The sequence below is a fragment of the Bos grunniens genome, chromosome 13 (genome assembly GCF_055505025.1).
Source record: "Bos grunniens cultivar Pamir isolate PY7600 chromosome 13, Bosgru_T2T1.0, whole genome shotgun sequence".
Classification (NCBI taxonomy): Eukaryota; Metazoa; Chordata; class Mammalia; order Artiodactyla; family Bovidae; genus Bos; species Bos grunniens.
In genome coordinates this window covers 46,347,898-46,492,076 of record NC_141177.1, presented here as the reverse complement: position 1 = coordinate 46,492,076, position 144,179 = coordinate 46,347,898, and the positions used below count along the sequence as shown (strand labels likewise).

The 144,179-nt window shown below is 40.0% G+C and overlaps 2 protein-coding genes and 1 long non-coding RNA gene across 16 annotated transcripts; 1 reads left to right on the top strand and 2 right to left on the bottom strand.

The window, feature by feature from the left end:
- Positions 1–33,980: 33,980 nt before the first annotated feature.
- Positions 33,981–37,876, bottom strand: LOC147360922 (uncharacterized). Its single transcript, XR_015139498.1, has 3 exons — positions 37,753–37,876; positions 37,029–37,140; positions 33,981–34,999 (listed from the first exon to the last, which is right to left on the bottom strand). It is a non-coding gene; the product is annotated as an uncharacterized LOC147360922 (long non-coding RNA).
- An 11,131-nt stretch (positions 37,877–49,007) lies between these two features.
- Positions 49,008–110,473, bottom strand: LOC147360921 (ankyrin repeat domain-containing protein 26-like). Of its 14 annotated transcripts, none has more exons than XM_086333840.1 (21): positions 110,085–110,473; positions 104,421–104,490; positions 99,442–99,571; positions 99,078–99,139; positions 97,804–97,900; positions 92,076–92,104; positions 91,908–91,980; positions 84,557–84,639; positions 80,929–81,080; positions 80,589–80,648; positions 79,324–79,491; positions 77,468–77,501; positions 77,045–77,180; positions 75,135–75,348; positions 74,240–74,423; positions 69,513–70,469; positions 67,490–67,645; positions 64,380–64,549; positions 62,747–62,972; positions 60,025–60,070; positions 49,008–50,934 (listed from the first exon to the last, which is right to left on the bottom strand). In XM_086333840.1, the coding sequence occupies exons 1-21, from the start codon at positions 110,090–110,092 to the stop codon at positions 50,753–50,755; spliced, it is 3,237 nt and encodes a 1,078-aa protein (XP_086189966.1). In that variant the 5' UTR covers positions 110,093–110,473; the 3' UTR covers positions 49,008–50,752. The 14 variants fall into 14 exon arrangements, with proteins under 14 accessions (XP_086189966.1, XP_086189972.1, XP_086189969.1 ...); XM_086333846.1 differs by having other exon boundaries at positions 49,008–50,902; XM_086333843.1 differs by having other exon boundaries at positions 49,008–50,870.
- An 8,265-nt stretch (positions 110,474–118,738) lies between these two features.
- LOC147360920 (POTE ankyrin domain family member A-like) lies at positions 118,739–122,198 on the top strand. The gene is made up of 3 exons (XM_086333855.1): positions 118,739–119,034; positions 121,733–121,847; positions 122,010–122,198. The coding sequence occupies exons 1-3, from the start codon at positions 118,739–118,741 to the stop codon at positions 122,196–122,198; spliced, it is 600 nt and encodes a 199-aa protein (XP_086189981.1).
- The last annotated feature ends 21,981 nt before the right edge of the window (positions 122,199–144,179 follow it).

Sequence of the window (144,179 nt, the reverse complement as noted above, 5' to 3'; positions counted from 1 at the left end):
CATGTATCCATAGATAATGTGTTTAGTTTTGCTTGTTTTCAAATTTCTTAAGTGGGATGATAAATTTTCTCTTGCTCTTAATTTTTTAAATAAGATGTATCTATTTTGTGTGCAGCTGTAATTTATCCAATTTCATTGCTATAAAAATTGTACTTTATAAAAAAATCCCACAATATCTTTATCCTGTCTGCCAGTGATGACAGTTTGAATTGTCTCCAGTTTGGGTTAATTTTATAAAAAATGCTGCTGTGAACCTTCTTGTGTATGTATCAGGGTATAGCTAGGAGTGAAATTTCTGTGTCATTCCTGGTAAGCATATCCTGAACATAACCATGTAGTGTGAAAGCACCTCCCGAAGTTGTTTTGTCATGAAGTCACATCTGACTCTTAAGCGACCCCATGGACTGAGTCCTCCAGGCTCCTCTGTTCATGGAATTCTCCAGGTAAGAATACTGGAGTAGGTAGCTATTTCCTCCTCCAGCGGATCTTCCCAACCCAGGAATTGAACCCAAGTCTCCTGCATGTCCTGTACTGGCAGGCAGATTCTTTACCACTGTGCCACCAAGGAAGCCCATTTAAATCGATAAATGTCTCTGAAATTTTTTATTTTTTTTTCCTCTAAAGGTTTTGTGTATCCCTAGTCTGACGTATTCATAGATAATTGACTTTGTTTGATGCTGTTGTAAATCATAATTTTAAGAATTTGCTGCTTTACAGAAATAAAATTGGAATTTGTATACTGATTTTATATGGAGCTACCTTGCTAAACTCTCTTACTGACTCTAATATTTTATTTGTGAATTACATTGTTTGATCTACAAACACAACCATGTCATACCTGAATTATGCCAGTTTAATGTCTTCCTTTCCAATCATCAAACTTCTGTGCCTTCCTCTTGCTTTATTGCTCTGCGTAGGAGCACTACTAAAATGCTGAATTGAAAAGTAGTAATGAACATTCATGTCTTTTCTTGAACTCAAAGGGGAGCTTCCAATGACTCATCATTATATCTGAAATTTATGGACGGTTTCTGGGTTGTTTACAAATAATTTATTTTCTATTCACAATTCCTGGGAATTTTAAATCATAAGCGGAAATGAATTTTATCAAATACATTTTTCTGGATCTGTTGAGGTAATTATAGGATTTATTTCATTTGTTAATTAATTACATTTATTCTTTTTCTAATGTTAATCTGCATCTTTGGGCTTCCCTGGTGGCTCATGGGATGGGAAGATGGCAGATGGATGTGAAAGAATCCATCTGCCAATGCAGAAGACATGGGTTTGATTCCTAGTCTGGGAAGATTCCACATGCTGCAGAGCAACTAAGCCCATGTGTCGCAACTATTGAGCCTGTGCTCGAGAGTCCGGGAACCACAGCTACTAAGCCCAGGAGCCACAGCTGCTGAAACCCATGCATTCTAGAGTCCATGCTCTGCAACAAGAGAAGCCACTGCAATGAGAAGTCCGTGCACTGCAAGAAGAGTAGCCCCTGCTCGCCGCAACTAGAGAAAGCCTTCATGCAGCAAGGAAGACCCAGCACAGCCAAAAATAAATACAAAAATAATGTTTTAAAATATCTTCATCTTGTATATAAACCCTCTTTGGTGATGATGGATGATCCTTTTTACATGTTACTCACTTTGATTTGCATGTGAGTTTTCTTTCCTGTTTTCCCATGTCAGACTTTAGTATCAAAGTTTAGCTACTCTCAGAAAGTAAGTCTTCCCTCTTGTTACTCCTATTATCTCCTATTATCTGGAAGAGTCTGTGCAGTATTTCCTTGAAGGCAACTTTAGTTGTATCCCATTATATTAATGCATCACATGGGTTGTCACGACAGCTTGGAATCCCAAGGAGCCTTATCCATAGATCAAATCTTCATAGTCCTGTCGACTCTCCCATGGGCTTTCACTGAATACACACTGGTGCTGAGCCAAGGCCTGGGAGCAGGCAAGGAGAGCTGAGAGAAACTTCTGAAGGTTTCATTCAGTGCAAGGCACTGGCTGCCAGCTTCCTATGGCTAAGGGATGTCAGAGTACTGACACCAGTCCCTCACTGAGAGCACTGCATAGGCTTCCAAAGCCTGAGGGTAGGCTGCAGAGAGACCTCCTGAGGCCCTGATTGGGAATCATAGAGAGAACTTCCCATGGACCCCAAAAGCTAGCAGCTAGCCCGTAGAGCAGAGAGAGATCACCCATGATTTAGCAAGCTGGGTAACTTGGCTACAGAACAAGAGAACTGTAGGGTCCCATGCCCTGCTGAAGGAAAAGTGCTAGCTCTTCTTTCTAAACATTTGAAGCTAGTAACCTGAATCTAGCAAACCTGAAACAAAGGCCATACTCAACTCAGGTACAGATTAGATGGTAGCGTAGATGGTAAAGCATCTGCCTGCAATGCAGGAGACCCAGGTTCAATCCCTGAGTCAGGAAGATCCCCTGGAAAAGGAAATGGCAACCCACTCCAGTATTCTTGCCTGGAGAATTCCATGGACAGAAAAGCCTGGTAGCTTATAGTCCATGGGGTCACAAAGAGTCAGACACAACTGAACAACTAACTCACCCACAGATTATATGAGCTCAGGCCCCTAACCAGAATGCCTTATTGAATAATTGAAATGCACTTCTCTGGAAATAAATATTATTAACTTCCCTGTCCATGTCTTGTCTAATATCAAAAATTAAGATACATTCAAAGAAGCAAGAACATATGAGCTAGGATTGAAAAAAGAAATGGTCAATAAAAGCAAACCCAGAGATGGCCCGGATGTTGGGCTTATCAGACAGTGACTTCCCATAACTATAATAAATAATAAATGTTAAGGGCTCTAGTGGGGAGAAAATGGACACTGCACAAGTAGATGGGCAAAATCCACAGAGAACTGGAAGTTATAGAAATGTTAGAAAATATATAACAGATATAAGAATCATTCAGTGAACTTAGCTGACTGGACACAGCAGAGAAAAAAAAAATTAGTGAAGCTTGTAGACAAGTCAATTGAAATGATCCAAAATTAAACTAAATAGAGGGAGGGAAGGAAGTTAAAAAGCGACAGAATCTGAGTTCTGCAAGATAATAACAATAGCCAAACCCTGTACATGTAATAAAAGTCCAAGGAGAAGAGAGTGGAGCACCGGAAAAATTTGAAGAAATAATGGTTGAGAAATTTCTTCTGTTGATTAGTGATACCAACCTACAGATTCAAGAATCTCAGTGGACTCCAAGCAGGATAAATCCAAAGAAAAGAGCTGGGGTGGGACTGTTGGACAGTTATGTCCAACTCTTTGTGGCCTCATGGACTGCAGCCCACCAGGCTCCACTGTCCATGAAATTTTCCAGGCAAGAATACTGGAGCAGGTTGTCATTTCCTACTCCAGGGGATCTTCCCGACCCAGGGATTGACCCACATCTCTTGCATCTCCTCCAGGCAGATTCTTTACTGCTTATGACACCTGGGAAGCCCTGACCAGAGTCAAAGTGTACTAAAAGGCAAAGACAAAGAACAGATCTTAAAAGCACCCAGATGGTGAAAAATCTTCACTTTCAGGGAAACAATAGTGAGGATGATGGCTAAATTCTCTCAGAAATCATGAAGACCAGAGAACACTAGAACCATATCTTTAAAGTCCTGAAAGGACAATTAGGGGGTAAATAGCTGGCAAGCTAAATATCCATTGAAAACCTCCTTTAAAAATTAAGGTAAAGACATTACAGAGTACCACTGGGAGAACTCTTTCCCAACAGACAGTTACTGCAAAAAAAGCTAACAGGTTTTAGGTTGAAGGGAAATGATACCAAGTGGAAGCAAGACTCAAGACAAAATGAAGAGATCAAAAGGATAATAAATATGTAGCTTTAGACTTGCTTGGCATAAAAGCTTGGCTTTAAAACCCAAGTCATGGTCACCAATCCTTTGCCCTAAGGGAACCAGAGCCTTTTCCTCTCAGAGTACAGGCTCTCCAGCTGCAACAAAGAGTTGGCCCCTGTCTCCTCCTCTCTGGTGACCTTGGGAAGGTGGCACAGTGGTAAAGAATCTGCTTGCAAAGCAGGAAGCACGGCTTCAATCCCAGGGTTAGGAAGATCCTCTGGCATCGAAAATGGCAACCTACTCCAGTATCCTTGCCTGGAAAATTCCATGGACAGAGGAGCCTGGCCGGCTACAGTCCATGGGGGTCACAAAGAATCAAGGCTGTGTCAACTGAGCACACCCCCTACAGATGTTATCCTTGGGACTCTTTCTTTCTTCTTGACTATATTCTTTAAAAAATCATTTTACATTGAAACAGATTACCACCTGCCTGCACTGTGGCAGAAGTTTTACCTTCTAGGTAGATATGGAAAGAAAGGAGCAGTTGGTGGGGCTGGGAGTGGGTCAGTGGGAAAGCTCTGTCCAGCTCCCAACAGAGCTCACATGCAGAAGTCAATGGCTGAATGCTTCTTTGGTGTTTTAGTCCAAGAGAGTTCCTTGTTCTGGGCAGGCAGATGAGGTGAATCGATGCCTTTTGCTTTATTGCTGTTACCGCTTCTGCTTTAGTTTAAAATTCACAGCACGCAGAGCTCCAGAGTGTGTCCCTCAGCCCACCCCCAGGGACACAACAGTGCACTTGTCTTTCAATGCTGCAAACAGCCTTTTCTTTCCCCCTGAGTTTCCAGCACTGTTTCCAGTCGTTGGCCTTTATCTTCTCAGGTATTTTAATGAAATAGTTAGAGAGGTTACATCAGGTAAGTCTAGTGTTTGTTTTTTTTTTTTTTTTTTTTGACAACTTTTTATTACTTAAATTCATATATATAGGAAAGCTGAAAGAATTTTACAGGAAGTTTCCATACACCTTCCACCTAGATTCAATACCTAAGGTATTTTGCTTATTAATGATAAATTTTAAGACCCACAAAAAATAGTTTAAGCAGATTGTTATTATGCATATCCTCAGGACCTATGAACATTAAATATGCTTTATCCTGTTAATAATAAAAATATTTAACCAGAGAAAAACTGGAGTATAAATAATTTTTCTATAAATGATATGTCAGCATTACATTAATAAATGGAGAACTGAAGCAATCATTTTAACAACTCATGTTTTACAAAATTTTAATGAGACTTACTTGAATAATTTTTTACAATGATTCACCTCATTCTATAGATTAAAATTGGTTGAATGATAGGAAAGGAGAAATAAATGACCCAGATGTCAATTTGAGCCTATGTTGTCCCAAGTAAAAATTTACCTAAACTATAAATAAATTTGGGCTTTCCTGGTGGCTCAGAGAGTAAAGAATCCACCTGCAATGTGGGAGACCTGGGTTCAGTCTCTGGGTTGGGATGATCCTCTGGAGGAGACCATGGCCACCTACTCTAGTATTCTTGCCTGGAGAATCTCCATGGACAGAGGAGCCTGGCGGGCTACAGTCCATGGTGTCACAAAGCATTGGACATGACTGAGCGACTAAGCACAACACATAAATCAATTTAGAATTCAAGACATCTCCTTTTATAGCTAATCATATGGGCTTCCCTGATAGCTCAGACGGTAAATAGTCTGTCGGCCTGCAGTAGTTTCTCGCAAGAGAAGAATGAGAAGATTCTTGACTTTGTAATTCATCACCTTCCAACACGATCACAACTTGGGAGAAACTGACATCAGCCACTGGGCTGACTTCTTGAGAAGCTGAAGGATGATGGCCTCAAAGCGCTTTACAAGGAGCACTTCAACTCCAACTTCCTTTAAAGGGCTATGTTTTTATATCAAAACTTAGTTGTAATATTCCTCCACTTTACATTTTTCTCCTCTCAATACAGCATTTTAAACAGCCCAGCCAAGGGACCCTAAAGCAGCGTCTTAAGTCTTACATAACCATCCCCTGCATATTATTATTATTTTTTAAATTGCTTTTCCCTGGCACACATTACAAAGAACTTTTCCTATATATCAAAACTAAAGGCTTGGACTGAGCCCATGTTTGTTTCAACTTGAATCACCACCCACCTGGGTCTGAGTCAGGCTGGCAGTCCAAAGGGAAAATACTGCCTAAGTGTATTACAGCCTCTGGATCTGTTCCCCTGCTCAGGAGCACAGAAGCAGATCAACTGGGAGAGGCCACAAGGCAAATTTGCCTAGAGATGAATTCTGGGAGGCAGCACGGTTGAGAGTAGCTCAGCCGTTTGGCGGGGAGTTAAGTTGCAATGACTTCTGAGAGGAACCATTTGAGAAAGAGCAAGATTGCTCATGAGTCCTAAGTCAGGGCTTGCTGAAGCATTTTTTTAAAGCTAGAAATGCTTTCAAGGCAAGCCTTTTCCTTTTTGAGAAGTTTAAGACCTGAAAACCAGCCACCTTTGGTTGTTATAAAACTTCAAAATGTATATAACATTTTAAAACAAAGACTCACGTTCAAGAACTCACTTAAAAAGCAACTAGAATTGATCCGTTCTTTTCTTCTAGAGGTCCTTTTCGATTCTAGATTTTACATATTCTAAAAGTAGAATCCTTTTCCAAAATAACTTTCAGGAAAAGGAAAGGTCATTTTATTTGCTAACTGTGGCTCTCTCCTTTCCCCCATAGACCAGATTCTGCCAGGTGAGTAAACTGTCAGTTGGCTGAGTCCAGCTGTCAAGAATCTTTAACTCTCTAAGCCTCTAGGACATTGCTCATCAAGGACAGGCATTAATTCCTCTCTGTCAAAGGGTCTAGCAACGTGCTGGGTCTCCTGAGAAACTGGTGAGGAGGAGGTATTCTATGCCTTATTTGGGGTCAATCAAGAGCCTGAAAGCCTGGGAGACCATACTGGCTGCTCTAGGAGGTCTTATGGCTGTGACTGGAGAACATCATTTCCAGCTGCCCTACTGAGTGGCTGGATAGATTGGGACACATTACTTCACCTCTAAGGCCTATTTCCTCGTCTGTAAAATGGGGCTAATGGTAACAAGCACAGCAATGTGCTGTTTTGTATTTTATAATTTATCTTTATTTTTAGCTGTGCTGGGTCTTTGTTGCTATACAGGCTTTCCTTTAGTTGCAACAAGCAGGGGCTACTCTTTAGTTGCAGTGCTTAGGCTTTTCATTGCAGGTTCTCTACGGAGCACAGGCTCCATAAGAGCCTGGGGAGTGTGGGCTGCAGTAGTCGCAGCTCCCAGGTTCTAGAGCACAGGCTCAATATTTGTGGTGCATGGGTTTCGGTGCTCTTCCTCATGTGGGATCTTCCAGGACCAGAGATGGAACCCGTGTCTCCTGCATTGGCAGGCAGATTCTTTACCACTGATCCACCAAGGAAGCCCCAGTGAGCTGTTTTTCAGATTAACTAAAATAGAAAGAGCACAAAGTAAATGTTAAACATATGTTAGCCATTACTATCAGACGTCTGTGTGTGTGTTTGACACATGTAACTGTACTATGACCAAATGTCATTTGTGCCAGTAGAACTGCATTGTCAGCTCTAGTCAGATAGATCTAGTCAGATATAAACTTCTTTCACGATTGTGAAAAGATTACCAAGAGGAAACCGTGAACTGAGTGCTGAGGCAGGGGGAGAGCCGGAATCTCTAGGGCATTTGCCCCCACCCTCCCTTGCAGCTCTCGCCACTAGTGAGAGTTACCTTGTTTGGACCAAGAGAAAGCACTCCTGGGAGCCTCTTATAGCCGGGGTCCCCAACCTCTAGGATCTAATGCCTGATGATCTCAGGTGGAGCTGATGCAATAAAAATAGAAAGAAAGTGCACAATAAATGTGCACTTGAATCATCCAGGAACCATCCACCCCTCCATCCACAGAAAAACTATCTTCCACAAAACTGGTCCCTGGTGCCAAAAAGGCTGGGGACCATTACTGTACAGAGCAGGCTTTGTGTGTGTGTGTGTGTGTGTGTGTATTTAAAGTTCTTCAACAAATACACTAAGTTCTGCTTCGGGGATACATCATGGATCCACAAAGAAAACCCAGTCGAAAGAAACATTATGGATGCAGAAACATCATCAAGACCTCACAAATGCTTGAGTACTTTTGCTGCCTGTATTTACAGACAGACCGTTGAAAGGACCCAAAAGGTGGCCCAAACAGTCACTACGTGACAATGCTTTTAATTTCACTAGTGTCTATATGGCTACAGTTTAGTTTCACATAAATTCACATTAAATAAAATTACAAAATGCAATTTCTCCCCCCAAGGGATGATTTTATTGATTTTACATCCATTTTCCTAAGTATATTTTCAAAGTAGAGGTGTGTATACCTGGTAATAGTAAATAAAATTAATAGATATTAGGAAATGGGCATCACTGAAAGATATTCAGATTCTTTCATATCTTCTACTTTCTAAATGAAATGTAATGAGTTTTTGGCTTCTATTGCCAGAGAAACACAGAAGAACTCGTCCTTTCATTTCCATTTGAGAACCAAAAATCCGATCTCTTTTTCTGTGCCCTGTAGCAGACAATTGTTTAACTTGTCCCTTGTTAATGAATATTTCTATTAAACAATTTAATCCCATTTTACAGGTGAAGACTAGAGAGATGTACAGGGAAATGAAGTAATTCACCTAATCTCATGCATGTAATAAGTGGAAAACGTAGTGTTCTGATCCAGAGCCTACCTCCTTTACTACTTCCATTGTCTTCCTGCCAACAAGGGGAACCATAATAATACTTATCTACTGCATTAAGTAAGGTGTTGGAGGCTTTCCTGCTGGAGAATCTGCCTGCAGTGCAGGAGACCTGGATTCGATCCCTGCGTGGGGAAGATCACCTGGAGAAAGGAATGACTCCACATTCCATTATCCTTTCCTGGAGAATCCCATGGACAGTGGAGACTTGCGGGCTACAGTCCATGGGGCTGCAAAGCGTTGGACACAACTGAGCGACTCACACTTTCATTTCATTTTTTTGAGGAAGGCTACAGAGTGTACACACTGTGGGCTTTAGCAGTGTTTGTAATATGCTATTTCCTCAACTTAGGTCATGGATTCACAGGGATTTATTTTTATGTTTCCTAATTTACATCAATGTCACTTATGAACTTTTATATGTATCATTTACTACACAATTAAAACTGTTAAAAATACCCCAGTACTGGTATAAAGATGTGTGGGTAAAATCTATAGACTAATTTTTTAGGCTGCTTTAAAATTTGACCTGTTCCTACACGGATGGGGAAGGGAGAGATTGGAATGGTGATTTAGGAAAATGTGGAGAGCAAATCTCAAATCTGGTCTCACACTGACTCGTAAGACAACTTGTTCCTCTGGAATCCGCTTTTCTCAGAACTACTCTTTCTCCAGTAATTTATGGTTTTGGTGGGAGATGAATGATTCCACTTCCTGGATACCACTGATTGGAGCCGAGAGTGCTCCCTGGAGACAAAATGCTGTAACTTCGGTAATTCATTTCCTGGCCTAAGTCGATCTGTCTATAAGCAGGCACGTGATTCAGGCTAAGCCAATCCGTGTCCTTTACCTAGAATTTTAGGACCAGAATTAGAATACTGTTAAGATTCAAACTCAGATCTGGTAGTATATTTTTGGAGAAAAATTCATTTGTATTCAAAAAGAAGGAATGCAAGGCAGACAAAAAAAAAAAGGACAAGCCACTGGGAATCTTGATGGCATTCAAGGCTTGGTTCCAGAAGTTCTCAAGGCCCAGCTACACCCAAGATCTTCCAAAGATAAGTTGTTTTGTAAGAATCCACAATATACATTTAATAAAGTACCTTTTTAAAGTACTTTTTAAAAAGAGTTTTTTTTATAACCTAAGAGAGTTCTAATTTCCTTACATTAATTAATCAGCAGATGTTACTGCAAAGGTATAAGAAGACATTTATCCAGATAATAAGGACTTTCTCTGCTAGTCACTGAGAGTTGAAGAGGTTATAGGCTCACAGCAACTATTTCTACTGAACAGCCAAAAGAAAATACAAATAGCAAACCAAGAAGTATACCTGTGTGTGTGTGTATGTGTGTGTACGTGCATGCGTGCTTGTGGTCGGTTGCATCCAACTTGACTCTGCGACCTCATGGTCTGTAGTCCATCAGGTTCCTCTGTCTATGGGATTCTCCAGGCAAGAATACTTGTGTGGGTTGCCATTTCCTCCTGCAGGGGACCTTCCCGTCTCAGCGATCAAACTCTGGGATCTCCTGGATCAGCAGGCAGATTCTTTACTACTGAGCCACCTGGAAAGCTATTGGTTATGTCAAAAAACAGACAAAAGAAAAATAACCAGAGTTGCAAAAAAGAGGATAAAAAAAAAAATTGAGAGGCAAAGTAGGAATAATAGCTTCCAATAAACATTAATGAACTATTTAAATTCTGTGCAAATGCATCAGTTTGGTGTAAAATAAAAGGTGTGGACCAGATAACTGCCTACCTCCTTACTAGCTCTAAAATTCTTTAGTTCTGATGTTAAAAACAGCAATGATAATTTATAATGTTTTTAAAGTCCTCAAAATGTGACAAAGATTAAAAATGGAGGTCTTAGCTAACTTAGTACCAATGATAGAATCAGACCAACTGGTTCAGAATCTGCTTTATTGGCTAGTTATCAAGTTTGCATTGGTGAAAAATTTTTACTAGCTCTCAGAGGTGATTTGTAAATATCAGATATAGCTCAGGCTCTGTAGATGCTAAAATTACATAGAAAGGTTGTATAAAGACACGAGAAAGCAAAATCCAATCCCTATCATTTTATTTCTTGATGGTTTTTAATTTAAAATCACTACTCTATTTTCCTTTTAAAGTTTAGTTTGTTTCTTCTTTCACACCAGTGGTCCACTTTATCATAAATATTTTCTCTATTGTAATTTAGTATAATATGTATATAGAGAGAGTAATGATTACAAAATATTTTTGACAAGTATGGAAAATAGTAGTTAATGTTTTCCATCTGTTTGCTGTATGCTGGCATGAAAAGAACCATTGGTCCTATAGAATCAGGAAACACCTATGTAAGTACATGACAGAAATACAAATGCTTAATGAATTAATTTTGATTGCTTACACGTTTTTGTAAATGTTACCACATGTTGTTTAAATTACCCATTATCAAAACTAGTGCCCAAATGCTATCACTTCCTAGAGCTTCACTATGGAAAGTTTTAAAACTTGTAATTATTTAAATTTATTTGTGGAAAACGAACTGTCGTTTCTTTCTAGATATCTGATTTCTAAAGCTGAAGTTCAAGGTCTGAAATCTTCCTTCTAAGAACTTTTGTGATGCTGTCACAAAGTATTTTGTTTAGTAGACTTAAGTTCTCCAAAAAAAGTCAAAAGCAAGAACTCTATCTAACGACCTAATTCAAACTACAGATTGCAAAAGCGAATGCAGAATGTGTCACAATTTCGATTTGCAGGCTTGGAAGGTATTGCAGATTGTCCATGTTCTAGGAAGTCAGGTGGTGCTAGTGGTGAAGAATCCAGCTGCCAGTGCAGGAGATGTAATAGATGTGGGTTTGATCCCCGGGTTGGAGAGATCCCCTGGAGAAGGAAATAGCAACCCATTCCAGTATTCTTGCCTGGGAAATGCCATGGATAGAGGAGCCTGGTGGGCTATATAGTTCATGGGGTTGCAAAGAATTAGACATATCTGAGTGTGCACACACAGGAAGTCACCAGAGCTTGGTTCCATGTAGGAATCCAACTGTCCTCACCTCACCCCCATGCTTCCGAGGGATTGTGCCGGAGGAAGAGAGCTCCGTCAAGACAACACGAAGGAGTTTAGGAACTTTTTCTAGACAATTCTGTTTCACCAACTTGGCACAGAGATCAGAAAGGCTTCCCATAGGCAAAGTAATTGTTCTAAATATTGCAAATACTGGCATAGGCATTTGTTGTTTCTTGAATAATGATTGCGTTCTTATAAAAGCAGCACTATCTCAAACTCCTTAAAGGTAGGTGTTCTAATTATGCCCATTTAAATGCCCAAGGTGACACACCTAAGATGTTGCCCAGCAGAGGGTGAACACAGGTGCCTTACTATGGAGCTGCTGTTCTCACCACTGCATAAGGTAAAGGGCTAGATATTGGTACAAATGACACAAACAGAACTTCTTGTCTGAGGCGACGTTATCAGGGATTTACTGAGCAGATTTCCCGGGCTGAGTTTTTTAGTCTTATATTAATGTTTACAGAATGTGGTTTATCCCAATTCATATTGCACATACAAATTTCACACAGTGAAATTTCAAAGAGAAAAATAGGCATGAAATCACACAGCTCACCCATCTGGAGTACTGGCAGAGTAGGTATCAAAGACTCTGCACTGCACTCCCTTCCCCAAATAACTAGGCCAATGTAAAGTCCACAGGGGCCAGGAGCTCTTGGAAACAGGAAAAACCTTGAATATATACACAAACGTACATTTTGCCTGAGGAGAGGTGATATCGGATATTCATATCCCAAAACATGAAGAACCACTGCATTAAAATCTTTTAAATTGTAGAACTGTGATTCCCCCCATGCTGCTAAGTCACTTCAGTCGTGTCCGACTCTGTGTGACCCCATAGACCGCAGCCCACCAGGCTCTGCCGTCCCTGGGATTCTCCAGGCAAGAACACTGGAGTGGGTTGCCATTTCCTTCTCCAACGCATGAAAGTGAAAAGCGAAAGTGAAGTCGCTCAGTCGTGTCCGACTCTTAGCGACCCCATGGACTGCAGCCCACCAGGCTCCTCCATCCATGGGATTTTCCAGGCAAGAGTACTGGAGTGGGGTGCCATTGCCTTCTCCGATTTCCCCCATAACTTTTATTATATAGGAAGAATGTTAATCCACAAAAGAAAACCTGCCCTGTTTGTTATATTTCTCATGGTAATAAATTAGTATTGTGATTTATTAAAAAGCAAAGTAAGAGAAAAACCAAAAATGCACAAAGGTTTACAATGCATATATAATATAACCATGTTAAAAGAAGCAACATTAAATTGGAATAAAGTGAGTCATTTCATCATTAATACAAGTCTTAGAGTCTCTGAGAAATCTTTATTTTACTCAATCCTGAAGGGAAAGGAACAAATGGTTCCTTTCTGTTTGAAACACCTTACAAAGTCACTGCTCTAAGGTTACATCTTAAGAGATAATCCGTCTTTAGGTTTCATGTTGAAATTCAAATGCACTGTTACAACAGGATGTAAAAACTTCAATTGTATGTGGGTAATATGGTGCAATCACTGAACGTCTGTCTTTGATAAAAAGCACCTATTGTGCTGAGAAATGGCAAATTTTAGTGATTCAACAACTGACTTGAATCCTCAATACCGTGGTACAAAATGGAGCAGGGAATATGAGAAAGAAGGGTTTGCTGATGTAGATATTATCAGCTTGAGAAGACTGAAGATTTTCCACATAAGCATATTTCCCCTTAGGAAAAAACACGTTACAGCACAGAAATATAAAAATCTTACCCAGTCCTAATCTCTCTTTTATGTAGCAAATGAGTATACATCAACTTTAGTGTCTGCAAGGAAATTGCATTGGAACCATACAACCTCCTCTTATTGAGTTTTGTATTACAGAAGGTAAAAAATTTAATCCCTTTGAGAGTTAACAAATATAAGGATTTCTCCTTTCAGGGTGTAGGAAACAAAATAGAGAATTTATATTCTTGTTATATATTATCAGTATATGATAATATACTGATTGGAAGTGTTTGGATCTAGGCTTGTCAATACAAGTTGACAAGCTAACTTATTCAACAAATTATAATTCAACAAGTAAGTTGAATAATATTCATGTGGTATCCAATAACTGTTGAGCTTATTTCTCTAAGTGTGCTTTATTAATCTTGATAATGAATGGAAGATAATAAGAAAGAAATTGTATGGCAGTTTATACAAAAAATTTTTTTCCAAAGTGGACGATAATATTTGATCTCTGTGCTTCTTTTTTGAGGAAATTTAACTCTAGAAGTTTCTGGTCCTGTGGGGCTCAGAAACTACACTGGCAGTGAACAGAGTGCTTGCTGAATAAAATGAAGTGTGCTCAGACACAAGTGCTCAGGGACAGATTCTGCATCGGTGAAGCCATACTGGCAACTTTAATAAAGAAATCCCAACATTTTGGTGACTTACCACAATAAGAGTGTAATTCTCATTCGTGTAACAGTCACTGTTGATGCTCCTAGCCAGTGAGTGGCTATCTTGATCCCAGTAATTCAGAGACCCAGGTTCCTGCCAACTTCTGGTGTCATAATCTAAATGGCCTCTTCTGTTGCCTGTGTCTAGATGGCAGATGGGACAGAGAGCTTCTTAAAGGTCTTGGCCTACAGGTGACACACATCACTTCCATGTACATTTTGTAGTGACTACTGGTCACGGGGCCACACACATAAGTCAAAGGAATTAGAAAATGTAGTCCTTGATTGAGCAGCCATGTTTCAGTTAAATTTCATATTATGGAAAGGTAGCAAACATTCGCTTGAAACAAGCGTTCAATGTCATTGACTCTTAACCACTTTACATTACATTAAAATAAATTTCCAGATGGATCACTTTTAAATGCAAATTTTTCCCTCTTCAGCAAGTGGTGCTGGAAAAGCTGGACAGCTGCATGTAAATCAATGGAGTTAAAACACACCCTCTAACCATACACAAAAATAAACTCAAAATAGCTTAAAGATCTAAGTGTAACACGACACCATAAAACAATTTAAATGTAACCATGACACCATAGAACATAGACAAAACATTCTCTGACATAAATCACACTGCTGTTTTCTTAGGTCAATCTCTCAAGGCAATCGAAATAAAAACAAAAATAAGCAAATGGGACCTAATTAAACTTACAAGCTTCTGCATAGCAAAGGAAACCATAAACAAAATGAAAAGACAACCTACAAAATGTAAGAAAATATTTGCAAAAGATGTGACTGTCAAATGACTTATTTCAAAAAATACAAATAGCTCATATAATAACAAAGAAACAACCCAATTAAAAATGGGCAGGAAAAAAAGAAAGAGAAGAAGAAAAAGAAAAAGAAAAAAAAGAGAAGAGAAAAGAAAAAAAAATGGGCAGAAGACCTAAACAGACATTTCTCAACAACAACAAAAAAAAGACACACAGATGGCCAATAGGCACATGAAAAGAGGTTCAACATTGCTAATTATTTGTTTAGTTGCTAAGTCCTGTCCCATTCTTTCCTATCCCATGGATTGCAGCCTGCCAGGCTTCCCTGTCCTTCACTATCTCCCAGAGTTTATTCAAATTCATGTCCATTGAGTCAGTGATGTTATCTAACCATCTCATCCCCTGCCACCCCCTTCTCCTTTCACCTTCAATCTTTCCCAGCATCAGGGTCTTTCCCAATCAGGAGGCCAAAGCACTGGATCTTCAGCTTCAGCATCAGTCCTTCCAATGAATATTCAGAGTTGATTTCCTTTAGGATTGATTGGTGTGATCTCCTTGCAGTCCAAGGGACTCTCAAGAGTCTTCTTTCAGCACCACAATTCTAAAGCATCAATTAACCAGCACTCAGCCTTCTTTATGGTCCAACTCTCACATCTGTACATGACTACATGGACTTTTGTCAGCAAAGTGATGCCTCTGCTTTTTAATACACTATCTAGGTTTGTCACAGCTTTCCTTCCAAGGAGAAAGTGTCTATAATTTCATGGCTACAGTCATCATCCTCAGTGATTTTAGAGTCTAAGAAAATAAAATCTGTCACTGTTTTCATTTTTTCCCCTTCTATTTGCCATGAATCGATAGGACCAGATGCTACAATCTTTGTTTTTTGAATGTTGAGTTTTAAGCCAGCTTTTTTACTCTCCTCTTTCACCCTCATCAAGAGACAGCACCAAATACTTAACTAAGTATATCAGTCACTATTTATAAGCAGATCTTTCAAACACTCCCCAGAATATTCTTTTAAGTATTTCAGTGAAGTAGCTTATGAATTATTTGAACATTATTTTAATCATTACAAAACTCTTGATAACTGCTAGTCCTTATGATGATCCTGTGTTGTTTGAGAACCTGGAAGTTTGTAGCAACTAAAGGTATATTTACTAAGGACTTGGCAGACAAAATTAACAATGTCAATTTAAATGAATAAAGATCTCCCAATGTGATTTGGATTAATTTTTTTTTCCTTTTTAAGTAAACACAGTAAAAAGTGATGTGTTTATCATTGCACTAAATACCTCTGAGGAACTGATTTGTAGATTGTGTACTAGGAATGATATTTGCATATAATAAAGCAATCTAAAGATTAAAAACAAAAAAGAGAGAGACTCTAGTTTCTTTTCACTTTCTGCCATTAGAGTGGTATCATTTTCTACATTCACCCTTATGGCAGACAGCGAAGTGGAACTAAAGAGCCTCTTGATAAAAGTGAAAGGGGAGAGTGAAAAAGCTGGCTTAAAACTCAACATTCAAAAACTAACATCATGGCATCCAGTCCCATCACTTCATGGAAAATAGATAGGGAAACAATGGAAAAAGTGATAGACTTTATTTCCTTGGGCTCCAAAATCACTGCAGATGGTGACTGCACCCATGAAATTAAAAGATGCTTGCTCCTTGGAAGAAAAGCTATGACCAGCCTAGACAGCATATTAAAAAGCAGAGACTTTACTTTTCTGACAAAGAATCGTCTAATCAAAGCTATAGTTTTTCCAGTAGTCAAGTATGAATGTGAGAGTTGGACCATAAAGAAAGCTGAGCACTGAAGAATTGATGCTTTTGAACTGTGGTATTGGAGGAGACTCTTGAGAGTCCCTTGGACTGCAAGGAAATTAAACCAGTCAATCCTAAAGGAAATCAGTCCTGAATATTCATTGGAAGAACTGATGCTGAAGCTGAAACTCCAATACTTTGGCCACTTGAGGCAAAGCATAGGCTCATTAGAAAAGACTCTGATGACAGAGGATGAGATGGTTGGAAGGCATCACCAACTCAATGAACATGAGTTTGAGCAAGCTCTGGGAGATGGTGAAGGACAGGGAAGCCTGGAGTGCTGTAGTAGCAAAGAGTCTCAAAGAGTTGGATACACCTGAGTGACTGCAGCTGCTGCCTCTAAGTCTCTTCAGTCGTGTCCAACTCTATGCATCCCCATAGACGGCAGCCCATCAGGCTCCCCCATCCCTGGGATTCTCCAGGCAAGAACACTGGAGTGGGTTGCCATTGCCTTCTCCAATACATGAAAGTGAAAAGTGAAAGTGAAGTCACTCAGTCATGTCCAACTGTTCTCGACCCCAAGGACTGCAGCCTACCAGACTCCTCCATCCACAGGATTTTCCAGGCAAGAGTACTGGAGTGGGTTGCCATTGCCTTCTCTGAATTGAGTGACTGAACAACAACAAATCTGCATATCTGAGGTTGTTGATATTTCTCCTGAATTCCAGCTTGTGATTCATCCAGCCTGGCATTTCAGATGACGTACTCTGCACATAAGTTAAATAAGCAAGGTGACAACATATAGCCTTGTGGTACTCCTTTCCCAATTTTCAACCAGTTTGTTGTTGCATGTCTGATTCTAACTGTTGCTTCTTGACCCACATACAGGTTTCTAAGGAGGCAGAGAATTTATAATAATTATATGATAATTATAATAATTTGCTAATTATTACAGAAATGCAAATCAAACTATAATGAGGTATCACCTCACACTACTCAGAATGGCCATCATCAAAAAATCTACAAACAATACATGCTGGAGGGGATGTGGAGAACAGGGAACCCTCCTGCATGGTTGGTAGCAATGTAAATTAATACAGTCATCATGTAGAACAATATGGAAATTCACTACTGCGAATACACCCTGAGAAAAACAACAATTCAAAGACACATGTACCCCAGTGTTTGTTCACTGTAGCACTATTTACAATAGCCAGGACATGGAAACAACCTTGATGTCCATGGACAGATGAATGGATAAAGAAGCTGTGGTATGTATATACAATGGAATATGATTCAGCCATAAAAGGGAATGGATTTGAGTCAGTTGTAGTGAGGTGGATGAACCTAGAAGCTGTTTTACAGAGCTAAGTAAGTCCAAAAGAGAAAAATACTATATATTAACATGTATATATGGAATCTAGAAAAATTGTACTGATAATCCTATTTGTAGGGAAGGACTGGAGATACAGACATAGAGGACTTATGAACACAGTAGGGGAAGAAGAGCTTGGGATAAATTGAGAAAATAACGTTGACCTATATGCATTACCATGTATGAAACAGATAGCTAGTGGGAAGCTGCTATATAATACAGGGAGACTAGCTTGGCACTCTGTGACAACCTAGAACCCCTAGATGGGGTGAGGAGGGAGAGAGGCTCAAGAGGGAGGGGACATATATATACGTACATAATATATCTAGTTATACCTGATTCACATTGCTATACGGCAGAAAGTGTCATGGAATCTGGAGGTCCAAAACACACCTTGGAGGACTCTCAAGACAGTGGAGTAAAGTTTATTACACCAGCGAGTCCAAGGGGAATCAGTTCCCAACAAGGAACCCTGATGTTTCTGAGACCCAGTTTTATACTCGCTGCTATGTGATCGGTTACATGTTAGCAACCTCTTTGTTGTATATGACTGAGTTTTACAACAAGTGGAACAATTAAGGTGAACAATTAAGGTGCTAGGAGAACAATTCAGGTGAAGGGGGGGGCGACACTGATTATACATCAAGGGGGGATGTCTCCATGGTTAGTGTAACAGGGGCAGCCTGACCTCAACTACAATCTCCATTTACCATCTGTAGGGAGGGAAGTCTCCAGGAGACCTGGATTTCATTAGCAATAGTTTCCTCACTCTTGGGCAGGGTTCAGGCCTAGTTTACATCCTGTCTTTAAGATGGATGACAGGCTTCAAGATGGAGTCTCTCCTGCTTTCCTCACACTGCTGCTGCTGCTAAGTCACTTCAGTCGTGTCCGACTCTGTGCAACCCCATAGACGGCAGCCCACCAGGCTCCGCTGTCCCTGGGATTCTCCAGGCAAGAACACTGGAGTGGGTTCCCATTTCCTTCTCCAATGCAGGAAAGTGAAAAGTGAAAGTGAAAGTGAAGTCGTGTCCGACTCTTCCAGACCCCATGGACTGCACCTACCAGGCTCCTCCGTCCATGGGATTTTCCAGGCAAGAGTACTGGAGTGAAGCCCCAGCAAAAGTAACACAACATTGTAAAGCAATTATTCTCCAAGTAAATAAATAAATAGAAACTTCCTGAAAGGTTGTTGCTGAGCTGTGAAAGAGGTTGGGATTCTTGGCCTCCAGAGGAGAGGAATTCAATCTGGGGCCAGTGATCGTTCAGAGCTTTTGTGTGATAAAGTTTTTATTAAAGTATAAAAGAGATAGACAAAGGTTCTGACATAGAAATCAGAGGAGGCAGAAAGAGTGCCCCCTGCTAGTCTTCAGCAGTATGTTATATTCCTATCAGCAGGCTGTTAATTAGAGAAAGGAAATGTCTCAAAACTCAGAGTGGTATCAGGCCCCTCATCCACAACATACATTTTGAGATAACATTAGCACAAGGTAAGTTGTCTCAGGCCATAAAATGATTGACATGAATTTTGAAGAAAGGCAGGTTTCCAAGCAAAGACATAGTCTCATTAACATAACTTAAGAGAACATTTGCAAGTGTAAAACATACTGGTTTGTCAAGTGGGTTCTGAGTTTTAGGTGGAACCAACTTGAAGAAAGAGTGTTCAGTTCAGTTCAGTCACTCAGTCGTGTCTGACTCTTTGTGACCCCATGGACTGTAGCATGCCAGGCCTGGACCAAACACCAGCTCCCGGAGTTTACTCAAAATCATGTCCATTGAGTTGGTGATGCCATCCAACCATCTCATCCTCTGTTGTCCTCTTTTCCTCCCACCCCAATCTTTCCAAGCATTAGGGTCTTTTCAAATGAGTCAGTGCTTTGCATTAGGTGGCCAAATAATTGCAGCTTCAGCTTCAGCATCAGTCCTTCCAATGAATATTCAGGACTGATTTCCTTTATGATGGACTGGTTGGATCTCCTTGCAGTCCCTTAGACTGTAAGAGTCTCCTCCAATACCACAGTTCAAAAGCATCAATTCTTTGGTGCCCAGCTTTCTTTATAGTCCAACTCTCACATCCATACATGACTACTGGAACAACCATAGCTTTGACTAGACAGACCTTTGATAGCAAAGTAATATCTCTGCTTTTTAATATGCTGTCTTGGTTGGTCATAACTTTTCTTCCACGGAGCAAGCGTCTTTTAATTTCATGGGTGCAGTCACCATCTGCAGTGATTTTGGAGTCCCCCAAAATAAAGTCTATCACTGTTTTCATTGTTTGCCCATCTATTTGCCATGAAGTGATGGGACCAGATGCCATGATCTTAGTTTTCTGAATGTTGAGCTTTAAGCCAACTTTTTCACTCTCCTCTGTCACTTTCATCAAGAGGCTCTTTAGTTCTTCTTTGCTTTCTGCCATAAGGATGGTGTCATCTGCATATCTGAGGCTATTGATATTTCCCCCAGTTATCTTGATTCCAGCTTCTGCTTCATCCAGTCCAGTATTTCTCATTATGTACTCTGCATATAAGTTAAATAAGCAGGGTGACAATATACAGCCTTGACATACACCTTTCCTGATTTGGAACCAGTCTGTTGTTCCATGTCCAGTTCTAACTGTTGCTTCCTGACCTGGATACAGATTTCTCAAGAGGCAGGTCAGGTGCTCTGGTTTCCCATCTCTTTCAGAATTTTCCACAGTTTATTGTGATCCACACAGTCAAAGGCTTTGGCATAGTCAATAAAGCAAAAGTAGATGTTTTTCTGAAACTCTCTTGCTTTCTCAATGATCCAATGGATGTTGGAATTTGATCTCTGGTTCCTCTGCCTTTTCTAAATCCAGCTTGAAAATATGGAAGTTCACAATTCATGTACTGTTGAAGGCTGGCTTGGAGAATTTTGAGCATTACTTTGCTAGCGTGCGAGATGAGTGCAATTGTGTGGTAGTTTGAGCGTTCTTTGGCATTGGCTTTCTTTGGGATTTGAATGAAAACTGACCTTTACCAGTCCTGTGGCCCCTGCTCAGTTTTTCAGATTTGCTGGCATATTGAATGTAGCACTTTCACTGCATCATCTTTTAGGATCTGAAATAGCTCAACTGGAATTCCATCACCTCCACTAGCTTTGTTAATAGTGATGCTTCCTAAGACCCACTTGACTTTGCATTCCAGGATGTCTGGCTCTAGGTGAGTGATCACACCATCCTGATTATCTGGGTCATGAAGATCTCTGTTGTGAAGAAAGACAGAGTCTAGAGTAAGTACATAGTTCATTAACATAGCTTAAGAAAAACATTTCCATAAGAAAAATGCATTGCTTAGCTCAAGGTTTGAGAAAAGTTAAGTTCAGATGGAACCAGGTGTAGTCATGGCAACACAGAATTTTAAAAGATATCTCCTTTTAAATTTGCATAGAGAAGGAAAAAAATCTGACACTTGTAGTTTGTTTCCTCCCGCCCCTTGCTGCTGCTGCTGCTGCTGCTAAGTTGCTTCAGTCGTGTCCGACTCTGTGCGACCCCATAGATGGCAGTCCACCAGGCTCCTCTGTCCCTGGGACTCTCCAGGCAAGAACACTGGAGTGGTCTGCCATTTCCTTCTCCAATGCAGGAAAGTGAAAAGTGAAAGTGAAGTTGCTCAGTCGTGTCCGACTCTTTGTGACCCCATGGACTGCAGCCTACCAGGCTCCTCCGTCCATGGGGTTTTCCAGGCAAGAGTACTGGAGTGGGTTGCCATCTCCATCCTGCCACTTAAGAGAGATAAAAATGTCTAACACTTGCAGTCTATTTTCTCATTTTGGAGACCCCCTAGCCTTCCTGCCTGTTACCCTCTCACTCCTATCTTTTGTTTCAGCAAAGATGAGCTCAGCTTACACTGAAGTCTCTCTGCTACTGCAGTAGCCTGAATAAAATGTTTGGCCACCTTAAAAAATAAAAAGTATACTTATATGTATAGCTGAATCACTTTGCTGTACACCAGAAATTAACATAACTACAAATCAACTATACTTCAACAATTTAAAAAAGGAATATATGGAAATTTTAAAGATTATATTATAATTATATAATATATATTATATAATTATAATTATATTAGATTATAATTACTGCAAGGAAAAGTGAAAGTGAAAGTCGCTCAGCGGTGTATGACTCTTTTCGACCCCATAACTGTATAGTTCATGAATTCTCCAGGCCAGAATACTGGAGTGGGTAGCCTTTCCCTTCTCTAGGGGATCTTCCCAACCCAGGGATCAAACCCAGGTCTCTCGCATTGCAGGCAGATTCTTTATCAGCTGAGACACAAGGGAAGCCCTAGTGCAAGGAAAACGACCGTTTATTATGTAACAAAATCCAGAACTCATTAAAAAAATTAAGTTAATTCAACTGCAAACATAAGGCATGGCAACCAGCAAAATGGGGGTGGGAGAACAGGGCAGGGGGATCTTCATCGCTTGAAGCACAGGAACAAGCGATTATTTCCTTAGCACACGGATAGTTTCTATAGCGAAGAAGAAAATGTAAATAGTCCAAAAGGGAAACCAGGAAAAGGTGAAAGTGAAGTTGCTCAGTCGTATCCAATTCTTTGCGACCCCATGGATTGTAGCCCACCAGGCTCCTCCATCCATGGGAATTTCCAGGCAAGAATACTGGAGTGGGTTGCCATTTCCTTCTCCAGGGGCTCTTCCCCCGCCCAGGGATCAAACCCACATCTCCAGGGTGTGTCTCCTGCATTGCAAGCAGATTTTCTACCTGCTGAGCAATTGGGAAAGTCCAACTTCTATGGATTTTATCAAGAACTCTGAAATTTAAAATGGGATAGCCTTTGGTCCAGTAAATCCCATTCTACAAAATCATCTTACAAATACAGTTCTTGTGCTCTAAGAAAAAGATTTGTTCACTTAGCACTGTTCATATCAGCAAAACATTCTAAACAACCTACAGATCTATCAATAATGTTATGGCTAGTTTATGTCCCAGCCATACAATGGAAAATTATAAAGCAATTCAAAAGAAAAAGGTAAATCTACATACAGTTACATGTTAAGATCCTTTGATGTGTTTGGTTAAAAATGTAATCTGCATACAGAATTTTTTTTCTTTTTCGCTCAGCCCTGTCTGACTCTTTGCCACCCCATGAAATATACAGTCCATGGAATTCTCCAGGCCAGAATACTGGAGTGGATAGCATTTCCATTCTCCAGAGGATCTTCCCAACCCAGGGATCAAACCCAGGTCTTGCATACACAGATAGTGCAATAATATTTATGAAAAATATATACTTGCATATATCTGGATATGCTTGCAAATGCAAAGAAAACAGTTTGTAAGGATAAGCACCCACTTTTTAACACTTCTGTTAAGAAGAGGAATGCGATAGAAGGAAGTTTTAGAACTGGGCTTTGGGTTCTTCCTTTCCCACTTTTTATTTTATGCATTTACTTCTAACTTTTTACAAGGAGAACATTATGTCTATAAAGAATAAAAATAACAAACTGTGCTGGACCAGGTTCACCAAAGCCTTACCTGAGAACCATGCTTCTGGATCATTGCCTCAAAGGTAAAATCTACCACTAGAACACAGGGAAAGTCTATGCCTTTTGTGTGTGTGTGTGTGAGTGTGTGCGTGTGTGTGTGTGTGTACCTGAACAAGCCAAATTCTCCCAGTCAGTTGTGAGTCATGTAAGCACTCATTTCATTCGCCTTAAGAAGTGCTTCTTGTATTAACTAAATCCTGAGAGGATGGGTGCCAGGGACAAATTGGGGGCTAGTTAGATCATGGCATTTGGTCCCATCACATCATGGCAAATAGATGGGGAAACAATGGAAACAGTGACAGACTTTATTTTGAGGGGCTCCAAAACCACTGCAGGTGGTGACTGCAGCTGTGAAATTAAGAGACACTTGCTCCTTGGAAGAAAAGCTATGACCAACCTTGACAACATATTAAAAAGCAGAGATATTACTTTGCTATCAAAGGTCTGTCTAGTCAAAGCTATGGTTTTTCCAGTAGTCATGTATGGATGTGAGAGTTGAACTATAAAGAAAGCTGATCACAGAAGAACTGATGTTTTTTAAGTGTAGTGTTGAATAAGACTCTTGGAGATCTTACCTCTGCAAGCAGATCCAACTAGTCCATCCTAAAGGAAATCAGTCCTGAATATTCATTGGAAGGACTGATGCGGAAGCTGAAAGCTGCAATACTTCGGCCACCTGATGTGAAGAACTGATTCCTTGAAAAAGACCCTAATGCTCGGAAAGATTGAAGGCAGGAGGAGAAGGGGATGACAGAGGATGAGATGGTTGGAAGTCATCACCGACTCCATGGACATGAGTTTGAGCAAGCTCCAGGTGTTGGTGAAGGATAGGGAGGCCTGGCGTGCTGTAGTCCATGGGGTCGTAAATAGTCGGACATGACTCACTGACTGAACTGAACTGAACTGAACTGAGGCTACCACGTGACCGCCAATGACGTTCTAGCATTCCGGCACGAGCAGCCCAGGTTCAAACAGACTCGCTTAGAAGTTCTCCAGGAAACCGTTGGGTGGGTGGAGAGGAGTGCTCGGTCCAACAGCTCCTTTCTGGTCTTCCGTGCTGTTTGAGAACGTGGCCTTTCCTTCCTGGAAATGAGCCTTAATCCCTCGAAGGTTGCACCAGAGCCGAAGCGGGAGGCGGGGCAAGAGCCTGGGTCCAAGTCCCAGGGGCCTGGGTTGGAGCTGGGGCCTGAGCTGGAGAGAGAGAGCTGGCCGCCCGCAGGGCGTGGCCTAGAGCCGGAGCCGCCCTCGGCCTCTGGTCAAGACGGGAACCGAGCTTGGCTGGGCGGTGGGGCAGAACGCAGAGCCCCCTCCCGAGTCGCGGCTGAGGCTCCACCACCTCCGGCCAGCATCGCGGTTGAGAACCAATTGGCCCAGCGGCCCCGCTGCCACACCGACTGCCTGGAGGCGCCGCTGTCCCGGGCCTTCGGGCAGGTGGACTGAAAGGTGGGCTCGCATCCCTGGATCTGCTGCTGCCCATGGTGTTAAAGGCCTTTCTCGGCACTGGCCTGATTTACCAGCCCCAGGCTGAAGAAGACGACCTTGAGGAGCAGTACACCCCGGTAGGGAGACCCGCCAAGGCTGCGCTACGCTTTGTGCAGGACATTTCACCACCAACGACTCTCTCTCATCTTCTCCGTCTCTAGGAAGAGCACCGAGCTCAGTTATGCCTCCATCCTAGTGGTCTCCAACTTTGAGACACTGCTGGAGCTGGAAATCTTAGAAGAAATTTGCAAGATGGATGACCCGGTGCAGGTTTTGATTGTGACACAGGACAGTGGAACCCAGATCCCCTACAACGAAGTGTGTGCTAAGAACCAGGGCTCCTGTGTCCCTCCTCCAATTCACTCTTGTTCGCCTGGAAAAGGAACAAGGGCCTCAATCTGAAAACCTACACCTTCCCCATCTATAGCCTAGCCTGTCAGATCATCTACTTGGCCACCATCCTGGGAGGAACTGGGAGAGGATTGGGCTGAGCCAGTTGCTTCTCCAGGCCAAAGCCATGCGGCTGCAGTACTACCTGAAGACAGATGAAGGAGAGGAAAACTAAGGTAGCAAGGTGTGGATGATCCATTTCCTAAGAAGGCTGGCAGCCTTGAAAAGAGTCTGGCCTTGAAGAAGATCAAGGTACCTAGTGGCTGGGGTTTATAGGGAGGCCAGGAGAAGGTGGGAGGGTTAAGAGGACTTGTTCCAAGTACCATAGCAGCAGCACTCCCACATTATCAGATAGAGTCCTTGACTGGAAGCTAGGTGTGCTCTGCTCTAATTGATCCTTAATCCAACTTTCTTAAAATAGCACACTGAAGAGAGCCAGGAAAGAATCTAAAAAAAAGTGGATATGTGTATAACTTATTCACTGTGCTGTACACATGAAACTAACACAACATTGTAAAGCAACTATACTATAATAATTTTTTTTTTGAAATAAAGTAAAAGGAGATAGGTCCTAAAAAAAAAAAAGAAGAAGAATGCCTCAAATCTTAAGTCCTTGATAACATTTCACTTTCATGCATTGGAGAAGGAAATGGGAACCCACTCCAGTGTTCTTGCCTGGAGAATCCCAGGGACGGGGTAGTCTGGTGGGCTGCCGTCTATGGGGTCGCACAGAGTCGGACACGACTGAAGCGACTTGGCAGCAGCAGCAGCAACATTCTGGTTAAAAACACAAATTGTACATTCTCAGGGTAGTTCTGTTCAGTACAGATGTTGATCTTCAGGTTTAATTTGGTTTTCTGGTCAAATTACTCTGAAATTCTTACTTCCAGTTTAAGCCTTTGCTGTTTCTGGGAGCCCCCTAAACTTTGTTTGGAATTCATTAGAATAAAAAGACAAAACTTTAAACAAAAGTTCCATGATGTTTTTGAGAAAGAAAGATGACCATTTAAAAAGTAAATTATAGCATAGTGCCAGGCACATATTACTACTGCTACTGCTAAATCTCTTCAGTCGTGTCCGACTCTGTGTGGCCCCATACTCGGCAGCCCACCAGAGTCCCCCATCCCTGGGATTCTCCAGGCAAGAACACTGGAGTGGGTTGCCATTACCTTCTCCAATGCAGGAAAGTGAAAAGTGAAAGTAAAGTCACCCAGTTGTGTCCGACACTTCGAGACCCCATGGACTGCAGCCTACCAGGCTCCTCCATCCATGGGATTTTCCAGGCAAGAGTACTGGAGTGGGGTGCCATTGCCTTCTCCAGGCACATATTAGCTGTTCAGTAATTTTTGTGCCAGCAAACCTAGTACTCTGAATAAAACTGGTGAAAATGAGAAGACACCTTCTGGAAAAAGCCTTTTAATACTCAGTTTCTGAAATGGTGTTTGTGCAGTTAAAATAGTAAAAGATGACAACCTAATAGAAGTTTAGAAAAAATCATAATGTCTATAGTAATTAATGCTTTCACAGTTTGTATAAGATTCAGATTTTGTGTATTCAGGAGTTTTAAACTTTAGACTGTGAAAGAAACTTTGAAAAGCATGCCAGAGATTTGTGGGAAGAAGCAAATCTCTATTACCTTCTATATTCTAAAATCATAATCCATATATTTTGATTTTTTACTGAATTTTAATGTTTAAATCAATAAACTGTAGTGTTGTAATATCATATGTAACTCACACACAATATCATAATTGAAGGTTATTTACCTGAATATATTTTTGTGGCAGGTCCTCTACTTTACATCACTTTCTAGACAACTGGAATTTGAGGCAACTTCTATGACAGTGGTCCCCTTGTTTCACTTGGCATACCTTCTAATCATATTAGTTGCAATTGTATCATGTTAAAGGTAAAACAATTTTATTAGTAAATTCTAAAAAATATTTTATTGTGTAATAAATATAATGTCTAGATATGTTGGAGTAGTATGTAATTTCCTTGGTTCTGTCTCTCCACAGCAAAGATTTGAAACACAGTGGAACAGTGTTACAGCTCGATTACAGCTCAGAGTTTTATTCAGCAAGCAGAGGAAAGTATACCCTCGAGGCATGAGGGCAAGATGACCCCAAAGGGGAGGCCTCAATCCATCTTGGCTTCCTGTTTTTGTACATTTGTCTCCTCGCCCTGAGTCTGCCCTATGTAAACTGGGCTAGCCAGGAGGGCTGTTTGTTTCACCTGAGGGTCTCAGTTCAACCCTCAGGTTTTCTTTTGTTCCATTTTTGCATGCTTTTTCCTTTCTTGTCTTTTAGCCACCACCATTTGGGACTCCTTTTTCCTATTCTAACTATCTAACATTCCCACCTCAAGAGACGGGAGGCCCAATTCTTTGGGAATTGGGGCGTCAAGCTCTCGCTGGCTACTTTGCTGAGGTGGGATGGTGAGTGGAAAAGGGCCTCCCCCTCTTGCTAGTCTGAAGCCTCAGAGTCCTTATAATGGTGTCCATCTAAGAGTGAGTGATATTTTCTGTGGTTGGGTGTAGTTTTATATATCCTTGTTGAACTGGCACTGCATGTTGCAGCTTGTTGACCTGGGCAGAGATAAAATGGGTTAAACAATTGATCATACAAGGAGCAATCATAAGCAGCATCAATATGGTGATAACAGGGATTAGTAGGGGCATTGCTGCTGCTGCTAAGTCGCTTCAGTCGTGTCCGACTCTGTGCGACCCCATAGACGGCAGCCCACCAGGCTCCCCCGTCTCTGGGATTCTCCAGGCAAGAACACTGGAGTGGGTTCCCATTTCCTTCTCCAATGCATGAAAGTAAAAAGTGAAAGTGAAGTCGCTCAGTCATGTCTGACTCTTAGCGACCCCATGGACTGCAGCCCACCAGGCTCTTCCATCCATGGGATTTTCCAAGCAAGAGTACTGGAGTGGGGTGCCATTGCCTTCTCCAAGTAGGGGCATTAGCCAACTCCAAATTCCCCATCACCAGGAGAAGGAGCCCCCAAAGAGAGATTGTAGCCACCCTGAGAACTCTGCAGCTCATTCTTTGAGATCCTGTAGGATCTGAATGTTTTTCTTGAGGACTGTGAGACTTTCTTCAACTTAGCTGGAGGTATTTACCCAGAAACAACACATCTTATTCAAGATGGCTCAAGTCCCTTCTTGTTCAGGGATCAGGAGATCTATCTCTTGTCTATTTTGGAATACAACCCCTGGCAAGCATTGTTGGTTCTTTAAATCTATCCTGAGAAATATTATCCCCAGAAACTTAATTTTTACGGTATTCATGAATATGCAGTCGATTGTAGTCTTGAATAGATATCTGAGATCTCACATGTGTATTGAGGGTCCTCTTCTCTTTCATTCCATGGTTTGACTCATGAGTAGTGAATTCAAGAGTCATGCCCTGGTACCTTGACTACTATGGGGGTAGAAAGTATTACAGGATAGGTAGGAGTCCTTCCATGTGGGCTGGAGTTGAGCCTTTGGGGATACATCTTTCCAGACTTTAAATAGGACTTGAGTCACTGGAGCATACAGTGGTGGCTCTTTAGAATCTATTGGGTCCTGATTGACACCCTACAAGTGTGTATATTGTTGGAATTGCCCAATAGCCATGGTATAAGACCAGAGGCTTATACCATGAGCCTCTGGATCTAGGAAGGGGTCATTGACATAAACAAAAGGTCTCCCAAATAGCCTCTCATAAGGACTAAGACCAACCTTTTCCTTAGGGGCAGTATGGGTGCATAGGAGAGCTATTGGTAAAGCTCCTTCCATCCCAGGGACGTCTCCTGGGGTTATCCTTTTTATCTCTAGTTTTAAGAATTGGTTGGCTCTTCCTACTTTTCCTAAAGATTGAGGCCTCCAGGCACAATGGAGATAATAAGTAATGCCCAATGCTTTAGAGTCCCCTTGGGTGACCTTAGGAGTAAATGATTTCCCTTTGTCACTTTGTAATGATCTGGGCAGACCAGATCTCAGAATGATTTTGTGGAACAGATTTTTTTTTTTTTTTACCACCTCCTCAGCTTTCTCAGTCTGGGTGGTAAGCCTTCAATCCATCCTGTGAATGTATCTATCATGACTAGTAGGTATTTATACCCTTGAGAAACTGGCATCTGGGTGAAGTCCATCTGCCAGTCCTCTCCTGGGTAGGTCCCACACCACTGGATGGGCTGGGTCAGCTGGGGTCTTTGAGCTCCTTGGGGGTCGTTTAATTGGCAAAGGGGACAAGAGGAGACCACTTGCCTTATAGTTGTTTGGAGGCCTGTTCCTCTGAAGGACCTTTCTAGTAATCTTTGGAGGGCCTTCTCCCCTAAATGAGTGGTGGGCTTGTAAGGAGTTAACCATTCCACTGGAGGTTCCCAGGCAGAAAAAGGAGTCCCTCCTTTTGGAATCACCCCATATGATCTTTTTGAAAGCACTTAATCTTAGCTTTAAGAGTCTCACCTTCAGTTTATGAAGGAATTTCTGGCAAAGTAGTCTGCGGAACTAGGGTGGCAACCCTATCAGGTCATTGTTCTGTAATGCTGCTCTCTTAGCTCCTTGATCAGCTGCTTGGTTCCCTCGTGCCACTTCCGTGCTCCCTTTTTGGTGTCCTTTACGATGGGAGACTGAAACCTCAGCGGGCAGGTGGATGCCTCCAAAAGCCTAAGGATTTGATCACCATACTTGATTGGGGACCCTCGGGTGGTCAAGTGACCTCTTTTTTTTCCAAATAGCAGCATGTGCATGTAGCACCAGAAAGGCATACTGGGAGTCAGTGTAAATGGCTACTCTTTTTCCTTTTCCCAGCTTTAAAACTTGAGTCAGGGCTATGAGCTCAGCCAATTGGGCTGAAGTACCTGGTGGCAAAGGTTTAGCTTCTATGGTCTCAAAATTGGAGCTAACTGCATATCCAGCTCTTCTTTTGCCACCCAGGGTGAAGCTGCTTCCATCAGTGTACCAGATTTCCTCAGGATTGGTCAGAGGATCTTCTGACAATCCTTCTCGGGGTTTTGTCCAGTGGTCCAAGGTTTCTAGGCAAGAATGAAAGGGGAGAAAGCCCTTGGAGGTAGGCAGGAAGGTGGCAGGGTTAAGAACCTCACAAGGGGATATAGTCAGGCCTGGATTTTCCATCAGCACTACTTGATACCTGAGGATCCTTTGATCAGACATCCATAAATGGCCTCTCCAATTCAGGAGTTGTTTCACCTGGTGACTGGTAAAAATAGTTTGCCCCCAAGAGAGAGTTTTAAAGCATCTTGTATCAGGACTGCAATAGCTGCGAGATTTCGAAGGTGGAGAAAGATCTCTTACCAATAATGGAGTAGGATACTCAGGGCCACCAGAAACTGGTGGGAAAATATTTGTGCATCCCAGCAACAAAGAAGTGCTCAGGTGAATCTTTTTATAGTTGTTTTTCTTATAGCACCAAAATGGTACAGGTTTGGGAGGAGAAGGCTCTGGAGTAGAAGGTCAGGACAGAGTAGGTAACCCCTGTGTCAACCAAGAAATTCTCGGACCTACCTGCCACATCCTGTTGCACCCTTGGCTCCAGTCCCATGATGATTATCTGTGATAGGCGGGCTGGCTGGAGTGAGCTGCTTCAGTCTTGTTGAACCATCGTGAGGGAAGGCTTGGCACTTGACCTTCAGGCTCCTGGGTCCTGAGGGCAGAGTGCTGCCCAGTGTCCCAACTAATGGCATTTGTAGCAAGCTGTTTTAGGAGACTTGTCACGGTTTGGACACTCTTTGGCCCAATGTCCTGCCTGTCTACAGATTAGGCATTTGCCTCATACCTTGTCATTTAAGGACTTGGGGTTTGCCATAGGGCTCCCCTGGAGCAGGGCCAGCATCTGGGCATGGCTTGTCTCTTTCCTTTTCTCCCTTTCCTGGGCCTTGGCGTCCTTCTCCTATTCTCTGTTATTAAAAGTATTGGTGACTGTCTGGACCATCTTATTTAAAGAGTCAGCAAGGCCCTGCAGTTGTAGATGTTGTAGCTTTATCCTGATGTCTGGTGCACATTGGAACAGTAATTTGTCCTTTAAAGTCACCCTCATAAGAGTCTAAGTCCAGATTGGTAAACTTTTGGAGGGCCTCTTTTAGACTTTCCAGAAAGGCAATGGGGTTCTCACTGGACTCCTGAGTTATTGCTGAGACTGGGCACAGTCCCACAACTAATAGGCTTCCTTTTATTTCCATGGGTGGACTTCCTTAGGGGTAAGTCTTTTTGAAGCTTATCCTACCCAGTACTGTTGCAACCTGAGAGCTGGGCATCCCCAGGTCAGGGTACAGATCCCCAGGCAGGTTGAGGAGACAGCCTACTGGAGATGGAATCCTGGGTCAGGTTGAGGCAGGTCAGCTTCTTGAGAATTGGGTCCCTGGGCAGGTTGAAGCGTGTCGACCTCCTGGGACTGCTGGACTGGAGGTCCCCATGCAGGATGAGGCATGACAACCTCCCAGGGCCTGGATCCCTAGGCAGATCGAGGCAGGTCGACCTCCTGGGACTCCCAGGCTGGAGTTGGGTGTCTCCAAGGTCTCCAGCATGACTAGTGCTGGATAAGATTAAGGGGCTGTAATCTTAACTCATTGCTGGTTTGTCCACTGAGGATGGAAATAGATACCATGAGGTAAAGCAATCCAAGCCTGTGCCCTGAGACTGGGAACCTGGTGAAATAGCCATAAGCCTTAATCTCTTATTGCTCTGAAGTAATGTAAGTCACTGATTTCTTCCCCTAGTCCTCCATAAGAGCAGTTTAGGGTGTTTCCAATGGTAAACATTTCATTGTCATAGACCCACTTTGGGTAATAGCAGAAGTAACGGCAAAGGAGTGGGTTATCTGGTCCTGCTACGGGCATTAAGAGTGTTTGAATAATAAGTGGGGTGGAGTGATGTTGCCTACAAGGGGGCAGGGTCCTGGTTGTAGGAATTAGTAAGTGGCTTAAGAACATATTGATAAGAGGCAACAAATCAGATTTTCCGTAAAAGTGGAGTGGAGATTTGATCTGGGGGTATGTTTGTAACTTTAGGAGAAGGGTAGAAATGGTTTGGGCCCAAACAGCCTTCAGAGCTAACTCCCAAAGTGGCAAACATTATCCCTGGAAGCCTGCGCAATTGCCCTCGAAGGGATGCCACCAACAGATGGACTTCTAGGAGGCATTGTGTGTCTGTCACCTGCCCCAGCAGGTTCACTGAGAGATGCTGTTGTTGCACATGTTGTAGGAAACGTGGAAGATGAAGGCTTGAATATCTAGAGGGATTGGATATTACACAGTGTTTCCCTCCCAAAGGCCAGCTATCTTCTGGTTGGTTGTCCTTCCAGAAGATTGTAGAGGCAACATTGTGGGCCCAGACGGGGCTCAGGAAAAGAGCATGAAACAGGAGCAAAGAGGGCAAGGCACAACTTTGGAAAGAATGACATAGCCCAAGGGCATATTATAAACTGATTAAGATGACAGACAAGTCAAATTCAACTAAACCTTGATTCTCAATCTAAATGACACACACAGAGGTGACAGGATAGTTCCAGGCACTATCAAAAGACCAAGGAGTGGCTGGTTCTCCAATAGTTGGAATGATCCTCCCACTCATTAGCATATGAAATCACCCAGCTTTCAAAAACTAACCACACCACATTCCCTGGCCACTGCACTCTGTGATGGCCCAAGCCCTGTGGAGTGTGCTTCTCTCTAAATCTGAACAAATCTACCTCTTACCTATCACTGAATTCTTTTTGCAACGAGACATCAAGAACCTGAGCTTCATTAGGTCCTGAAACCAGGCACTGTGGGTTTTTGCCAGGCTCAAGTCCCAGTCAGACACGACCGAGTGGCTAAGCATAGCACAGAGCCACATGGGTTTGAGTCCCAGTCTTAGGTAAACGGTTTCAAACACAACTTTTCCCCTTCAGGAAAGATGATGACCTGCCCAATACTTAGTAAGCAGTGGCATACATGGAGAGAGGAGCTGAAGGATGGGAGGAAAAAGCAGTGGGAAAAACATGCTGAGGAATCCCCTTCAAAACCTGCTGGGAAATCTGCTAAATACCTGACCTGTGCTCACAGTTTTCATTGGTCTGATTCTTGGCACAAAGAAGATTAAGGACAGAAGAACCCTCACCGACTTGGGCAACAGCTACTAAGGCACAGCAGATAGTAGAGCCTTCAGGACACACCGGCCAGAGTCCCTCAATGCACCCAGTGCCGCTTGCCTGTTTGCAGGGGGTTTGAGGAAACAAGAAATGATAGATTGTTTAGGAATTAAGATTTTGTGAGCTATATGTCCTCCTAGCCATAGGGGTGAGGACCCCCTACCTTAACCAGAAGTCTTCTGGAATCTGAGACTGAGCCACGTGAGCTTTCTGCCACATTTGTTTTTGCTGTCCTGGCTTCCCGCATGCTGGGCTTCTTGTCACTTGCATCGCACTGGGTTTTATTCACATTCAGCTTCCACTGTGGGAGCTTTTGAAGAGTTGGTTTCTGCTGTGCTTGGCCTCCACCTCACAGGGGCTGAGCCGAGGTTGTTTCAGCCAGGTGAAATCCAAGTCACGATACAAGATATGTCTGGGGAGTGTGTAATTTCCTTGGTTCTGTCTCTCCGCAGCAAAGATTTGAAACGGTGGGCCAGTGTTAGAGCTTGGTTACAGCTTAGAGTTTTATTCAGCAAGCAAAGGAGAGTACACCCTCAAGGCATGAGGGCAGGCTGACCCCAAAGGAGAGACCTCAGTCCTTCTTGGCTTCCTGCTTTTATCCATTTGTCTCCTCCCTCTGAGTCTGCTGTATGTAAACTGGGCCAGCCAGGAGGGCTGTTTGTTTCACCTGAGATTCTCACTCTGGTCCTCAGATTTACTTTTGTTCCATTTTGGGGGGCGTTTTCCTTTCTTTGTCTTTTAGCCACCACCATTTTGGACTCCCTTTTCCTCTTCTAACTACCTAACATATAATATTTCTAACATAAAATGTACCATTTCAAAAACCATTTTTAAGTAGACAGATCAGTGGCATTAACTACATTCACAGTGTTGTGCAACCATCACACTATCTATGAATATTTTCCATCACTCCAAACAAACTCAGTAACCATTAAGTAATATTTCCCTATTGTCTTCCCCAAGTCTCGGCTAATTTTTAATCTAGTTTCTGTTTCTATGAATTTGCCTATTCTAGAGATTTCATATAAGTGGAATCATACAGTATTTGTCCTTTTGTGATTGACTTATTTTGCTTATCATAATGTTTTCAAGGATTATCTATGTTGTAGCATGAGTTCCTTTACATGGCTGAATAATATTCTATTTTATGTATATACCACATTGTTTATCTACCTATCTCTTGATGGGCATTTGAAATATTTCTACCTTTTGATGCCCATAATCACAGAAGCAATAGCAAAAGTTACCCACAAAGAACACAGGGGATGAGAAATTAACAATAAGGAAACAATCAACATAGCTGTTGATGCAAAAGTCACATTTTGAACAGTGTTTTCTAATATTGCAGAATACTGACCAAAATATATGAATGCCTGGTAGTATACCATTAGGGAGCTTCACACTTCTCAGCCATGTCTCGGAACTGGGGTAACATCAGTTTCTTATTGAAGAAGAAATATCCATGGTTTGAATGAAGGCCTGGGAACAGATGATTTCCTGTGATGATGTAATATTAATGTTATACACAAAAAGTGGAAATTCCATGTAAAAAGTGGGTTTATTGCTTAGAAAACTGTCTTATCATTTATATCTTGACGGAGGGTTTCCATATGTTTTATATATTCTTGTAACCAAAACTCTGTAAGGTTTTTATCTACATACTCACTGTTTTCAAAATCTGCCAGATGACATTTTCCCAATTTTTGCCTTGTTTCTTTATCCCAGTACTCAAGAGTCTCAGTAATGATAACCATAACCCTGGGACCATAACTTGACAAATGTTCTTCTACATTACAATATGGTGTAATATAGGAGTTGTAACTTGCCAAATTTTGGAGGCCCAAGTCCTGGGTGTTCATTGGAAGGACTGAGGCTAAAGCTGAAACTCCAGTACTTTGGCCACCTCATATGAAGAGTTGACTCATTGGAAAAGACCCTGATGCTGGGAGGGATTGGGGGCAGGAGGAGAAGGGATGACAGAGGATGAGATGGCTGGATGGCATCACCAACTCAATGGACATGAATTTGAGTAAACTCCGGGAGTTTATGATGGACAGGGAGGCCTGGTGTGCTGAGATTCATGGGGTTGCAGAGAGTCGGACACGACTGAGTGACTGAACTGAATTGAACGCTTCCTGCACTTGGAAACATCCATATGTACTACTTATGATGTACAAAATGTATAGGAGCACTACAAAAAACTTGGACTCAATGCTTGTGAGAAAAGGACTAAAATATTCTCTAAAGAATAGATTCACTGGATCCCATATGTAAAATAGATAGCCAACGGGAATTTGCTGTATGGCTCAGGAATTTCTCACCACAGGCATTTCCCACCACAATCTCCTCCCTCACATCCCCTCAATCTGTCTCTCTGCAGTCAACAGCAGCCCTCGCCCTGGGATTGCTCCACAATCCCTAAACTCCAGCTCCCAGCTGCTGTACCTTCCAGGGGACCTGCATCCTTGTCCAGGGTTTATGGCTGCCACAAGGACTGTCTGATTCTCATTCTATTTATGCTGCAACAGATCATCTGTTTCACTCTCAGCCTTAAATGTTCCTCCTCTGATTCAGGTAATTTTTCCGATATGGGGATCAGACCCCTGCTTCAGTTCCCCGACCAGCCGAGGCAGGTCCAGTCCTCCTAAGACTCCTGTTTTTCCCCCTAGTTCCTTCATCCTACTGAGTTTTGCGTGGTTCTGTATATTCTTTTCCACTGGTCGGGTAATCCTGTCCGCTCTCAGCTGGTGTTCTGCATGCACTTCTGTGTCTGAAGATGTATTCCTGATGTATCTGTGCAGAGAGGTGTACTCCACGTCCACCTACTCCTCTGTCATCTTGTTCTCTCCCCTTTCAGGATATTTTAAATAACATTTTTTTTTTTAATGGTATTTCCAAGACAAGGAAACGTGCCTTTGGTTTTAGTCTATTGACTATTCTTAATAGTGTGTTTTCATCATATTGGATTGGGGCAATCAGGAATACTGCAATTGGTCTTTGTTAGTGGCTTTTCAAACTAACTTTCAAAAAAAGGTTAAGAATACTGAGATAAAATTAGACCATGAGCAGCTCCAAATACCATCACAAGAAAGAATCTGAAAAAATGTCCTGAAGATGTACGCTTTAGCTGCAGATAGGACATACATCCCTATTATTGCTGAAACTGCACTTTGTAACACAGTGTGGCCTAGCAGATACAATGCCTCAACGGGTTTTCAGTTTACTGAGGGCTCTGAACTGGAAACAAATGCATAAGAAATGTGAGCAGAAAAGTCAAAGGAAAACCCTATACAAATGACAAGATTAATCATGGCTATGATATCAAGATTGTCATTCCAGAAGGCCATAAAACCCATGATGCGCATAATCACAGAAGCAATAGCAAAAGTTACCCACAAAGAACACAGGGGATGAGAAATTAACAATAAGGAAACAACATAACTGTTGATGCAAAAGTCACATTTTGAACAGTGTTTTCTAATATTGCAGAATACTGACGAAAATATATGAATGCCTGGTAGTATACCTTTAGGGAGCTTCACACTTCTCGGCCATGTCTCAGAACTGGTGTAACATCAGTTTCTTATTGAAGAAGAAATATCCATGGTTTGAATGAAGGCCTGGGAACAGATGATTTCCTGTGATGATGTAATATTAATGTTATACACAAAAAGTGGAAATTCCATGTAAAAAGTGGGTTTATTGCTTAGAAAACTGTCTTATCATTTATATCTTGACGGAGGGTTTCCATATATTTTACATATTCTTGTAACCAAAACTCTGTAAGGTTTTTATCTACATACTCACTGTTTTCAAAATCTGCCAGATGACATTTTCCCAATTTTTGCCTTGTTTCTTTATCCCAGTATTCAAGAGTCTCAGTAATGATAACCATAACCCTGAGACCATAACTCGACAAATGTTCTTCTGCATTACAATATGATGTGATATAGGAGTCATAACTTGCTGAATTTTGGAGGCCTAAAGCTTCCTGCACGTGGAAGCATCCATTATACTACTTATGATGTACAAAATGTATAGGAGCACAAAAAACTTGGACTCAGTGCTTGTGAGAAAAGGATAGATTCTCTAAAGAATAGACTCACTGGATTCCATATGTAAAATAGATAGCCAACGGGAATTTGCTGTGTGGCTCAGGAAACTCAAACAGGGGCTCTGTATCAACCTAGAGGGGTGGGATGTAGAGGGAGATGGGAGAGAGGTTCAATAGGGAGGGGATATATGTATACCTATGGCTGATTCATGTTGAGGCCAGGACATTGGTGATGGTGGTGATTGTCATGGATACTGCCACTTTTGAATAGACATTGGACATCTGCTCGCTTATGCTATCCATGTCATCAACTCCAACACCTGTTAGAGAAAGAAACACAGTCTCTGTACGTTTTTAACATCCATTAAAAATTAACAAGATCAACTCAAACCATTTTCTTTGCCTGTCTCTCAAGATTTCACTGATTTTGCAGTGTGCTTGTGTGAATGAATGACATGTCCTGAGCAAAGCAAGTGATGAGCCCTGCTCTGGGGTTTTGCAGTGCCTTGAAATGACTGAAGGCAAACCCCCAAATGGGAGCCTTGTTGGGGTTTATATACCGACCTCCCAATGCCAAGAGACACCCAGCATCCCTGCAAGAGCATTGAGCAGAAATGGGCGAAGCGTGTGGACTGAACTTTCTTTTCTCGGTCACCTTTTCCTGGTCTCTTTGACCATTCCATAATTGCATGGGGAATTAGAACTACTAACCTAATCTGTCGGATCATAGACTTTCAAGGGACTTGTGATCCATGCCGTTATTCTGTACTTTTACTTAAACATCAAACTATATGGATGGAAGTGCCTAGCCTTGCTAGGAGCTGAAAGTTGCAAGAGCACATTTGGGAGTGAGGTGGAGTTCTAGTTCCAGGACCGTGTCTCAGACTAGAGGCCATTCTCTTGGCTGCTTGCCTCAGGGCCCAGGGTCCTAAAAGTAAGTCTTTGTCATTGCTGTGCCTCTGATCTATGTGGGTAGGAGCATTGCTGGTGACCATGAGGTTTTTGAAGACACAGATCGGTAATTGCAGGATCTCATCAGATTGGAAGTAGGGTGGGTTTCTTCCTTTGGTAGGACTAGCTCTTGGCAGACCAGAGAAATCTCTCCATTGGCTTGTCTCTCAACTCCCTAGATGTTCCTTTTGTGAAATCACTGGGAATGAACTGGAAGGATTGGCCCTAGTAGCTTGAGGACAAAAATCATTTTTTTATCGCCGGCCAACCCTCCACTCCCTCTTTTGCTATCACATATACTGGTGTGGCAACACTCAGAAGAGACATCTTGGGTTTTTTATTCATCTCTTTATAACTCAGCACTTCTACTGTCATCAGGACTATACTCAGGAATGTGTGCAGGCACATGGAACATTGATGCTTCCCCTAGTAGTCCTAGCTTGGGAAACATTCCAGAAAACCTACTCTGCTCCACCCTGGGTGGCATCAGAGGAGGAGTGAAAATCAGACAAAGGTCTTAATGGTGAGGAACTGGACATCAGTCTGAGGTGCCATAAGGTCTACCCCTGGTGCATCTCCACCCTGCCTCAGTGGTAGAACTGGGAGGTACGGGTAAGGCACCTGTGTTGGTAAGGGACAGATTAAGTCTGAGCATGGACGGAAAGCTTCGGTGGAAAGACTGTCTACACCCCCATCTAGAGCAGGGAGGGACGCCTCCGGTGGAAAGAAGCCATGGCTGTGGATGCCACATTTTTCTCTTTTACAGATAGGAGCTAGCAGTTCCAGAATCACTTCTTTAAAATATATGTTAAAAAACTGGGACAAGTTTGATCCCCAGAGTTTAAAAAAGACACGCCTGATCTTTTTCTGTGATACTGAATGGCCATGGCACCCTTTGGAAGATGGGGAACACTGGCCAGTTGAATGGTCTCAATTATAATACTGTTTTACAATTAGATCAGTCCTGCAGAAAACAAGAGAAATGGGTAGAAATGCCATATGTGTTGCTCCTTATCTCTCTGCAGGGCATGCCAGACTTATGTCCTAAGGGTTCAGATTTGGGTGAAACCTTCAGCTGCCTCCTGTTCTCTTACTTTGCCCCTGTACCTGGGGCTCCCAACTAAACAGGCTGAGTCATGGTGCCCTTCCAGAACAGGTTGCCTCAGTCTCAGTAGAAATTCAAATAGTCCCAATTCATAGAAGCCTTTATAGGACTAACTTTATGATCTTACTTGGAGAGATATAATGTATGTCTTGGGACAGATGCTGACTCCTGACCCGAGAACTCAAGTTTTGGGAGAAGCTACTACTTTTGGAAATGAATGGCTTGAGCATGAGACAAGGGGAAAGAGGGAACAAAAGAGCCCTCCTCCCTACTGAGAGGCAAGCAGTTCCCACAACAGAGCCAGACTGGGACTAAAAGGTAGGATCAGAACCACTTTGCCAGGTGTAATCTTGAAGGACTCAGGGAATGCACACTAAGACTTTAAACTATGCTAAGTTGGCTGACATAGAACAGGGAGAGAAGAAAACTGATAAATTCCTAGATAGACTACAAGAGGCTCTCTGCTGATTCCAAAAGTACAGAGAAAGGAATGATCTTAAAGATAGATTTCTTACTCAGTCAGCTCCAGGTATCTGCCATAAGTTACAAAAACAGGCGTTTAGACCAAATCAGTCTTCAAAAAACTGTTACAGCTGGCTCAGATGGTATATTATGGTAAAGAATACGAGGAGGAAAAGAGAAAAAAAACCTGGCAAAAGACTGAAGCCCCAAAAATGTCTGTTAGATCCACTCCGAAATGGCCTGAGGAGAAGTGCCCAGAGTAACCCAGGTGAAAAGGGGTGGACTTATTATTATGGTGGAAAGGAGAGGCATCTCAAGCAGGCTTGCCCTCAGGCATCTAGTCTGCACCTGGCTCCCTGTCTGTCTGGTCTGTAAAATGACCACACCTGAGGAGAGACTGCCCTCTGAGACATAGGACCCAGGGTTTGGACTCTCAAGGCAATTCGGACTGAAAGTGCCTGGGAGTCCCCACACAAGCTCCCATCCTAATCATACCTGCAAAACCTGGGTATTAATAACTGGGGGCCCAATCAATCGACTTTCTTTTGGACACTGGGGCAACTTTCTCTGTGCTCAGTGAAGCCCTTTGTCTGCTTTCCTCCTGATCCACTACTGTAATGGGACTGTCGGGATGAGCCAAACACTATTATTTCAGTCATCCTTTAAGCTGAAACTGGAACTCTGTGCTGTTTTCACAGGAGTTTCTGATTGTGCTGGAGTCTCCCTCATCCCTTCTAAGGAGGGATATACTGAACATGGTCCAGGCTTCTGTTTTCACAAATATGGAGCCTGCTCTTTTAATTGAACAAAATGTAAATCCTAGAGTGTGGGTTGATGGAAAACTGCGGGTTGAGCACAAAATGCCATTCCTGTTATTATCAAGATCAAAGACCCTCACTTATTTTCACATCAAAAGCAGTATCCACTAAAGCCTGAGGTTAAGGAATGGGCAAAACCTTACTGTACTGACTTCTCATGAAGTAAGTGGGATCTTAAACTCTAAAGTTCAGAGCAACAGTGGTCCATCTTAAAGCTACTGTAACTCAAGGAGTGTCAAAAGTTCTAGAAATAGAATATCACTTACATGATCCTGGAGATCTCAATCTTCAGGAAAGGTTGAAAAGGCCAATGCTGTTATTAAAAGACATCTGTGTAAGCTAACTCAGGAAACACAAGACAGTTGGTTTAAAGTTCTACTCATGTCTTTAAAGAAGGCTTGAACTGCCCCTAAGAAGAAGGGACTGTGTCTATGACAGACTGTTTTTGTGCACAGATATTGTAATAGATCCTAAAAACTTAAAATTAACTATATGACTCAGCTTTCAGCTTTTCAACCTCCTTGTCAGGGAAAGGCTTCATGTGGAGGGTTTCTCTGCTTCAAGGAAAGGACTTTCTTCAACTCTGTGAATACCCTCACCGACAACAATCGTATATGACACCTCTTCTTGATCTGATGCCATCGAACAATCCTAAAATGGACTGATGTAACCATGGACATAATGTAACTTTTAATTTTGATTATGTTTTAACTTGGTTTAATGGCTATTTTGCCACTGTAAAATGGGGTTTGTCTCTAACCATCTTGTCACGCGAGTGTATGTTCCTCGGTTCTTTGTCTCGTCACAACAAAGATTTGGAGCGACGGACATTAAAGCCCTCGGCGCGTCACAGCTCTTGGGTCTTGGACAAACTGTGCTACAGCTCTTAGGCAAATCAATGTTACAGCTCTATTTTATTTAGAAGATAGCAGGAAAGTGAGAGGGAGAGAGAGAAAGAAAAGAGCGCACGCACGCGGGAGAGAGAGTCCCAGAGAAAGCGCTTTGGCTCCTCCTTTTATATGTTTTTTCCTCCACCTGGGCCTGCCCTATGCAAATTGGGCTTAGCCAGGAGTGCTGTTTGTTCTGTTTGTTCTGCCTGAAGTCTTCACTCTGGTCCTCAGACCTTCCTTGTCTTTTAGCCACCGCCATTTTGGACTCCTTTTCCCTATTCTACCTACCTAACAATCTGAAAGCTTTTATTTTATTTTATTTTTTTTTGAAAGCTTTTAAGTTACTAAAGGTTGTCCAGGCTCCTACGAGTGCCACAGCCTCCTCCAACTATTACTTGGGGCCCCGGGATCAAAGACCCTCAGTATGAGGGTTAGGAGAATATGTTCCCTCAACAACTTAGGGATGATGCCCGTCAACAGCAGGAAGTAATTATGGAATGAAAACGACAGCCCTTTCTCTTGGCAACATGATTCTCTTAAAAGAAAAGGGGGAGTGTGAGAGTCAATTCCTAGGTAGGTTGATAAGTCCAGGGTCCCTGAGGAGGAGGAAGGGGTCTGGGGCTCTCAAGGAGAAAAGGACAAACGTTCTCTTCTACACTGCTTTCTTTTAGTGAATATAACAATATATCTTGCTCGAGGACATGTTTCTCCTTAACAAGAACCTTCTGACTAATCCTGTCATCTTAAAATGTTTATTATGGGAGTGGATCTGGTAAGATCTTTCCATTGTTCATTCTAATCTTGTTAATTTAAGATGTATATTGTGGGAGTGGGTTTGGAAAAAGTATATAAGGTCTTGATAAGACTAGCTAGGGGGGCACTCTGCTTCCCCCTTCTGATGTCTATGTCAGAAGCTTTCTCTGTCCCTTTTTATACTTTAATAAAACTCTGCTACACAGAAGCTCTTGAGTGATCAAGCCTGGTCCCTGGTCCAGAATAAGTTGAATTTTCTTCTTCAGAGATCACAAATCCAACATCTTTCACTGAAAGCTATCATAGGATTAGCCTGTTTTTGTTTTTTCCTATTCTATATCACACTGAAATGAACATACTTATTCTATTTTGTGAACACCTTTCCAATAAATAGGACAAATTCCCAGAAGTGTAGTTGGTGGGTCAAAGGTACTCCATTTTAAATTGTTAAGTCTTTTGATTTGTTGCAGTTATATTTTAAAACTGTACCAATTTACAAATTTTCCTCAGCAGAATGTGTTCATTTGCATACAACCTTCCCCAAACCTTCAGTCTTACTATAATATTCATTAATCTAAGAAGAAGAAAAGGTGTCTCACTTTTGGTTTAACTTGAATCCCCTCATTAATCAAAAGGTCAAATATTTCTTTCTTATATTTTGAATGATTAGTGTTTTGGATTCTGTGTGTGTGTGTGTGTGTGAAATGCTTGTTCATGTCCCTGGTCTGTGTTTTTCCGTTTGGGGTACTAGATTTTTCCAACTCTTAAAGGCACATAATTCCATTTGATTTTCATTATCTCCTGATTCCTCATTTTGGATCTGTAGAGTCACTTATATATAATTATTTTGCTTACTCTAACCCAATACCCTTCCTTTACCCACCCCACATCTCCATATACACAGTGTGCAGCCTCACCCTTTGTTTTATTCACTTAGAATAAGAAATGGTGAATTTGCAACTATGATCTCATATGGTACCCCAACATACAACATTAGGCCAAAGCCGCTCACCACTGCCAAGGCAGCAGAAATGACTCCAAAGGCTGCGACCCACATTTTGTTTCGTATACAGTCTCACCTGTAAATTTTGAGGGAAAAGTCATGGAACTTGTGGTGGTAGCTTCCATACTGAAATTCTAGGAATTCATAACATCTTGACTCAGACACCTCCTCAGAGCCCTCTTATGAAATAATTCCCATACCTGTCTGCTGGAGAACTTTAATTTCCAGGCACTAGCCCAGACCATCTGAACAAAAGAAGGAGGGGGAGGAGGGGACAGAAAAGTTGGGAATCTGTGCTGTTACCAAATTACACTGGTTGATTCTTATGCAGCGACCCAAGCATGAATCCACCAACTGACCTTTCAGAACCACAAAGATATACTGCTGCTGCTGCTGCTAAGTCACTTCAGTTGTGTCCGACTCTGTGAGACCCCACTGATGGCAGCCCACCAGGCTGCCCCGTCCCTGGGATTCTCCAGGCAAGAACACTGGAGCGGGGTGCCATTTCCTTCTCCAATGCATGAAAGTGAAAAGTGAAAGTGAAGTCGCTCAGTCGTGTCCGACTCTTAGCCACCCCATGGACTGCAGCCTACCAGACTCCTCCATCCATGGGATTTTCCAGGCAAGAGTACTAGAGTGTGGTGCCATTGCCTTCTCCAAAAGATATACTAAAGCATTGCAAATAGCTACTTCCACTCTGATCTTCAAAGGAGTGTAAATGGAAGCAAACAATATGAAAGTGCCCATGTCTAGGTATCCTCTCACCAACCTATGAGTCCACTTAGCCATAAACACAATCCTAAATATCTCCTGTATGTCAAAGCTTGTTTACTATATATTGTGGCTAACAAAAAGAGTGAAAGCCTCCTTCTAGAAGATTTTCATGGTTCTCCTCTGCTAGAGACGTGTGCTCTAGAAAAGAGGTTGTGTGGGTGTGTGTGTGTGTGTGTGTGTGTGTGTGTGTGTGTGCTCAGTCGATTCAGTCATGTCCAACTGTTTGTGACCCTATGGACTGTAGCCCACTAGGTTCCTCTGTCCATGGGAGTCTCCAGGCACAAATAGTGGAGTAGGTTGCCATGCCCTCCCTCTAGTGGATCTTCCCCACCCAGGGATCAAACCCAAGTCTCCTGCAATGCATTGCAGGTGGATTCTTTACTGTTGAGCCACCAGGGAAGCCCAAGAAAGGTGGCTACTAACTGCAAAAAAAAAAGTAACACATGTTCCATTTTGTATAACATGTCTTATGCCTGTTTCTTGGTTGGACCAACAAAAGTGGGAATATATATACAACATTTTAAAAAGACTGGATTTAATACTTTAACTCACCAACAACCACAACTTTACATCTTAAAATACTGATGACAGTCTCTAGGTTTCTGTTTTACTTCATTGCTAACTGCTTCAAAGCAAATGACAGATAACTGCCTCTAGAAACTTTTAGTAGGATAGGGAAACTTGATTTGAAGACTAGCAAAGTCAATTATGGAAAAGGAGCTACTGATTCCCATAGAGGAAGAATATAACTAAAGACCTTATACATGCAGGCCACATTAAAATAACTAAACTTTCTTCTTATTAAAACAGCTATGTGTGTCTGTATTTCACTTTTTCTCAAACTGCTGGTGCTATTAGTTAAACTCAGGGCCCCAAATCAGCATACACACACACACACACACACACCAAAACAAAAGGATTTTTTTTTTTATTACAGAAAAAAATTTGATTACAACCAATACTTTCTGTGGACTTCCCTATAGCTAAGATGGTAAAGAATCTGCCTTCAATGCAAGAGATCTGGGTTTGATCCCTGGGTCAGGAAGATCCCCTGGAAAAAGAAATGGCAATCCACTCCAGGATTCTTGCCTGGAGAATCCTTTGGACAGAGAGGCCTGGTGGGTACAGACCATGGGGTCACAAAGAGTCGGACATGATTAAGTGACTAACACACACACACACAATACTTCCTTAAAGCAACAATATTAGTTTACAGGAGTCTAAGATAAAAGTAACACAGATAAACCTTAAAATCAGAAAGATTAACAGGATAAAAGCTACATATGACATATTTAGCCCTATTATGTCTTTCAGGTTTCTGGATTGGTGGTATAAATTTTTCAGAGGATGGGGAGAGTGAAGTATATTATTGGCTAGAGATATTTGACTTTGACTAGCTGCTGTGTTGATTCTCCCTAAATGACCTTTATTTTAATAATCAATAGGCAATGGAAGGAAAGATATGAATGTAGAACACTAGTGAACACACTTGCAGATTTTCTAGTCCCCAAGAAGGACTTTGGTTAAGCAGTTTATCAGAATGACTTCAGAGAGTCTTAGAACTTTAGATTCCTGCAGTCCTGGAACACAGGTCTGCAGACTCTGATCTATGGTTTATAGAGAAGTCGCAGAATCCGTGTGTCTAAAAATGTCTTCATGTGATTCCAGTGCTCAGGCTGACTTGGGCATCACTGGCAGCAAAATGACCAATCCAAACAGCTCGCTATTAAAAGCAGAAACTACACATTAAAGAAAGCGTAAATCAGGAGTTCCCGGGTGGTCTAATGGTTAGGATACCTCAGTGCTTTCACTTCTGGGACCTGGGTTTGCCCCCCAAAAAGGCATCAATGGATGAAATGAAGGATAATAAGCTATAATTTATACAGAATATTAAATACCCAAACAATAGAAGTAAGTCCTTCCTTGTCAGCAATTATTTTAAATCTAAACAGATTAAATTTTCCAATCAAAAGGATATATTGTCAGAATGGATAAAACAGCATGATTCAACTATATGCTATTTACAAGAGATTCCTTTTAGATCCAAAGGCATAAAAAGACTGAAAGTTAAGAGGACTGAAAAAGATACTCCATACAAATAGTAACCAAAAGAGACTTGGAGTGCCTATATTGATAACAGACAACGCAGACTATTTCAAAAACTGTTAGAAGTTTTGAGACATAAGGGCATTACATATTTATAAAAGGGCCAGTTAATCCAGAAGATATAACAATTATAAACATAAATGGACTTCATAACAGAGATCCAATATAGATGAAGCAAATATTAACAGTATTATAAAGAGAAATATATAGCTCTACAATAATAGTTGGGAAATTCAATACATCACTTTCAATAATGGATAAAACATCTAGGCAGATAATCTATAAGGAAAAGGAAAACATACACAGTATCATAAAACTTATGAGATGTGGTGACACCAGCGCCCAGAGGTAAATTTATACTACATTACAAAAAACAGCAAAGATCTCAAACCACCTTGTGTATTTAGACACCTTGCGGAACCAGAAAAAGAAGAGAAGGCCAAACACAAAACTAATGGAAGGAATAAAACAAGAACAGGGATAAATAAAATTGAGACTAGAAAAACAATAGTGAAAACCAACGAAGCCAAAAGTTGGTTATCTAAAATACCAACAAAATTGAAAGACATTTATCTAGAGTGATAAAGGGGGAAAAAAGATACAAACAACTAAATTAGACATGATGAATGGGGACTTCCCTACTGAATTTACAGAAATAGAAAGGATTTAAGAGATTACCATAAGCAACCTATGCCAAGAAACTGGATAACATAGATGAAATACACAAATTCCTAGAAATACACAAAGACATACACTGACTCAAGATGAAACTCTCAATAGAACATGTAACAGGTAAAAGGATTGATCCATAGTCAAAAACCTCCTCCCACCTTCGAAATAAAGTCCAGGATTGATGGCTTCACTAGTGAATTTTGTCAAATATGTAAAGAAGAATTAACATCAATTCTTTTCAAACCCTTCCAAAAAACTGAAAGGAAGGGAACACTTCCTAACTCTTTTGATGAGGCCATGATTACACTGATAGCAATGCCAGACTAAGACATCACAAGGAAGCTACAAATACCTCTTATTAACATACATACAAAAATCCTCAACAAAATTCTAGCAAACACAATTCAATAAGCATATTAAAAGGAGTATATGTCATGACCATATGGGATTTACCCCAGGAGTGGAAGAGTGGTTCAACATGAGAGCATCAATCAATGTAATACAGCACACTAACAGAACAAAGGATAAAAACCATATGAATCTCTCAAAAGGTACAGAAAAGGCACTTGACAAAACTCAATGTCTCTTCATGATAAAAACTCTCAAAAACAATGAATGGAAGGAAAGTTCCTCAAAATTATAAAGGCAATTACGAAAACTGCATGGCTAATGTTATACTCAATGGTGAAAGAAAAGAGAGCTTTCTCTCTAAGATCAGGAGCAAGATAAGAATGCCCACTTTCATCGGTGATATTCAAAGATGTGATGTCAATGTGTAGAGTCTTCTCTTGTGTTGTTGGAAAAGGGTATTTGCTATGACCACTGCATTCTCTGGGCAATTAGCCTTTGCCAATAGAGTTTTTCTGTATACAGTCAGCAAAAACAAGACTGGGAGCTGACTGTGGCTCAGATCATGAATTCCTTATTGAAAATTTAGACTTAAATTGAAGAAAGTAGGAAAACCACTAGACCATTCAGGTATGACCTAAATCAAATCCCTTATGATTATAAGTGGAAGTGAGAAATAGATTGAAGGGATTAGATCTGATAGAGTACCTGAAGAACTATGGACAGAGGTTTGTGACACTGTACAGGAGACAGGGATCAAGACCATCCCCAAGAAAAAGAAATGCAGAAAAGCAAAATGGCTGTCTGAGGAAGCCTTACTAATAGCTGTGAAAAGAAGAGAAGTGAAAAGAAAAAGAGAAAACAAATGAGAAAAAGAGAAAAGAGAAAACTCTCCATTTGAGTGCAGAGTTCCAAAGAATAACAAGGAGAAATAAGAAAGCCTTCCTCACCAATCAATGCAAAGAAATAGAGGAAAACAACAGAATGGGAAAGCCTAGATCTCTTCGAGAAAATTAGAGATAGCAAAGGAACATTTCATGCAAAGATGGGCACAATAAAGGATGGAAATGGTATGGACCTAACAGATATTAAGATATTAAGAAGATATTAAGAAGAGGTAGCAAGAATACACAGAAGAACTATACAAAAAGATCCTCATAACCCAGATAATCACAATGGTATAATCACTCACCTAGAGCCAGGCCTCCTGGAGTGTGAAGTCAAGTGGGCCTTAGGAAGCCTCATTACGACCAAAGCTAATGGAGTTGATGGAGTTCCAGTTGAGCTCTTTCAAATCCTAAAGATGATGCTGTGAAAGTGCTACACTCAATGTGCCAGCAAATTTGGAAAACTCAGGACTGGAAAAGGTCAGTTTTCTTTCCAATCCCAAAGAAAGGCAATGCCAAAGAATGCTCAAACTACCACACAATTGCACTCATCTCACACGCTGGCAAAGTAATGCTCAAAATTCTCCAAGCCAGCCTTCAACAGAATGTGAACCACTTTTTATTAGACTTACTAAATTAAGATGCATCTATTTCCTAAAATAGATTTCAATCCTCACCAACATTATTTTCATTTTACATTTATTGTTGTTACAGTTATTGTACACACTATGAAATCTTTTTCATAAAAATGAACATGAAAATGAAAGGAACTCTATCATAGCAATGTCCGTTACTGAGCTTCCTCTAATAGGGTGATTTATCATCAACATGATTTTTAATGATCTAATTTCTGAGGCTCAATTAGGCTGTCCATCAATTTTCATGAAAGCAAAGTATTAGAAATCATCTGAGTTGCAAAAAGATTTAATACTAAATGAATAGACTCATTCATTTTCTCAAAAACAGCACTCTGTCTGGCACCTGAGAAATCTGTGGGCCCTGGAGAAACTCATCACAGTAAGCAGAGGGAGAGAGGCAGGTCTCACCTTTATGGAGAGGTCTTTGTAGAAAGCGAGACCCTCCACCCCACTGGGACCGCTCACCACCTCTCAGCCCTTGGCAAAGCAACCTCTGGAAAGTCGGCACAGGCAGGCTGGGGATCTTCAATTTCTTTTTAATCCATATACTGATGTAACCTTAACAAGCATTCACATAGCACTAAGCATGTGGGGGCCCAATTGTAAGGTTACCCACTTGAAAAACATTTAGGAAAAGCTCCTTTTTATTTCTCCCTCTTAGAGATTTGCAATCAAACCAGAATATTAAAATCTAAAGAAAGCTGTTTCACTTTCTTTATCACAGAATTTTTGAAACCAGTTTGCTCCCCCACCCCAATCTTTTCTCCCAAAGAATACACAGTTGTATAGAAAGAGACTTTAAGTCTGCTGCTCTGGTCCCCAGAGCTCCAAACTGAGTCTCCTGTGAGTTCATATGTGGCCTGACCTGTTCATGACAACTACAGGCCTCTCTAGTCTTCAGGGGACCTGAGATTGGTTGGTTTTCATGGACTGTTACCTGCTAGGGCAGTGTTAGTCTCTGCCCCAGCCTTCCTACTCACATTATCCATTTTTAGATGGACGTTTGGCTACAACAGGAAGGTGTCTGTGCTACTGATGTGGGGGCAACACCCACTGCAGCCATGAACTTGAAGCCTTATGATCAGCTCTCAAATAACCACCAGTGGATGGTCAGTGTGGTGCCTCCCTATCTGTCTTTCTGGGCCCCGTGGTCCATGATGATGTGGGCCAAGTCAAGAAGGACTATGATTAGAGGCAGAGTACAATTAAAATCCAAACATACATGAGTGGTATGTGTATGTGAGAAAGAGACTGTGTCTCATCAAATGACTGCTTTTTATTACACCCAGAGCCATGTGGATTGTAATCATCTGGTTTGAATTGTCCATCTTTTCATTGCCAAGCACAAAGAGTTGGCTACATTATCATGATGAAGATGAGAAAACACAGTTCAAGTACCACCTCTAGGGAGAGATGTCCCCGAAGCTGTTCACTACCTGGAAAGAGGGCCGGGTTCCCTGACTTGAGTCACATTTTGGAACATCGCAGGCATATGATCTAAGACACCACTGACAGTACACAAGAACAAGTCCCTGCTAGCCTTTCCACCAGGAAGACCCCAGGACTTCAAGTTAGAAATCAGTCAATATGCGATGCACCAGTGCTGAACATTTTGGTTTGCATGGAGATCCAGTCAGATTCTCCACTCTGACTGCAGCTCAGAACTCAAACAAATCAGTCATATCTGCTGGGAAAGAAGGCTGGAGAGCAAGCTGGTGGAGCATCTCTGTTCTTGGAACACAGGAACCGTGAAGCGCGTCTGCCTGTACCTTCATTCTGCACACCGCCTTCACTCTACCCAGAACAAGAGTGCTGGTGAGAGCCAGAGGCCAACCACATGAATGACTGGTCCAGCCTCAACTGGAACTGGCGTGGCCCTTGGGAAGCCTGTGTTCTCACCTGTGAAGCTGCAAAGCAACCGATGCATTTTTATAAGCCTCTGCAAACCAAGGAGAACAGAAATCAAAACAGCTGGAAGAAACAAGATAAGGCATTAAAATTAGTTTTTGATCCTAAAACCACTGGAGGTTTCCTGGGAAATTACCCTCCCAAACTCCCATTGATGGGAAGACAAGAAGAGCAGAAATCAAATGGTTTGGTTACAGGTGACGGGGGAGAGCTCTCAGCACGTCAGGTCATGAGTTCTAGATGTTAAGGTTCAGGGAAACGTGCCAGTGAAGGGCCAGGAAATAAACACCACACAGCGAGGCCATGAGCAGGATACTCTACATGCTCAGTGAAAACTCCTAGACAAATTCGGCTTAAATATTTTATCTTTAATGCTTTGTAGAAGGGCTGGGGAAGGAGAGTGGGGTGAGGAAAACAAAGTAGCTAGATTAAAATTTCTTTCATGTAATGAGATACGCAAAATATAGCTAAAAATAATAATATGTCTAAGTGTAAGTCTTGAGGAATACAGCTCTTTTTATTAAATAAGAAGTAACTTTTAATTAGACTAATGTTCCTCCTTTGGTTTCAAATAGTCCTGATTCTCTGAAGATGCTAATTGTCTACACCCTTCATGTGTCTTATCACCGTAATTTTAACTTTTTAAAGCAGCTGGACGATGTAAATATGGATCTGTGAAAAGCAGAGTATATACTTGGTACTATATACATATATGTATATATACACAATAAATATGTCAAGCTTTCCTATCATTTACCAACCTATTAAATTTTTTATAAAAATGTAAAGTTAAAAAAAAAAAAGGTACAATTAGCACCAGAACACTGAAAAAACAAGGAGATATGTTGCTGAATCAGAAACTTCTGGCTTCTCATCCTTTATAACTCCTCTGAAGGTAGTTAGCAAGATTCTTCTTTTAATCCCTGGCCATGCTTTGCCACTCTGCCGTCTTTAGTGTAGGTTTATGGATGTTCATAATGTTCTTGTTCAACAACTGTCATAGGAAGCAAATTCTGTTCATTCATCTCAAATATCCGGTTCTGCTGCTGCTGCTGCTGCTAAGTCGCTTCAGTCGTGTCCGATTCTTTGCGACCCCATAGACGGCAGCCCACCAGGCTCCGCCGTCCCTGGGATTCTCCAGGCAAGAACACCGGAGTGGGTTGCCATTTCCTTCTCCAATGATGAAAGTGAAAAGTGAAAGTGAAGTCTCTCAGTCATGTCCAACTCTTCTGAAGTCAAGTCGCTTCAGCCGTGTCCAATTCTTTGCAACCCCATGGACTGCAGCCTACCAGGCTCCTCTGTCCTTGGGATTTTCCAGGCAAGAGTACTGGAGTGGGTTGCCATTGCCTTCTCCAAATATTCGGTTCACTGCCCATCAATCAGGGCCCAAGCCATGTCCCAGGCCCTCCTAGAGTTGTCCTCTCCTGACCACACTAGTGCACATTCACCCAACTTCCTCCTAAATTCCTGCAACACTCTCTTTGGTATCACTGAAAATTCAAAACTTACCACCTGACATTGTCATTTATATATACAGACATATAATATATAAAATGCAGTATGTAAGATATATGTAAAATATATAAAAATTATATAGAGTCCCTTGAAATAAAGAATTCTATTGAATTGGTTTCAGATGACTTGGTGTATTTTTTCTTGTCCTCTGCTTGTATGATATTCATCTGAAATTCAATTATTATTAGAACTGCAAGAAATAGAAGAATAGGATCTTACTTCCTAGAGGTCCCATGTCAGAGTCCACGTTCCCTGGTCTCATGCTCCCTTGAGTTCCCCTCTCTCTTTCATCTCCAACTTTTTATTATTTTTATAGGTTTTTGTACAATATTTTCTCTTTACCTTTTTATTTTGAAGTATGTTTCATAACTTCCGTTCTTTGCTGTATAATGTTTCTCAGAAGACAAAGTACACACTCCTATCCTCACACCAGCTCTGTGTTTAGGAGCTGTTTGACTTTGTCTCTGTGTTTGACTTACATTTTCATATTTCACAATATTACCACATGCCAGGCGAGGCAAACATTTTCCTGTCTGCTTCTCATTTTGACCCATGTCACGCTAAAATGAAGCAAAAGAAAGGGTTGCAGACAGACCATTGAATGCTTTATTTAAGATGCTGGCCTTTTATAATTACATTTCATATTTTCCAAAGATGAGCCCGTGCATCAGAGGTATGGCCAGTCATTTGGCGCCTTCTGCAGGACACAAAAAGCCACAAGCTGGGAAAATTAGATCTGATTTAATGAACATCAAGGTGGCCACCACATTCCTAGAACCACTCTGAATAAACTGTTTCCTGCAGTCAAAATAACTATACTACCTAAAGCAATCTACAGATTCGATGCAATTTCTATTAAATTACCAATGGTGTTTTTCACAGACCTAGAACAAAAAATTTTACAGTGTGTATGGAAATACAAAACACCCTGAAGAGCCAAAGCAATCTTGAGAAAGAAAAGCAGGAACTGACAGAATCATGCTCCCTGAATTCAGACTATACTACAAGCTACAGTAATCAAAACACTGGTACTGACACAAAACCCAAAATATATGGCATAGTTCAATAGAACAGGATAGAAAGTTCAGAAAGAAACCCACACACTTATGGTCAATTAATCTAGGACAAAGGAGGCAAGATGATGCAATGGAGAAAAGACAGCCTCCTTAATAAGCTGAGCAGAGAAAGCTGGACAGCTACATGTATAAGAATGAAATCAGAACACTCCATAACACCATCCGCAAAATATAAACTCCAAATGGATTAAAGACTTAAATGTAAGAACAGACACTATAAACTTCTTGGAGGAAAAGAACATAGGCAGAACACTCTCTGCCACAAATCACAGCAATATCTTTTTTGAACCACCTCTTAATGAATATAAAAACAAAAATAAGCAAATGGGACCTCATTAAACTTAAAGGCTTTTGCACAAGATATCATAAACAAGACAGAAGACAACAGAAAGGGGGACAATATTTCCAAATGATGCAACTGACAAGAGATTACTCTCCAAAATATTCAGGCTTTCCAGGAGTCATGTACATATGTGAGAGCTGGACTATAAACTAGACTGAGTGCTGAAGAATTGATGTTTTCATACTGTGGTGCTGGAGAAGACTCTTGAGAGTCCCTTGGACAGCAATGAGAACGAACCAGTGAATCTTAAAAGAAATCAACCCTGAATATTCATTGGCACGACTGATGCTGAAGCTCTAATACTTTGGACACTTGATGCAAAGAGCCTACTTACTGGAAAAGACCCTGATGCTGCGAAAGACTGAAGGACAGAGGAGAAGGGGGTGAAGAGGATGAGATGGTTAGACAGCATCTTCAACTCGATGGCTGTGAGTTTGAGCAAACTCCAGGACATGGTGAAGGACAGGGAAGCAGGGTGTGTTGCAATCCATGGGGGTCGCAAAGAGTTGGACATGACTGAGCAAGGTAACAATAACAATAACATGCAGAGGTTCACAAAGAAATGTGACTGGAAGGGGTGACTACAACTGGGAGTTGATATCAGTCAGCTCAGTTCAGTCGCTCAATCCTGTCAGACTCTTTGTGACCCCATGGGCTGCAGCATGCCAGGCCACCCTGTCCATCACCAACTCCTGGAGCTTACTCAAATTCATGTTCATTGAGTCAGTGATGCCATCCAACCATCTCATCCTCTGTCGTCCCCTTCTCCTCTGTCCCTCAGTCTTTCGAAGCATCAGGGTCTTTTCCAGTAAGTAGGCTCTTCGCATCAAGTGTCCAAAGTATTAGAGTTTCAGCATCAGTCGTGCCAATGAATATTCAGGGATGATTTCCTTTAGGATTGACTGGTTGGATCTCCTTGTAGTCCAACGGACTCTCAAGAGTTGTCTCCAACACCACAGTTCAAAAGCTTCAATTCTTCAGCGCTCAGCTTTCTTTATAGTCCAACTCTCACACCCATACGTGACTACTGGAAAAACCATAGCTTTGACTAGATGGCCCTTTGTTGGCAAAGTAATCTCTCTGCTTTTTAATATGATATCTAGGTTGGTCTAGCTTTTCTTCCAAGGAGTAAGCATCTTTTAATTTTATGGCTGCAGTCAACATCTACAGAGATTTGGGAGCCCCAAAAGATAAAGTCTCTTACTATTTCCATTGTCTCCCCATTTATTTGCCATGAAGTTATGGGACCGGATGTTGTGATTTTAGTTTTCTGAATGTTGAGTTTTAAGCCAATATTGTCACTCTCCTCTTTCACTTTCATCAAGAGGCTCTTTAGTTTTTCTTCATTTTCTGCCATAAGGGTGGTGTCATCTGCATACCTGAGATTATTGATATTTCTCCTGGCAATCTTGATTCCAGCTTGTGCTTCATCCAGCCTGGCATTTCACATGATGTACTCTGTATATAAGTTAAATTAGCAAGGTGACAATATACAGCCTTGATATACTCCTTTCCCGATTTGGAAGCAGTCTGTTGTTCCACATCCAGTTCTAACTGTTGCTTCTTGACCTGCATACAGATTTTTAGGAGGTAGGTCAGGTGGTCTGGTATTCCCATGTCTTTAGGATTTTTCCACAGTTTGTTGTGATTCCCACAGTCAAAGGCTTTGGCGTAGGCAATAAAGCAGAAGTAGATGTATTTCTGGAACCTGCTTGCTTTTTCGATAATCCAGTGGATGTTGGCAATTTGATCTCTGGTTCCTCTGCCTTTTCTAAATCCAGCTTGAATATCTGGAAGTTCATGGTTCAAGTACTGTTGAAGCCTGGCTTGGAGAATTTTGAGCATTACTTGCTAGTGTGTGAGATGAATGCAATTGTGCAGTAGTTTGAACATTCTTTGGCATTGCCTTTCACTGGGGTTGGAATGAAAACTGACCTTTTCCAGTCCTGTGGCTACTGCCGAGTTGTCCAAATTTGCTGGTATATTGAGTGCAGCACTTTCACAGAATCATCTGTTAGGATTTGAAATAGCTCAACTGCAATTCCATCACCTCCACTAGCTTTGTTCATAGTGATGCTTCCTAAGGCCCATTTGACTTCGCATCCAGGATGTCTGGCTCTAGGTGAGTGATCACACCATTACACTTATCTGGGTCATGAAGATCTTTTTTGTATAGTTCTCCTGTGTGTTCTTGCCACCTCTTCTTAGTATCTTCTGCTTCTCTTAGGTCCATACCATTTCTGTCCTTTATTGTGCTCATTTTTGTATGAGATGTTCCTTTTATATCTCTAATTTTCTTGAGACGTCTCTAGTCTTTCCCATTCTATTGTTTTCCTCTATTTCTTTGCATTGATCACTAAGGAAGGTTTTCTTATCTCTCCTTGCTATTCTTTGGAACTCTGCATTCAAATAGGTGTATCTTTCCTTTTCTCCTTTGCCTTTAGCTTCTTGTCTTTTCTCAGCTATTCGTAAGGCCTCCTCAGACAACCATTTTGCCTTTTTGCATTTCTTTTTTTGGGGGCTGTACAATGTCACAAACCTCCATTCATAATCTTCAGGCACTCTGTCTATCAGATCTAATCCCTTATATCTATTTGACACTTCTACTGTATAATCATAAGGTATTTGATTTTGATCATACCTGAATGGCTGCAAAAAATGTAATCAATCTGATTTTGGTAGTGACCATCTGGTGATGTCCATGTGTAGAGTCTTCTCTTGTGTTGTTGGAAGAGGGTGTTTGCTATGACCACTGCGTTCTCTTGGCTAAACTCTGTTAGCCTTTGCCCTGCTTCATTTTGTACTCCAAGGCCAAATTTGCCTGTTACTCCAGGCATCTCGTAACTTTCTACTTTTGCATTCCAGTCCCCTATACTGCAAAGGATATCTTTTTTGGGTGTTTGTATTAACATCCAAATTACCTAGAATTATCTAGAAGGTCCTGTAGGTCTTTATAGAACTGTTCAACTTCAGCTTCTTCAGCATTACTGCAATTACTGGTAGTTGATATACTACTTAATAAATGACAGGGAGTAGGAGAATAAGGCATCTTGTAAAAAACAGGTGACTTGGGTGAGGAGGGATACTTATGAGAGAACAAATAACATTTAGGAAAGATAAATGGTACCTCAGATGGATATATGGGAGATAAGGGAGTTTTGTGAAAATGTTTGTTTGTCTGGTGCTTTTTCCAAAATAAAAAGTCTTTTTCCAAGACTTTTTCCAAAAAGCAAAGCAAAAATAGATAGATAGGTAGATAGGTAAAGAAAAGGTGAAACGTCTTGGGCAAATCTTATTTATCCATGAGGAACTTTCTCTAATTTTAATACTGTCTCCAAAAGTAAATCAAAAGTCAATTAAAACTGACTCAAAAATGCATTCCTTTTTATAGTTGAATAATACACAGCTTCTTTATCTATTCATCTGTTGATGGTCATCTAGGTTACTTCCATGTCCTAGCTATTGTAAATAGCGCTGCAATGAACACTAGGGTACGTGTGTCTTTTTGGAATTTGCTGTATGATGCAGGGAACTCAAAGCTGGTGCTTTGTGACAACCTAGAGGGGTGGAAAGGGGAGGGAGGTGGGAGGGAGGTTCAAGAGGGAGGGGACATATGCATACCTATGGCCGATTCAAGTCAGTGTATGGCAGAAACCATCACAATATTGTAAAGTAATTATTCTCTAATTAAAAATAAAAACATTTTTAAAGTTCATTCATTTAAAAGGCAAAAACTCAGGCAAACCTTATTTCTCCATGAGGAAGGACCTGTGAATCTGTGTTTAAAGTTACATATAGTAAGCTTTATGCTTCTATTAACAATTGTAATACATCAAAACATTGATGGTAGCCATAATATCAGTATCTAAATCTTTGGGTCTATATATAGTGATAAAAAGTGGAACATACAAAAAAGCTATCAATCAACACCACTAAATATTAATGACAAGTCTGGCTTTTTGGGTGCTGTTTAAACAGCAGGTATTAAGGCTCAGTCTGAGTTTGTAAAGGGTGTTCCTGGTGGCTCAAATGGTAAAGAATCCACCTTCAATGCACATGACCCGAGTTTGATCCCAGGGTCTGGAAAATCCTCCTGGAGAGGGAATGGCTCCCTGCTCCAGTATTCCTGCCTGGAGAATTCCATGGACAGAGGAGCCTGGTGGGCTACAGTTCATGGGGTCGCAAACAGTCAGACATGATTGAATGACTACACTATTGCTTAGAATATGGAAAACTCAACAGTACTGGTTTTTAAATATGCTTAAAAGTAAGTTAGATGCAGAGAAACATCACTTAAAATGCTATATAAATTTTCATCATACAGATGTAATACAAAAATACTTTCCTTTAATAAAGATTTTCTCATCATCTTTAATGGAAAACAATGAAATGTCATGGAAACAGTCCAGTAGAGAAACTTTTATGATTTATCATTCTAAATCATATATTTTTCCTTCAAAATCTGTGTATACTGTGCTTTTGTTTTCAAAATTTGGTCATCATACACATTTGACCCATCTGCAGATACATGAGACACTATAAAGGCATCAGATGCAAATTCAGCATCAACTGGAAAGAAAAGGAAAGAATTATATGCTTTACCTAAAATACTTGAGTTAACTAAGCATTAGTAAAAACAAAAACCAAAAAAACTGCCAAAAGCCTGAGACCTTTCCTAGTGTTTCGAAGAATGAAATATATCTATAGATGGCACCACATAAAATACAAGATTACAATTTTATAATCTGCTCATGGTCGCACGTGTGACTCAGTATCAGAGTTTCTGGTTTTCTCATCCTTCATTCATTTACTAAGTAACTATGTGCAAAGGTGTGCATAGTGACAAGCACTGGAATTATAAGATGAAGGTGACCCAGTCCACCCTGAAAAATGAAATGCAAACTGGAAAAATAGACAAATGGGCAATTTCCTTACAGAGTCATAAATACAAAGACAGCTATAAAAGATGGCACAAGGAACACTCAGAAGGGACAGCCAGCTTTGTGTCAATACTGCCAGCTTTTTGGTGGAAGTGATATATATGTTGAAAAGCAGAGACATTACTTTGCGAACAAAGGTCCGTCTAGTCAGGCTATGGTTTTTCCTGTGGTCATGTATGGATGTGAGAGTTGGACTGTGAAGAAGGCTGAGTGCCGAAGAATTGATGCTTTTGAACTGTGGTGTTGGAGAAGACTCTTGAGAGTCCCTTGGACTGCAAGGAGATCCAACCAGTCCATTCTGAAGGAGATCAGCCCTGGGATTTCTTTGGAAGGAATGATGCTAAAGCTGAAACTCCAGTACTTTGGCCACCTCATGGGAAGAGTTGACTCATTGGAAAAGACTCTGATTCTGGGAGGGATTGGGGGCAGGAGGAGAAGGGGACAACAGAGGATGAGATGGCTGGATGGCATCACTGGCTCTATGGACGTGAGTCTGAGTGAACTCCAGGAGTTGGTGATGGACAGGGAGGCCTGGTGTGCTGCAATTCGTGGGGTCGCAAAGAGTCGGACATGACTGAGCGACTGAACTGAACTGGTATATATGTAGCTACCTGAAGGACAGGAAAAAGTACAAGAGATAGAGAGGGGAGAAGCACATACAAAGACTAGAGATGAGGAAGCGCACCTGTGGGATCCTACACAGTCTGGCTGGTTAGATGCAGAGCTGAGGGGCAGAGTAGGGTGGTAGAGAGATAAGGCCAACTTCTTTGGCGGGACCCAAATTGATGTGGGTGTTTGGAGCTTTTCCTGAGAATAAAAGATAAACTGGTGACAAAGTCAGTGACAGAGAAATTTTAAAGTCACCCACCAAATGACAGCTACACAAACGTGACTGCTTGAGTCTGGGTTTCTTAGCCTTAACCACTACCAACACTTGAGAAGTTGATGAACTCCACGTTTTCTGAGAATAGTGTCAGGTGTAGGTAGATAGTTCCACAGGGATGGAGGAAGTAGAGGAAGGATATAACCAGAAATAAAAAGAAATACACAGACCTTCAGAGATTGTTTTTCAAGCTATGGAACATGATGAATAAATGAGGAAGAAGGATATTTTTCACTATGACCACTCATACTTTCACATTTTTCATTAGCTATGTATAAGAAAAAATACTTAACATGGCATCTGTTATCCAAACAGTGGAAAGAGATCCCATTTACTTCTTACAGAGTATTTCAGAAATCAATGTCTAAATTTAATTCATACATTTTGGCAACATACCTTTTCTTATTTCTCTAGTTATACTCCTGTCCAACTCCTGCTGCATCTGAAATAAGTCAAATATTATTTATGTTTAAGATAAACAAGAGATATTATCATAGGAGTGACATAAAACTTACTAAATGCGACTTTTAAATAATACTTTTAGAGACCAGACCTAACTTCAAGATTACTTCAGTAGAAAAAAAATCACATAAATAAAAGAAAATGAATTTCTACTTATTCTGCTTATAGATAACAGAACCATATATATGGAATCCTATTTAGATTAATCTGATAAAAAGTACAATAAATATCAGTCTCTAGTACACATAATTTCAGAGAATTAGGGAATGACCCATAATCCTAGGAATGACCCACAAGATTACTATCTTCTCCCCCAACAGCTCCTGCCCTAAATATGTACTTCTGAGACCTTTGATTTCTAGGTGAGGATCGTGTTCAAAGGGAGGAATCTAAGTCAAATGCTAATAAGGAGAACACATCTGCGATTTTCTTTACACTTCTCCATTTAATGAAAAGACAGAAAGGTGAGAAAATTACACACAAGAAACAATGTACCAGCAAGTTTCAATTCTGAACATGTTTAGGGAGAAGGATTCTCTTTTAAGTGTTAGTTTCCGAACTATGTCCCCTTAGAACGGGAAGGTCCCACAGGGGTTACTGCAGGGTTGAGGAACAGAGAAGTCACAGCGGCAGTGCCTCTGGCCACTCTTTAGCTAAAAGGCTCTATACTTGGCTCTGTTTTATATAACACGGTTCCACGCAGAAGTTTTTTTTTTTTTCCAAAGAAAGGTTGTTTTCTTTGGAAAAAAAACAAAAAACAAAAAACCTTTTTTTAAGGTATAAGAGTCATTGATTTAGTCAAAGTTCCTAATTCTACAAAAGAAGTAACAAAGGCAATGTCCTTCTTACTGAGTCCAGAGTTCTATACCAGCTACTTCCTCAGATTAAGGAAAAAACACATAGATTTTAAACTATAACATAGATAAATGAATATGTAAAACCATGCTATATAGTTCAATAATGCTTGTGGCGTGACATGACTTTCTAAGTAAATGTGTTTTAAATGCATGAACAAGAATAAAATCAATATCAAATTCCTATTTGTAGCAATTGATATAGTTAATTTAGAAAGCATAAATATTTTTTAGACACAGGACAGGGAACTTGAAGGAATCTTTAGTTGATCAAGCAGGCCAAAACTGAAGAGATTCAACCTTAAAAGGATGTTTGTTCATTCCCTCTAGATAAAACCTGGCTTGCTAAAATGAGTCAACGGTGAATTATCCACATTTTGGGTTATTGAGGACAAAATTTAAAATACACAACAGATCTCTCTTTACTGTTTAGCATAGTTCTCTATCCAAGCTCTCATCATCAGTTGATATATACAAAAAGTATGCATATAATCTCATTTATAATCTAAATCTGATCAGAAATTGCAGTTGAACTTTATTTCCTCAGCCTGAAGTTTCAAGGGGAGGACTTATACTCCTACCCTCCTTATGAGAAGCGAGGAGATTTACCTAACAGGTGAGTCTGGGAGAAGGCACTACGAAGTGCTTGCTTGGTTCTGAATCTCTTCTTTGAAAAGGTGTATGTTTCCACAGCATCGTGAACTTGGGTCTACAGTAGGCAGCCTTCCCCTGGGAGGGGTCAAGCATTTGCTTCCTCCTCTTAGGCCTACGTGGGGAAGTGTCTGACTTGGGATGAAATGTTTGGAGGCCCGCTGTGACTGCACAGCTAAAGCACATCCTCCAGGTTCATGGCTCTCAAGTACTAAGACCCAACGTAGCTGCAGTGCTTTCAAAGAAACCTTAGACTGCTCTTCTATGATGGCAAGAAGCCAAATGAGAAAACAGGTTGAGACTGCATTTAACAAAGGCTATTTTTCTCTGCATCATCAACATCATGAAAACACCATCAAAACCATAAACCCATGTGCACTGACTGAAATGGATATTTTAATAATAATGACTATACAATGAAAACTAGTTGCAGTTTAAAGACTCCCCATCATTGCTATCTCAGTCATCATTCATTCAGGTGATGTCAAAACAGAGACAAAACAAACAGAGAACAAAAGTGAGCAACTTAGAAACATTCTAAAACTGCTTAGCAAGGTTTTTTTAGAAATTTAAATCAAAATTCTGTAAGTAAAATAGCAGTTAAAGATGTACTCTTGTATAAGAAAATAACAAAAAATGTTAACCTAAAACCAGAAATTAATCTTTGATTAGGTATTACAAGTTTGTTTAATTCATAAAAAGGATTTATCTAGGATTCCTTCAAATAAAAGCATCCATATGTGGTTAGTGTTTAGATGCCAGTCATTCACTTATGCTTAGGGGTAGAAAAACTGCAGTGGGTGCAGCAGAGCCTGGAAATGATTATGAACCACTGCCAAAGTGAAATAATTTAGAAAGTAAATCAAACAGCTGAAAGTATACTTTTGGTTACTAGACAATAAGATTTCATTTCTAAAGTTGAATTTAAATGCAGCTTTTCAAGAAATTTAAGATTTTAATAAATATCTCTTAAAAATGAGAGATCTAGGACAAAAACAAATCATTAAATGTCTCCTTGATTATCATAGTTAAGTATGGTTTTACTTAGTGTGCATAAGTCAAAAAACAATGCAGAAGTTCACCAAATTAAAAACAAGGATCATTCATATCAGAAATCTGAAACCCAATGAAAAAAATAGAATAGAACTAACCTTGGTCAAGTAAGTCTCTATACCGTCATTTGAACGGCATGGAATTGAGGTAGAAAACCCTCTGTTTGCTCTTGAAATAACATTTGTGTTGAACCCTGAAGCAGGATTAAAGTTTCCAACAGGAGAGGACTCCAGGACTGGCCTTGTGCTGAGAGTGCTGTGTATAGATCTGTTCTGTTTCTCCACCTCAAGTTCAGTGCTGATCTCTGTCAGCCTCTCATCAGTCCTGGGGAAGATGGAAAACACCAATTTCGTTCATGTTTCTCTAAATTATTGACATTTTTTAAAGTTGCCACAGAGTAAATGGAATTCCTATTGAACTATTTGAACACCGAAAAGACAGAGCAGACCTACTGTAAACAATGACAGTTGTAACCTTGTTCTAAAGAAGTACACATGTATCTAGGGCTCCACAAGTAACAAGCTACAGTTGGGAGAGGAGAGAAAGGGCATCAGAGAGAAAGGGAGGTGGCCTCACAGTGACACCTGCTGCCCTCTGGGACACACCTGCCTCCAGGAAACAGTTCAGGGATGAAGAAACACACCATCCCACAAAGTTCCTTTCAAGTGTTTCCTTTCACCACCCTTGTATATACGTTTCACTCATGACCTCAGAGAAATTAAGCATTTGGCTTTGAGGTATCATCTAGAGCCACAATCTCAAGAGGAGGATGAGAAAGTCAGTGGGTGAGACTGAAAAGAGCTAAAACAGCCCCAGGAATAATTACAAGTATCCTCTGCTTTCCCAAAGTTCACTTTACGTTACTTCACTTCTACTATGGGCCTATGTCAGCACCTGTTCCTGATGGTCCAAAAAAAAAAAAACCTGAAGACAAATTTTGGTCTCATTTAAAAAGCCAAAATTCTAAACAGTAGTGTATGTTTTAGAGCGAGAGGCATCGCGCTCCCCAAGCAGGGAAACCGGCCCCACCGTGCTCCTTCCCTGGGAGCCATACCCCACATCTCAGCATCAAGTCGCCATAGCCTTGAACCTTGTCTGGGATCACCTGTACTTCACTTGGGCATATTCGACTAGCATATGACCCACTGACTTTCTCACCCACTGACTTTCTCATCCTCCCCTTGAGATTGTGGCTCTAGATGATACCTCAGAGCCAAATGCTTAATTTCTCCAAGGTCATGAGTGAAATGTATATACAAGGGTGGTGAAAGGAAGCACTTGAAAGCATATTTTAGCATCGACTAGCAGAATGTGTCCTTGGGTACCTGCTTCTTTGCTTTATGCTGTTTTGGCTTATGAAAGGCATCCTAGGAATGCTCTGCTTTCAGATAGTGGAGAAAGCTGGACTAGGCTCTGGAGGTGGGATCTGCCCTTTCCATTCTCCACACACTCCCTCGGCCAGGTCACTATATTATTTCTAGCCACTTTGTGAATTATCCTGCCTTTCACCCCTGTGTTAATTTCCCCCCTTTTCACAAGCATGCCTCTACATAGTGTGGAAAAACTTGATACAGTACTAATAGTTTGTCTAAGGGCGCCCCCTTAGCAGTGACTATCCACTTAGCTTTCACTTCCTAGTAATCTCAGGAACTGTGCTCTATAAAAATATTAGGCTTTAGAGACAAATTAATGAAGTAAATTTATTTTCTGTGATTCTGTGTTTTGACTTACTTGTCTAGTTTATCTTTCAATGACTTTCTAACTTCAAGTTTTACTAGGTAGAGATGCTTATATTTTTCCAACTCGTCTTTATTAGAATCTTCTTGCAAAGTTTTCATCTTAGAGAGTTCAGATTCTAAGTCTTTAATTCTGAGTTCCATCTGTTGAGATCTTGCTTGTATCTAAGGCAAGTTGAAATAGATAACATTTTAAAAATAATTATAACCAGGAAAATTATATTTGTTTCCTTTAGTTTTGAGTCAGTAATTCAGAGAGTGATTACAAAGGTGAAAACAAAAAGAGCAGAAGTTTAAAACAATTATCATCAATGTGAAGTGAGTTAAATCTGAATTATAAAATTAAAGTGGAATGACTGTTATAGTAGTACTTATATAATCTGATAATTCAAAGAATAAGAGGATCAACTTAAAATTTTAAAAATTGAATGAGACAAGAATAATTCAAGAGGATGGCATCAGTTCTAAACCACGATATTTTCTTTTCTTCATAATGGTCTTATTTTATACCAACTGGTCTTATAAGTAAGAGGATTCTCAAGTGAGAATCATTCTGATAGGACAATTTAGTGAAAACTGTGGGGAAAACTGAAATATTTAAAGGGAAAACAAGTGCCCCCCCATTCCAGAAATCTACAAAACATACTGCTCTAAGGGAGGTAGAGGAAACACGCAAGTTGTATATGTCTGAAATGTAATAGACAGTGAAAATGATTTCAAGCACATGACAGATCAACAAATTAACCTACAAAAATAGGTTGACTTCTTTTCATTTCTCTATAAGATTCTGTCTTGCTCTTTCTTCAGTAGCCTGTTGATACTGCTCTACTTGACTGCGTTCTATCATATTCATTTCTATATGACTTTTGAGGGTCACTACATCTTGCTCCAACTTCTTTTTCTTCTCTCTAGTTTTTTCACATTTCTTTTGCATTCATTCCATAGATAATAACTCCTGTTGAAATACTTGATTTTTCTGCATCCACGTGCAGACATTTTGAAGATGCAGTTTCCAGCTCTACTGGAAAATCATCAGTCTTCAAGAAGAAAATGAGACCATTTGGTAATGAGGAATGTGGATTAAGCACAGCCTAATTCAAACCCAGGATCAAATTAAAAGGATGGTATGTGTATTGTAGAATGTAGGACCAGGGATTACTCAGAGAATCAAGAAAGATGTTCACACCACCAAGATTCACAAAATATATTCTTCACTGTCATCTTTGTCAAACAACATTTGCACTTGATTTTATACTCTTTTATTGTTCTACAATAATATTTTTCTATCTTTCTTCCATAAAATGACTACAAGTCCCCTCTTGGTAGAACGTCTCTTAATCCTTCCCTCATCTTAATGTCCCAGGGTTTTAAAGTAGTTTAAGGGATACTATATTGAGTTATCTAGGGCTAAGTTAATAAATGCCTCTCAAAAGAAATCTGTGAGAATAAGACTCTAATTAATAAATCTTATAAATACAGAGTCTAATCCCATAAGCCTTTTCCTGAACTACAAAGACGTTTGCTAATTTGAATTGCAGTCCAAAGAGAAATGATTTGCAAAGATGAAGAAATCCCATCTCCTAACAGTTTACAGAGATGATCCATACATTTTTCTGAACAGCAACAACAAAAAAAAGCCTCATTCTTGTAATCCTTTGTTACTGTCCTTTTATGCAAGACAAGTGCTGTGCATATCTAAAAATATTCCCTGTAATACCAATATATTCTTAGATAAGATTCCCCCTCATGGAAAAAAATGGCAACAGTGTAAAATTAGGGGCTAAACTCTTCCTCAGAGACTAGATAACAATGGCTAAAGTGAAAAGGCTCCATGAGAGGTGGACATTCAGGAAAGCCCCATGAAGGAGGAGAGACTGGGCACCAGGTCTCAAATAATGGAGGCCTAGTCAAAAGGAAAAGAAACTGTAAAGACAGAAAGGATAGCCTGAGCAAGGGCCAAGAAAGCTGAAATCAGCCAGTTACCTCTGAGGATAAAAATTCAACCACAGGGAAACAAAAACATGTCCACACAGAAATGTGTAAATCAGTGTTCACAGCAGCATCATTAATTGCCCCAAAGTGGAAACAACCCAAAGCTCCACCAACTGATGATGGATACATGGCTTAGTCAAATACTATTGACTGATTGACAACCAACTAACAGAAGAACTGATACGTGCAATCACACAGATGAACCTCGAAAACATGACGTCAGATGAGAAAAGCTAATCCCAAAGAAGCACATATTGTATGATCCCATTTATATAAAATACCCAGAATAGGCATGTCTACAGAGACAGATATTAGACTAGGGGTTGCCTGGGGCTGAGGGATGGAAGGCCACGGGTGGTGGCTAAGGGATGCAGGGTTTCTTTTGCGGGGTGATGGAAAGGCTCTAAAATTGACTGTGGTCACATGTGACACATCTCTAGACTAAGAGATACTGAACTACACATGTTGAGTGGGTGAATTCTATGATATGTGAATTATATCTCAATAGCTTTAAAAAAATCCAATGGTAGGATCTAGATAATCTTCTTAATTCTCTAGTTTGGATGTATGTACTATACATCATCTGAGTACCTCCATGCTTTTGCAATATACTTAAAATGAAAAGGAAAGAAGGCAATGCCTATATTTCATCTGGTTTTTATAATACCCTTTCTGCACAAGTTATTCTGAAATCCATGAAATAAATAAATACAGAACTCTACAGCCAGTCATAAAAAGAAAGATGAGAAATGATAATTTTCTGGAATCTTCCATTAAACATTATCCTTTGATTTTATCTGGCTAGCCTCCTTATGTAATACAGCTATCACTAAAAAAAAGTATTGTTTCAAAGAGAAAAAAGTCTCTCAACTTGTGTGAACAGTGAGGCGCAATTCTCAACTTTCCTAAGGGCAAATAATATAAGAAAAAATATATATAATGCAAATGGCAGAATGAAAGTCAGAGGTTAAGAAATGAGTGCATTATAAAGATAAGAAACTTATAGTAAATTACTTGTAACAAAAATACAAAAGAAAGCTGACCATGAAAATGAGCATCCTAAAACACTTCATCCTACATATTAACTGTTGACACGTTCAATTTCATACATACCTGACTTGTGGGTTGATGTATGTTGTTCTTTAAATCCTGTGTCTCAGCTTCTAATTTAGCACAATTAGACATGCTCTCCAGTGAAGCCTCTGACATAGACTTCTTTTTCAGGGCATCTTTTTCAGCCAGTTCTTGTTGAAGTTGTCTCACAACTGCCTAATAAGACACTCTGTCACTGAGTTTAACAAATCACTTTACTATTCTGTTATGTTAAGAATAGATAACTCCAACATACGTACTTTGAAAACTATCACCACCTTCTTCTCCCTCCTCACTGAATTTGGTTACAGACATGGAAGGGGCCACCTTCTGGCCTTTCTGATATTAAGTTATTCAGACAAAAGATGCACACCCGCTGTCCACGCCCTGCTCCTCCCACTAGATCTGCAGAGCTTCACCACCTCACAACCAGAGAGAAATAGATTTGAATGTGGGACAAGTGGTGGAAAATTCCACTCTGTGGAACATTTTCCCTCTTTCTTTATTAGAGGCTTCTATTACCTTCAGAGATCTTCACATATTCCAACCAGTGCTCAGATCTTTCCAACAGATTCCTAGCTCAGCAGAAAAATGAGGCCATTCCCTTGTGGCTTATCTATTTTCTGTCTAGTAGTATGTCTATGTTAATCCCAAACTCCTAATTTATCCCTCCTCCCCACCTTTGCCCTTGGCTAACCATAAGGACCTACTGTAGAGCATGGTGAACTCTACTCAATATTCTGTAGTCACCTACATGGGAAAAGGCACTGAAAAAGAATGGGTATATGTATAAGGATAACTGAATCAATTTCCTGTACATCTGAAACTAACACAAAATTGTAAAGCAACTATACTCCAATATAACAGAAAAATAAAATTTAAAAGATGAGGTTGCGCCCACGGCCTTCAAGGAGCCTCATTAAAGTGGCCTCTTCTACCTGTCTCCAGACCGCAGGCCCTACAATCCTCTCCCTGACTCACTCCATTCCTGCTGATCATGAATCCTGACACCCTTCATTTTTAGTGGACAAGCTTGTATCTAAATGATATTAATTGATACTGAAAATGAGAATTATGAGCAAATTGTTGTAAAAATATTCTACTGCTGCTGCTGCTGCTAAGTCGCTTCAGTCATGTCCGACTCTGTGCGACCCCATAGACGGCACCCCACCAGGCTCCCCCGTCCCTGGGATTCTCCAGGCAAGAACACTGGAGTGGGTTGCCATTTCCTTCTCCAGTGCATGAAAGTGAAAAGTGAAAGTGAAGTCGCTCAGTTGTGTCCAACTTGTAGCGACCTCATGGACTAGGCTCCTCTGCCCATGGGATTTTCCAGGCAAGAGTACTGGAGTGGAGTGCCATTGCCTTCTCCAAAAGTAAATCATAAATAGCAGTGGGAAGATTAAATCAAGAAGAATTTTGCTAAAGCTCACCACTTGAGTCCCAAATTATGTTTTAATGGTAAGTAGATGCATTTAAAGAGTTGAGTGGCTTTAAGAATAAATGATTCAAGGCTAAAATGTTTCCCATATTAACTCAAATTGATGTGAATAAACACAAAATTATACCAACAAATATGACACGCTACCAAAGCCAAAATATGATATAGCCTCTGGGAAACCTGGAATTAACTGTCAAGGTAATCCATGTAACTGAAGCTTAATTTTGAAATGTTCATTTTAGGTTTGAGCATTTCATTTATCTGCTTCATCACGATACTGACATGTGGTAACATAAAGATTAAAATTATTACCTTAATAGTAAAAGAGTAAATTACTAATATCTATCTGTATTAACAATTTAGAACCGAATCTCTTAACATTTCATAAGACATGATGTCTCTACTCAAAGTAAAGCATTTCCTGGGTCTAATTTTGATTTGCTGGAGACAAGTTGTGTTTTTAGGCTGGTTTAGAGACTATAGATTCACAGCCTATGTATTTTTATATTCAACTAGATTCAACATTTAGCCAGAATCAAGCCAAAATCAAAACTTTGAATTTTCTTTCAGGAAGTCTGAGAATTATTTCTCCTTCTGGATACTTACTTCTCTTTCTGCTTTTTCATTTTTGTACTGATACATTCTCTCTTTTAAATGATTACGTTCCTGGATTAACTCCTTGTTTCTTTCCTCCAGCATCAGACCTTGTTTCTCACTTTCAGCCTGAAGTTTTCTCATGATCTGCAGATACTGGTCTTGGATGCTAATGACTGTCTTCTCCTTACTGTTGGCTTTGTTTTGTGCATCATCCAGTTGCTGCCGGAGCAACATGTTTTCACTCCGGAGTTGAGATAATGTTTCCTCTAAGGAGTCCTGCTTTCCAAGGTATTTATTCACTTTTCCTTGTTCATTCAGATACAGGTGTTCAATTTCCTGCTTTTGACACTCTGCTTGGCAAAGGTCTCTCTGGACACGTTCTAACATCAAAATCGTTTCTCTAAGATTATCTCTCGTGTGCTGCAACTTGATTTTTACCTGATGGAATTTACTTTCTGCTGTAGAAAGTTGCTGGGAAAGCGCCTCATTCTTATCTTTTAGGTTAGCCACATCAGACTTCATTTTGTCCTGCAAGCATAACCACTCTTCTTCTGCTTTCTGGAAGGCAAGCTCCAGGTCTCTTTGTGATGTCTGACCTTGATCATGATCGTGAAAGGCAGCAGCCAGTCTAGAACGGTAGGATTCCACTTCTGTTTCCAGTCTTTGTTTGTTTTCTTTTTCGTTCTCCAGCTTAGACTTTAGCATTGTATTCTCAGCTGTCAGAACATTAAGCTGGTCTATATACTGGGATATAGTTTTTGTTAACCTTTCCTCATTCAGTTTTATAGTGTTTTGAGCATCATCATTCTTTGCTTTGACAATTTCAATGTCCTCAAAATAGTTCTTTTCCTTTTCCAGATTCTGGTTTTTCATTGCCTCTATTTCCAGTCTTAGCATGGCAATTTCATCCTGCAACATGTGGTTTTTGCACAACAGGTCTTTTGGTTCTTCAGGACCAGCAGAAGCCTAAGTGAAACAAAGGAGATTTTTAGCTAGTACACAATAAAGTAACATTTCATGATTTCCTCTGAAATGAAAGACTATCTTGTATGCTTATACAATGAAAGGCTGTACCAAGTGTGTCTCCAAAACAGAAAAAATAAGGCTCGATACAAACCTCAGACTTTATAAAAGCAGAAATTTTCAAATGTTCAAAAATTTAATTGAAGACAATGAATCCATGAAAGTCAAAAAGAAATCCCAGGAGACTTTTCAAGAAGCTCAGACCTGGAGAGGCTTTTCTCTGAACTACAATAAACCCAGAAGGCTTAAAATATAAGATTTATAGACCTGACTTCACTTAAAAATGGCATCTGATGTGAATATTTATACAATGGAAAACTACTAAGTCATAAAAAAGAATGAAATAATGCTATTTGCAGCAACAGGGATGGACCTAGACATTATCACCCTAAGTGAAGAAAGTCAGACAAAGACAAGTATTATATCATACTGCTTATATGTGGCGGAGAAGGCAATGGCACCCCACTCCAGTACTCTTGCCTGGAAAACCCATGGATGGAGGAGCCTGGTAGGCTGCAGTCCATGGGGTCGCTAAGAGTCGGACACGACTGAGCGACTTCACTTTCACTTTTTACTTTCATGCATTGGAGGAGGAAATGGCAACCGACTCCAGTGTTCTTGCCTGGAGAATCCCAGGGATGAGGGAGCCTGATGGGCTGCCGTCTATGGGGTCGCACAGAGTCGGACACGACAGAAGCGACTTAGCAGCAGCAGCAGCAGCTTATATATGGAATCTAAAATGAACTTATTCACAAAACGGAAAAACATAGAAAAAAAATTTATGGTCCTCATACGGGATGAGGGGGTAGGGGAAGGGATAAGTTAGGAGGTTGGGATTAACATATACATACTGCTGCTGCTGCTAAGTCGCTTCAGTCGTGTCCAACTCTGTTTAACCCTTAGAGGGCAGCCCACCAGGCTCCCCCATCCCTGGGACTCTCCAGGCAAGAATACTGGAGTGGGTTGCCATTTCCTTCTCCAATGCGTGAAAGTGAAAAGTGAAAGTGAAGTCGCTCAGTCGAGTCTGACTCTGTGCGACCCCATGGACTGCAGCCCATCAGGATCCCCCGTCCATGGGATTCTCCAGGCAAGAGTACTGGAGTGGGGTGCCATTGCCTTCTCCGAACATATACATACTAGTAGATGTAAAATAACCAGCAAGGATCTACTGTACAACATAAGGAACTACACTTAATATTCTGTAAGAAGAATCTGAAAAGGAAAATGTGTGTATGTGTGAGTGTGTGTGTGTGTGAGTGAGTGTGTACGTGTGTTAATCACTCAGTCATGTTTGACTCTTTGTGACCCCATGGACTGTAGCCCACCAGACTCCTCTGTCCATGGAATTTCCCAGGCAAGGATACGGGAGTGGGTAGCCATTTCCTTCTCCAGGGGATCTTCCCAACCCAGGGATTGAACCCAGGTCTCCTGCATTGCAGGCAGATTCTTTACAGTCTGTGCCAGCAGGGAAGCCTCATTTATACACACACACATACAAATATATCTGAATCACTGTGCTGTATACCTGAAACTAATGCAATATTGTAAATCAACTATAATTCAATAAACAACACCACTTGCTGGCTTTATAAATACTGCATCTGATACCTCCTATACAGCCACTTCACAGTAAGAGTGATTACTGTGTATATATTTAAATTTATTTAAATATACCAAATATATTAAATTTAATATTTAAATTTTATAGATTTAAATAGATTAAATTTCATATAAAGATTTTCCTTGAGAATATGCTACCTTCTAACATTTTCATAAGCAATTATAAGAATTATACCTATTGACAACTGTACTAAGTACTTCTACAAACATCAATTAACTCATTAGCTATAATGATTCTGGAAAGGGAGAAGTTAAAAATATAAGTAAGCTGCAGGTGTTTCACCAGGTCTTTTGACTCTACTAGTTCTCTTACATCAAACCACAGTTACTTCTCTAGTACAAACATATAAATACAAAATAAGCCTCCTATTTCATTCATGGCACATACACTAATGGGAAATAAGGTGAAATTTAGAAAGCTCTTCTTAGAAAACCATGAGATTATTTGCTGCTGCAATAAATTTCATTATCTTTCCATAATGTTTAATAGGGTAAGATGGGGGAAATACAATGAAAAACACTTAATAGCTATCACTAAATATATATTACGGCATATCTATCACTGTTTTCAAAAGTTCCTTGTACTGAAATAAGACACTACACAGAGCAGAGTGTTCATTTTCTCACAAGTAGAAGAATGACTTCCAAAATATGATCTCTGAACTGCCTATAGTTTCCTTCTTACCATCAGTGGAAGTGATAAACTACCCTAATGATGGGTCAAGGAAGTGAATTCACTACCAAACCCCAGAATATCTATTATTAGTAGCAAGTGCTTTTTTTCCCCCCTTGGTGGGAGAGAGGCACTTTTATAAGTTTATTCTAAAGAAACAACTTTTTAAAGTGTTCGAAACTGTTTTTACAATGGATGTTGCACTTTTTACAAATTGAAAAACAATAAACGATGTGAAAAGGTCGTTGACAGGGTGTTGGTTAAAGAAATGACAGTGGAGCCAAGAACGGACTCTGATTCAGACACTGACGGTGATGACGTGCATGGAGCGATGCTCACCCCAAAGCAGAGTGACTTTGTCGGGTGGTGCGGTCAATGGGGGAGCACACGCGGTCTTCCTGGCCTAAACCACAATCAGGGTTCCGGGTCCTTAGAGACAGTTGCAAAAGATTTGAGATCAATTCCTATGGAAAATAATAAAGGTCTCTCTTTGGACGAGGCCATTGTATGTCCCTACCTGACTGCTGTAGACAGATGGATTTGAATTACAAATAGTACTTTCCTGAGCTCTCCCTGAGAGCTTTCTGTTGCAGGAGATCTGCTGGTAGGACCTTGGGGATGAGACCCAGTCTGTATTTGAGAGGGATATCGGGCAGGGGAGTGAATTCCTCTGCTCTGAGATGCCACTCGACAACTCTTCAGAATGAAGGACAATCAACTTCAATAGTGTCTGGTTTCTACCAACTGCTGGAAAAAAATTCCACGGGGAACATTCTTGCACCTCTTGAGGATGCCACTTAACACCTGTCCTTGAGGACTCTACTGTGAGGGAGAACTCAGCTGGGAAAGCTGGAGCCAGCTCTGAGCTGTTCATGGGGAAGGTGGACTGGAGGGCTGACGGGCACAGAGGGAGGGGGGTCCACGACCCTCAGCCACCTGCCAGATTGAAGCCAAGAGGTAACTTGATGTAAAATTAGGTACCATTTTCCCTCCCAGTTCCCCTTCTTTTCTAGGCCTATTCGCTCACAAATGGTCCCTCAAGGCAGAAGGATCTGTTGCATGAGGTGGGCAGAGAGCTTAACCTCTAGTTTCTACACCAATCTCAACCCTGCGGTTTTTCAGTATCTATTGTGTGAGCTACTGACCATGACCTCTTTGTCCCTCTGATCATAAAAGTGCACCCAGCATTTTAGGATTATAGAATTCTTATTTCTGGCCCTGTTACTTTGGGAATTTTTAATTTCTTTTGCTTTTGTTTTTAAGAAGTAACCTAAAATTTCCTATAACAGTAAATAAAATGACACTAAATAACTGGTACAACACAAAATAAAATGGTATTTTTCAAAAAAAGAGGGATATTAGATATAATATTGATGAAGTAGTGTTAGAAATTTGAAATTTTCACCAAAGGTAACTCTACCTGATTCTGATTATTTGTCACAGTCTTCAGTTCCATTTCTAGTGCTCGGAGAGTGAGTTCAAGTTGCTGCTTCTTTTCAACTTCTTTACTATATTCATCTTCTTTTCCTCTTAACTGCTCCCTAATTTTTTCATATAACATATTGGAATTTCTTCTATTCTCTTCTTCTTGATTTAAGGTGAATCTGCAAAATTTAGAGATCTCTTCTTAGAAAATTATGAGATTATTTGCTGCTGCTGCAATAACTTTTGTTCCCTCTTCACAATGTTTAAAATAGTAAAAATGGGAGGAATACACTGAAAAACACTTAATGATCACTGTTTTCATACAGAGGGCTAAGAATAAAACTGCATAAAATTTTGTTTTTATTTTGTCTTGAGAAAAATGGCTACTTCATACCTCTGGGGGTCGGAATGTAAAGCAATATAAGCTTTCCTAAGAATAGTTTAGAAATATAGATCACAGATCTTTTTAAAATTTCTCTACTTTAACCAAATAATACAATATTATTAAAGAAAATGTATTCAAAATAATTAGAAAGGTAGAAATGAATTTATAGAAAAGATGCTCCTTGCAGTATTAAATAGAATACACAAAAGTGGAAAACAAGCGAAAGTCACTTTGGTAAATAATTAATGGGGTTTCCATTATGGTGGATTTCTGTATGGTCATCAAAATGATGATTTGGAAAAAATATACATTAAGTTATTAGAAGCATTCACTGTTAAGAACCTGTTATATTATTTCCAAGAATTTCACACTCCACAATACTAATGATGTTTTCTTCCCTGTAAAATCTGAGAAGGTAAGTTAGTCCTTATAATACATCTACATCTCTGCAGTATTAAAGGAAACAACAGTTCAAATATTTCTTTAAAAGCAAGATGTACGGTACCTCAAGCTTCTGTGCTCTCGTTCCCACTCCACTTTCTGATGCTCTAACTGTGATTTCACTTCTTTGGTTTCTGACAGCTCTTTTTGTAGCCCACAAAACTTGCTTTTCATTTTGTGAATTTCTCCTCTAAGTAGTTCACAGTGTTTTCTTTGAAAATTTACTAATCTGTCATGTGAAAAAATTGCATCCTGAATTTTCAACAAGCTACCAGAATCTTCATGATGAGAAAACAAAGATAGAAACAAACAAAAAAAATTAATGTGAATAAGTTTTGAATATAAAGGACTGTGCCTTTCATGGTCACTCATTCATGTACTGAACAAATATTAAGTGTCTATAGTACGGAAGACATTATTCTAAGCCCTGAAGATAAAACAGACACCCCTGGCTCTTGTTTAGCTTGAAGTCTAGTACAAGAGAAAGAGAAATCAAATAATTATGATCTCAGATAGATACTACAAGAAAAGAGAGTTCTATGATAACAGAACTTGAAATAGACTGGGTCCTGGAAAAATTTCCCTGGGGAAAAGATGTCACACTGAGAAATGGAGGATGAGCAGGAAGTAGTAAGCAGAGTAGGAGGAACAACCCCGTGGACAGTCTCCAGCTACCATATGTTTCTAACCAAGACAGAGTTAACAGCTACCGATTTACCTTCCTGAGTGGAGCAAGCAAAAACAACACGGACAAAATACATTAAACAATGATTTTCATGACAAGAACTTAAGGGAATGAAGGACAATGATCCCGGAAACACATGAGGTTAGCCTAAGGAACGCCCCAGCTCACTGCCTTGAGAGAATTTCCAAGCCCCAACATGGGGAGAAGGAACAGAAGCACAGTCCACTGGACTCCCCACGTGGAGGTGATGAAGCTGAGAGTCTGGTGAAACCAATGTGGGCAGAGATCACAGGACAAAACCGTGGAGAGGAGAGAGTGGGACAGAGAAAAGGGACCCAGGAGAACTGAGGAGGAGCCCCTCAGGTATTCAACAGAGGAACAGACAATGCACTTAAGTGAGAAACCACCTGAGATCAGGGAGAAACCACGTGGAAAGACTACAGGAAGCCGTGCCTGGAGCTCACGCGCTCCCAGGGATTCTATCTAGCCTCCTGAGCCAGGCGGGAAACACTCCTACCTACCAGAAGCATGAACAGGGTAGTCAGCAAGGTCTGGCCTCCAGGGCAGGAAATAATCAGCCCTAGCCCCAGGGCCCCTCTGGATGCACCTAATGCATCATGAGAAGCAAGAGCACAGAAGGATCTCTGGAAAACTCTCAATATTTGGAAACTAAATCATATGGATCTAAATAACCCTTATCAAAGAGGTAATGAAAAGAGAAAGTACAAAGTATTTTGAACTGAAGGAAAATGAAAACGTTAAGACCAGCAGACATTTTAGGAAACTGACAAGCTGATTCTAAAATTCATGTAGAAAGAAGGGTAAAAAATAAAACCAGATGAAGCTAGACAGTTGTGACCTTTAAGCAGGCAGCAAAAAGAATCAACAGTTGGGCTTTAAACAAGGGGGTAACATGATGAGACCTGAATTTTAAAAAATAGGTAATAATTACAGCTGCTGTGCAGGCCGAGGTTCCGTGAGGTGGAGTGGCAGGGAAAGAATTCCTGAGATTATTTCAGTTATTCTAGGAGGAAAATGATGCTGACCTGACCGTGGGTGAAGGCACAAGAAAGAATAAAAGTCAACAGAAGGTACAGTGAGTGAGAGGATCATAGGCCTGTGGCTCAGAGTATACACTCACTTTCATGTTCCTTTAATGCAAAACAAAATTCTGAGATGCACAGCACTGTAACACATCCCTGGCTCTAGAGCAGTACTGACAAGGTGTGCATATATTAGTACTCTAAACACAGACAGGCTTTCTGTTAACATTTACACTGTGGTCCTACCTTTACACCCCAAGTCAAGAGGTTCTACTTGCAACGTGGAATTTGCAGAGTGAAGTGCGTTGCCATCCTCAGAAACCATCTCAGACGACTGAGTTAAGTCATCCAGGTCGTTCACATAATTCATTTGCTCTTTGACCTAATATAAATAATACTGTTTCACAATGTCCTTAAAATATGTATAAAATATACTAAGTGTACAGAGGTGATAAATATCTCTTTATCAAAGCAAAAACAGATATTTCTTAAAAGAAGAGAGTTTTATCAAAAGGGTAAATTTACCAACAGTGTTTCTAAATGATGTGTTCAAAGTAAACTTCTCTACAACAAAGGAAGATTTTTTACTTTACCACTATTCCTTTTACAAAGTATTTTTGACAAGGATAATAATATTTTTGAAAGTTCATTTTTTTTTTTTTACTATACCTTCTTCTTTTCATACGGTGTTTTCCTTGCAGGCCTAAAAGAACAAATGATTCTCTTCAGGCTAATAGTAAATATTCAAAAATACAAACAATACCTAAACTTTTCTTTTTTTATATAAACTCTTTGCATTGGCAAATAATTTTCTATAAAAGGATGCAACAATAAACAAGAGGAGCATTAAAGGACAAAAAAATATGTCAGTAATATTAATAAAGTATTAAAGTTAGATCCAAGGAAAAGGAAAAACATATTACTTGCGTTATGTGATAGGAAACAGTGTACCAGTGTTTTTTGCACCTGTCCTTTAATCCCATGGATGGAGGAGCCTGGTAGGCTGCAGTCCATGGGGTTGCTAAGAGTTGGACACGACTGAGCGACTTCACTTCAGTTTTCAATAAGAACTAACCTTCATGGCAATAAAATGTATCTGGGAGGTATTCCTTCAGTCCTTCTAAGAAAGAAACCCATTTGAATAACCAAGACTTTTTGAGGACTTCCTAGGCATCGGTTATGCATTATTAGAACCACTTGACATGTCTTAAAGGCATTTTCATCCTCACAGTCATTCTGGGAGATAGGTATAGGAAGAAGTGGAGCACACAAAGCTGAGGAACTTGCCCAAGCTCACTCAACAGGTCATCAAACAGACCCAGAATTCAAGCCCAGAAATCTGGCTTCAACACTGCTCTTCCAAAATACGCTGAGAAAGGAATATTGAAAAGTTTTTTTAAGTAATATGAGAGCAAATGAATCTATAGTATTATTCCATGTCTAGCTATAGCTATAAATAATAATTTCTGAATCTTAAAACTTATTTCTCAAAAATTATAAAGACTTTAGAGGTAGGCAAGACTGGAGACCTACTTTAATAAAGTTTTGTTTTTTGTAAAGAAATTCATCAGTAGGCATTCATTCAACCATTCTGCTGTTTCTTCATTCATCTGACATACACTTATTGAGCACACAATATGTGTTAATGACACTCTTAGTACAGGAAGCACAGTTTTTGTCATTTAGATCTATATAATCTAAAAGAAATAATTTGTGAAAGACTGTTAGTAATTTTTTTCTATTGAATATAAACAAAATCTTCCCCTTTTGGTTGGAATCTATAAACAACTATGAAGTTAATATGATGTGACGTTTCAGAGCATCTTACAAAATCAAAGCTACTCACAATGTTACTATCAACTGAATCATCAAGGAATGATCAAATCCTATTCAGTATAGCCTAAATGTTTGTAAATTCACAATTATGTAATTTTTGAAAATCTATATATGATAGAACTAACTTAAGTAATCATTTGCATATTCTGTTACACAAGAATATTACTCTTCAGAACCAATGAGCAAGCCCTTATCATAAAACTAATACATGAACAGAACTATTATGTACAATTAGTTTACTGTAATAGTTTAAAGATAATGTCATACAATCAGTAAGCTTTCTGGTACTGGAAATGCAAACAAGATGAAACTAAATAAGCACATTTTCTGCTGGCTCATTTCCAATAGCATACACACTCTAAAAGCTTCCTTCTTAACATAAAACAAGAAACACCTTTGAACTCTACATTCCTCTTGAGTTACCATCCAGTTCTTCATTGCCTGTCCCAATAATATTCCCTAGGGAATGTTTATGTGTATTCACTACAGTCCAGCTTCCAAATGGACTATTTACTGAAATGACTTCTGACCAAAGGCACTGGCCCTCACCTTAACCTTTCAGCAGTGTTCATCCACTATAGTTGAGGAACCTCTTGTCTTGGCCTGAGCACTGTATTATGCTGCTCTATTTCCAGAAGAAGTATTTAATGCTAATATTTCTTCCCCTACAAAGAATCTGTAGAATGTACCTGTCATCATCCTGATCCACTTCCCTTAAAATGCTGTCATCATTCACGTGCAGCAGACCACCAGTCAGTGACTCAGTCTTTTCAAATACTGGTGCAATCATACATTCTTCTGGTGTCCGTTTGTCATTGTTCTTTTTCTTTACTTTCTTCCTGTGCACACCAGGATTGCTACGTTAAAAAATCCACAAAAAAGCCAATGTTTTCTAATAATTTGACTGATAAAGAATTTTAAAAAAAACCAATTTTTATAAAATTCCAACTCTTACCCATCTAAAGTCATTGATTAATTCACAAAACAGTTACGAAGTACCAACCATATGCAAGGAAACAAATTCTTCCTTCAAACACAGATATACAATTCTGATACAATATGATATGTAAAAGTTGACATATGAAAGTGATAAGTGAAATAAGGAAGGATTTGCAGAAGTGAAGACAGGAGGTCGTGAGAAACAGAAAAGGAAGAAAATGATTCTACTTGGAGATTCAAATATGAGCACAAACATCAGGCACATGGCACCTAGGCCGTTTCCTAGGAACCTGGAAGGAAGAGTATAAAATACATGGAAGAAAGTAAAGAGATGCATCTGGAAGGACATTGAGAAGAACCTCAAGAGCTACACTGAAAACCTGGATGGAGTCCACTGGCTAAGCACCTTGACTCTTAGACATGGCAGTCATAATTAGATTTACACTATATTTGTTATTTTGCTTCTGAATATAATAATGGTGAATTTAGGGATTTCCCTGGTGGTCCAGTGCTTAGGAGTCCCCCTGCCAATACAAGGGGCATGGGTTCGATTCCTGGTCAGGGAAGATCCCACATGCCATGGTGCAACTAAACCCATGCTCTGCAACTACTGAAGTCAGCACCCTAGAGCCCACGCTCAGTATCAAGAGAAGCCACCACACTACAGCAGCAAAGAACCAGTGCAGCCAAAAATAAATTAAAAAGAATTCAAAGAAAAAACTAACAATTAATTTAGATGATATTTTAAATGACATGAGGCATATATACCATGAAAGAAGAAATCAAGGAAATATTTGGCCAGGGGAGGGGAGTTTACTTTTAAACATGATGGGGTGACATCAGCAACATGGCTGAAAGACAGGTGCCTCATCAGTTTTCTCGCCACCAACAACACTTTGGCCTCCATCCATGGACATACTCAAAGGAGGAAAAACCCTGCCAACCAAGGGTACTCTATCCAGAAAAGTCTTTCAGAAATGAAGGATAAATAAAAACTTTCCCAGACAAAGCAAACCTGATGGAGTTCATCACCACTAGTCTCGCCTCATAATAAATGCTGAAAGAAGTCCTCAAACTGAAATGAAAGGATGTTCATTAGTGACATAAAATAAATTTAAATATACAGCACACTGGTTAAGGCAAATATGCAGTCAAATCCAGAATACTCTAACATGTAACATGGTGGTATGTTAACAAAGGAACTCTAGTATTAAGGCTAAAGAACAAGAGTATTAAAAATAACTATATCTCTAGTAAAATAGAAAATCTGTAAATCACAAACATTAGCTCAAGTTAGAAATTATTTTATAGGAAAATAACAAGTGACCTGCTGTTAAATATTGATATAGAATTACCTATCAGAATCTTCATTCTCCATAGCAGGAAACTCCTGGTTGCTGTTTCCTCCGCTCTTTCTCTGCTGAATCAATCCACTCTCATCAGCAGCGTCGCATACGTTGTCTGATATTTCCACTTCACTACTTTTGTGCTTCTTTTCTTCTTCAACCTTTAATGAAAGTTTGACACTAAGAATAATTGCTACTTCTTTATTATAAAGACCTTTGTTTTCAATTTTATTATTTGACTCAGTGTTTGCCCTGAATTTAACTGATAAAAATATATTTTTCTGTTTATTTTATCACTTACAAGTCACTGGAAGTTTTGTAAAATCTGCTCCTTTCTGTTTGAGGAAAAGAAACAAAATTCCCAAAATTTCAAAAATGGCTTTCTTAACAAGATGCAATTATTCACATTCAGTCTTCCCCATCTGACTGGCAGAGACAGAGAAATAAAAAGACAAAGACACAAAATCTGTCCTCTTTGGTCTTTACTACCTGGATTTTCCATTAAACAGCCAGATGTAGAGGATGTGACACCGTAGTGCCTCAGAAAGGAAACATTCTTTCTGCACTAAAGCTATTCTTTCCCCACTGCCTTTTACAATTCTTTTCTCACTTGGATCTGGGAGATAGCAAAAAGGTGATGGTGTTCACTAAAATAATGAACCAAAGTTTACCAAAACACAAGGAGCAGAAAGAAACTGAGGAGTTTAGTTAGTGTGGAATTCTGGAAAATAAGTAATGCTTCCCAATTCCACATTCAATAACCATCAAACCTTACAGCTAGAAGGTATAGAAATAATTACCTATTACTGCCCCACTATTTGGCACCCCACTCCAGTACTCTTGCCTGGAAAATCCCATGGACAGAGGAGCCTGGTAGGCTGTAGTCCATGAGGTCGCTAAGAGTCGGACACAACTGAGTGACTTCACTTTGACTTTTCACTTTCATGCATTGGAGAAGGAAATGGCAACCCACTCCAGTATCCTTGCCTGGAGAATCCCAGGGACGGGGGAGCCTGGTGGGCTGCCGTCTATGGGGTCACACAGAGTCGGACACGACTGAAGTGACTTAGCAGCAGCAGCAGCCCCACTATTTAACAAAAACAGCAATAAAATAAAAAAATGTTCAAGGTTTTGTTCAAAGCCCCTAAAGCAGTACTCCTTAGCAAAAAGAGATGATACAATTCTGTGACATTGAATGTGATAAATTACCAAATGAACTCATCAGATTAATCAGATAAGTTAAAAGCATGACTTTGACACAGTAATTCAATGCCTTAGTTGGAGGGTAGGGCTCATCTCCTTTTTTTTTTTTTAAACAGGAGAATACATAGATTTTTTTTTTTATATTGTTCAAAGTCAGTCAAAGCACCTCTTACACAAAAGAGCAAACAATTTTAAAAACCTATTACTGAAGAAAGAAAAATCTCACATTATCTCAAAACTCAGTTTTCTCCTTTGGAGATAAACACTTAAATTTTTTAAATTTTTCTTTTTTTGCTCAGGGTTTATACTACCTATGGGCTTCCCTGGTGGCTCAAATGTTAAAGAATCTACCTTCAATGCGGGAGACCTGTGTTTGATCCTTGGGTTGGGAAGTTCCCCTGGAGATGGGAACAGCTACCCACTGTGGTATTCTTTCTGGCCTGGAGAATTCCATGGACAGAGGAGCCTGGCAGGCTACAGTCCAAGGGTTCGCAAAGAGCTGGACATGAGTGAGCAACTTTCACACACATACACACATACTACCTATATGACAAAATCATACATGTCAAAACTTTCTACATTTTAGTAAACAACATAATGGAATGGTCTGTCTAAAAAGAAACATCTGAGAGTGGTGATTAAAACATATGTGGGAGCACATGTATTTGTTATTAAAAAGATCCTAAAGTGGCCATGCTGGAAATCTAAGTGCCCAGGGACTGTGGAAAGCAGAGATCACATATAATCAACCACAATGAAGAGATTAGAGGGAACATGTGTTCATGTCCCTTCTCTCAGTCACTGCTTTCTTCCCATTCTATGGAAATACAACTTCCCATTCTATGGAAATACAAGCTAAAGGAAAAAAAAAAAAAACCCACAAAACCCTAGCTGATTATACTTCTGAAGCAATTTCCTTGGTGCTTATTCTGGCTCAGAAGATCACATGGTAGATAGTTAAATGAGTTTCCCAGTCCATAGGAAAGACTGATAGAGACAGAATTAGATATTAGATTGATTGAAGGATAAAAGCCATGAAAATAGTTTCCTGAATTCCTATTATTGAGATAACAATTGATTTCTACACAATTACCTATTTAGATGACCCCGCTTTATTCATAAGTGGAAAATCAAAATGGACCAGATCATCGAGAAAGAGAAAAACCAAAGCAAGAGTAAATGAACCTCTCCCTCTTTTGGAAGTTGAATTTTCTCTTTCCAGAGGCAGCAACTCTACTTGTAACATGTCTATTTCATTTTTAAACCTCTAAATGCTGCTGCTGCTAAGTCGCCTCCGTCGTGTCCAACTCTGTGCGACCCCATAGACGGCAGCCCATCAGGCTCCGCCGTCCCTGGGATTCTCCAGGTAAGAACACTGGAGTGGGTTGCCATTTCCTTCTCCAATGCAGGAAAGTGAAAAGTGAAAGTGAAGTCGCTCAGTTGTGTCTGACTCTTCGCGACCCCATGGACTGCAGCCTACCAGGCTCCTCCGTCCATGGGATTTTCCAGGCAAGAGTACTCGAGTGGGGCACCATCGCCTTCTCCGAAACCTCTGAATAGCCTTCTCTAATTCTTCATTTACATACACTTCAGATGCGCGGTGACTGTTAGGTGGAGAAGAATTCCCATTTTCTAATTTGGGTTCCACGCTTTTGTTGTCACTAGCACTGCAATTATCTGCATGCAGTGGCTTCTGGAACTAGTCCTGTATTGTTTTATTTTTCAGATCAGATTTTTTTTAACAGTAGGAGGACTGTGAATTTTTATTTGAATTATGTGTTTCATCTTACCAGAGCAGACAAGCTGCAGACTACAATGACATGCCTATCCCATGTCTAATTTCCGATTAGTGGGATCTTGCCTCAGATTTTGTGACATTTGTGTATCAAACTATTGGTCTTCTTTCACTTTAAATGTAATTACCGGGTCCCTTACATTTTTATTTTCTATATCATTATAAAAACTCTCCTCAATTTTGATAAACACATGTTCAATGTCTAGTTGATCATTTTCAAAGTCTACTTTATTTTCAGGGAAACAAAGCTTTGAAGATGACTGACAAGTTTATCCCAGGGACCCAGAATTTACAGATGATGGGAAAACATTTTTGAGACTGAGTTCTTTTTGTTCAGAAAATGCTTGGAATACTAGAGAGACAGATACTCCAAATGCATCTTTTTCCTCACAATCAGGTATATTATTTGTGAGATTAGGAGATATTTCCTTTTGGTTTGCTCCTTCTTTAGGGTTATCACATAGTGGATCTTCCTCAGGACAAACGATAATTTGATATTCCTCACAAATTTCACCGAACTTCTGCTTTAACTCATTTGTGATGGGTTTTAACTTATCTTTCCATTCTAATTTGCCTTGTTTGATACACATTTTCTCATACAGTATTAAACCAGAAATTGAAATTTACAGTTTTACATACCTGTGAAAGGTTATTTTCATCTCCATCAAGTTTTTCTTGTTCTTCCTCTGCTATCATTTCCAAGTCTAGTTCTGTTGACAAAGCTGCATGTTTAGTTAAAATTACTTAGAATATTTAGGTAAAAGACATAATGTTCATTTAAAACATAGATCTACAACATTGTATCAAATGACAGATTAAGTCAATCTTAATCTTCAGCTGAATATTTACTTCTTTAAGAACTACTTCCAATGATCTAAAAACTTCAACAAACCATTTGGAATATACCAGATGTCACCCGGTTACAGGCAAACAGCTCAAAGATTCATTCACAGATTCATTCAAATATCAGTGAACAAAACGAAATGTCAAAATACAGGGCAGACATATAAAGTCACCATATATTCTCGTCTCTACTTCATAACAGGACCTTTTTAACAATACACCAAGCTTCAACTGTAACATTATTCATGGTTTATAAAATTCCTCTTACTTTTTATGCTTTTATCAGTTCCTTAATCCAAAATGCTTCCCTGTGCTCTTCTGACAAATTACTTTTCATCTTTTAAAGCTCAACCTGTTTTGTGAAGTTGTCTTTGGTTACTGCTATCTTTCCCCTGATAAACAGGTATCTCTTTCCTTGTAGCTACCTTACTTTAAAGATTTTTCTATTGTATCTTTCTAGATTTTCCTAGTGATAGATAAACATCTGAACTGTAAATTATTTCTTCACATGTCTATCCCCTTGGCTCCTAGACTACACAGGAGAAGCTCTTAAAAATCATGTGGGTATAGATTTTCCTTTTTTCCCACTTGTTATTTTACTTAAGGATAATTGTGTCACAGAATTTTGTTGTTTTCTGTCAAACCTCAACATGAATCAGCCATAGGTATACATGTATCCCCTCCCTTTTGAACCTCCTTTCCATCTCCCTCCCCATCCCACCCCTCTAGGTTGATACAGAGACCCTGTGTTTCTTATTCAGTAATTATTTCTCAGGTTTCTGCTCAGTACTAGACCCTGTAGTTTAAGGAAAAATGTAGATAAAAGGTGTCAGGGATGGCTTTTCTAGAGATAATGCCTGAGCACAGACTTACACAGTTCAAGGGCACAGAGGGCAGGAGGGGGAGAGCACTTAAGGCTGGAGCAAGACGGGAAGAGAAGCACACGCAGGACAGGGTAGATACTTGTCCGAAGTAAAGGGACAGGGGCTGATGGAGATCTTGGCATCCGGTCCCATCACTTTGTGGCAAAGAGATTGGGAAACAACGAAACAGGGACAGACTTTATTTTCCTGGGCTCCAAAATCAATGCAGATGATGACTGCAGTCATGAAATTAGAGGATGCCTGCTTCTTTGAAGAAAAGATATGACAAACTTAGACAGAGTATTAAAAAAGAGACATTACTTTCCTGACAAAGGCCCGTCTAGTTAAAGCTAGTAGTCCTGTACGGACTACTTTTCTGGTAGTCATGTATGGATGTGAGAGTTGGACCAAAAAGAAGACTGAGCACCAAAGAACGGATGTTTTTCAACTGTAGTGTTGGAAAAGGCTCTTGAGAGTCCAAGGGTCTCTCTGTAAGGAGATCAAACCAGTCAATCCTAAACAAAATCAGTTCTGACTATTCATTGGAAGGACTGACGCTGATGCTGAAGCTCCAGTACTTTGGCCACCAGATTCAAAGAACTGACTCATTAGAAAAGACCCTGATGATGGGAAAGATTGAAGTCAGGTGGAAAAGGGAATGACAGAGGATGAGATGGTTGCATGACATCACTGACTCCATGAACGTGAGTTGAGCAAGCTCTGGGAGATGGTGAAGGACACAGAAGCCTGGTGTGCTGTAGTCCACAGGGTTGCATGGAATCAGACACGACTGAGCAACTGACCAACAACAACAGGGAGAGGTGAGCAGGGCATCAACAGCAGTTGGTGGGCATCAGTGGTGCTTTAAGAGGTCTAGACACCAATATGATTTAGAGTGCTTCATGGTCACCTGTGCTTTTGAGATTGGTGACTCTAAATGCTATGGGAGGGATGAATTTGAAGGGTATACAAATAACTGGAGAAAGACAAATCTGAAGGCATTAATACTGAGGAAAAAAAGGTGATGCAGGCCTGAACTGAGGGAGTGTTTACAGAAATATTTTAGGATATAAAACTTTCAGGGTACAGTATAGATAAATTTTTAAGAAACCAATAAATGTACAAATCCAGGGACTCCAAAAGAGTAGATTCTGCTTGTTATTTTATAAAAGGTATCGAGTGAGAAGGGAAATGATCAACATGAACTGACTGAATTTGCTTCTATTTATTTCATAGTTTTCCTATTTCACATTGTCCAGTGTTGAAGGGACTCGTGTAGGTGTTTTATTTGAATTTGCTTTTCCTGACCTACCAAGCTCATGGAGAAACAGGAGCAAATGACTCAGTTGTATAGATTAAAAGAAGAAAAAGACAAACACTTTGAGTTTAGAGCTTGTAGTCACTATTCTAGGAGATAACTGAGAATCTTCTGTAAATGCAAAGGTGAGGATAGAAAAGAAAAAAGTACAGGAGTGAAAAAAGAAACTGTATGATTTCTTACTATAGCCCTGACCATACGACTGTTTAAAGGTGCTAAATTAATTAGTATTTATGGACAACACATTATTAGATGTGGTTACTCAATAGATTTGGCATTCTAGTAGAGTCAGAATTGACTTTATATATACTGCTTTTAAATAAAACAGCACTCCTTTATACCAGCATCCCTTGTGAACTCTTAATTCATTACAAATAATAAAACAAGTTGATATACTCTGTGGACACAGCTGAGAAGGAGGTACTATGTTGCACATTTCCCATGACCCCATTACCACTGGCAAAGCCAATTCCAAAATATATGAAGTCAGAGAAGACACGAGAAATATTTTAGTATTTGGTATCAGAGTTGCTTTTGCAGTTATACTGATATAATCATAACTAATACTTATGAATTGACAGCTATATAAAAATATTGCTATGAAGTCGCATTTTGAGAAGGCAATCTCTAGATGTCTACCTAGTTTCCCAACTAGTCCCAGAAATAGCATAGCTGATATTCAGCTGATAGCATCAGCTGAATAGCATCGCTGATTCAATGGATATGAACTCGGGCAAACTCCGGGAGATGGTGAGGCACAAGGAGGCCTAGAGTGCTGCCGTGCAATGGGTCACAAAGAGTTGGACCTGATTTAGTGACTGAACACTACCACCGACAACAACTTCTTTAATTACAATGAGACAGTCTTTCCTCAAATTATCAATATCTTTAGAACTGATTTTTTAAGCCTTAGATAGACATCATAAACTTACATAAGAAATGAGTCTTGTGGGTGACTAATTGTTTCCATGTGAAAATAGGATAAGTCTAGGACCACACTGGATCCAAACAGCACAGAGTGCCATGAGGCAAGAATGAATACAACACAGAAATATTTGCTTTAGAAAAAGGAATTGTCAGGTCTAAATTACTTAAGAGAAATCAAAGAAACAAGCAAGAAATGTAAAAGTGAAACTTTAAACTCCGTGTCAACACAAGGGCCCCTTTATCGTTTCACATCCAACCAGGTCAATGGTTTAAAATGGTGGTTCTGAAGTGTGACCTAAGAATCCCTGAAGTCCAGAGATCCACTGGGCCAGGGGGTCCAAGAGGTCAAAACTATTTTCACAACTCTAAACATTAGTTCCATTCTCATTCTTTCTGAGTGCACAGTGGAGTTCTTCAGAGATATTTTAAGACTCAGTGAAGTAAAATGGAGTGGTTTGTGGTTTAGTCCTAAGTTGGGTCTGACTCTCGTGACCCCACGGACTGTAGCTCGCCAGGCTCCTCTGGCGATAGGATTTTCCAAGCAAGAGTGCTGGAGTGGGTTGCCATTTCCCTCTTCAGGAGATATTCCTGACCCAGGTGTCAAATCTCAATCTCCTGCACTACAGGCAGATTCTTTGCCGACTGAGCTACCAGCGAAGCACCCAAATGGGACTGGAATGGGTGAATTTAACTCAGATGACCATTGTATCTAGTACTGTGGGCAAGAATCCATTAGAAGAAATGGTGTAGCCATCACAGTCAACAAGAGTCTGAAACAGTACTTGGATGCAATCTCAAAAATATTCGTTTCCACGGCAAACCATTCAATATCACGGTAATCCAAGTCTATGCCCCGATCAGTTATGTTGAAGAGGCTGAAGTTGAACGGTTCTATGATGACCTACAAGACTTTCTAGAACTAACACCCAAAAAAGATGTTCTTTTCATTATAGAGGACTGGAATGCAAATGTAGGAAGTCACGAGATACCTGGAATAACAGGCAAATTTGGCCTTGGAGTACAGAATGAAGCAGGACAAAGGTGAACAGAGCTTTGCCAAGAGAACGTACTGGTCATAGCAAACACCCTCTTCCAACAACACAAGAGAAGACTCTACACATGGATATCACCAGATGGTCAATGATGAAATCAGATTGATTCTATTTTTTGCAGTCAAAGATGCAGAAGCTCTATACAGTCAGCAAAAACAAGACTGGAAGCTGACTGCAGCTCAGATCCTGAACTTCTTATTGCCAGCTTCAGACTTAAATTGAAGAAAAGTAGGGAAAACCACTAGACCATTCAGGTATGACCTAAATCAAATCCCTTAGGATGATACAGTGGAACTGACAAATAGATTCAAGGGAGTAGATTTGATAGAGTGCCTGAAGAACTATGGGCAGAGATTCGTGACATTGATCAAGCATATTTCCAGGAATAAGAAATGCAAAAATGCAAAATGGTTGTCTGAGGAGACCTTACAAATATCTGAGAAAAGAAGAGAAGCTAAAGGCAAAGGAGAAAAAGAAAGATATACCCATTTGAATGCAGAGTTCCAAAGAATAGCAAGGAGAGATAAGAAAGTCTTCTTCAGTGATCAATGCAAAGAAATAGAGGGAAACAATAGAATGGGAAAGAATAGAGATCTCCTCAAGAAAGTAAGATATACCAAGGGAACATTTCATGCAAAAATGGGCACAATAAAGAACAGAAATGGTATGGACCTAACAGATGCATAAGATATTCAGAAGAGGTGGTAAGAACACACAAAAGAACTGTACAGAAAAGATCTTCATGACCCAGATAAGCATGATGGTGTGATCCCTCACTTAGAGCCAGATATCCTGGGATGTGAAGTCAAGTGGGCCTTAGGAAGCATCACTACGAACAAAGCTAGTAGAGGTGATGGAATTCCAGTTGAGCTATTTTCAAATTCTAAATGATGATGCTGTGAAAGTGCTGCACTCAATATGCCAGCAAATCTGGAAAACTCAGTAGTGGCCACAGGACTGGAAATGGTCAGTATTCATTTCAATCCCAATGAAAGGCAATGCCTAAGACTGTTCAAACTACCACACAATTGCACTCATTTTACACGTTAGCAAAGTAATACTCAAAATTCTCCAGGCTGGGCTTCAACAGTACATGAAACATGAACTTCCAGATATTCAAGCCAGATTTAGAAAAGGCAAAGGAACCAAGATCAAATTACCAACATCCATTATCATCACAAAAGCAAGAGAGTTCCAGAAAAACATCTACTTCTGCTTTATTGATCACCCCAAAGCTTTTAATTGTGTGGATCACAACAAACTGGAAAATTCTTAAAGAGATGGGAATACCAGACCACCTGACTGGCCTCCTGAGAAATCTGTATGCAGGTCAAGAAGCAACAGTTAGAACTGGACATGGAACAACAGACTGATTCCAAATAGGGAAAGGAGTATGTCAAGGCTGTATATTGTCACCCTGCTTATTTAGCTTATATGCAGAGTACATCATGCGAAATGCCAGGCTAGATAAAGCACAAGCTGAAATCAAGATAGCCAGGAGAAATATCAATAACCATAAATAAGCAGATGACACCACCCTTACGGTAGAAATCAAAGAAGAACTTAAGAGCCTTTTGATGAAAGTGAAAGAAGAGAGTGAAAAAGTTGGCTTAAATCTCAACATTCAGAAAACTAAGATCATGGCATCTGGTCCCATCTCTTCATGGGAAATAGATGGGGAAATAGTGGAAACAGTGACAGATTTTATTTTGGGGATCTCCAAAATCACTGCAGAAGGGGACTGCACCCATGAAATTAAAAGACGCTTGCTCCTTGGAAGAAAAGCTATGACCAACCTTGACAGCATATTAAAGAGCAGAGGCATTACTTTGCCAATATCGGTCTGTCTCATCAAAGCTATGGTTTTTCCAGTAGTCCTGTTGGATGTGAGAGTTGGACTGTATACAGAAACCTGCACACTGAGGAATGATGCTTTTGAAATGTGGTGTTGGAGAAGATTCTTGAGAATCCCTTGGACTGCAAAGAGATCCAACCAGTCCATCCTAAGGGAAATCAGTCCTGAATATTCATTGAAAGGACTGATGCTGAAGCTGAAACTCCAATACTATGGCCACCTGATGCGAAGAGCTGACTCACTGGAAAAGACCCTGATGCTGGGAAAAACTGAAGGCAGAAGGAGAAGGGGATGACAGAGGATGAGATGGTTGGATGGCATCACTAATTCGATGGACGTGAGTCTAAGTAAACTCCGGGAGTTGGTGATGGACAGGGAAGCCTGGTGTGCAGCAGTCCATGGGGTTGCAGAGTCAGACATGACTCAGTGACTAAACTGAACTGAACTCCAATATAGTAAACATCAGTACACATAAACAAAAGTTCCTTGGAATTCTCAACAATTTATAAAAGTATAAAAGGATCCTAAAGCAAACAGTTTTCAGAATCACTGTTTTAAAAGATTATGTCTATCAAATATTTATTAAAGTATGATTACTTCCCTTACTTCTAATAATCAAAGACACCACAAACTCACACACACATACACAAACACACACACACACACAGTCTGCTAATCAAAACATCTGATTGGCCTACTTTCATCTGTGTAACAGCACTATAATGAAATAATTATAAGCTGAAATATAACTGACATAGTAGCTAGTGAAGTTTTACTCTAGGGAAAGTTCAGAGTTCAAACAAGCATTTTTGGACATTGAAAAAATCTTAAAAGTCTAATATTTAATCTCTGAGAATTCCTGAGAAGTATAGAGATTCCAAACTGAGAACTTCAGGGTATTGAAACATATACAGAAACATCTTGTGTTCAAGCTTACATTTTAAAAATTTCTTTTTCTTATGCTTGTAAATATCTTTTGTTTCAAAGCACAGGTATCAACAATAACATTTGCCTTATTTATGTTAAATTCTTAAATTAAATTTGCAAAAATAAGTTAGAACTTTGAAGACTGAGCATTTCAAATATTTCAGTGTCGCTCTTTCCAGAGTTAACTGTGTACTGAAAAATTTACCTGAACCGGATGTTTGTAAATCCTTCATTCTGACTGTTTTATTAGGAACATAATCTTTCATTCTGACTGCAGGCTGAATGGGGTTTGGAAACAAGTTGATTACTAAATAATGCACATATGAATCAATCCACAGTTCATAATTCAAGATAAAATCATAAACATTTTTACCTTCATGTTATAATATTTCTCAGGAGAATCTAAAAGGGAAAAGGGACATAGAGTTAATTACACGTAAATATGAAAGCCAGCTGCATATTCATGCAGAGTTAGTACTGAGCAGAATCCTTGCCTTTGCACTGAATACATTCGGTTTTAGTGTCTTGTTTTTAGGGGGATCTTAGGACACTGGTAAGACAGACTTATGAATCCGCTAAAGATAGTGAAGAAAAAATAGGAATCAGTTCAGTTCAGTTCAGTCGCTCAGTCGTGTCCGACTCTTTGCGACTCCATGAATTGCAGCACGCCAGGCCTCCCTGTCCAACACCAACTCCCGGAGTTCACCCAGACTCACTTCCATCGAGTCAGTGATGCCATCCAGCCATCTCATCCTCTGTCGTCCCCTTCTCCTCCTGCCCCCAATCCCTCCCAGCATCAGAGTCTTTTCCAATGAGTCAACTCTTTGCATGGGGTGGCCAGGTACTGGAGTTTCAGCTTTAGCATCATTCCTTCCAAAGAAATCCCAGGCTGATCTCCTTCAGAATGGACTGGTTGGATCTCCTTGCAGTCCAAGGGACTCTCAAGAGTCTTCTCCAACACCACACTTCAAAAGCATCAATTCTTCGGTGCTCAGCCTTCTTCACAGTCCAACTTTCACATGCATACATGATCACAGGAAATACCATAGCCTTGACTAGATGAATCTTTGTTGGCAAAGTAATGTCTCTGCTTTTGAATATGCTATCTAGGTTGGTCATAACTTTCCTTCCAAGGAGTAAGCATCTTTTAGTTTCATGGCTGCAGTCACCATCTGCAGTGATTTTGGAGCCCCCAAAAATAAAGTCTGACACTGTTTCCCCATCTATTTGCCATGAACTGATGGGACTGGATGCCATGATCTTCGTTTTCTGAACGTTGAGCTTTAAGCCAACTTTTTCACTCTCCTCTTTCACTTTCATCAAGAGGGTTTTTAGTTCCTCTTCACTTTCTGCCATAAGGGTGGTGTCATCTGCATATCTGAGGTTATTGATATTTCTCCTGGCAATCTTGATTCCAGCTTGTGTTTCTTCCAGTCCAGCATTTCTCATGATGTACTCTGCATATAAGTTAAATAAGCAGGATGAGAATATACAGCCTTGACGAACTCCTTTTCCTATTTGGAACCAGTCTGTTGTTCCATGTCCAGTTCTAACTGTTGCTTCCTGACCTGCATACAGATTTCTCAAGAGGCAGGTCAGGTGGTCTGGTATTCTCATCTCTTTCAGAATTTTCCACAGTTTATTGTGATCCACACAGTTAAAGGCTTTGGCATAGTCAATAAAGCAGAAATAGATGTTTTTCTGGAACTCTCTTGCTTTTTTGAAGATCCAGCGGATGTTGGCAATTTGATCTCTGGTTCCTCTGCCTTTTCTAAAACCAGCTTGAACATCAGGAAGTTCACAGTTCACACATTGCTGAAGCCTGGCTTGGAGAATTTTGAGCATTACTTTACTCGCATGTGAGATGAGTGCAATTGTGCGGTAGTTTGAGCATTCTTTGGCATTGCCTTTCTTTGGGATTGGAATGAAAACTGATCTTTTCCAGTCCTGTGGGAAGACCAACCCGATGTCCAAGGAGCACTGGCTGTGTGGGCGCAGGAGGGCCTAGAGGAGCTATTCCACGCTGAAGGTCAGGAAGGGCGGCAGTGAGGAGATACCCCTCATCCAAGGTAAGGAGCAGCGGCTGCACTTTGCTGGAACAGCCGTGAAGAGATACCCCACACCCAAGGTAAGAGAAACCCAAGTAAGATGGTAGGTGTTGTAAGAGGGCATTAGAGGGCAGACACACTGAAACTATACTCATAGAAAACTAGTCAATCTAATCACACTAGGACCACAGCCTTGTCTAACTCAATGAAACTAAGCCATGTCTGTGGGGCAACCCAAGATGGGCGGATCATGGTGGAGAGGTCTGACAGAATGTGGTCCACTGGAGAAGGGAATGGCAAACCACTTCAGTATTCTTGCCTTGAGAACCCCATGAACAGTATGAAAAGGCAAAATGATAGGATACTGAAAGAGGATGTCCCCAGGTCAGTAGGTACCCAATATGCTACTGGAGATCAGTGGAGAAATAACTCCAGAAAGAATGAAGGGATGGAGCCAAAGCAAAAAGAATACCCAGCTGTGGATGTGACTGGTGATAGAAGCAAGGTCCGATGCTGTAAAGAGCAATATTGCATAGGAACCTGGAATGTCAGGTCCATGAATCAAGGCAAATTGGAAGTGGTCAAACAAGAGATGGCAAGAGTGAATGTCGACATTCTAGGAATCAGCGAACTCAAATGGACTGGAATGGGTGAATTTAACTCAGACAACCATTATATCTACTACTGCGGACAGGAATCCCTCAGAAGAAATGGAGTAGCCATCATGGTCAACAAAAGAGTCCGAAATGCAGTACTTGGATGCAATCTCAAAAACGACAGAATGATCTCTGTTCGTTTCCAAGGCAAACCATTCAATATCACAGTAATCCAAGTCTATGCCCCAACTAGTAATGCTGAAGAAGCTGAAATTGAACAGTACTATGAAGACCTACAAGGCCTTTTAGAACTAACACCCAAAAAAGATGTCCTTTTCATTATAGGGGACTGGAATGCAAAAGTAGGAAGTCAAGAAATACCTGGAGTAACAGGCAAATTTGGCCTTGGAATACAGAATGAAGCAGGGCAAAGACTAATAGAGTTTTGCCAAGAAAATGCACTGGTCTTCCAACAACACAAGAGAAGACTCTACACATGGACATCACCAGATGGTCAACACTGAAATCAGATTGATCATATTCTTTGCAGCCAAAGATGGAGAAGCTCTATACAGTCAGCAAAAACAAGACTGGGAGCTGACTGTGGCTCAGACCATGAACTCCTTATTGCCAAATTCAGACTTAAATTGAAGAAAGTAGGGAAAACCACTAGACCATTCAGGTATGACCTAAATCAAATCCCTTATGATTATACAGTGGAAGTGAGAAATAGATTTAAGGGCCTAGATCTGATAGATAGAGTGCCTGATGAACTATGGAATGAGGTTCGTGACATTGTACAGAAGACAGGGATCAAGACGAACCCCATGGAAAAGAAATGCAAAAAAGAAAAAAAAATAGGAATACAGGTTTGCCAAAACATGCAGTTAATAACATTACGTTTTCAATGGCTTTATAAAATGTCGAAGTGCACATAGACCAATGTGAACATATTGACTGGTGAGGAGAAAATGGATCTTAATCAGAGGAGCAAATCATGAACCCAAGAAGATAAATGTTAAAGCTGATGGTAAAATGCAACAGCATATCTTGAATGCAACACAGCAGTTATCATTTGCACCATTATATTACAAGTATTTGTCATGTTCTTCGATCTGTCCAGTCATTTAAGAAGTGCACAGTTGGGGTGACAGTTCACTAAAATGTATAATTCATTTCTCATCAGAGACAGAATAATGAACAGATTAGTCTGGATATACACTTGTAGAAAATGACTCATAAAAATATTCATTTTTTTTTCCCACATCCATGTGGGGTACTGGTTTGCCCACAATGTCTTGGCTCCTCTAGTTTAGCCATCTTAAAGTTTCTCGATCCACTCATACAAGAAGGTATATAAGACACATCTAGGAAATAATGTATAATAAATTCTCAATATTGAAATACAATTATCAAAAAGGAAATAATACATTTAATTGCCAAAGAATTATTAGAAATTAAAAATTTGCATGTTTCAAAATCAGTGTAGTATTTATTAAAAGTATTTCTAGCATTTAGGGAATGAACCCGATTAATCTGGCTTCAAAACTTAGTTTGGTTTGGTACTACACGCTAATGCTTCAAAGGATTTCTATGAAACAACTTTCAAAAAATCAGCTATGTTTAAAAAAAACGAATCTATGGTTCCTTTTTCAAATTAATCTAATTTGAATAACAAATACTGGTACAACATTTGTCTTTGATGCCTGAGTGGCTGCGATTTCTCCCACTTCGAACACCCCCTCCAACCTCCAGGATTCTCTGGAGCAACAATGATCTTATCTCTTTTCCCTGTAAATACCCTGAAGCCATCTAGAAGAAGTTCTATCGAGTGTCCTCATCAACTCCAAACTCACCTCCCTAAGGCCTTACTTTCCTCCCTTTGTCCTTTCACTAGATTCTCTCCTCTCCAAACGGTAATCTCTGGATCTGTGGTCTTAAATCTTCCCCCTTTACATCCTTTCTATGGATCATCCCTACCATTTCTTTCTCCCTTTTTGCTTAGCAATGGTATTTTACACCTATTAACTGCTACTTCAACTCTTTGTTTCCCTCTGGTTGTGGACATGCTCAGAAAGAAAAACAGAATAATGCTTTTCCTTGATCCTGTTATGTCCTCCACTATCCAAAGCTCTTCTTCCAGATTTCTCTAAATGCAAGGCTACACCCTTGCTACTCTGAGAGCTTGTTAGAAATGCAGATTCTCAGGCCTCCTGCTCAGCATGTGTACTTCACACGTGGCCCCCAAGTTACTAATTAAAATTCGAGGAACTCTGGTCTATAAGGAGTCTGCTTCTACATTCAGTTCGGTTCAGTTCAGTTGCTCAGTCGTGTTCGACTCTTTGCGACCCCATGAATTGCAGCATGCCAGGCCTCCCTGTCCATCACCAACTCCCGGAGTGCTTCTACACGCATGAAAGCGAGTCCACTGGAAAGTTTCCAACTTCTAATGCAGTTTCAGTTTGCGGGGAAGTGTTAGAGTGAGGAAACAGAGGCTAAGTTTTCAGGAAAGTGAATTAAGTTGAAGTAATACTGCATTAGATACTGAAACTGCATTAGAAGTTGGAAACTTTCCAGTGAACTCGCTTTTATGCTGTGTGTTCCTTGTCTCCCCATCACGCCCCCTGCTCTCTCCTTCTTTCCAGTTCTCTTGTTGTGGCCTATGCGACACCATCCTAGAAAGCAGCATTTCGTATGACATCAGTTTGAAACATCTACAGCTGAGCACCTATGCCTGTGCTCCTCCACAGAGGATAAAGCACAGCTCTGCTGCCGAGACCTCACATCTGAATGTCTTCCTACAGCTCTGCCTGCCAAGACCTCAGTTCTCAATGTCTTCCTAATAACGAGTAAAACAGGAAGAGGGGGAGAACTTTGCTGTTCTTCTCTGACAAGTTTTGGTGCCGGAAGCTCACTTCAAATTCATCGTCCATGTCAAATACTCTCTGTTTATCTAAAGACCTTTATTACTTATTGCCACCTTCCCCCACAAACCCGTGCTTCCTTTTCTTCATTTCCTCCCTGTGCCCCCTCTGCCTCTCTCATCCTTCATTCCCTCTTGTTTCTTATTTCTTGACCTTCCTTAGGGTGTAGAATATCTTGAAACAGAACTAATAATAAATTTTTTCTTTTTTTTGGTCATGTGTCACATGGAATCTTAGTTCCCTGACCAGGGATAGAACCTGCACCCCCTGCACTGGAGAGCCTTAACCAGACAAAGTCTTAAACATTGGACCGTGAAGTAAATCTAATAACTAATAATTTAGCTTCTTAAACTGGATTCTCAATGTAATCTGTGGTTGACACCTGATAAGATATACAGTTGCCCTGCTTTTCTCATCTTTTTTTCTCACTACCCATCCGACAGGTGATTTTCTTTGCTTATTAGAATATATTAGCATTTCCATTTTCAATCAACGTTCTGTCAAATGACTTTTCCGTAAAATACAGTTCTTACCTTCTACTTGTCCGTTTAATGTCTTTTTTCCTCTTTCACCAGCAGTTCTAGATAAATGATCCACATACTTCTGTGGAAGGCTCTCAGAGATACTCTGCTACAATTAATGATAATAATGAGTTGCACAAAAAGTTCCTAATCCCTTTTGAAGGAAATACTGTACTTTTAAAAACTGCCTACTTTTAACCCGGTTAAGACAGGTTTTGCCAAGATCCCACAGTTGCTATGTGACAGAACCAGGATGCTGAATTCAAACATGGTGCTGGATCACCAGGCAGTGGCTGCCTGCATCTAAGAGATCAGGCCCTTCTTATCTCCTTCCATAGCTCCCACCTTCAAACAGGGCATCGTTACTTTATGTTACTTCAAGTACGGATGCCATAAATGTACTCTGCACATGCTACTTAAGCAATCAAAAATGGTTTGCACTTACTAAAACATCACTAAAGCTAACTGCTGTTATTATAACCCCACATATTTATTACTATTTCCCATGCTTTTGCTTCTCTTGAAATGTTCTTTGCAAATCAACCTGACAATCCAAATGTAGTAATACGTTCAAGGTTCACACACTTACTTTTCAACGTCAGTGTGGCAAAAAACCAAAATTCAACCTGTTTCTCTCTGACCCTAACAGTTTTACACATGCACATGTACCAAAGAAACATACATTTGGTTCGGAGATTGGGATTGACACATACACACCACTGTGAGTAAAACAGATAAATAATAAGGCCCTACTGTACAGCACCAGGAGCTCTACTCAATATTCGGTAAAAGCCCATATGGAAAATGAATATAAAAAAGAGTTGATTTATATATATATATATGTATGTATATATATATATGTAACTGATTCACTTTGATGCACACAAGAAACTTACGCAATACTGTATATCAACTGTACTTCAATAAAATTTGAAAGAAGAAAGGAAGGAACAGAGGAAGAAAGAAAGAAACATTTGATCATAGACTGACCTGGAATAATGCTACAGTTTTTAGATAAATGTAACTTCAGAACCCAAACGGATTCCTTAGGACTTCTAAGCCTTGGTTTCTGTACAACACTGATTTCATTAGGTGAATCTTGCAAATGAACAAAAGTGTACTATTTGGTAGTATTTAGCACAGAATTATTTTATTCAATACAGGTTTAAAAAAAGAACCAAGTTTTGATGGGGAAATGTAAAGGTGAGAAAGTCATAGCATCTCTTGCTTTTATGTTCTTACATCACTCAGTGCTTACATTTCAAAATAATAATAGAAGACAATACCTTAGAATCCCAAGGTGATTCTATATCTTCCTCTTCTCCCAATCCTAAGGCTGACAGCATATCTGGAAAATGGTGTCACAGATACATTAATGAGAACATTTACTAACTATGAATTTTAAAGACATATATAAGCCTATCTCTATCCATGAATATTTCAATAAAATAAAGTAGTGGAAAAGAATTTCAGAGAGTTGAAGCATTCTCAGGAAGAAAAGGTTGGTAGTAGGTGGGACAGTTATGAAGAAAGAGAGCAAAAGAAACTTACTTAAAAAGAAATTCATATAATATTTGGATGCATACTCTTCAGATGGTTTTATATTAGCTTTTAAGCATAGAAAAAATTCAAAGAAGTTCACTGACTTACCACGTCTATCATTTTTGTGTGCTCCATCAACAGAAGTCAAACGGTCATGATTTGTTTGCTCTTGGGGAGCCCTGTCAATAATATCAGTATCACTTTCTTCTGCAACAAGTTCTGACTTTGTGGCCCCTTCCTATAAAAACAAGACAAAATAAAACAAAAACCCAACTTTAGAAAACATATTCATTCATTTGGTCATTCACTCAATCAGTAAGATGATAAACATTCACTCTGTCTAGGAAATCATAGACACTGTCCTGGGAGAAGTTAGAAATGTAAAGAAAAGAGTGATTCTGCGTTGTGTTCTAGGTGAGGCAGAGACACATGAAAACAAACAAGAGCAGAAAAGTATCCTTCAACAGCTCTGCAACTGAAGCACACAGAGCACAGGAAAGGCACAAAGGAGAAAGGAGGCAGGTGTACCTGTGAAGCTCAAGGAACGCTGTGATAAAGGGCTGTGTCTCAGAAGACAGAGAGTGCAGAGCCAGGATGTGAGGGGGATTCTAGGAAGGGCGGCCCGAGCAAATGGGTGAGGTGTGAAACAATGTTCACAAGTCATGTAGAAAACTAGAACAGAGTCACTGGGAACCATATAGAGAGACAAAACTGGAGAACCAGGTTCAAATGGGAGAAAGGAAGTGTCATCTTTTTCCTTCACATGTTGGGGATCTACTACACAAGTAAAGGTGTTCAGTTCAGTTCAGTCGCTCCGTCGTGTCCGACTCTTTGCTACCCCATGCTACAGCATGTCAGGCCTCCCTGTCCATCACCAACTCCCAGAGTCCACCCAAACCACGCCCATTGAGTTGGTGATGCCATCCAACCATCTCATCCTCTGTCGTCCCCTTCTCCTCCTGCCCTCAATCTTTCCTAGCATCAGGGTCTTTTCAAATGAGTTAGCTTTTCATATCAGGTGGCCAAAATATTGGAGTTTCAGCTTCAACATCAGTCCTTTCAATGAACACCCAGGATTGATCTCCTTTAGGATGGACTGGTTGGAGCTCCTTGCAGTCCAAGGGACTCTCAAGAGTCTTCTCCAACACCACAGTTCAAAAGCATCAATTCTTCTATGTTCAGCTTTCTTTATAGTCCAACTGTCACATCCATACATGACCACTGGGAAAACCATAGCCTTGACTAGATGGAGCTTTGTTGGCAAAGTAATATCTCTGCTTTTTAATATGCTGTCTAGGTTGGTCATAACTTTCCTTCCAAGGAGTAAGCGTCTTTTAATTTTATGGCTGCAATCACAATCTGCAGTGATTTTGGAGCCCAGAAAAATAAAGTCAGCCACTATTTCCACTGTTTCCCCATCTATTTGCCATGAAGTGATGGGACCAGATGCCATGATCTTAGTTTTATGAATGTTGTGCTTTAAACCAACTTTTTCACTCTCCTCTTTCACTTTCATCAAAAGGCTCTATAGTTCCTCTTCACTTTCTGCCATAAAGGTGGTGTCATCTGCATATCTGAGATTATTGATATTTCTCCCAGCAATCTTGATTCCAGCTTGTGCTTCCTCCAGCCCAGCATTTCTCATGATGTACTCTGCATATAAGTTAAATAAGCAAGGTGACAATATACAGCTTTGATGTACTCCTTTTCCTATTTGAAACCAGTCTGTTGTTCCATGTCCAATTCTAACTGTTGCTTCCTGACCTGCATACAGATTTCTCAAGAGGCAGATCAGGTGCTCTATTCTCATCTCTTTCAGAATTTTCCAACAGTTTAGTGTGATCCACACAGTCAAAGCCTTTGGCATAGTCAATAAAGCAGAAGTAGATGTTTTTCTGGAACTCTCTTGCTTTTTTGATGATCCAGCAGATGTTGCCAGTTTGATCTCTGGTTCCTCTGCCTTTTCTAAAACCTTCTTGAACATTTGGAAGTTCACAGTTCACGTATTGCTGAAGCTGGCTTGGAGAATTTAAAGCATCACTTTACTAGCATGTGAGATGAGTAAAGGTGTTCAGATCAGATCAGATCAGTCGCTCAGTCGTGTCCGACTTTTTGCAACCCCATGAATCGCAGCACGCTAGGCCTCCCTGTCCAACACCAACTCCCGGAATTCACCCAGACTCACGTCCATCGAGTCAATGATGCCATCCAGCCATCTCATCCTCTGTCGTCCCCTTCTCCTCCTGCCCCCAATCCCTCCCAGCATCAGAGTCTTTTCCAATGAGTCAACTCTTCGTGTGAGGTGGCCAAAGTACTGGAGTTTCAGCTTTAGCATCATTCCTTCCAAAGAAATCCCAGGGCTGATCTCCTTCAGAATGGACTGGTTGGATCTCCTTGCAGTCATCACAAATATATTTTATTTTATTTGGTGCCATGCTTTATTCAAATATATTCATATTTACACCAGGAAGTAGTAAATATGACAGGATTTTAAAGACAGCATCATGGAAAAAACAAAAACCTATAAGCAATGCTCCACAGAGAACATTGAGCACCCTACACACTGTACATATATGTATGAAAGTGTAATTAAAAAGCAAATTTGGCTGTAAAAACAGCCAAATAAAGACGGTAAGAGTCATTCTAAAACAAACTGCAGAGTCAAGAGCAAAGAAAAGATTGGCAAGTATATTTTAGAATGATTACTCTGGCAGCAACATAAAGATGAACATCAGGAGAGCAAAACTAGAAAAGAATATTTCAAGATCATAGGTGAGAAATGAATTAGTGTAATAAGATATGAAAAATGTTAAACAGGTAGAAAACACTGAACTTGGTAAGTGACTGGATACAGTAATTTCAAGGAAGGTGGAGTCCAGAGTTTTTCCCGCTGTAGCATTTCAGTGATTCTGTCTGCTATGATGGGGAGGACAGATGACAGGGTTGCTTACAAAAAGGCAGGAAGGAGGGATGCATCAAGGACAATGGCTTCAGTTTGGGGTGTATTAAATGAATTTGAGGCACGCAAGGGGCTCGAAAAGATTTGGATAAATACCATTGGGTTAGAAATAGAGAAACTTTTTCAGGAAAAGCGTATACACTTAGGATAATTATTTGTAAAATATACTAAGCTGGTATAATTAGTATAAACATAGGCAGAATTCTGAACTTTTGAAAATAAAACAATACCAGGGGAAGAAAACTATGAGATTAAAGTTGTCAATTATATATTTCAACATCTGTTTCAAAGATATAAAGCTGTAGTTTCATAAACATATGAAATATTCACTTGTGGGATATTACAATAATAAGCATTTTTAAGTTTAGTGAAAAAATTTAATTGTAAAACACCAATTCAAGATGTGACAAGAAGACTCCTTTTTAAAATTGATCTTAAACGACAAGTTTGAAATTGTAGAAGAGAAATGTTTATGTGAGGATGTAATTATGAATCATTTTAAAGTACTATTATGCTATAAGAAAGAAATAGAAAATCCTATTTGAAAAGAACTCATACAAAATTGGTAGAGAAATCAAAAGCTTTACAGACAAGCAGAAGTTAAGAGAATTTAGCACCACCAAACCAGCCTTGCAACAAATACTCAAGGGACTTACATAGCCAGTAAACACAAGAGAAAGGAAAAGACCTACAAAAACAAACCCAAAACAATTAAGAAAATACCTATAGGAACATACATATCGATAATTACTATAAATGTAAATGGATCAAATGCACCAACCAAAAGACACAGAGTAACTAAATAGATAACGATAACAAAAGCCATATATATGTTGCCTACAAGAGACCCACTTCAGACCTAGAGACACATACACACTGAAGGTAAGGGTGGAAAAAGATATTCCATTCAAATGGAAACCAAAAGATGTGTACTCCTTTCCCGATTTGGAACCAGTGTGTTGTTCCATATCCAGTTCTAACTGTTGCTTCTTGTCCTGTAATCAGATTTCTCAAGAAGCAGGTCAGGTGGTCTGGTATTCCCATCTCTTGAAGAATTTTCTACACTTCGTTGTGATCCACAGAGTCAAATGGTTTGGCACAGTCAATAAAGCAGAAGTAGATGCTTTTCTGGAAATCTGTTGCTTTTTTAATGATCTAGATGATATTGACAATTTGATCTCTGGTTCCTCTGCCTTTTCTAAATCCAGCTTGAGCATCTGGAAGTTCATGGTTCACGTACTACTGAAGCCTGGCTTGAAGAATTTTGAGCATCACTTTGCTAGCATGTGAGATGAATGCAATTATGCGGTAGTTTTAACATTCTTTGGCATTGCCTTTCTTTGGGATTGGAATGAAAATGGACTTTTCCAGTCCTGTGGCCACTGCTCAGGTTTCCAGATTTTCTGGCATATTGAGTGCAGCACTTTCACAGCATCATCTTTTAGGATTAGACATAGCTAAGCTGCAGTTCCATCACCTCCACCTGCTTTGTTCCTAGTGATGCTTCCTAAGGCCCACTTGACTTCACATTCCAGGATGTCTGGCTCTAGGTGAGTGATCACACCATCCTGGTTATCTGGGTCATGAAGATCTTTTTTGTATAGTTCTTCTGTTTATTCTTACCACCTCATCTTAATATATTCTGCTTCTGTTAGGTCCATACCATTTCTGTCCTTTATTGTGCCCATCTTTGCATGAAATGTTCCCATGGTATCTCTAATTTTCTTGAAGAGATCTCTAGTCTTTCCCATTCTATTGATTCCCTCTATTTCTTTCATCACTGAGAAAGGCTTTCTTATCTCTCCTTGCTATTCTTTGGAACTCTGCATTCAAATGGGTATATCTTTCCTTTTCTACTTTGCCTTTTGCTCTCTTCTTTTCTCAGCTATTTGTAAAGCCTCCTCAGACAACCATTTTGCCTTTTTGCATTTCTTTTTCTTAGGGATGGTCTTGATCACTGCCTCCTGTACAATGTCACGAATATCCGTCCATAGTTCTTCAGGCACTCTGTTAATCAGATCTAATCCCTTGAATCTATTTTTCACTTTCATTGTCTAATCATAAGGGTAAATACTATATGAAACTAAATTCAGAGCAGGAAAACTAATTTCACAATGGAACACTTTACCTTGGTTTTAAAATCTAAGACTTCATCATCTGCTGTAGGCCCTAAATCAACACCAGGTTTATTGGGAAACCTTTAAAGCAAAAACATACAATAAAAATGAGTGAGTTCATTTCTTTGAACAACAACAAAACAAGTGAAAGTTTTTTATATATTAAATGAACTTTCTTGACATGAATAAAATTTGGCCTGTTTTAAAACAGCTTTTTTTTTAAAAAAAGATTTTTTGATGTGGACCAGTTTTAAAGTCTTTATTGAATTTGTTCCAATGGTGCTTCTATGTTCTGTTTTGGCTGTCTGTCCCCGAGGCATGTGAGATCTTGGCTTCCCTGAATGAATATCAAACCCACACTGCCTACACTGAAAGAAGTCTTATTAACCATCTTAACCACTGCAGCCCCAGGAAAGTCTCCAAAAAAGTTTTTAATTACCTATTTCTGCTTCCATCTCTCCCAACCTATGAAATATCCAGTTAACACTCATTCTTAGTTTCCATAACAGAGGGTGACAGCCTAAAAATAATCTGTTTTCACCAAAAGTTCTAATAGCTGAACAGAAAATCCAATTGATGGATTGAAATAATTTTTTTTGCCCAAATTGGAATAAACCTGATGACTTAAAACAAAGTGGAAGAATAGGCTTTTCCTTCTCCATTGTCTGTTCCCAGTTCAGAGACTAATCTGAGTCTGTCCAAAAGGGGAGTCTAGGTCCGTCAGCAGGGAAACCACTTATTGAGAAGGCACCAGTTCTCTCCTTTACTCTAAAAGAGAATACATGGGGTTTCCCTACAATGTCAAAACTTAAAATGTAGACAAGTCAAAGAACTAATTTATATCTATCTTTAACTTATGTGCTATATGGGTACTTCTCAGTCTCTGCTGAGGGACATAGGAGTAGACGTGGGAGCCAGGAATGCCAACTGTCAAACCACAGGTCAACTCATTTTAACGGCGGAATCACAGGTCAATTCATTAACCTCCTGAAACCAGAGTTGCCTAACATGGACGGAGGAGCCTGGTGGGCTGCAGTCCATGGGGTAGCTAGAGTCGGACACGACTGAGCGACTTCACTTTCAGTTTTCACTTTCATGCATTGGAGAAGGAAATGGCAACCCACTCCAGTGTTCTTGCCTGGAGAATCCCAGAGACGGGGGAGCCTGGTTGGCTGCCATCTATGGGGTTGCACAGAGTCGGGCATGACTGAAGCGAGTTAGTAGCAGCAGCAGCAGGACACAGCTACTTTACAAAGCTGCTGTGATGAATCTATGAGGTCACAAAGAAGCACGTAATGCAGTGTCTAACCCAGAGTAGAATGCTCAACAAACATTAGTTTCTCTTCTCCATGTTCCCTTAGTTAAACATATAATTTAAAACATCCTAAAAATCCTACCTGCTTAAAGAGTCTTCTTCAGAACTCTCATCCAATATTAAAGAAAAAAGCAAGATGCATTTTAAATCAACAAAAGAAAAATACAGAATATTAAAACCTCAAGACTGATGCTTGATTTAAAAGTATTCCTTTCAAACCACACCTGGAGGCCACACTAGAGGGAACAGTGATTGTACTATACTTGTAGGTTACTAATGCCTAAGAACCACTCCTCCCCTTTATAGTCATCAAATGCAAAACAAAAACACAAAGAAAGAACTGCTATTTACAATGACCATAATCCTAACCAAACTCCAGGAGACTGACAGAAAATGATATTAGACCATTGATAGAATCAGTACTATAAACTGACAGTAGCACACTTAAACAGCACAGTATTTCTGGACTTCCATTGCCTGGAGCAGTGAACAGAGACTATAGGTGTCTTTTGGGGACATGACAACTTCTCTGACTCTTCAGTTCACAATGAAAACGCCTGATCACAGGGAAGCTTGGTCTACAGGCATTGAACTTGAGAGCATGGTAAAATATAGGAAGCAAAGTCTTCTCTTCTTGGCCCTCTTTCCAAGGGCAAGAGAAGTATGAAAGATGTAGTGATTCCAGGTTTAGAAAGGATAATCTCTTGAAAGGGAGGCGGGAGAGGGCAAACAGGTAAAGGAAGTCAACTCGGTTGTGAGAATGGGGACTGGAATTGTAGTGGTGAGCATGCAGTAGGGTACACAGAAGCTGAACTTTTAAAAAATGTCTAAATACTTACATATATATATATACATACATACACACACACTAATACGCTTAAAAAGAATCTCTTGAGATTCTCTCCTTCCATTGCTCAAGAGTATCTGGACCACATAGAGCAGGATGGTCCAAAGAGTGCTGTGTACTAGTGAGGGATATCATTATATCAATCCTCCCCATTATATGGCAAATGTTTATAGAAATCATGCTTTTTCAGCTTGGAAGTCATACATCATCACATTTTAAGCTGATGAACAAGGGGAGGGAGGGAAGGATGGAGGGAGCCATGGACTCTGGTGCCTTTGGACAACATTTCCCAGGGGTCGTCATGATCTGATGCTGGAGGGGTGACTCACATTCAGTGACTCCAGGGGAGAAGAGCACTGCAAGCTTGAGCCTGGAGAGCAGGGGCAGTGATTTTTAAATGTTTGCACCCTGTGACATCAGAACAATGCTTAGTACATAAGAGACTCTTGAAAGTTATCTGTTTAGTGAACAAGTGAACAACTAAATAGGCATGTTTTCTTTGAAAATGTTGTTTAGAAAAATACAGAAATTAACCAGAGACAACTCTTTTCTATTTTGAATGTATTGAAGACCAAGACTCTGTCATCTCTGTATTACCTCTGACTAATGTATTAAACCAACCTACAGTTCTTTGATAGATGTTTTTGTTGTTCAGTTACCAAGTCGTGTCTGACTCTTGCAACCCCATGGACTGCATCTCACCAGGCTCTTCTGCCAATGGGATTTCCCAGGCAAAAGTACTGGAGTGGATTGCTGTTTCCTTCTCCAGGGGATCTTACCGACACAGGGATCAAACCATATCTCCTGCATTGGCAGGTGGATTCTTTACTAGTGAGCCATCTGGGAAGCCCCCTTTGATTAGACAGAGGTCTACTCAGTTAAAGGTATCCTCAGACACCCTGTGCAATGTGCCACATTGAGCAGGCCTAATGCTGTTTTTGTTAATCCGAAGTATTTTTTGTGCTTTTAGTAGAACCTGCAGAGTCCCAAGTTGATCTATTTGAATATCTATTATGATAATCTTTTAACTGATGGCAAGAGAACATCTTGTTCTTACAAAACTATACTGTCATAACAATTATCTAACACACAGAAGAAAACATCTGGTCCTAATGAAGTCAACCTACCTCACTCTCTTTGGATCTGTAAGGATGAAGTTGCTAATAGAGACCTGCTTGGTACACAATAGGCAAAACAACTGGCTCTCAACCAGGCATTGCTTTTCCGCCTTCTGTACTGTTCGTAGGTATCTTTCAGAAATAATCTCTCACTATTATGCTGCACACTGGCTCTGCTTTGCAGTTCTTTTGTTTATCATTTCTTATCCTACCAGGAAGGGATTATTCAGGTTCTCAGTTTTAATGATGGTAACTATTTTAGTGAGACTAATCACTACACAGTAACTACTAACTATTCATTCACTAAATGCAAACTATTTCTAAAAATGAATGTTCAGTTTCATAAGAAGTCCAATTTGATATATGACTATAGATGAAATATACATCATACTAAGTTAAAAATTTTTTTTCTTATTTACACAAAGATCTAATATAGGACTTTAGGGGCCATATTAAATACATGGATTTCTTTTCAGACAATACTGTCTTTGATGTTAAATCACCTATAATTAACCTCTTAAATAATTATGAATACTAGACTATTAAAAAAGTAATTTAGAAAATAAAACACATATGCAATTTACACCAATTTTTTCATAGTTCTTTCATCATTGAAACTTCCTCACTCCTACTTTATCTATGGTAGAATCACCAAGAGTTATTAGGTATCAGATGATGTACCTGGGTTGCTATTTTCAGGAGAAGTTTCAGGTCTCTTTTCTTTATATTCAGAAATCAGTTGGCGAATGCTATGTATTAAAATTGTGATAAATAATATTTTAACACTAATATGAAAAACAACTACCAAATTCTTAGATCATTTCAGATAAAGTTGTCAGAAGATATAAATCTTCAAAAAAAATTGAAAGTGACAAATTATTTTTATCTGTACTACATTCCTATTAGTGCCAAAAAGATCAACCCTGTCTGCTAATCCGACTTGCCTATAGACAGCTTGATTGACACAGAGTTTTACATTTTTTTGAGTTGTTAAAATGTTAATTCAACCTCCAGATTTCTTTTCCTTTTTTTGTGTGTGCCAAAATCCAGGAAACTCAAGAATTCTTGCTTTTGAAATAATTCTTAGTGAGGTCTTTGGGGTGGGAAGGAGGCTCACAAGGAAGGGGAAATATGTATACTTAGAACTGATCTATGATGTTATACAGCAGAAAACAACACAACATTGTAAAGCAATTATTCTCCAATTTAAAAAATTAAAGTTAAGAAACAATAGTAAAGGGAAAAATAAGGTCTCTGTCAGTGGAAAAAATATATATAAATAAGAATTTGAGATTTCTTCTGGTACTTTTCTCACTGTGCATATTTAAAATGTTTGATCCACACTCCATCTGAAACTTTTTGATGAGATAAAAATCTAGTTACTTTTCTCTTTTATCGGGTTATTTCTCCACCATCTATATACAATTTATCTTTCCTAATAGAAAATATCATCAGTATCAAGTTCTAAAGTTTTACCTACATTTGGGTGTTTGGGCATTTTCTATTCTGTTCCATTCATTTATCTATGCCCTTTACAGTTGTTAGTGAATGAATATTTTGTTGGCACTTACGGCACATTTTTATATCATGAAGAGCAAGTCTTAGTCTACTATGTACAATTTTAATTTCATCACAATAATTAAAGACAGCATATGTAATCCAAAATGTTTAAAATCATGATATATTGATTTGGTTTAAGTATAGAAAAACCATATATCCTAAGAAAATGTCTTCCTATTCAAGGACACAGCAAGCTTCCTACTTCAAAGCTGTCTTCTAAGGTCCTTCAACAAAGAACATATACACCTAAGTGTACACTGATATAAAACGGATATTGAATTGTATCTGAGGAATTTTTAATCCAGAAGTTGACCTCTCATGGGAATTATTTTGCTCACTATGCAGTTTTTGGTAATATATACCTTATGGTATAAAACTATGTAAATTAAAAATAAGATGCTGACAGCATCAGAAATCTGTCCACTGCCATGATCCATGGATTGGCGATCCATGAATAAGTGTTTTCATAAATCACATGAGAAAAAATGTGAGAGCCAGGAGGTTCCAGAAAATTTCTTGAAGGCTATAGAACTTGAGAGCTCTTACTCATGAGTACATCATGCTAATCCATGCAAATAAAAAGTAAGAGGAAGACAGAAAAAACAGATGCTATTCATGTTTCATTTCATTTCTGTGATTACTGACATTCAGTTAAATGACTTCAAAACCATCAGCAAAGTGCCCTGTAAGGGGAATTACAAGTGGGTCTGAAACCAGCTAAGGCTTTCTGCTGATCATAAATTCTGTGGGGTGCTGGATCCCAGGAAGTTGTCGAAGAGCCTTGGAGGGGAAACTCACAGGAGGGACCCCTGCCAGGCCCTTCCACCCCGTTTACCTATTCATCTTCTGTCATTCAGGCCATTCCTCCTGGGCAACAGAACCTGCTGCACTTTGGCTACGTTGCCTGCACTGGCAGCTTTGTGGATCTTTCCGAGGTCCTTGTCTCAGATGCAGTACCCGGGCTGGAAGTTGATTCTATGACAGCTGTCTCTCACCGGGTTGACGGAGGAGCCAAAGGGCGAGATGCCCTTCTTAACTCCTGAAGCCAAAACTCTTCTTCAACGCAGAGTCTACAAACTCCAACACACCTCACCTCCCCCTCAGCTCTTCAGAGTCCTCTAAACCCATACAAACACTAAGAGGTAAGCCAGAGCAGTCCTGCCACAACCTCCCAACTGGGAAGCTCAACAGTTTAGAATCTTTTATCCCAGAATGATCGTTGCTAAGCGACACCTAGAAACACATTGCCCATGTGCACAGAGGCTTGGCATGCCAGACTGACAAGGGTGCATGTGCAAGAACTATAAGTTCATTTTCTGAAAGAAACAAACAGTATCAATAACCCCTTACCTAAACTAAGAGGGAAAGACAGGAAACTGAAATAAACACAGAAATCAAAGTGACATTAAAACTATATAACTGTCAAAATAACTATATTACCCAAAACAATCTACAGATTCATTGCAATTTCTATCAAATTACCAATGGAATTTTCCACAGAACCTGAACAAAAAAAATTTTACAGTGTATATGGAAACAGAAGGCCCCAAATAGCCAAAGCAACCTTGAGAAAGAGAAGCAAGAGTTGACAGAATCAGGTACCCTGACTTGAGCCTACTCTGCAAGCTTCAGTAATCAAAACACTGGTCCTAGTACAAAAACAGAAATATACTGAATGATCAATGAAACAAGACAGAAAGTCCAGAGAGAAACCTATGCCCAATGGTCAATTAATCTATGATAAAGGAGGCAAGACTATACAAAGACGCAAAGACAGCCTCTTCAACAAGTGGTGATAAAAAAACTCAACAGCTACAGGTATAATAAGGAAATTAGAACACTCCCTAACATCATACACAGAAACAAACTCGAAATGGACTAAAGACTTAAATATAAGGACAGGCCCTATAAAACTCTTAGAGGAAAATATAGGCACAATACTCTCTGACCTAAATTACAGCAGTATCTTTTTTCATCCACCTCTTAGAAAAATGAAAATAAAAATAGAAATAAGCAAATGGGATTTAATCAAACTTAAATGCTTTGGCACAGTGTAGGAAATCATAAACAAGACAGACCACAACCCACATAATGGGCAACAATATTTGCAAACGATGCAACTAACAAGAGATTAATCTCCGACATTTTCAAACAGCTCAAAGAGCTCAATATCAAAAACCAAACAACCTGATCACAAAATGAGTGTAGGATCTAAATATACATTTCTGTAAAGAACACCTACAACGACCAAAAAGCACGTGAAAAGATGTTCAGAAAGGATGCTCTGCATCACTAATTACTAGAGAAATGCAGAAATACTACAATGAGGTATCATTTCACACCAATCAGAATAACCATCACCAAAAAATCTATGAACAATAAATTCTTGAGAGAGTGTGGAGAAAAGGGAACCCTCCTACACTGTTTATGGAATGTAAGTAGGTACACCCACTGTGGAGAACTCTATGAGGTTTCTTTAAAAACTAACTATAAACTTGCCATATGATTCAGCAATCCCAGTCCTTGGCATATATCTGGAGAAAACCATAATTCAATTAGGTACATGCACCCCAAAGTTCACTGCAGAGCTATTGACAATAGCCAAGACACAGAAGCAATCTAAGTGTCCACCAACAGAAGAATGGATAAAGAAGATGCAGTGTACACACACACACACACACACAATGGAATACAACTCTGCTATAAAAAGAATGAAATAATGCCATTTGCAGCAACACAGAAGGATCTCAAAATTACAATACTAAGTGAAGTAACTCAGAGAAAAACAAATATCACATCACTTACTTGTGGAATCTAATCAAAATAAGTTTATTTACAAAACAAAACCAACTCACAGATCTCAAAATCAAATTATGTTTATGAAAGGGGAAACATGAGGGGAGGGATAAATTAGGAGATTGGGGTTAAAACATAGATATTATTTTTCCAGTAGTGATGTATAGCTATATGAGAGTTGAACCATAAAGAAGGCTGAGTGCTGAAGGATTGATGCTTTTAAACTGTGGTGTTGGAGTAGACTCTCTAGAGTCCTTGGACTGCAAAGGGATTAAACCAGTCAATCCTAAAGGAAATCAATTCTGAATATTCATCAGTAGGACTGATGCTGAGGCTGAAGCTCCAGTACTTCAGCCACTTGATGTGAAGAGCTCACTTATCAGAGAAGACCCTGATGCTGAGAAAGATTGAAGGCAGGAGGAGAAAAGGGACAACAGAGGATGAGATGGTTGGACAGTATCACTGACTCGATAGATATGAATTTGAGCTAACTCCACAAGATAGTGGAGGACAGAGGAGTCTGGCAGGCTGCAGTCCATTGGTCACAGAGTCAGACATGACTGAGTGACTAACACTTTGAATTTGAAATTGGAAAACTTAACAGTGCTGGGTTTTAAATATGCCTAAAAGTAACATTCGTGACACTGTACAGGAGACAGGGATCAAGACCATCCCCATGGAAAAGAAATGCAAAAAAGCAAAATGGCTGTCTGAGGAGGCCTTACAAATAGCTGTGAAAAGAAGAGAAGCAAAAAGCAAAAGAGAAAAGGAAAGATATAAGCATCTAAATGCAGAGTTCCAAAGAAGAGCAAGGAGAGATAAGAAAGCCTTTCTCAGCAATCAATGCAAAGAAATAGAGGAAAACAACAGAATGGGAAAGACTAGAAATCTCTTCAAGAAAATTAGAGATACCAAGGGAACATTTCATGCAAAGATGGGCTCGATAAAGGACAGAAATGGTATGGGCCTAACAGAAGCAGAAGATATTAAGAAGAGGTGGCTAGAATACACAGAAGAACTGTACAAAAAAGAGCTTCACAACCAAGATAATCACGATGGTGTGATCACTCACCTAGACCCAGACATCCTGGAATGAGAAGTCAAGTGGGCCTTAGAAAGCATCACTATGAACAAAGCTAGTGGAGGTGATGGAATTCCAGTTGAGCTTTTTCAAATCCTGAAAAATGATGCTGTGAAAGTGCTGCACTCAATATGCCAGCAAATTTGGAAAACTCAGCAGTGGCTACAGGACTGGAAAAGGTCAGTTTTCATTCCAATCCCAAAGAAAGGCAATGCCAAAGAATGCTCAAACTACCGCACAATTGCACTCATCTCACACGCTAGTAAAGTAATGCTCAAAATTCTCCAAGCCAGGCTTCAGCAATATGTGAACCATGAACTTCCAGATGTTCAAGCTGGTTTTAGAAAAGGCAGAGGAACCAGAGATCAAATTGACAACATCCACTGGATCATGGAAAAAGCAAAAGAGTTCCAGAAAAACATTTATTTCTGCTTTATTGACTATGTCAAAGCCTTTGACTGTGTGGATCACAATAAACTGTGGAAAATTCTGAAAGAGATGGGAATACCAGACCACCTGACCTGCCTTTTGAGAAACCTATATGCATGTCAGGAAGCAACAGTTAGAACTGGACATGGAACAACAGACTGGTTCCAAATAGGAAAAGGAGTACATCAAGGTTGTATATTGTCACCCTGCTTATTAAACTTATATGCAGAGTACATCATGAGAAACGCTGGGCTGGAAGAAGCACAAGCTGGAATCAGGATTGCTGGGAGAAGTATCAATAACCTCAGATATGCAGATGACACCACCCTTATGGCAGAAAGTGAAGAGGAACTAAAAAGCCTCTTGTTGAAAGTGAAAGAGGAGAGTGAAAAAGTTGGCTTAAAGCTCAACATTCTGAAAACGAAGATCATAGCATCTGGTCCCATCACTTCACAGGAAATAGATGGGGAAACAGTGGAAACAGTGTCAGACTTTATTTTTCTGGGCTCCAAAATCACTGCAGATGGTGACTGCAGCCATGAAATTAAAAGACGCTTACTCCTTGGAAGGAAAGTTATGACCAACCTAGATAGCATATTGAAAAGCAGAGACATTACTTTACCAACAAAGGTCCGTCTAGTCAGGGCTATGGTCTATTTTCAAGTGGTCATGTATGGATGTGAGAGTTGGATTGTGAAGAAAGCTGAGTGCCAAAGAATTGATGCTTTTGAACTGTGGTGTTGGAGAAGACTCTTGAGAGTCCCTTGGACTGCAAGGAGATCCAACCAGTCCATTCTGAAGGAGATCAGCCCTGGGATTTCTTTGGAGGGAATGATGCTGAAGCTGAAACTCCAGTACTTTGGCCACCTCATGCGAAGAGTTGACTCATTGGAAAAGACTCTGATGCTGGGAGGGATTGGGGGCAGGAGGAGAAGGGGATGACAGAGGATGAGATGGCTGGATGGCATCACTGACTCGATGGACGTGAGTCTGAGTGAACTCCGGGAGTTGGTGATGGACAGGGAGGCCTGGCATGCTGCGATTCATGGGGTTGCAAAGAGTCGGACACGACTGAGTGACTGAACTGCATTGAACTGAATCCCTTGCACTCCTATACGTTAACAATGAGAAAACTGAGAAATGAAGAAAACAATCCCATTCACCATTGCAACGAAAATGAAATACTTAGAAATAAATTTAACTTTAAATAAGTTGGGGCTGGTGCACTGGGATGACCCAGAGGGATGGTATGGGGAGGGAGGAGGGAGGAGGGTTCAGGATGGAGAACACATGTATACCTGTGGCGGATTCATTTCGATATTTGGCAAAACCAATATAATATTTTAAAGTTTAAAAATAAAATAAAAATTTAAAAAAAAACTATAAAACACGAAAGAAATCAAAGATGACATAAATAGATGGAGAAATATATGTTGTTTATGGATTGGAAGAATCAATATAGTGAAAATGAGAAAATGAGTATACTACCCAAAGCAATCTATAGATTCAGTGAAATCCCTATTAAGATGCCAATGGATTTTTCACAGACTTAGAACATATAATTTCACAATTTGTATGGAAACCCCAAAAATCTTGAATAGCCAAAACAATCTTGAGAAAGAAGAATGGAACTGGAGGAATCAACCTGCCTGACTTCAGACTCTACCACAAAGCTGTAGTCATCAAGACAATATATATTTCTTTTTCTTCCCGGCTATATCTTGCCTCTACTTCTGCCATCTCTGTAGAACTATCTGCCTGCACCCTAACAGTATTCTCAGAAAACATGGAGTTCATCAACTTGTCAAGTTTCTGTAGTCCTTAAGGCTAGGAAACCCAGACTCAAGCAATCAAGTCTGTGTTGCTGTCACTTGGTGGGTGACCTTAAAGTTTCCCAGACATTGATTTTGTCACTAGTTTATCCTCAGGAAAAAACCAACCAACCACATCAATATGGGTCCTGCCAAAGTATTTGGCCTTATCTCTTTACCACCCTCTTCTGCCCCTTAGCTCTGCATCTAACCAGACAGACTGTAGGATCCCACAGGTGTGCTTCCTCACCTCTGGTCTTTGTGCATGCTCCTCCCCTCTATCGCCTGTACTTTTTTCCTGTCCTTCATGTATCTACTTCCTCAGCACCTCCACCAAAAAGCTGACAGTATTGACACAAAGCTGGCTGTCCCTTGTGCCGTCTTTTATATCTTAGTATTTATGACTCTGCATGGAAATTGTCTGTTTTTCCAGTTTATGGGATATCATTTTTCAGGGTGGACTGGATCACCTTCATCTTGTAATGCCAGTGTTTGTCACAGCACCTTTGTATATAGTTATTGAATAAATGAATGAAGAATGAGAAAGCCAGAAGCTCTGACAGCCACATGTGGGACCAAGGGCAGATTATGTAATTGTAATCTTGTATTTTGTTTCTCTAAATATGTTCCATTTTTCAGAACACTTAGAAATATCTCAGTTTTTTTTTAAACTAATACTTAGTTAACTCAAGTATTTTAGATAAAGAATGTAATCCTTTTTCTTTCCAGATGGTGCTGAATTTGAATCTGAATCCTATGGCGTGTCTCCTTTAGGATCTACAGATGCGTCAAATCTGTGTCAGGACCTACTTTTGAAAACATCACAAGAATATGTACAGGTTTTGAAGAAAAAATATATGATCTGAAAGATAAATAGTAAAAATTTCCCTTCTGGACTGTTTTCATGACATTTTAGTTATTTCCCATTAAACATGATGAGAAAGTCTTTATTAAAGGGAAATATTTTTGTGTGTATGATGAAAATTTATATGGTATTTTAAAAATGCTACTTTTAAGTAGTATTAATATTACTTTAAGCAGTAGTATCTAAGTACTTTTTATACTAAGTATTTTCTCTCCACCTAACTTAATTTTAAGCAGATTTTAAAACCAGCACCGTGAAGTTTTCCATATTCAGAATGAAAGTGTTGTTCACTCAGTCATGTCTGACTTTCTGCGACCAGAAAGTCTGCCCGCCAGACTCCTCTGTCCTCCACTATCTTGTGGAGTTAGCTCAAATTCTTATCTATTGAGTCAGTGATGCTATCCAACCATCTCATCCCCTTTCTCCTCCTGCCTTCAATCTTTTCCAGTGTCAGGATCTTCTCTGATGAGTCAGCTCTCGCGTCAGGTGGCCGAAGTATTGGAGCTTCAGCCTCAGTCCTTCCGATGAATTTGATTTCCTTTAGGATTGACTGGATTAATCTCTTTGCAGTCCAAGGACTCTCGTGAGTCTACTCCAACACCACAGTTCAAAAGCATCAATTCTTTGGCACTCAGCCTTCTTTATGGTCCAACTCTCATATCCATATCTGACTATTGGAAAATAGTGTCTGTATATTAACCGCAATCTCCTAATTTTTCCCTCCCCTCATGTTTCTCTTTCATAACCATAATTTGATTTTGAGATCTGTGAGTTGGTTTCTGTTTTGTAAATGAGCTTATTTTGATTAGATTCCACATGTAAGTGATGATATTTGTTTTTCTCTGAGTTACTTCACTTAGTATTGTAATTCCGAGATCCATCTGTGTTGCCTCAAATGGCATTATTTCCTTCTTTTTATAGCTGAGAAATACTCCATTGTGTGTGTGTGTGTGTGTGTGGTGTGTGTGGTATGTTTGTGTGTGTATATACTGCATCTTCTTTATCCATTCTTCTGTTGATGGACACTTAGGTTGCTTCCATGTCTTGTCTATTGTCAATAGTTCTGCAGTGAATATTGGGGTGCATGTGTCTATTTGAATTATGGTTTTCTCCAGATATATGCCCAGGACTGGAATTGCGGAATCATATGGCAAGTCTACAGTTAGTTTTTGAAGAAACCTCCATAGAGCTCTCCACAGTGAGTGTACCTAGTTACATCCATATGCAGTGTAGGAGGGTTCCCTTTTATCCACACTCTCTCCAGCATTTATTGTTTGTAGACTTTTTGATGGTGGCTATTCTGATTGGTGTGAAATGGTACTTCATTGTAGTATTTCTGCATTTCTCTAATAATTAGTGATGTGGAGCATCCTTTCTGAGCATCATTTCATGTGGTTTTTGGTCGTCTGTAGGTGTTCTTTAGAGAAAAGTATATTTAGATCTTATACTCATTTTGTGATTGGGTTGTTTGGTTTTTAATATTGAGCTCTTTGAGGTGTTTGAATATGTTGGAGATTAATCCCTTGTCAGCTGCATCATTTGCAAATATTGTTGTCCATTATGTGGGTTGTAGTCTATCTTGTTTATGATTTCCTGCATTGTGCCAAAGCTTTTAAGTTTAATTAGATCCCATTTGCTGATTTCCATTTTTATTTTCATTATTCTAAGAGGTGGATGAAAGAAGATACTGTGTAATTTATGCCAGAGAGTGTTCTGCCTATATTCTCCTCCTAGAGTATTATAGGGCTTTTCCTTATATTTAGGTCTTTAGTCCATCATGAGTTTATTTTTGTGTATGATGTAAAGGAGTGTTCTGATATCCTTCTTACACATGTAGCTGTTGAGTTTTCTCAGCACCACCTATTGAAGAGGCTATATTCTCCTTTGTATAGTTTTGCCTCCTTTATCATAGATTAATTGACCATAGGTGCATAGGTTTCTCTCTGGACTTTCTGTCTTATTCCATTGATCATTTCTGTTTTTGTGATAGGACCAATGTTTTAATTACTGAAGCTTGCAGAGTAGGCTGAAGTCAGGGTACCTGATTCTGTCAGCTGTTGCTTTTCTTTCTCAAGATTGCTTTGGCTATTTGGGGCCTTTTGTTTCCATATATACTGTACAATTTTTTTGTTCTAGTTCTGTGAAAAATGCCATTGGTAATTTGATAGAAGTTGCACTGAATTTGTAGATTGCTTTGGGTAGTCTGGTTATTTTGACAGTTACATAGTTATAATGTTGCTTTGATTTCTGTGTTTATTTCAGTTTCCTGTCTTTCCTTCTTAGTTTAGGTAAGGGTTTATTGATACTGTTTGTTCCTTTCAGAAAATGAACTTCCAGTTCTTACACATGCACGTTGGGCAGTATGGCATGCCAAGCCTCTGTGCGCATGGGCAATGTGTTTCAAGGTGTCGCTTAGCAACGATCATTCTGGGATGAAAGATTCCAAACCATTGAGCTTCCCAGCTGGGAGGTTGTGGTGGGACTGCTCTGGCTTAACTCTAGTGCTCATGTTGGGTTTAGGAGACTGTGTAGAGTTGAGGGGAGGTGAGGTGTGTTTGGAGCTTGTACGCTCTGGGATGAAGAATTTTGGCTTCAGGAGTAAGAAGGGCATCTTGCCCTTTGGCTCCTCCATCAACCAGGTGAGAGACAGCAGTTATAGAATCAACTTCCAGCCCGGGTACGGCATCCAAGACAAGGACCTCGGAGAGATCCACAAAGCTGCCAGTGCAGGCAACGTAGTCAAAGTGCAGCAGGTTCTGTTGCTCGGGAAGAATGGCCTGAATGACAGGGAGAAGATGAACAGGTAAGCAAGGTGGAAGGGGCTGGCAGGGGTCCCTCCTGTGAGTTTCCCCTCCAAGGCTCTTTGACAACTTCCTGGGATCCAGCACCCTGCAGAATTTATGATCAGCAGAAAGCCTTAGCTGGTTTCAGACCCACTTGTAATTCCCCTTATAGGGCACTTTGCTGATGGTTTTGAAGTCATTTAACTGAATGTCAGTAATCACAGAAATGAAATGAAACATGAATAGCATCTGTTTTTTCTGTCTTCCTCTTACTTTTTATTTGCATGGGTTAGCATGATGTACTCATGAGTAAGAGCTTCCAAGTTCTATAGGCTTCAAGAAATCTTCTGGAACCTCCTGGCTCTCACATTTTTCTCATGTGATTTATGAAAACACTTATTCATGGATCGCCAATCCATGGATCATGGCAGTGGACAGATTTCTGATGGTGTCAGCATCTTATTTTTAATGTACACGTTTTTATACCATAAGGTTATATGTTACAGAAATAATTCTGAGCAAAATAATTCCCATGAGAGGTCAACTTCTGGATTAAAAATTCCTCAGATACAATTCAATATCCATTTTATATTAGTGTACACTTAGGTATGTATGTTCTTTGCTGAAGGAGCTTAGAAGACAGCTTTGAAGTAGGGAAGCTGGCTATGTCCTTGAATAGGAAGACATTTTCTTAGGATGCATGGTCTTTCTATATTTAAACAAAATCAACATATCATAGTTTAAAACGTTTTGGGTTACATACGCTGTCTTTAATTGTTGTGATGAAATTAAAATTGTACATAGTAGACTAAGACTTGCCCTCTTGATGTCAAAATATGCCTTAAGTGGCCACAAAGTATTCATTTACTGACAACAGAAAAGGGAATTGATAAATGAATGGAACAGAATAGAAAATGCCCAAACACCCAAATGTATGTAATACTTTAGAACTTGATACTGATGATATTTTCTGTTAGAAAAGATAAATTATGTGTAGACAGTGTGTAAATAACCTGGTAAAATGAAAAGTAACTGAATTTTTATTTCACCAAAAATTTCAGATGGAATATGGATCAAACATTTTAAATATGCACAGTGAGAAAAGTGCCAGAAGAAAATTCAAATTCCTATTTATACATTTTTTTTTCTGCTGACTGAGACCTTCTCTTTTTTCTCTTTCTACCCTTTCTTAACCTTAATTATTTTTTTTAATTGGAGAATAATTGCTTTACAATGTTGTGTTGTTTTCTGCTGTATAACATCATGCTGCTGCTGCTGCTGCTAAGTCGCTTCAGTCACGTCTGATTCTGTGCGACCCCATGGACTGCAGCCCACCAGGCTCCTCCGTCCATGGAATTTTCCAGGCAAGAGTGCTGGAGTTGGGTGCCATTGCCTTCTCCGTATAACATCATAGATCAATTCTAAGTATACATATATCCCCTTCTTTGTGAGCCTCCCTAACACCCCAAAGACCTTTCTAAGAATGGTTTCAAAGGCAAGAATTCTGGAATTTCCTGGATTTCAGCACAAAAAAGGAAAAGAAATATGGAGGTTGAATTAACATTTTAACAACACATAAAATTTAAAACTCTCTGTAGATCAAGCTGTCTATAGGCAAGTCAGATTAGCAGACAGGGCTTGTCTTTTTGGCACTAATAGGAATGAGGCACAGATAAAAATAATTTGTCACTCACAATTTTTTTAGAATTTTTTTTGAGGATTGAAATCTTCTGACTTCTTTCAGCCTTTTCAGAAGTCAAGGGGATATTGGGAATTGCTTGGCTGTCCAATGGTTAAGACTCACTGCTCTGGGCCCAGGGTTCAATCCCTGGTGGCGGAACTAAAATCCTGCAAGCTACCAGGATATATTGTACACAATGGAGAATATAGCCAATATCTTATAATAACTTTAAATGGAGTATAATCTATAAAAATTGAGAATCACTATGTTGTGTGCCTGTAATATATAATATGCATCATCCATATTTTGAAAAAAGCAACCTTAGACAAAAAAGACCTTATGGTACTCAGACCAATAGGAAAAATGAGCAAGGAACAAACAAAATTGATACCAATTATAGTTGTACAGATGTTGTGAATTATAAATTACATTTCAATGTCAGAGATATTAAAATGTGAGAAAGTGAGGATATTAGCATCATCGAAGTACAATGTTGTCTCAAATCCTCAAAATATATCTGCAAAAGAGGTGTCATATCCTTTGACTTCACTGAGATGTTGTCCTTGTAAAATAGTAGTAATAGTAATAAATATGATCATATTACCTAACATTTACTGAGCTGCTAACCTGTGCCAGGAATGGTTTGCTTGGATCCATCCTTTGCATGGGTCTCATTTAAGCATCATAGTGGTGTCCTGTGAGATAACTACTACTCCCTCTCCATTTTGTTGATGAGGAAATTGAGGCACAGACTGGCTGAGCAACAGCCAATAAGTGACAGAGTGAATGTCAAATACAAACCCAAGATGAGCTAAATATCAAGGTCCTGCGCATTCTATTGAAGTAAACTGTTCTTTCATTACCGTGGTAAGAAGAGCTAAAGTTAATATATACTGTTATTTCTCCAGAAGAAAACAAAATATTTGTTTTAGAGTGATAGGAATAGCATGCTATTGAATGTTTTCAATCATATGAACAATTGTTTGTTTTGAAACAGTAACACTACAGTTTCCCAAAAACTGGTCTTGCTTTTGTAGGGCTGCCTTCCACTTGGCCTGTGCCAATGGCCATTCAGTGGTGGTAACTCTCCTCCTGGAGAGAAAATGCCTGCTTAACCTCTGTGACAATGAAAAGAGGACAGCGCTGATGAAGGTATGGGACAGCGAACCATATCCACATGAGATGGGTGTGATTTAATTCCTGAGACTAAAAGTGAATTTATCTCATTGACATATAGCAAACTGGTGAAGCTTGTGGACTGTTTACTTTAAATTTCTAGAATTCACACTCTGTTTCTTGGCACATCTCTGACAGGCTGTAGAATGCCAAGAGGAGGAGTGTGCGACTCTTCTGCTGGAGCATGGTGCAGACTCAAATGTCATGGATGTCAGTGGCAACACCGCTCTCCACTATGCTGTCTTTTGCCAGAATTTATCACTCACAGCAAAGTTCCTTTCCTATGATGCTAATATAGAAGCCAGGAACAAGGTATCAGTCAACTAACTTTATTTACAAAATATTTGCAAAACTATTTTTTTTAACCTACAAGTGTTTTATTTATAATAGTATGTAAACAGGTAAACTGAATAGTGTCCATCAGGCCCTGTTACCATGGAAACAACTCCAAACCCAAGTCAGGGGCTGGGGGTGAGGTAAAAAAAGTTGATACCCACAGAAAGGGCAAATCTCTGTCTCCCAGCCACCCTTCTACCCCAGAAGGTAGATTTTCCCATTAGAACATGCCTGGGAGTGGGCAGTCGGCTCAGAGCCCACAGAAAATAAAGACCTGCGGGGAGTGAAGTGATGTGTGGGCTGGTTGTTTACAGGGGCTCAGGGAATGTACCCCACTGGGAGTGGGCAGAGGAGGAAGGAGACCCAGTGCTCAGCACGGAGAGCTGGGTGAGTGCAAGTGAGCCTGGGAGGCAGCAGGCCTGGAGCCCTGAGCCCTCCAGGACCCCAGGTTCTGAGATCCAGCTAGGTGAGTCAGGTCATGTTTGACACCCAGCAAGGGCATTCACTTGTGCTGGTGACCACTTGGTTCACCAGGTACACTTCGGGGTCTTCCACGCTCATCCCCGGGGAGCTGCTCGTCAGGGTTGCAGCTGTACCTGGGGAGCTGGTGATGGCAAAGCTGCCTTTCCTGCTCTTTCTTCAGGAAGCACATGAAGTCCTACCTCTGCAGCCCCGCCAGGAACTCCCTCCATTCTCACAGGTGGGCTCAGTTTTCCATATTTGGAAGCTCCAGTCTTCCCTGAGTGAAAGTACCAAATTGTCTAAGATTTCACTTTAAATCATGATTTTTCTCAAGCGTTAGAGAGTAAAACGTTCCTTTATGTGTTCATAGAAGATATTTGTAATAATGCTGCACTTGTTAAAGGTAAAACATTTTCCAAATATTTTCCCCCACTTAAGTTTCTTCTATTTTCCTAACCAATCTAAAATAACACAGGAAAGCAAAATTTGCCTCGGAAGTAGACTTTGTCTTAAAATTCAAACATAACAAAAGCATTTTACAACATAATATAAATCTTGCTGCTGTTCACAAATTCCCATTTTCATTTTATGAAAAATGATTTATATAAACAAGATTTCTCTCTCATTGCCCAATTCTTAAAAGGGTAAAAGGAAAACGAGCGAACAAGTGAAAAATGCAAGTCAAGTTGGAATTATGGCAGTTGAGAAATGCCAAGAAGAGGATTTATTTATTTTAATATTTATTTATCTGGCTGTGCTGGCCTTAGTTTCAGCATGCAGGATCTAGTCTCCTGACCAGGGGTCGAAGCCAGGCCCCCTTTACTGAAAGCAAAGGTTTTCAGTTAAACTGAAGGGAATAAAAAGCAAAACCTAAAACCTCGGGACTTCCATGGTGGTTCAGTGGCTGGGTCTCAGTGGTTTCAGTAAAGGGGCCTGGCTTCGACCCCTGGTCAGGAAACTAGATCCTGCATGCTGAAACTAAGGCCAGCACAGCCAGATAAATAAATATTATCTACCTAAGTTCTCTTCAGACAGCAAAATGGCTATCTGGGGAGGCCTTACAAAAGAAGAGAAGCAAAAAGCAAAGGAGAAAAGGAAAGATATAAGCATCTGAATGCAGAGTTTCAAGGAATAGCAAGAAGAGATAAGAAAGCTTTCCTCAGCAATCAATGCAAAGAAATAGAGGAAACAACAGAATAGGAAAGACTGGAGATCTCTTCAAGAAAATTAGAAATACCAAGGGAACATTTCATGCAAAGATGGGCTCGATAAAGGACAGAAATGATATGGGCCTAACAGAAGCAGAAGATATTAAGAAGAGGTGGCTAGAATACACAGAAGAACTGTACAAAAAAGAGCTTCACAACCAAGATAATCACGATGGTATGATTACTCACCTAGAGCCAGACATCCTGGAATGTGAAGTCAAGTGGGCCTTCGGAAGCATCACTACGAACAAAGCTCGAGGAAGTGATGGAATTCCAGTTGAGCTATTCCAAATCCTGAAAGATGATGCTGTGAAAGTGCTGCACTCAATATGCCAGCAAATTTGGAAAACTCAGCAGTGGCCACAGGACTGGAAAAGGTCAGTTTTCATTCCAATCCCAAAGAAAGGCAATGCCAAAGAATGCTCAAACTACCACAGAATTGCACTCATCTCACATGCTAGTAAACTAATGTTCAAAATTCTCCAAGCCAGGCTTCAGCAATATGTGAACCATGAACTTCCAGATGTTCAAGCTGGTTTTAGAAAAGGCAGAGGAACCAGAGATCAAATTGCCAACATCCGCTGGATCATGGAAAAAGCAAGAAAGTTCCAGAAAAACATCTATTTCTGTTTTATTGACTATGCCAAAGCCTTTGTGGATCACAATAAACTGTGGAAAATTCTGAAAGAGATAGGAATACCAGACCACCTGACCTGCCTCTTGAGAAATCTGTATGCAGGTCAGGAAGCAACAGTTAGAACTGGACACGCAACAACAGACTGGTTCCAAATAGGAAAAGGAGTACGTCAAGGCTGTATATTGTCGCGCTGCTTATTTAACTTATATGCAGAGTACATCATGAGAAACACTGGGCTGGAGGAAGCACAAGCTGGAATCAAAATTGCCGGGAGAAATATCAGTAACCTCAGATATGCAGATGACACCACCTTTATGGCAGAAAGTAAAGAGGAACTAAAAAGCCTCTTGATGAAAGTGAAAGAGAAGAGTGAAAAAGTTGGCTTAAAGCTCAACATTCTGAAAACGAAGATCATGGCATCTGGTCCCATCACTTTATGGGAAATAGATGGGGAAACAGTGGAAACAGTGTCAGACTTTCTTTTTCTGGGCTCCAAAATCACTGCAGATGGTGACTGCAGCCATGAAATTAAAAGACGCTTACTCCTTGGAAGAAAAGTTATGACCAACCTAGATAGCATATTGAAAAGCAGAGACATTACTTTGCCAACAAAAGTCTGTCTAGTCAAGGCTATGGTTTTTCCAGTGGTCATGTATGGATATGAGAGTTGGACTGTGAAGAAAGCTGAGCACAGAAGAATTGATGCTTTTGAACTGTGGTGTTGGAGAGGACTCTTGAGAGTCCCATGGACTGCAAGGAGATCCAACCAGTCCATTCTGAAGGAGATCAGCCCTGGGTGTTCCTTGGAAGGAATGATGCTAAAGCTGAAACTCCAGTACTTTGGCCACCTCATGCGAAGAGTTGACTCATTGGAAAAGACTCTGACGCTGGGAGGGGTTGAGGGCAGGAGGAGAAGGGGACGACAGAGGATAAGATGGCTGGATGGCATCACTGACTCGATGGACATGAGTCTGAGTGAACTCCAGGAGTTGGTGATGGACAGGGAGGCCTGGCGTGCTGCAATTCATGCGGTCGCAGAGTCAGACCCTACTGAGTGACTGAACTGAACTGAACTGTCTTTCTTCAAGTCTGTTCTGCCTAAGACCTAGAACCAACTTGACAAGCCAGTATGTTTTACTCATGCAAATGCTCTCTTAAGCTATGTTAATGAGACTATGTGTTTGCTTGGAAACCTGCCTTTCTTCAAGATTCATGTCAATCGTTTTATGGCCCAGGACAACTCACCTTGTGCCAATGTTATCTCAAAATGCATGTTGTGGGTGAGGGGCCTGGTGCTACTCCAAGTTTTGAGACATTTCCTTTTTCTAATTAGTAGCCTGCTGATAGGAATATACATACTGCTGAAGGCTAGCAGGAGGGCACTCTTTCTGCCCCCTTCGGATGTCTATGTCAGAAGCTTTGTCTATCTCTTTTATACTTTGATAACACTTTATCACACAAAAGCTCCGAGTGATCAAGCCTTGTCACTGGTCCCGGATTCAATTCTTCTCCTCTGGAAGCCAAGAATCCTGGCATCTTTCACAGCTCAGCAACAACCTTTCAGAAGGTTTCTATTTATTTGTTTACTTGGAGGATAATTGCTTTACAATGTTGTATTACTTTTGTTGGGGTCAGTGTGAGGAAAGCAGGAGAGACTCCATCTTGAAGCCTGTTATCCAACTTAAAGACAGGATATAAACTGGGCCTAAACCCTGCCCAAGAGTGAGGAAACCATTGCTAATGAAAACCAGGTCTCCTGGACACTCCCTACAGATGGCAAACAAGACTGTAGTTGAGGTCAGGCTGCCCCTGTTACATTAACCATGGAGACATCCCCCTGTGATGTATAATCAGTGTTTACCCGCTTTCACCTTAATTGTTCTCCGAGCACCTACTTGTTGTAAAACTCAGTCATATACAACAAAGAAATTGCTAACACATAACCAGTCACATAGCAGTTTTAGGGGAAGCACACTGACTGAAACCACCCACCCTGGCCAGGTGCCATAGTAACCATTTGCATGAGTTGTTTTAAGACAGGAGGTCCTGGTAAGGAACATAGAACTAATAAGCCACCACCAACTGGAAGAGTTCAGGAAAGGTCAAAAGGAGACACCACATGTCTGACTACCTCCCAGAATCTCTAGCATCCATCTTGGCTGAACAAGGTGTGCACCACCAGGAAGGAATCTGAGTCAGAATGATTGGCTAAAGACAACCCTGAAGCTAATCCCGTCACCATAAGAACCTGAAACTGTGAGCCTGGCAGAGCTGTTCTCCTGGCTTCCCTTCCCCTACTGCTCTCCACCTGGGTGCCCTTTCCCATTAAATCTCTTGCTTTGTCAGCACATGTGTCTCCTCGGACAATTCATTTCCGAGTGTTAGACAAGAGCTCAGTTTCGGGCCCTGGAAGGGGTCTCCCTTCCTGCAACAACAGGGGGTATAAAACTGGGCCTCTAAGAAACATCAGGGTTCCTTGTTGGGAACTGATTCCCCTTGTACCCTGCTGGTGTAATAAACTCTACTCCACTGTCTTGAGTATCCTCTGAGGTATGTTTTGCAACTCCAGATTCCACAACACTTTCTGCTTATAGCAATGTGAATCAAGCATAACTATATATATATATATATATATATATGTATATATATATATCCCTCCATCTTGAGCCTCTCTCCCACCTCACCCAACCTACCCCTCTAGGTCATTGTAGAGCATCAAGCTGGTTTCCCTGTGTTATATAGCAGCTTCCCACTAGCTATCTATTTCATACATGGTACTGTTTATAGGTCAATGTTACTTTCTCAATTTATCCCACCCTCTTCTTCCCCCACTGTGTTCATAAGTCCTCTATGTCTGCATCTCCATTCCTTCCCTACAGATAGCATTATCAGTACAATTTTCTAGATTGAACATATGTGTTAATATACAATATTTTTCTCTTTTGGACTAACTTGGCTCTGTGTAACAGGCTCTAGGTTCATCCCCCTCACTACAACTGACTTAAATCCATTCCCTTTTATGGCTGAGTAATAATATTCCATTGTATATACATACTACAACTTCTTTATCCATTCATCTGTCCATGAACATCAAGGTTGTTTCCATGTCCTGGCTATTGTAAATAGTACTGCAGTGAACATTGGGGTACATGTGTCTTTGAATTGTTGTTTTTCTCAGGGTATATGCACAGTACTGAGATTGCTGAGTCATATGGTAGTTTTATGCCTAGTTTGTTAAGGAATCTCCATACTATTCTACATGGTGGCTGTATAATTTTGCATTCCCACCAACTGTGCAGGACGGTTGCCTGATCTCTACATCCTCTCCATAATGTATTGTTTGTAGATTTTTTGATGATGGCCATTCTGACCAGTGTGAGGTGATATCTCATTATAGTTTTGATTTGCATTTTTCTAATAATTAGCTGGATGAAGCACAAGCTGGAATCAAGATTGCTGGGAGAAAAATCAATAACTTCAGATATGCAGATGACACCACCCTTATGGCAGAAAGTGAAGAACAAAAGAACCTCTTGATGGAAGTGAAAGAAGAGAGTGAAAAAGTTGGCTTAAAGCTCAACATTCAGAAAATGAAGATCATGGCATCCAGTCCCATCACTTCATGGGAAATAGATGGGGGAACAGTGGAAACAATGGCTAACTTTGTTTTTTTGGGCTCCAGAATCACTGCAGATGGTGACTGCATCCATGAAATTAAAAGACGCTTACTCCTTGAAAGGAAAGTTATGACCAACTTAGACAGCATATTAAAAAGCAGAGACATTACTTTGTCAACAAAGGTCTGATTAGTTAAGGCTATAGTTTTTCCAGTAGTCATGTATAGATGTGAGAGTTGGACTATAAAGAAAGCTGAGCACCCAAGAATTGATGCTTTTGAACTGTGGTGTTGGAGAAGACTCTTGAGAGTCCCTTGGACTGCAAGGACATCCAACCAGTCCATCCTAAAAGAGATCAGTCCTGGGTGTTCATTGGAAGGACTGATGTTGAAGCTGAAACTCCAATACTTTGGCCACCTGATGCAAAGAGCTGACTCATTTGAAAAGACCCTGATGCTGGGAAAGATTGAGGGCAGGAGGAGAAGGCAATAATGAAGGATGAGATTGTTGGATGGTATCACTGACTCAATGGACATGAGTCTGGGTAAACTCTGGGAGTTGGGGATGGATTGGCATGCTGCTAGTCCATGGGGTTGCAAAGAGTTGGATATGACTGAGCAACTGAACTGAACTAAATAATTAGCAAATTATTATATTTATCATAAAATTATTATAAATTCTCCATCTCCTGAGAAACCTGTATCTGGGTCAAGAAGCAACAGTTAGAATCAAACATGCAACAACAGACTGATTGAAAATTGGGAAAGGAGTATGACAAGGCTACATATGGTCAACTTGTTGATTTAACTTATGTGCAGAGTATGTCATCTGAAATGCCAGGCTGGATGAATCACAAGCTGGAATCAAGATTTCCGCAAGAAATATCAACAACCTCAGATATGCAGATGTGTTGTTGTTTAGTCACTCAGTTGTATCTGACTCTGCGACTGCAGCACTCCAGGCTTCCCTGTCCTTCACCATCTCCCGGAGCTTACTCAAACTCATGTCCATGGAGTCAGTAATGCCTTCCAACCATCTCACCCTCTGTTGCCCCTTCTCCTCTTGCCTTCAACCTTTCCCAGCATCAGGGTTTTTTCTAATGACCCAGTACTTCCCATCAATTGGCTAAAGTGTTGGAGCTGCGGCTTCAGCAGCAGTCCTTCCAATGAATATTCAGGACTGATTTCCTTTAAGATTGACAGGTTTGATCTCATTGCAATCCAAGGGACTCTGAAGAGTCTTCTCCAACACTGCAGTTCAAAACCATCAGTTCTCTGGTGGTCAGCTTTCTTTATGGTCCAAGTGTCACATTCATACATGACTACTGGAAAAACCATAGCTTTGACAGATGAACCTTCAGATTCATTAGATTCACCTTAGATGAACCTTTGTCAGAAAAGTAATATCTCTGTTTCTTAAAATGTTGTCTAGGTTGATCATAACTTTCTTCCAAGGAGCAAGTGTCTTTTAATTTCATGGCTACAGTCTCCATCTGCAGTGATTTTGGGAGCCCAAGAAAATAAAGTCTCTCACTGTCTCCATTGTTTCCCTATCTATTTGCCATGAAGTGATGGGACCAGATGCCATGATGTTAGTTTTTTTAATGTTGAGTTTTAAGCTAGCTTTTTCACTCTCCTCCTTCACTTTCATCAAGAGGCTCTTTAGTTCTGCTTCACATTCTGCCATAAAGGTGAATGTAGAAAATGATACCACTCTAATGGCAGAAAGTGAGTAGAAACTAGAGCCTCTTGATGAGGGTGAAAGAGAAGAGTAGCCCACCATGCTTCTCTGTCCATGGCATTTCGCAGGCAAGAATACTGGAGTGGGTTGCCATTTCTTTCTCCAGGGGAATCTCTCTGACCCAGGGATCAAACTTGCATGTACTGCGTCTCCTGCATTGACAGGAGGATTCTTCACCACTAGCATCACCTGACTTCCTAGAACATGGACTGTCTGGAGTGCCTTCCACGCCTGCAGATCGAAATTGTGACACATTCTGCATTCCCCTTTGCAATCTGTAGTTTGAATTTGAAATCGTTAGATAGAGTTCTTGGTTTTGACTTTTTGCAGAATTTAAGTCTATCAAACAAAATCCTTTGTGACAGCTCCATGAAAGCTCTTAGAAGAAAGATTTCAGAACTTGAACTTCAGCTTTAGAAATCAGATATTGAGAAAGAAATGACATCTCATTTTCCACAAATAAATTTAAATTACAAGGTTTAAAACTTTCCAGAGTGAAGCTCTGGGAAGTGATAGCATTTGGATACTAGTTTTGATAATGGGTAATTTAAACAACATGTGGTAACATTTACAAAAATGTGTAACTGATTAAAATTAATTCATTAAGTATTTGTATTTCTGTCATGTCCTTGCATAGGTGTTTCCTGATTCTATAGGATCAATGGTTCTTTTCATGACATAGCATGCAGCAAACAGATGGAAAACATTAACTACTATTTTCCATACTTGTCAAAAATATTTTGTAATCATTACTCTATATATACTTATTGTACTAAATCACAATAGAGAAAATATTCATGATAAAGTGGACCACTGATGTGAAAGGAAAAATAAACTAGACTTTAAAAGGAAAATAAATATGAGCTGGATCTTGAGTAGTAATTTCAAATTAAAAACCATGAGAAATAAAAGTGATACAGATTGAATTTTGCTTTCTTGTGTCCTTATACAACATTTCTATGTATTTTTAGCATCTACACAGCCTGGGCCAAATCTGATACTTCACAAATCACTTCACAAATCTGAGAACTAGTGACAATTTTTCATCAATGCAAACTTGATAACTAGTTGATAAAGCAGATTCTGGACCAGTTGGTCCAATTCTATCATCGGTACTAAGTTAGCTAAGACCTCCATTTTTAATCTTTGTCATTGTTTGAGGATTTTAAAAATGTTATAAATTACCTTTGATGTTTTTAACATCAGAACTAAAGAATTTTAGAGCTAGTAATGAGGCAGGCAGTTATCTCGTCCACACCTTGTATTTTACACCAAACTGATGCATTTACACAGAATTTAAATGGTTTATTCATGTTGATTGCAAGCTGTTATTTCTACTTTGCCTCTTGATTTTTTTTAATCCTCTTTTTTGCAAAAGAAATTCTGCAACTCTGGTGATTTTTCTTTTGTTTGTTTTTTGAGGTCAGGAAGCAACAGTTAGAACTGGACATGGAACAACAGACTGGTTTAAAATAGGAAAAGGAGTATGTCAAGGCTGTATATTGTCACCCTGTTTATTAAACTTATATGCAGAGTACATCGTGAGAAATGCTGGGCTGGAAGAAGCACAAGCTGGAATCAAGATGTCCGGGAGAAGTATCAATAACCTCAGATATGCAGATGACACCACCCTTATGGCAGAAAGTGAAGAGGAACTAAAGAGCCTCTTGATGAAAGTGAAAGAGGAGAGTGAAAAAGTTGGCTTAAAGCTCAACATTCAGAAAATGAAGATCATGGCATCTGATCCCATCACTTTATGGGAAATAGATGGGCAAACAGTGGAAACAGTGTCAGACTTTATTTTTCTGGGCTCCCAAATCACTGCAGATGGTGACTGCAGCCATGAAATTAAAAGACGCTTACTCCTTGGAAGAAAAGTTATGACCAACCTAGATAGCATATTGAAAAGCAGAGACATCACTTTGCCAACAAAGGTCCGTCTATGTTTTTTCCAGTGGTCATGTATGGATATGAGAGTTGGACTGTGAAGAAAGCTGAGCGCTGAAGAACTGAGGCTTTTGAACTGTGGTGTTGAAGAAGACTCTTGAGGGTCCCTTGGACTGCAAGGAGATCCAACCAGTCCATTCTAAAGGAGATCAGCCCTGGGATTTCCTTGGAAGGAATGATGCTAAAGCTGAAACTCCAGTACTTTGGCCACCTCATGCGAAGAGTTGACTCATTGGAAAAGACTCTGATTCTGGGAGGGATTGGGGGCAGGAGGAAAAGGGGACGACAGAAGATGAGATGGCTGGATGACAGAAGATGAGATGGCTGGATGGCATCACCGACTCGATGGACGTGAGTTTGAGTGAACTCCGGGAGATGGTGATGGACAGGAAGGCCTGGCGTGCTGCTATTCATGGGGTCGCAAAGAGTCGGACATGACTGAGCGACTGAACTGAACTGAATGTGTCCCAATCTATCCAGCATCTATCGAGCCACTCAGTGGGGCAGCTGGAAATGATGTTCTCCAGTCACAGCCATAAAACCTCCTAGAGCAGCCGGTATGGTCTCCCAGACTTCCAGACTTCCAGGTTCTTGAAAGTGAAAGTGAAGTCGCTCAGTAGTGTCCGACTCTTTGCGACCCCGTGGACTGTAGCCCACCAGGCTCCTCTGTCCATGGGATTCTCCAGGCAAGAATACTGGAGTGGGTTGCCATTTCCCTCTCCAGAGTATCTTCCTGACCCAGGGATCGAACCCAGGTCTCATGTATTGCGGGCAGACGCTTTAACCTCTGAGCCACCAGGGAAGCCATCTTGGCTAACCCAAAATAAGGCATAGAATGCCTCCTCCTCACCAGCTTCTCAGGAGACCTAGCATATTGCTAGACTCTTTGACAGAGAGGAATTAATGCCTGTCCTTGATGAGCAATGTCCTAGAGGCTTAGAGAGTTAAAGATACTTGACAGCTGGACTCAGCCAACTGGCAGTTTACTCACCTGGCAGAATCTGGTCAATGGGAAAAAGGAAAGAGCCACAATTAGTGAATAAAAACCACCTTTCCTTTTCCTGAAAGTTATATTGCAAAAGGATTCTACTTTTAGAATATGTAAAATCTAGAATCGAAAAGGACCTCTAGAAGCAAAGAACAGATCAATTCTAGTTACTTTTTAAGTGAATTCTTGAATGTCAGTATTTGTTTTAAAATGTTATATACATTTTGAAGTTTTATAATAACCAAAGGTGGCTGGTTTTCAGGTCTTAAACTTCTCCAAAAGGAAAAGGCTTGCCTTGAAAGCATTTCTAGCTTAAAACAATGCTTCAGCAAGCCCTTACTTAGGAATCATGAGCAACCTTGCTCTTTCTCAAATGGTTCCACTCAAAAGTCATTTCTATTTATTCCCTGCCAAATGGCTGGGCTACTCTCAACCCTGCTGCCTCCCAGAATTCATCTCCATGCAAATTTGCCTTGTGGCCTCTCCCAGTTGATCTGCTTCTGTGCTCCTGAGCAGGGGGACAGATCCAGAGGCAGTAATACACTTAGGCAGTATTTTCCCTTTGGACTGCCAGCCTGACTCAGACCCAGGTAGGTGGTGATTCAAGTTGAAACAAACATGGGCTCAGTCCAAGCCTTTGGTTTTGATCTGCAGGAAAACTTTGTAATGTGTGCCAGGGAAAAGCAATTTAAATAATAATAATAATATGCAGGGAATTGTTACATAAGACCTAAGACTGCTTTAGGGTCCCTTGGCCGGGCTGTTTAAAATGCTATATTGTGAAAAGAAAAATGTAAAGTGGAGGAATATTACAACTAAGTTTTGGTATAAAAACATAACCTTTTAAAGGAAGTTGGAGTTGAAGTGCTCCTTGTAAATGACTTTGAGGCCATCATCCTTCAGCTTCTCAAGAATTCAGCCCAATGGCTGACGTTCAGATCAGAGATCAGTCACTCAGTCGTGTCCTACTCTTTGCGACCCCATGAATCGCAGCACGCCAGGCTTCCCTGTCCATCACCAACTCCCGGAGTTCACTCAGACTCACGTCCATCGAGTCGGTGATGCCATCCAGCCATCTCATCTTCTGTCGTCCCCTTCTCCTCTTGCCCCCAATCCCTCCCAGCATCAGAATCTTTTCCAATGAGTCAACTCTTCGCATGAGGTGGCCAAAGTACTGGAGTTTCAGCTTTAGCATCATTCCTTCCAAGGAAATCCCAGGGCTGATCTTCAGAATGGACTGGCTGGATATCCTTGCAGTCCAAGGGACTCTCAAGAGTCTTCTCCAACACCACACTTCAAAAGCATCAATTCTTCAGCGCTCAGCCTTCTTCACAGTCCAACTCTCACATCCATACATGACCATAGGAAAAACCATAGCCTTGACTACACAAACCTTTGTTGGCAAAATAATGTCTCTGCTTTTGAATATGCTATCTAGATTGGTCATAACTTTCCTTCCAAGGAGTAAGCGTCTTTTAATTTCATGGCTGCAGTCACCATCTGCAGTGATTTTGGAGCCCCCCAAAATAAAGTCTGACACTGTTTCCACTGTTTGCCCATCTATTTCCCATGAAGTGATGGGACCAGATCTTCATGATCTGGGCCATGATCTTCATTTTCTGAATGTTGAGCTTTAAGCCAACTTTTTCACTCTCCACTTTCACTTTCATCAAGAGGCTCTTTAGTTCCTCTTCACTTTCTGCCATAAGGGTGGTGTCATCTGCATATCTGAGGTTATTGATACTTCTCCCAGCAATCTTAATTCCAGCTTGTGTTTCTTCCAGTCCAGCATTTTTCATGATGTACTCTGCATATAAGTTAAATAAGCAGTGTGACAATATACAGCCTTGATGTACTCCTTTTCCTATTTGGAATCAGTCTGTTGTTCCCATGTCCAGTTCTAACTGTTGCTTCCTGACCTGCATACAAATTTCTCAAGAGGAAGATCAGGTGGTCTGGTATTCCCATCTCTTTCAGAATTTTCCACAATTTATTGTGATCCACACAGTCAAAGGCTTTGATATAGTCAATAAAGCAGAAATAGATGCTTTTCTGGAACTCTTTTGCTTTTTCCATGATCCAGAGGATGTTGGCAATTTGATCTCTGGTTCCTCTGCCTTTTCTAAAACCAGCTTGAACATCTGGAAGTTCATGGTTCACATATTGCTGAAGCCTGGCTTGGAGAATTTTCAGCATTACTTTACTAGTGTGTGAGATGAGTGCAATTGTGCAGTAGTTTGAGCATTCTTTGGTACTGCCTTTCTTTGGGATTGGAATGAAAACTGACCTTTTCCAGTCCTGTGGCCACTGCTGAGTTTTCCAAATTTGCTGGCATATTGAGTGCAGTACTTTCACAGCATCATCTTTCAGGATTTGAAAAAGCTCAACTGGAATTCCATCACCTCCATGAGCTTTGTTCGTAGTGAGGCTTCCGAAGGCCCACTTGACTTCACATTCCAGGATGTCTGGCTCTAAGTCAGTGATCACATCATCGTGATTATCTGGGTCATGAAGATCTTTTTTGTACAGTTCTTCTGTGTATTCTTGCCACGTCTTCTTAATATCTTCTGCTTCTGTTAGGTCCATACCATTTCTGTCCTTTATCGAGCTCATCTTTGCATGAAATATTCCCTTGGTATCTCTAATTTTCTTGAAGAGATCTCTAGTCTTTCCCATTCTGTTGTTTTCCTCTATTTCTTTGCACTGATCACTGAGGATGGTTGATGTTAGTTTCTCCCAAATCGTGAGCTTGTTGGAGGGTGATGAATTATAAAGCCAAGAAGAATCTTCTCATTCTTGTTCTCATCCTCTGGTGAGAAACTATTGCAGGCAGACTCTTTACCATCTGAGTCATCAGAGAAGCCCATATCATTATATAATATAATATAATAATATAAATAATATCCTTTAAAAGAAATTAGGTATAAAAGGACATGTCTTGAGCTCTAAATTTATTTATATGCTGTGCTTAGTCTCTTAGTCATGTCCGACTGTGATCCCATAGACTGTAGCCCACCGGACTCCTCTATCCATGAGGATTCTCCAGGCAAGAATATTGGAGAGGTTGCCATGCCCTCCTCCAGGAGATAGTGCCAATCCAAAGACTGAACCCAGGTCTCCCACACTGCAAGAGGATTCCTTACTGTCTGAGCCACCTGGAAAACCCAAATTGATTTATAGTTTAGGTAAATTTTTACTTGAGACAGCATAGGCCCAAATCAATATCAAGGTCATTTATTTCTCCTTTCCCATCATTCAACCAATTTTAATCTATAAAATGAGGTGGATCATTGTAAAAAATTATCCAAGTAAGTCTCATTAAAATTTTATAAAACATGAATTGTTAAAATGATTGCTTCAGTTCTCCATTTATTAATGTAATGCTGACATATCATTTATAGAAAAATTATTTATACTCCAGTTTTTCTCTGGCTAAATATTTTTATTATTAACATTATAAAGCATATTTAATGCTCATAAGTCCTAAGAGTGTGTATAAAACAATCTGCTTAAATTAAACTATTTTTTGTGCATCTCAAAATTAAAATTTGTCATTAATAAGCAAAATCAATACTTTTGAGTCTAGTGGAAGGTGTATGGATATTTCCTGTAAAATTCTTTCAACTTTCCTATATATATGAATTTAAGTAGTAAAAAGTTGTCAAAAAACTAGACTTACCTTATGTAACCTCTCTAACTTTTTCATTAAAATACCTGAGAAGATACACAAAAGGCCAACAACTGGAAACAGTGCTGGAAACTCAGGGGGAAAGAAAAGGCTGTTTGCAGCACTGAAAGACAAGTGCACTGTTGTGTCCCTGGGGGTGGGCTGAGGGACACACTTTGGGGCTCTGCGTGCTGTGAATTTTAAACTAAAGCAGAAGCGGTAACAGCAATAAAGCAAAAGGCATCGATTCACCTCATCTGCCTGCCCAGAACAAGGAACTCTCTTGGACTAAAACACCAAAGAAGCATTCAGCCATTGACTTCTGCATATGAGCTCTGTTGGGAGCTGGACAGAGCTTTCCCACTGACCCACTCCCAGCCCCACCAACGGCTCCTTTCTTTCCATATCTACCTAGAAGGTAAAACTTCTGCCACAGTGCAGGCAGGTAGTAATCTGTTTCAATGTAAAATGATTTTTTAAAGAATATAGTCAAGAAGAAAGAAAGAAAGAGTCCCAAGGATAACATCTGTAGGGGATGTGCTCAGTTGACACAGCCTTGATTCTTTGTGACCCCCATGGACTGTAGCCGGCCAGACTCCTCTGTCCATGGAATTTTCCAGGCAAGGATACTGGAGTAGGTTGCCATTTTCGATTCCAGAGGATCTTCCTAACCCAGGAATTGAACCCACGTTTCCTGCTTCTGGCAGATTCTTTACCACTGTGCCACCTTCCCAAGGTCACCAAAGAGCTGGAGACAGGGGCCAACTCTTTGTTGCAGCTGGAGAGCCTGCACTCTGAGAGGAAAAGGCTCTGGTTCCCTTAGGGCAAAGGATTGGTAATCATGACTTGGGTTTTAAATCCAAGATTTTATGCCAAGCAAGTCTAAAGCTACATATTTATTATCCTTATGATCCCTTCATTTTGTCTTAAGAGTCTTGCTTCCACTTGGTATCATTTCCCTTCAACCTAAAACCTGTTACTTTTTTATTTTATTTTATTTTTGCAGTTACTGTCTGTTGGCAAAGAGTTCTCCCAGTGGTACTCTGTAATGTCTTTACCTTCATTTTTAAAGGAGGTTTTCAATGGATATAATAGTTTATCTTGACAGCTTTTTACCCCCTAATTGTCCTTTCAAGACTAAAGATATGGTTCTAGTGTTTTCTGGCCTTCATGATTTCTGAGAGAATTTAGCCATCATTCTTACCATTGTTTCCCTGAAAGTAAAGATTTTTCACTATCTGGGTGCTCTTAAGATCTGCTCTTGGTCTTTGCTTTTTAGCACATTTTGACTCTCAAATGTCAGGGTTTCCCAGGTGGCATCAGCAGTAAAGAATCTGCCTGCAGGAGATGCAAGGGATTCAGGTTCAATCCCTGGGTCAGGAAGATCCCCTGGAGTAGGAAATGGCAACCTGTTTAAGGATTCTTGCCTGGAAACCTCCATGGACAGAGGAGCCTGGTGGGCTACAGTCCATGAGGCCACAAAGAGTTGCACATGACTGTCCAACAGTCCCACCCCAGCTGTTTTCTTTGTGTTTATCCTGCTTGGAGTCCACTGAGATTCTTGACTTTGTGGGATGGTATCACTAATCAACTGAAGAGATTTCTCAACCATTATTTCTTCAAATTTTTCCTGCGCTCCGCTGTCCCCTACTTGGATTTTAATTACACGTACAGTGTTCGACTACTGTTGCTATTGCTTTGCAGAATTCAGATTCCATGGCTTTTAAACCTCCTTCCCTCCCTTTATTTAATTTTCAATCATTTCAATTGACTTGTCTACAGGCTTCACTAACATTTTGTTTCTCTGCTGTGTCCAGTCAGCTAAGTTCATTGAATGATTCTCATATCTGTAATATATATTTTAACATTTCTAAAACCTCCAGTTCTCTGTGGATTTTGCCCATCTACTTGTGCAATGTTCATTTTCTACTCACTAGAGCCCTTAACATTCATTATTTATTATAGTTATGTAAAGTCCCTGTCTGATAAGCCCAGCATCTAGGCCATCTCTGGGTTTGCTGTTATTGACTGTTTCTTTTTTCAACCCTAGCTCATATTTTCTTACTTCTTTGAATGTGTCTTAACTTTCGATATTAGACAAGACATTGTACATAAAAGATAAATGAAAAGGGAAGTTAATAATATTTGTTTCCAGAAAAGTGCATTTCAATTATTCAACATGGCTCTAAGGTTAGAGGCCTGAATTCTTCTAACCTGTGTGTGAGTTAGTCGCTCAGGAGTGTCTGACTCTTTGTGACCCCATGGACTATAAGCTGCCAGGCTCTTCTATCCATGGAATTCTCCAGGCAAGAATACTTGTGTGGGTTGCCATTCACTTCTCCAGGGGATCTTCCTGATTCAGGGATTGAACCTGGGTCTCTTGCATTGCAGGCAGATTCTTTACCGTCTGCACTACTGTCTAATCTGTAGTTGAGCTGAGTATGGACTTTGTTTCAGGTTTGCTAGATTCAGGTTACTAGTTTTAAATGTTTAGAGAGAAGAACTAGCACTTTCCCTTCAGCAGGGCATGGGACCCTACAGTTCTCTTGTTCTGTAGCCAAGTTACCCAGCTTGCTAAATCATGGGAGATCTCTCTCTGCTCTATAGGCTAGCTGCTTGGGGTCCATGGGAAGTTCTCTTTGCTTTTCATCTATGATTCCCAATCAGGGCCTCAGGAGGTCTCTCTGCAGCCTACCCTTAGGCTTTGGAAGCCTATGCAGTGCTCTCAGTGAGGGACTGGTCTTAGTACTCTGACATCCCTTAGCCATAGGAAGCTGGCAGCCAGTGCCTTGCACTGAATGAAACCTTCAGAAGTTTCTCTCAGCTCTCCTTGCCTGCTCCCAGGCCTTGGCTCAGAACCAGTGTGTATTCAGTGAAAGCCCATGGGATAGAGTTGACAGGACTGTGAAGACTTGATCTATGGATAAGGCTCCTTGGGATTCTAAGCCATCATGATAACCCATGTGATGCATTAATATAATGGGATACAACTAAAGTCGCCTTCAAGAAAATACTGCACAGACTCTTCCAGATAATAGGAGATAATGGAGTAAGAAGAGGGAAGACTTACTTTCTGAGAGTAGCTTAACTTTGATACTAAAGTCTGACACGGGTAACACAAGAAAGGACACTCACATGCAAATCAAAGTGAGTAACATGTAAAAAGGATCATCCATCATCACCAAGAAGGGTTTATATAACAGATGAAGATATGTCTTAGAGTTATTTATGTATTTATTTTTGGCTATACTGGGTCTTCATTGCTGCATGCAGGCTTTCTCTAGTTGCGGCGAGCAGGGGCTACTCTTCTGGCAGTGCATGGGCTTCTCATTGCTGTGGCTCCTCTTGTTGCAGAGCATGGACTGTAGGATGCATGGGTTTCAGTAGCTGTGGCTCCTGGGCTTAGTTGTTGTATTTCCCGGGCTCTAGAGCACAGGCTCAATAGTTGTGGCACATGGGCTTGGTTGCTCCACAGTATGTGGAATCTTCCCAGACTAGGGATCAAACCCATGCCTTCTGCATTGGCAAACAGTTTCTTTCCCACTGAACCACCAGGGAAGCCCAAACATGCAGATTTAACATTAGAAAACCAATAAATGGAATGTTCATTACTACTTTTTCAGTTCAGCATTTTAATAGTGTTCCTAGGCAGAGGATTAAAGCAAGAGAAAGGCACAAAAGTTTGATGACTGGAAAGGAAGAAATAAAACTGGCATAATTCACATATGATGGTTGTGTTTGTACATGAAACAATGTAATTCAGAAATACAATATTAGAGTTAGTAAGAGAGTTTAGCCAGGTAGCTCTACATAAAATCAGTACACAAACTCCAATTATATTTCTGCAAAGTAGCAAATTCTTAAAATTATGATTTACAATAGCATCAAACAAAGTCAATCATCCATGAATAAATCTGACTAAGAATATACAAAACCTTTAGAGGAAAAGAAAATAGAAAATTTCAGAGACATTTATCGATTTAAATGAACTTCCTAGGTGGCACAGTGGTGAAGAATCTGCCTGCCAATACAGGACATGCAGGAGACTTGGGTTCAATCCCTTGGTTGGGAAGATCCCCTGGAGTAGGAAATGGCAACCCACTCTAGTATTCTTGCCTGAGGAATTCCATGGACAGAGGAGCCTGGTGGGCTACAGCCCATGTGTTGCAAAAGAGTTGGACATGACTGAAGCGATTTGGCATGTAGCATGCTTTCTTAAAAAGTTAGTACAAAAACATTTGACAGGGATATAATCTTACAAGATTGTTCTAACCAATAGTTTCTATTTCTCTGTAAATCTAGAGTTAATGAAAGTGAGATATCACATGTGTTGTTGAGAAATCATTGCACAACAAAGGAGATCTTAACTCATTCAAACTAGTGGGTTATTTTTCCAGTTTATTTTATACTTGGAGTTAATGAACATGTGTGAGAGCAGCCGGGAGACCAGAATGATGAGACTGGTGCTGCCACTTGTGTGACTTTGTGTGTGACACTCAGACACCATAGGCCTTCATCTCCTTGTTTCAGAAGTGAGGTTGGAGTAGAAATCTCTCAAACCTATCTTGTGTTGGATGTGCAATATTCTTTGAAACCGTGGCTAACTGTGGTGAAGTAAAGAAGTAGCAAGGTGTTCCAGAACTGGAAGGGATTATAGAGACCTGCTATTATTTAATTTGCCATCCCTCCTGTGCCTCTTACATCCCTGTTTTTTTTGACCAGTTTCATCTGTAAACTGAGAAATGCACCTTAGTTATAATTGCACTGATTAAGTATACATTTGGTCTCTTCCAAGTGGAATGGCAGGAGTTACTCCTTCCATCTACAGCTCAGTATTTTACTCCTTAAACATTGAAAACAAAGGCTTAACCATACGTCCTTTAGAACAGTATTGCTTAATCATTTTTGGGTTGTGAATTCCTTTCAAAATCTAATAGAGAAGTTTAGACTCCCTACCTAGAAAAATGCACAGGTAGAATTTAGAATACATTTTAATCTGACAGTGTACCCATAGCTAAAATCTGCTGCCTTATCCTCAGTGCCTGTATTAAAATTTGTTGTTTTACATTCTTGCCTTTCCTGACAAAATACCATTAATGACAAGTGATATTTTAAGGATTAGTAATTATGTAAGAAAACCCTCTGGCTTAGTATCTGGCTTGTTTTCAAAGTTCAATAAATAATAGCCCATACTGTTGTTATCATTTATGTTATTGTTGTATTATCATTACTACTACTGCTCAGTAAGGGTCTACATTTTTGTAATATTATCTTTGGTGACTTGAGTATAAATATACAACTTTTCTATTCTTAAGAGTAATTGAAATTTTGGGCTTCCCTAATTTGAAACTTAATGTTGTGGAGAGAAGAAAATTTTTATGAGTAGTTTTTTAAGATTCTGATTAGTGCTGTCACCTAATTCATGTTGGAATTAAATAAAATTAGTTATAGTTCAATGTTAAGCAGAAAAATCTCCAATTTGATTCTTTTGTTTTACTTTGCTTTTGTCATGCTGGTTTTATGATCACCAGAAAGCAAAACTGGGAAAGGGAGAGTTAGACTTCAACAGAATTAATGACACTGGGTTTGGAAAGTACCAAGAGGCCATTATGTTTTGCAATATGCCCTGTGGACCAAAAATATCTTTAGCAGCAATAATTACAGTCTATAGAAATAGTCATATATTTTTTGTCCCCTGCAATTCAGACATGAAATAGTTATTGCTTTGATTTTATCAATGCAAGTAAGTCAATAGAATGGTCTCATCCTACTTAGGAGATAATGTGAGGGGAGATTTATTAATTCATAAATCTAAAGAGCTTTAATGAAAACTTTTTGAAGAGCTTCTAATAACTGACATTTATGCCTTATATTAAATAAAATAATTCTGGAAGACAAAATCTTATAATACTTTGTGATTATCTTTTCCTTTCATTTCATGCCTTCCTTTCTTTACCATTTCTTAGTGTAGTCCTTCATTATCCCTTATTATAATCATGGCAGTTGTCTTCTGTTGATTTTCTTAGATTTTTTTTTTTTTCTGGCATTAACTTTTCAATATACAGAGCAGTTCCTCCCATTCCTTTCTTTGGCAGCCTTTGGTAGCTGCATATTGCCGATTAGATTTCATGGACCTTACCCAGCATTGGCACAGGATACCTACTCTGGTCAGTGTGTGACCTTCAGCCTTCACTTTTTATTGTATCCCTTCTTTGCACTTCAGTAATAGTCAGATTACTTGTTTCAAAATGCTCAACTTCACACCTTTCTGTTTTTACCTGAATTCTGAGTGGATGACACAGTAGATTTCTTAAAAAATTAATTTGTTGCATTCCAAGAGACTTCCTTTCCCCCTTTTGTCCATGTCAGTTAAAGCATTACATGTTTGCTAATACCATTTTCTCAGAAGGGCATACCAGTTCAGTTATATTAAAAAAAAAAAAAAAAAGCGTTTCACACTTGGGAAATGGAGCATGGGAAATATATTTGCTAGTAAACTACTTTCCTTTGGGGATTCTTTAATTGCCTTTCCAATAACTTCATTCCTCTGAATATACCTGCAATGAGGCCATATTTCTAGAAGCTGACTACATTAGCTCTTCTTAAGTTGTGTCTAACTTGTGACAAAATACAACAATCAGGAAGATTTACCAAATGTTTAGAAAGAAAAGTCAAAATTACTAATCTGCCTTCTTGACATCTCTTTTAGCCTGCTCTTGAGTTCACAAATGATACTTTTGATCCAGAACTTGTAGCAACAATAGGTAAGCCTGTGTTTAAACATTTAGTAGAAATGCCAAATACTTTCTTGCCTTCAGGCTGTTTTATCTAACTCCCCCTACCCATCCTCTCACTACCCCACTGCTTCCATGTCTGTCAAAATCTTACTTGTCTTTCAAGGGTTACCTTTGGTAGTCATTCAGTTTCCAAAGTCTTTGTATGCTGCCAAATAAAAGACATCCCACAGCACAGGAATGTGTATACAGATAATCATGACATCTTCAGTGTTAACATAGGACCATGAGACAACAGCAAAGGAAGGTATATTTTTGCTTGGTGAGATCTACAAAGTCTTCGGAAACTGAATAACTACCAAAGGTAGCACTTGAAAGACAAGTAAGATTTTGACAGACGTGGAAGCAGTGGGGCACTGTCCTAAGAGGTGGGTTATGGTGATCAATAATACAAACTTGGTGTCTGTCATAATGGACCTAGCAGTGTCACCCACAGTAGAGTGTGTTGGTTTTATAGTTTTAGCATTTTGTATAGTATCTGACATGTATTCTGGCAATGTATTTTTTGATATTAGTTATTAAAGACTGTGCACATAAATGCCTTTTAAAAGTTTAAAAATTTTTTAATATACTACACAGATTTTAATTTCTTTTACAAATGTCATTTTATCTGTATATGTAATATATATTTTCATAAATTATGAATGACCTGATTCTGCAAATGTGAAAAAATCTTGTCAATTCATGACAAAAAAAAAAAAATTAATCATATTCTTCCACAGAGAAAAGTGAGTGTAGAGACCAGTTCTTAGAGCATTTCACATGGTAAAGTATCAAAAAGTCTGATAAAGAGCCCCCTTTTAAGGGAAGAAAAAAGATGTCAATGTGTTCTTCCTTTGAACTGTTCAGTAACCCCTGGTGATTTTTAAATTGGGAGGCAGATTACTGGCAATAAGTTCATCAAATTTAGAT

What these genes read in the sequence shown, in the direction of transcription:
- LOC147360921 (XM_086333840.1), bottom strand. An exon ending in TCTTAGATTTTAAAACCAAG is followed by an intron (nt 99,572 to 104,420) that starts GTAAAGTGTTCC and finishes TTGTTTTTATAG; the next exon opens with GAAGGGGCCACAAAGTCAGA. An exon ending in TACATCAACCCACAAGTCAG is followed by an intron (nt 64,550 to 67,489) that starts GTATGTATGAAA and finishes AACTTGCCTTAG; the next exon opens with ATACAAGCAAGATCTCAACA.
- LOC147360920 (XM_086333855.1), top strand. Translation starts at nt 118,739, where the DNA reads ATGTTGGGTTTAGGAGACTGTGTAGAGTTGAGGGGAGGTGAGGTGTGT. An exon ending in GACAGGGAGAAGATGAACAG is followed by an intron (nt 119,035 to 121,732) that starts GTAAGCAAGGTG and finishes TTGCTTTTGTAG; the next exon opens with GGCTGCCTTCCACTTGGCCT. An exon ending in AGAGGACAGCGCTGATGAAG is followed by an intron (nt 121,848 to 122,009) that starts GTATGGGACAGC and finishes CATCTCTGACAG; the next exon opens with GCTGTAGAATGCCAAGAGGA.